At 33.0% G+C, this 123,854-nt stretch overlaps 8 protein-coding genes and 1 non-coding gene across 11 annotated transcripts; 4 read left to right on the top strand and 5 right to left on the bottom strand.

The window, feature by feature from the left end:
- Positions 1 to 8,314: 8,314 nt before the first annotated feature.
- LOC130633467 (threonine--tRNA ligase 1, cytoplasmic-like) lies at positions 8,315 to 26,303 on the bottom strand. Of its 2 annotated transcripts, none has more exons than XM_057444554.1 (21): positions 26,143 to 26,303; positions 18,243 to 18,324; positions 17,317 to 17,416; positions 15,028 to 15,061; positions 14,657 to 14,738; positions 13,987 to 14,234; positions 13,819 to 13,883; positions 13,554 to 13,632; positions 13,347 to 13,430; positions 13,209 to 13,271; positions 12,962 to 13,060; positions 12,723 to 12,818; positions 12,518 to 12,588; positions 11,712 to 11,874; positions 11,087 to 11,224; positions 10,220 to 10,297; positions 10,003 to 10,103; positions 9,538 to 9,642; positions 9,262 to 9,334; positions 8,921 to 9,035; positions 8,315 to 8,532 (listed from the first exon to the last, which is right to left on the bottom strand). In XM_057444554.1, the coding sequence occupies exons 1-21, from the start codon at positions 26,263 to 26,265 to the stop codon at positions 8,384 to 8,386; spliced, it is 2,148 nt and encodes a 715-aa protein (XP_057300537.1). In that variant the 5' UTR covers positions 26,266 to 26,303; the 3' UTR covers positions 8,315 to 8,383. The 2 variants fall into 2 exon arrangements, with proteins under 2 accessions (XP_057300537.1, XP_057300536.1); XM_057444553.1 differs by lacking the exon at positions 26,143 to 26,303 and adding an exon at positions 24,044 to 24,416.
- Positions 24,638 to 24,719, top strand: Trnas-gcu (transfer RNA serine (anticodon GCU)). Its single transcript has one exon. It is a non-coding gene; the product is annotated as a tRNA-Ser (tRNA).
- Positions 26,304 to 27,848: 1,545 nt separating the features above from the next.
- On the top strand, positions 27,849 to 35,510 carry LOC130633510 (26S proteasome regulatory subunit 6A-B). Its single transcript, XM_057444556.1, has 5 exons — positions 27,849 to 28,259; positions 32,863 to 33,153; positions 33,894 to 34,228; positions 34,645 to 34,797; positions 34,979 to 35,510. The coding sequence occupies exons 1-5, from the start codon at positions 27,938 to 27,940 to the stop codon at positions 35,162 to 35,164; spliced, it is 1,287 nt and encodes a 428-aa protein (XP_057300539.1). The 5' UTR covers positions 27,849 to 27,937; the 3' UTR covers positions 35,165 to 35,510.
- Positions 35,511 to 37,271: 1,761 nt separating this feature from the next.
- Positions 37,272 to 81,650, bottom strand: LOC130633435 (chromodomain-helicase-DNA-binding protein 1-like). The gene is made up of 36 exons (XM_057444551.1): positions 81,496 to 81,650; positions 81,053 to 81,141; positions 67,732 to 67,826; positions 64,039 to 64,148; positions 60,922 to 61,046; positions 60,557 to 60,637; positions 59,828 to 59,889; positions 59,448 to 59,681; positions 50,642 to 50,775; positions 50,086 to 50,314; positions 49,900 to 50,000; positions 48,982 to 49,326; positions 48,613 to 48,881; positions 47,884 to 48,074; positions 47,300 to 47,435; positions 47,028 to 47,080; positions 46,639 to 46,795; positions 46,045 to 46,197; positions 45,673 to 45,744; positions 45,435 to 45,598; positions 44,697 to 44,834; positions 43,966 to 44,065; positions 43,711 to 43,806; positions 43,275 to 43,457; positions 42,734 to 42,939; positions 42,606 to 42,647; positions 42,327 to 42,469; positions 41,726 to 41,852; positions 41,168 to 41,318; positions 40,708 to 40,821; positions 40,309 to 40,461; positions 39,741 to 39,851; positions 39,177 to 39,358; positions 38,755 to 38,972; positions 38,280 to 38,433; positions 37,272 to 38,196 (listed from the first exon to the last, which is right to left on the bottom strand). Exons 2-36 carry the CDS (start codon positions 81,059 to 81,061, stop codon positions 37,635 to 37,637), a joined length of 5,400 nt encoding a protein of 1,799 aa, XP_057300534.1. The 5' UTR covers positions 81,062 to 81,141; positions 81,496 to 81,650; the 3' UTR covers positions 37,272 to 37,634.
- Positions 53,118 to 56,294, top strand: LOC130633622 (fibroblast growth factor 7-like). 2 transcript variants are annotated; one of them, XM_057444564.1, is made up of 3 exons: positions 53,118 to 53,353; positions 55,177 to 55,344; positions 55,450 to 56,294. In XM_057444564.1, exons 1-3 carry the CDS (start codon positions 53,335 to 53,337, stop codon positions 55,824 to 55,826), a joined length of 564 nt encoding a protein of 187 aa, XP_057300547.1. In that variant the 5' UTR covers positions 53,118 to 53,334; the 3' UTR covers positions 55,827 to 56,294. The 2 variants fall into 2 exon arrangements, with proteins under 2 accessions (XP_057300547.1, XP_057300548.1); XM_057444565.1 differs by lacking the exon at positions 53,118 to 53,353 and adding an exon at positions 53,968 to 54,194.
- Positions 81,651 to 81,803: 153 nt separating the features above from the next.
- LOC130633493 (cyclic AMP-dependent transcription factor ATF-6 alpha-like) lies at positions 81,804 to 87,193 on the bottom strand. The gene is made up of 9 exons (XM_057444555.1): positions 86,911 to 87,193; positions 84,660 to 84,909; positions 83,994 to 84,442; positions 83,622 to 83,762; positions 83,335 to 83,393; positions 83,186 to 83,254; positions 82,980 to 83,070; positions 82,615 to 82,726; positions 81,804 to 82,406 (listed from the first exon to the last, which is right to left on the bottom strand). Exons 1-9 carry the CDS (start codon positions 87,052 to 87,054, stop codon positions 82,090 to 82,092), a joined length of 1,632 nt encoding a protein of 543 aa, XP_057300538.1. The 5' UTR covers positions 87,055 to 87,193; the 3' UTR covers positions 81,804 to 82,089.
- A 1,533-nt stretch (positions 87,194 to 88,726) lies between these two features.
- Positions 88,727 to 110,008, bottom strand: LOC130633333 (helicase-like transcription factor). The gene is made up of 19 exons (XM_057444544.1): positions 109,587 to 110,008; positions 104,349 to 105,784; positions 103,871 to 104,157; positions 103,715 to 103,789; positions 103,221 to 103,493; positions 102,247 to 102,365; positions 100,447 to 100,637; positions 100,230 to 100,348; positions 99,992 to 100,153; positions 99,101 to 99,233; positions 96,897 to 97,041; positions 95,620 to 95,799; positions 94,700 to 94,860; positions 93,883 to 94,039; positions 93,479 to 93,692; positions 92,985 to 93,144; positions 92,068 to 92,201; positions 90,733 to 90,813; positions 88,727 to 90,259 (listed from the first exon to the last, which is right to left on the bottom strand). Exons 1-19 carry the CDS (start codon positions 109,991 to 109,993, stop codon positions 90,041 to 90,043), a joined length of 4,653 nt encoding a protein of 1,550 aa, XP_057300527.1. The 5' UTR covers positions 109,994 to 110,008; the 3' UTR covers positions 88,727 to 90,040.
- A 4,123-nt stretch (positions 110,009 to 114,131) lies between these two features.
- On the top strand, positions 114,132 to 114,758 carry LOC130643849 (uncharacterized). The gene has a single exon (XM_057449629.1). It carries the CDS (start codon positions 114,132 to 114,134, stop codon positions 114,756 to 114,758), a length of 627 nt encoding a protein of 208 aa, XP_057305612.1.
- A 4,002-nt stretch (positions 114,759 to 118,760) lies between these two features.
- Positions 118,761 to 121,500, bottom strand: LOC130633366 (interferon-inducible GTPase 5-like). Its single transcript, XM_057444546.1, has 2 exons — positions 121,019 to 121,500; positions 118,761 to 120,567 (listed from the first exon to the last, which is right to left on the bottom strand). Exons 1-2 carry the CDS (start codon positions 121,420 to 121,422, stop codon positions 119,736 to 119,738), a joined length of 1,236 nt encoding a protein of 411 aa, XP_057300529.1. The 5' UTR covers positions 121,423 to 121,500; the 3' UTR covers positions 118,761 to 119,735.
- Positions 121,501 to 123,854: the final 2,354 nt, after the last annotated feature.

Raw genomic sequence — 123,854 nt, 5'->3', positions numbered from 1 at the left:
TGAAAACAGGTTGATCCAGTGATCTTAGAGAATACGTATATCCGAGTTGATCTTTAATGTCCACACAATCTCTGGTAGTAACTGGAGCGTCCAACTCGTTTTGGAAGGGAAACAATATTGTGTCCATGTTACGCACTTGACCAATCTCTTGGTTTGGAGTAGGACCTTGTCCTTCCGTGGATGTACCAAGGATGTCATCTGCATCGAAATCAGATTCATTGTCCTTACAAAGGGTAAAGCTTGTTTAAACTGTTGTGTGACCATACATTTTTTGCCACACCCAAAACTTTCTGTCAATGTTTGCATGATGCAAAAATAACATAGGATCAAATGTAGTAACTTCGTTAGCACCCAGCTCCTTCAAACAATCCAAAATCAACAATATTTCCATCTTTAACTACCACATTACCTTCGCCATCCACCTCTGGGCTAGTAAATCCTCCTACTGCTAAATGGATGTCGTTATGAGGCTGTTCTAAGGAATAAGCGGTGATACCCTTCACCTGGGCCGATGATGTATTTGCAAATTTGTTATAATGATCTTCCTCCAGGCATCTCAAAAACTCATCATGAATGGAGTTACTTCCTACTTCTGGTGTAGGAACAGGACCAATATTAAGCCAATACAATAGATTTTTCCTTAGCAATATTTCAGGTGATTTTATTATGTTCTCTAGCTTGATTAGCAACAGATGGTGGATTCGTGATGCCAGAATAAGGATAACGTTTGGTTTCGTAACCAGCATTCTTTTTTAGTACTTGTCATCTGCTGCTTCGATAGGTTTTGGAGGAATAAAACTTCGCAACGGATTGTCTTCCTCCTTTCCATCAATGCAAACTTTCTTATCCGTTACTATTTTTGGTAACCCTTCCTTCAAACTTTCTCTTGAAGTTTCATCCCAATAATGAAGAGCAACTTCACTGTCAGGTAAAACAGTTTGCAAAGCTTGTTCCAACCTCAGACAATAAAAGCGATGTCAAGATAGAAATAAAACATTTGCATGTTGACAGTAGCCACCCCAAGTCTTTTCCCCATCGCCTCCACCAGGGACTTGTCTACCCTTAAAGGGTTCACCGTGGTAGGTAGCTATGGACCAATAAGAGTTCGGGTTGGATGGTGGAAGAGCCTTGATCAGTTTCCACGCCTTTAGAAAGTCGTTCTTTTTTTTAGGATAATTTTCAAGTTCTCTCAGGGACATTCGCGTAACATACCTAAAAGGAAATGATAAAGTAACCAATCAGTTTAACATGAGAAATTTTGGCAAATGTCTTAAATCACAATTTTAACCCTTTAAGCCCAGGTCCCGGAAAGATTGGGGCCACAGTCGGGAAATACAGCCCCACTGTTGGTGCTCCATAACTTCTGAGGGCCAGGTTGTCATCAAAAGTGCTCCCCATGTTGCAGAAAAAGGTGAATTAAACTACTCTAGGGTGCATGGGTCTTGTTCTTAGCAACTTAAATTTCATATAACTTATTAGTTGTTGACTAGAGAAGAAGACTTTTTTTCAAAAACGCGCCGCGCCGCAAAGGTTAATCAAATTTTGAAAAGATTTATTTTGGCGCATCGCTCTAAGTGAAACTTTTTGCGGGATTTATTGCTTGTCATGACGGGTTTTTTTTACTAAATCTTTTGCTTAGTTTTCATATTTATCTATTAGGCACCTGCATGTCACATATTTAGGTCCCATACCTCTTAGAGCTTTAGATATTGGCTATTACTCGAAACTACCCCCAAAAATCTGTATGAAATACTTATAATCGGGAAAATATAATAACTTAAAATAAAATATAAATAACTAACTAAATAATCCTTATAGCTTGAAACTTACAAGACAACTTTATTATTTATGTAAAAAAATGGAAAAATCAGATTTCCACGCAATTTTTAGCCATTATTCATGCGATCTATGTAACAACCAGAAAATATGTTAAATAATTTTAATTTAGCTGTCACACCTTTAAATAAAATTTAAAGATTCGCTCTAGAACGTAAGTAAGAGAGAATGTCTTTTTTTCTTATTTTTCTAGAAACCAACTGGTTTCTCCGGTGCTGGACGAACAGTGGAAGAAACTACAAGTCGAGTATAAAAAACATTGCAATTTTAGGAAAATAAAAAATAATCACTCAAACAACTTGAACGAGAATAACTTAAACACTTGTCATTTCCTGTCAAATATAAAACCGCGTCGTTTCTTTAGAGGATTTACGTATGTTAGTTTAAGCCTCTTTTCTCATAGCAGCTAACATTGTGCCAAGTTTTATGTCTTATCTTAGTTAAACTTTATTGTCATATACTTTCAAGGCCTCCCAAACGCATACCAAATAGTGGTAAAATAGCTAAATGTGAATCTTTCATGAGAAAAACAAAAACATTTTTAAAAAAAGTAGAAACAGTACAGGTAAAAATTTTACTATAAAGTGGTTTCGTAAACAACAATAACAACAACAACAATAACAACAATAAGACTTTAAGGAAATGGTCGCTTATTAGACGATTTCACAGACGACCAATATAAATAAAACAAGAAGCCCTGGGGGCTCTAAGAATTTCCGCGCGCTACCAAAATATTTGATGAAAACCTGCTAATTCGTTGTTATTGTGCCAGACATTCGAAGGGGTTTGGTGCATGAACCTCTGAAGATAAAGCACACCAGTGACATTATATCTTACAACAAACGCAAACAAAACGAAACGTGTCATAATAAACTCACATTTTAAAAGAAATTGCTAACAAAAAATACAGCCTATCATTCATGGTTGAAAGTCTTGCGATTGAAACGTTTATGGTCTTAAACGGCATTAGTTGACAAAAAATCAAAATTTTGATGTGCCCATCATTTTCAGCATACTTTTTTTATTAACTGTGTCAATTTTTGTCGAAAATAAAGCAGTTTTAATTTTTGGATAAATTTTAACCTGAAATGACATTTAGACGTTTCGGCCGTACGACGGCCATTTTCAAGTATAGCTATTTACAATTGACAAATTCAACACTATATACAAAATATCGTACGATATATCATCGTACGATCAAATATTCCGTAGGGGCAAGTCAATTATCTGAAAATAGAAATAATGGCATTGATGCAATATTTCTATTAAGAATTGGCTTATCCCTACGGATTAACAAGCTTTCCTTCAATTCCAAATCAAAATTATTAGATGCGGAGGAGATAATAGAAAAATTATCTAAAGATGGTCTATTTTTACAGAAAACAACATGCTCCAAAACAGCACTAGGGTTAATAGATTTGACGGATTTTCCAGTCAAGGCAGAAACGGCCATGTGTTCGCAGGCTCTAACTTTCAAATGTCGCATAGTTTTCCCATAATAGATGGCATTGCAGCCATCACACTGATATTTATATACGTATTTTGAATGCAGAGCCTTTGAAACACGGTCCTTAAACCGGAAAAAATTGCCAATTCTACAACCCGATTTGAAAATAACCCTAAGCTTACAGCACAGAAGTTCTTATTATTTTGCCATATTTGGGTAATATATCGTTGAAACTGCGAACTCACTTAGTTAAAACATTTGATAAGCATCTTCCGTGCTGTAAGCTTAGGGTTATTTTCAAATCGGGTTGTAGAATTGGCAATTTTTTCCGGTTTAAGGACCGTGTTTCAAAGGCTCTGCGTTCAAAAGTCGTATATAAATATCAGTGTGATGGCTGCAATGCCATCTATTATGGGAAAACTATGCGACATTTGAAAGTTAGAGCCTGCGAACACATGGCCGTTTCTGCCTTGACTGGAAAATCCGTCAAATCTATTAACCCTAGTGCTGTTTTGGAGCATGTTGTTTTCTGTAAAAATAGACCATCTTTAGATAATTTTTCTATTATCTCCTCCGCATCTAATAATTTTGATTTGGAATCGAAGGAAAGCTTGTTAATCCGTAGGGATAAGCCAATTCTTAATAGAAATATTGCATCAATGCCATTATTTATATTTTCAGATAATTGACTTGCCCCTACGGAATATTTGATCGTACGATGATATATCGTACGATATTTTGTATATAGTGTTGAATTTGTCAATTGTAAATAGCTATACTTGAAAATGGCCGTCGTACGGCCGAAACGTCGTTAAAGAGTTGTGTTCGTTTTTAGTTCCAAAAGTCTGAACATACACACCAATTCAATCAAGAAATGACATTTAGGTGACAAAAAATCAAACTTTTGTACCATCATCATTTTCAGCATACCTTATTTGTTAAGTGTGCCAGATTTAGCCGAAAATGAAGTGGTTTTAATTTTTGGACCATTTTTGGCCTAAAATGGCAATTAGGTGACAAAAATAAAAATTTTGATGTCACCATTATGTTCAGCATACTTTTTTTGTTAACTTTGCCAATTTTTGTTGAAAATGAAGTAGTTTTAATTTTTGGACCAATTTTGGCCTAAAATGACATTTAAGGTGGCAAAAAACAAAAATTTTGATGTCACCATCATGTTCAGCATACTTTATTTGTTTACTGTCCCAAATTTTGTTAAAAATAAAGTAGTTTTAATTTTTGGACCAATTTTGGCCTGAAATGACATTTAGGTAAGAAAAAATCAAAATTTTGATGTCACCATCATGTTCAGCATACTTTATTTGTTAACTGTTCCAAATTTTGTTGAAAACAAATACCAATTTTGGCCTGAAGCGTCAATACTAGACTTCCCAGTAGTTAAGGAGCTTGGGTACGAAGTTTACATCTGTGACGGACCAACGTAAAATCCCAGGGTCGATTTTTTCTCAAAAAATGCTCCGAAAGAAAAAAACGACGGTTTTAAAGAATTTCCTACGCCTTCGGGCGCGGAAATTCAATTATTGCATACTTTTGTGATGCCATGATAATTATCTCATTCAACAACCTCGTCCTCCTAGCATGTTGGCTAAAAAATAACTTTTTGTGCCATTGGTAATTTCTTCAACAAAACAGATCGAAAGTTCCCGCTTTTTATATCCGAACGTGTTTGTCTACGTTCGTTATTCTCCATTCGAATATAGATGTCACTCGAGGAAATACAGTTGCCGCTCGCGATATATGGAGCTCTGGATAAGTGGAACTTTCACTGGAACCATTTTCCTTGGTCCCTTGGCGAAATTTTACTCTCGTAACCGGAGCTTCTGTGCTCCATTTTAAAAACAAATTCGGGAATTCCAACGTTCGAACGTGTTTTTTTTACATTAAATCACGGCTTTTTTTTAAATCTTTGTAGAGGTATCAATCCCAAAGCTATTTAGTATGGCATTCTAACAAATACAGTCCTCGTGTTCTCTTACACTTCCACATCAAAACAAACTTCCATTTCACTGTCACATATTATATTGTGCAGATCGCAGCGTGTAAAGCGTATCATCCATGGCTTTATATGAAAAATATGTACCGCGAGAGGAAATTATACAAAAGAATACCCGCTTTGCTAGAACCGAAAAAAGCGAATTTGTGACACTCGAGGAAGTGGGTACCGATTTTTCGACGTGTCGCTATATATAAGCGTTTCGTAGACAAAACAAACAACAAATGTGTGTGTATAAAAATATATTAACAAAATAAAATACCAAGATTTTGAAAGGGAAGAGCGTAGCTGCACGACACAAAACAGACATATAACAAGTTTACAACACATTCACAACCACTGACATTTATCACTTTGAGCATTGAAGATGTTATATCAGCAGAAAGATCATTTAGCTGTATGTCTTGGTCGAATTACTGGGTAGGAATCGAACCTACGACCTTGACACTGTTTGATGTCACGCTCTACCAACTGAGCTACCAGTGAGGACCAAGACAATCAGCTGACAAATCATACCGCTTTTTGTGGTCGTCGAGATAAAAGAGAGTGGTCATCTGGACATGACAAACGAATGTACAACCACGACCGCTTCCCTTCAAATATACAAAAATATACGATGTGTGTGAAATGTTTTTAAAATTTGAAGGAGTCCAAAAGGACAGCATCTTCCATTAATGTCTGCGATGTTGTGAAGATTGTGTCTAGCATAGCAGCAAGCTCTTGTTTTTCTGCTAGAAGTTTCTTCTTTCCAACAATGCGCCAGCGTTGTGCAAGCTTTCTTTCGATGTTTTTGATGTCAACTCTAAAACTCTCTTCAACTGTGTCCAATTTAGTAACTGATTTTTGTATGGATCCACTGACAGTTGTCTAAAGAAGAATAAAAACGTAAAATATAAAATGAAAATAAACTTCTCTTAAAATTTGCTAGTTTCCAATAAAAAAATTGCAGGCTGAATAATTAACCTACGTTCATGTCAGTTACATTGGCTTTGATACAAAGAATTTCATCTTCTCTCTCATTCAGCTCTGCTGTCTTTCCACTGAGAATCAATTTGAGTGATTCAATTTCTGCGGTTTTCTCTCCAGCAGATTCTTTTGCTTCCAACAGCTCAAATTTTACTTCTTTGTGTCTTTTAACCAACTTTTCCATGGACTTCACAAGAACTGCTTTCTTCTTTTCAATGATGATTGTAGCTCTGTGCAGGCTGTGAAACTTTCGCTTCTTCTTGGTTTTAATCAAAACAGCATCTTCACAATACATCACTTCATCCGAGAAACAAACCTTTTTTTCTTTGCTGTCGATTCTATTTTTCTCTACGACATGGTCCAACTGATCTTCCTGCTTTTCTTGTCTCTTTAGGCAAGATTTTAACTTCTCTTGTTCTTCAACTTTCTCCATTGGTTTGCAATTATCTGTATGGTTATTCTCCTCCACAGGTTTTTCTTTATCTCCCTTTCCTGTCTTGCCGTCAACTATTACCTCAACTTTCCCCACTCGTTTACCTAGAATTCAAAGCTTCTGTTACAGCAATGCAAGTTCTTTTTTTGTTATACGTAAGTTGGAAGTTACTATTAACTTTTCGTTGACTATATTTATACAAAAACTATTACCTTCACTCAATTCTTTCGCTGCCTCGATATCGGCACGCATTTTAGACATGTCGTCATATTTCATCGTCATATGACGAGATCGTCGCTTTTTCTTTCTCGTAAGTTGTTCTTCACCAACAGAAACTGTCGGCTGTTGTTTACTTTCAATATCTTCGACATACTCAGGTGAGCAATCCATCTTAATTTTTTATTTATATTTTTTCTAAGACAGGACTACATTCTCTGGATATTGACGTCGAATAAAATTTGTAACCAACTTTTACTTGACGTAAAAATAATTTGACGTCATAGTTTTCGTGATTGGATTAATTTAGTACCCAGTACACCAGCGCTATCTAAGAGACTCCTTATATAGAAATTACAATTTGTCAAGTGTTGCTACGTTACATTGAGTTAAATTTAGTTATAAGATAGAAATAAGTAGTTGCTTAAAATAGTTTTTAAACCGGCAGAAGCTGAAAGTCGGCTTCTTTTTTCGTCGTTCTCCTTAATACGGCTAGTGAGAGTGTTGAGCGATCACAGGCTAGCGTAATGGGGAAAGTGTTGCAAAGACTTGTGATCAAAACAAGGTTAAGTTCTTTGTACAAAACATGTTTTACAGGTTGTTTTTTTTTCGATGATGCTTTACAATAATGACATGCAACCAAAACAGCATGGAAATGACAATAAAGAATACTGTACTACCCTCAATACCACATTTGAACACGCTTAAATCATACCCTCGGCTTCACGAAGGTTTTTTGTACTCAAAATATGTACGTTCCGCCCTGCGATGTCTTTGGTTTTCTACTGCACTTTAGAGGGACTAAATGATTGTTTGAAAACAAGGTAAGGAAGTATCACCTTATGATAAAATTCTCAATTTTGCTTTGAATGGTTGTGTTAAACTAGAGAAGATGCTTCATTTCACATAAATACGCAAAAAGAAAGTGAAGTTAGACACGTGTAGTTTTTACGTTTTGAAATTTCCAAATGCAAAAGCTTTGGCTAAAAAAAGCCAAAAAACGCGAAAAACCCAAAGTTTCTGCCTTTAAAGGAATATAGAGTGGAGTCCCGCTACTTGAAGTCTGAGCGGACTGAACAAAAAGTTTGACATAGCAGGATTTTGGAGATAGCGGGTTTCATCTTGTTATAACAAATTGAGGTATGAAAAATTTCATAAGGAAGCTTCTAAGGTAAGACACCTAAACCAGACTACGTGTAAAAAAACCAAAAAGAAATAATATAAAAAGCAATGAAATTTATTTATTTTTGTTTAAAAAATAAATTAGCTATTTGCACTTGTTTACATTTTTTAACTTTTCTTTAGTAATTAAACTTGAGATCCTGCATTTAATCGCCACCTCTTTCCTCACTAAACAGAAAAAAGTGCGTTAGTTGGAAAACATAACAATGACGAGTGTTGGTCGTATAATTGATTGTTCATGTATTTTTATTCATTTTTCTATTACAACACCACAAAATAAATCTCTAGTTTAAAATTCTTCTTCACTGTCATCTTTCTTCGAGGCTTTCAGTTGATGGAATCTTGCTAGCAAGGCTTCGATTGATTTTTCGCCGTGTACTTTGTTGTCACGAGTTCGGACGTTCACGGTATGTGACGTCTTTTCTTTGTCGCCGACAACTAAGAGAAACAACACAATGTTAGATACAAGTGGGTGACACATGGCGGTTAAGGGTGGTATTTACCGGGTTTTTTATTGTGTTTTTAGCAGGATAAAATTTGACAAAAAGTAACACAAGAGAAATACCTGGATGTGTGAAATAGGTCATGAAGTCGTATAATAAACAAGGTTTTCCTTTATTTTTGTTTTAATAAGCGCCCTTGTTTTCTGTGCATACATTAGCGCCCACCCGCGACGGTAAATAGGTAGAGGCGTTCTGGCGCTTATTGATTGAATAATTTAATATTTACGTTATTAAAAGTACAAAAAATCACAACAAATTGCGCATTAAGTAAGATGAAAAAAAGGTTTGCAAAAAAAGTATTGGGCACGAGGTTGTTTACTTACCTAATATAAAATTATAATGAGCAAGTTGAGCATTTCGGATTTTTTTGTTTAATGTTTCACCAGCATCAAGGTTGACATCAATTTTGAAATCGTCAGGATAAATTTCTTCACGAACCTAGAAAAGGTTACCATAGTGTTATGTCTAGAAAACTGAAAAAAGATATGTATAGTTATGTCTCAACACATTTCCACAACAACGTAATGATATACAAAAAATATATAGAAAAAACAGATCACAAATCTTGAATTTCGATATACACAAAAATCGGTATCAAAACATTAAAGTTTAAAAGAATCTAAAAAAATTATCTCATGCTGCTAGATATAAGCAAAATACTCACTTGTTGGGCATAGTCGTCAAATTTTGGACTGACTGGAATGACAATAGCTTGTCTTGGTGACAACCAAAATGGCCTAAATGAAAGAGAACAGGGAAATAAAAAGATTCCATAGAAAACAAGCTGGTTATTTAAAACATAGTTAATCATTCAGAATCCAGTTCAAACTCTTGTTTGGAAATTACAAAAAACTGGTTTAGCATTAATAAATCAACAAATAATAACAAAACCGTAAAATCAAGGTTAATAATTTGGGCGATGTAAATCTGCACTACTCACCATTTCCCACCAAAATTTTCAGTCAAAATGGCGATCATTCTTTCGAGAGAACCAAGTATAGCACGGTGAATTATAACTGGTCTTTTCTTCTCATCACCTTCGCCACTGAAGATGAAATAGAAAGAGATAATTATTTAAAAGGTTATTTGAATTGTAAAACACAAAACAGGTACAAAAAAATCAAATTCAAGAAGTTATGTATCGGAAGTGAATTAGACAGATGCACGCCTCCGTTGCTAAAGGCAAAATTTACATTAACAATATTTAATTTTATAAGATTTTAGCTTTACACGTGCTATTTTTCGATCTAAATGTTATATTTGTTAAAATGCTTGTTAGATTATACAGGCGTAAGTTTAGAAAACATGCATACTTTCAAAACAACGACTATGCAATATTTTAATTCAAATTCATCGGAAGCTTCGTATTTTACAAACATACAATAAAATGCTTTAACAGCTTTACCTGACGTAAGTTAAATTAAATCTTTCTGGGAGCTGGAAATCAAGTTGTATAGTTGCGCATTGATGCGAGCGCCGCAGTGCGTCACGAATTTGAATGTCAATCTAAACACATGACATATGTGGCAGTCAAATTCTTTGCAATGCACACTGCGTATGCATAACAAGAAACATATAGTCACATTACGACTTTGTGCCATATAAAGAATACGTCACTTTACCTTTGGCCCATAAAATGCTCCGTCAGCAGGATTTAATTCCCATGGTTCACCAAAGGCATTGAGAGAATTTTCCAGTTGCTATGAAGGGAAATTCACAAAAGGTCTTTAAAATGAGAACAATTAACAAATATACCAAAAAAAACAGAAGAAACATTCTGAAATTGATATTAAATGAAGTTCGTAACTGAGAACGTCAGCAGCTGTCGTCTTGAATTTTATTAAAGCGGTCTTCTCCTTCTTGCGAATTTATCAGTCAATTTATCAATCAATTTATCTTGCCCTGCAAGCTGTCGGTTTCAGTCCGTAAATAGATATCGCAGAAATTATTTTAGCTTATGAACACTAACTCTTAATACATGAAAAAAATGATGTAATAAACGTCCGGCGAACTCCAGTTAAATTTTTTTAAAAAAAAGCGTGTTGGAAAACTAAAGTTGTCAATTATTGTCAATCACATACTTTAATTGAAGAAACTTTTGCGAAAAAAACTTTCGCGAATTCGCAATTTTTCGTCATTTTCGCTAAAGTTAATCTCGTAAAAACTCATAACCTTTTGTTATAGTGTCTGTCGTTTTTACCTTTATACATCAACGTATTTTTTTTACCTTTTTCTGTTTTAGCGGGTATTTATTTTCGCCATTTTTGCTGACTTTGGTCAATTTCGCCAAATCATGTACCCGCGAAAAAATTAGTAAACTCGAATTTGTGAAATTTCATCTCAAAGTGAAAAGGAGAGAAATTCCATTCACGCGAAGAAGAAAATGGAACGTTTAGAAAAGTTGTAACAAAGAAATTGATGTTTAAAAAGGCTCGTCTTTCAAGTTATTCGCAAAAAGAGTGTAGGTGATTGATAGAAAAGTAACAAACCTTTTCGGCGTTATTCCATACTTCTAACTCTCCTAAATATTTGTCTGGTCTTGTGGAAAGAAATAATTTAAATGTAAACCCAAAGATCTCGTACACATGACGAAGAAATTCAAGACAGCTTTTGATTTCAGATTCCACCTAGAAAATAAAACACAAATACAGTAATACAAGGTTATGCCTATATTTTTTTAGCAGTTTCAAGGTTTGTTAACTTTTTTTGTGACATTTTTTTGGTGTTTTTAAGTTTTTACTATAATTTTTGAAAAAATATTTCAAGGTTTCGAAACACAAAGTTATAAGAAAAAATAAATAAGTAAACAATAAGATATGTAGAAAAAAAATACTGAACATTCAAACCTATGGAAAGTTAATTATCTTTTAAAAATATTCATATTTCATGATTTTCCTCCAAAGATTGATGGATAGTCAAGGTTTTGAAGGTCCGGGATCATTTCTCACCTTAGAGCTCAAACAAGTGTGAATATAAAGTGTACACAGGTTTATAGGTGAAAGATTTTGAATGCATGGAATTAACTTATTCAGTTCAGAAAAGCTTAAAAACAGTATTGCACTCTAAGTAAAGACTCATCTAGATGGTATGGGAAGAGATGAATAAAGTGAATACCTGATCGAGCGTGCAAAAGATATGTGCGTCGTCTTGTTGGAAACGACGTACCCTTGTCAAACCAGTTAGTGCACCACTTAACTCATTGCGATGGAGAACTCCAAAGTCTGCCATACGTAGTGGTAATTCACGCCATGAGCGTGGACGATGATCAAACATTACACTAAGAAAAATAATGAAAGCATAAAGAGAGCAAAATTCACAAGTAAAAAAGTATGGTGCAAATGCTTCTGATAAGGATTTCCTACATTTCATTGCAAATTTTTGAGTACCTGAAGAGAAAAAACCCACAGCTATGGCAAATTTATATAGAGGGTAACGCGAAGATTATGGTTAAGTAGTATGACCTCTCACTAATCGAAGACTACTTCCGACTTTAAACCAAAGTCATCTCCGAACATTTAAATAACATTCAGTATTTAAGACAAGGCTTTTTCTTTTCAACAGATTTGCATTTTTAAACTTTTATCTCCGAAATTCTAATTAGGCTAAAAGAAGCGCTTTTTATATATGTATCAACATGTGGAAAAATTGTGTGTTTCAACATTTAATTTATAGTTTTATTTGAAATTACGTAGTTCACCTGGCAACAGCTAATCTGTATATTTTCCAAAATAAATTTTGAAAAAACACTATGTCATTACGGAAGCACAGGGGTGATTGACTAAATTTCTTGTTCTTGCAAGAGAATTTGTTAAAACAAATGATTTCAGTTTAATATGAATATGTTATTAACGTTCTAAAATTTAACTGTTGGTGAACCAGTTTGATAAATGAAACAACAAAAAAACCCTGGAAATACTTACCAATGGCCTGGACAGTTCATTGGTTTCAACGCATACCTCTCTTTTTCGACTTCAAATGAAAACATATTGTCCTAAAAAAAACAAATACTAGATGCTCTAATGTATATTTAACAATAAATTCATAATAAATTCAATGTTTTTATAACTTCTGACTTTGCAACAAATCCTGCTACCAGCTAAGATGTTTATAGACATCTATACTTACTGCGTAATGTTGCCAATGTCCTGATGTTTCCCATAACTTAGTACTGTATATATTTGGTGTAACAACTTCTTGAAATCCCCGATTTCTATATTCTTCCTGAAAGAGAAAAAAAAAACTTAAGGTCAATTATACTACCTGGCTATTCATGTTTTACATACAAACAAACAAATCCAATAAAAAAACAAAAAAAACAAATAAAAACAAAACAAACAAAACTAAGCAAACTGTTTTACACTCACCCTAATGAAGGTTAAAAGTGTATTATAAATGTGTGCTCCATTTGGCAGGAAAAAGCAGGAACCAGGACTCAATTCATGAAAGAAGAACAACTCTTGTTCCTAAAGTAAATAAAGAGCAGTGTTCTTAATTGCACAATAACTATCATATATCCAGAATAGACAGATACAATATGTAGATATAATATTAAACAAAACAACACACAAGCTTTTAGGGAATACAAACATCCTTAGTGTTAGTAATATATACCTTTCCAATTCTTCTATGATCTCTTTTAGCAGCTTCTTCTTGAAAGTGTTTCCACTCTTTCAGCTAAAATGTTTAATTTAAAAATACATATAGGCAAAATAGTAGAGCAATGTATATACAAATAAAAGTTGCACATACCATTTTGTCGTTAGGAAAAGATATTCCATAAATACGTTGTAGGGATTCAGCTTCACAATTACCTTCCCAATAAGTTGCTGAGTTCTAAACAATGATACAAAACAAATCAGTGGGCAATAACAAGTTACACAATTCTAAACTACATTGTGTTAATTTATGTTAAGATATAAATAATTCCCACATGCACACAGGACACCTCAAGTTTACCTTTGTAACAGACATAGCCTTGACTTTCCCAGTATGTCTGACATGAGGTCCTCTACATAAGTCAATTAATGGACCACATCTGGAAAAATAAGATGCATCATTTACATAAATGGTCAAAATTTGCAGACCCTAAAAGAGTCTAGTATTAAAACAAACTTTTAGCATGGCAGTGGCTTAGAAATACTTGACTAATGCAGTAAGCCTTTAGTCTCATAGTATATATATACAAAGATAGTAAAAATAACATTACACAACAAAATTGTACCTATAGACAAGTGTGGTAGGAGTAGTCACCCTTTCATTCAAAATTCTTAACTTGAACGGATTATACTAAAATAAAAAACCATAGTGAAAATAAAAGTACACAAAATCAACATGGTAAAAAAAGAGCTATAGCAACAAAACAAAGCACATGAAGAGGTAAACAACCTACCGCAAACATCTTTAGCAAGTCTTCCTTCTTCATCTCAAGTCGAATGAAAGGCTGCTTTTCTTTTTGAACTTTTTTAACAATAGTTTCAAGATTTTTAAAGTCGTTACTTGAAACTTGACGATGTTCCATGTGCATATCATAATAAAAGCCATCTTCAATTGGCGGACCATAACATAAACAACCACCGTAATGTCGTTCCATTGCCTCACCCAATATATGTGCACTGGAATGCCAGAATACCTGTTGACCTTAGAAATAAAACAAATTTTAAACTGAGGAGTTTAATGTCTATTTTTAACTCAACCAAATTTTTCTTTCTTAACATTTTTTTTTTACATCAGCAAAACTTTGTTTATGTGAAATGCCATTTGTTTGCCTGATTTGTCAACAACTTGGCATTAGCATTGGCAAAATCTAAATGCCAGACGGTGATGTTACATTTTTGTTTTTTGAAAGGTCTACAAAAACAGGGCCAGGCTGATATTAAAGAGGATTTTTGTGCAGAAATGTTATGTTTTATTCAATTTTCCTTTTTAACTGTAAGGTGTCTGCTTAATCCCAAACATTCTAGTTTTTACGAAGGCGTGACTAGTTGTAATGCGTCAGCGACCCCTTATGCAGCAAGTTAACAACTTAATTTTTTTTTTTATAAAGAAAATCTAAATTTTACCTTCAGTGTGATCAAACTTCAGTATTTCAACTTTACTGTCATCTTCCAAAACACGATCAAGATCCCACAAAACTCCATTAACCTAATAACGATAATACTGCAATTACCTTTTAAGTTAAAACGTATTTTTGGGCAATTTTTGACCTTCATTTATAAGAACTATGTAAAAACCAGGAAATGCTGCTAATTTGTTTCTTTCATGATGTATATACAATAAATGTGCAAAGTTTGATTCAAAATGGATAAGCATGTCAAAACATGAAGAGGCACGTAACTTTTGACGTAACTCCAAATCCCACCTATCCCAGATTTAATACGCTTAATGGAACTTTAAAAAGTAAATTTTGCATGAAGAAAAGTCAATAACCTACCTTTGCAATGACAGCATTATCCGCCAATCCTTGACTAAAGTTAAATGTAAAAAAATTTTGACAAATAAATGTAATAAAAAAAATAAAGTTTGCACATAAAAAAGAATAAATTATAGAAATAATTTTGCTAAGCTCAGATCATTTTCTAATATCACAACATGCTTCAAGCAATGTAGGTAAGTTTGATCATCAATGCTTATTGTATATTGGGTTTAAATGGTATATGTGGTTCTATAAAAGAACCATAAACAAAAAATACAATCTTTTAAGCTCAGACAAATTGCTAATATCACAACAAGCTTCAAGCAATGTAGGTAAGTTTGATCATCAATGCTTATTGTAAATTGGGTTTAAATGTTAGAGTTGCTTCTTTAAAAGAGAGAGAAAGAAAGAAACAAAAAAGGAGCAATACATTCTTCCAAGCTCAGACCAATTTTTGAATATCACAACATGCTTCAAGCAATGTAGGTAAGCTTGATCATCAATGCTTATTGTATATTGGGTTTAAATGGTATATGTGGTTCTATAAAAGAACCATAAACAAAAAATGCATTCTTTTAAGCTCAGATAGTTTTCTAATATCACGACAAGGTTCAAGCAATGTAGGTAAGTTTGATCATCAATGCTTATTGTAAATTGGGTTTAAATGTTAGAGTTGCTTCTTTAAAAGAGAGAAAGAAAGAAACAAAAAAGGAGCAATACATTCTTCCAAGCTCAGACCAATTTTTGAATATCACAACATGCTTCAAGCAATGTAGGTAAGCTTGATCATCAATGCTTATTGTATATTGGGTTTAAATGGTATATGTGGTTCTATAAAAGAACCATAAACAAAAAATACAATCTTTTAAGCTCAGACAAATTACTAATATCACAACAAGCTTCAAGCAATGTAGGTAAGTTTGATCATCAATGCTTATTGTAAATTGGGTTTAAATGTTAGAGTTGCTTCTTTAAAAGAGAGAAAGAAACAAAAAAGGAGCAATACATTCTTCCAAGCTCAGATAGTTTTCTAATATCACAACCTGCTTCAAGCAATGTAGGTAAGTTTGATCATCAATGATTAGTGTAATTGGGTTTAAATGGTATATTAGGTTCTATAAAAGAACCATAAACAAAAAAATGCATTCTTTTAAGCTCAGATAGTTTTCTAATATCATGACAAGGTTCAAGCAATGTAGGTAAGTTTGATCATCAATGGTTATTTTATATTGGGTTTAAACGGTATATTTGGTTCTATAGGAGAATCATAAACAAAAATTACATTCTTTTAAGCTCAGACCAATTTTGAATATCACAACATGCTTCAAGCAATGTAGGTAAGTTTGATCATCAATGCTTATTGTAAATTGGGTTTAAATGTTAGAGTTGCTTCTTTAAAAGAGAGAAAGAAAAAATCAAAAAAGGAGCAATACATTCTTCCAAGCTCAGACCAATTTTTGAATATCACAACATGCTTCAAGCAATGTAGGTAAGTTTGTCATCAATGCTTAGTGTAAATTGGGTTTAAATGTTAGAGTTTCTTCTTTAAAAGAGAGAAAGAAAGAATCAAAAAAGGAGCAATACATTCTTCCAAGCTCAGACCAATTTTTGAATATCACAACATGCTTCAAGCAATGTAGGTAAGTTTGATCATCAATGCTTATTGTATATTGGGTTTAAATGTTAGAGTTGCTTCTTTAAAAGAAAGAAAGAAAGAATCAAAAAAGGAGCAATACATTCTTCCAAGCTCAGACCAATTTTGAAATATCACAACATGCTTCAAGCAATGTAGGTAAGTTTGATCATCAATGCTTATTGTATATTGGGTTTAAATGTTAGAGTCGCTTCTTTAAAAGAGAGAAAGAAAGAATCAAAAAAGGAGCAATACATTCTTCCAAGCTCAGACCAATTTTGGAATATCACAACATGCTTCAAGCAATGTAGGTAAGTTTGATCATCAATGCTTTTTTTTTGGGTTTAAATGGTATATGTGGTTCTATAAGAGAACCATAAACAAAAAATAAATTCTTTAAGCTCAGACAATTTTCTAATATCACAACATGCTTCAAGCAATGTAAGTAAGTTCATCATCATTGCTTATTGTATATTGGGTTTAAATGTTTTTTTGGTTCTCTAAGAAAAAGAAAAAGGGACCACGTGTATAACACATATTTTGACACTCATATCATATTAAAAATAGGCGAAAAAATTGTGCAATTGAATAGTGCAAGTTAAACTGATTGAAGAATTTAAAGTAAAGAATACAAGCTTGACATAAGGGTTGATTAAGTTTGAAGAATATCTTACCTTATGCCTTGTGCAACTTCATAAGGAGTTGTTTTCCATGCCGATCCTTCAACTTCTTTGCCATCTGGAAGGGTTATCTTTATTGGTTTCTTTTCCTTAGCTGAAAGAAAAAGCAAATGCTTACATCTCCTTAACAAAACCAAGTGGCCTATTTCAACATTGGTACACTAAATTTTGTGCATCAAAAATATGATGGGCACGGTTTTAAATTGTTTAACGATTGTTTATTTACTTATTTTTATGTTGCAGTTATCTAATTGACATGGCAAGAAAAAATCAACACCTGTCGTGTTTTTGTTCCCTAAATTAAGTTAAGGATACTGTAAAGGAAAAAACTCCTTTAATGAGTACTCTCAGAAAAAACCCTTATAACTTATCAATACTTTTATATTTTTTCTTATTTTTTTTTTGTTTCTGAATGCTTGATGAAAGACTTATTTGATGGTGTTATTTTCGTGAGATGTTAATTTTTCAAAAAGAAAATATAATGAAATAAACACACACTATCCTTTTTTTCACCATACGTTTTACAAATTAAAATTTTGAGTCTAAAATTTATTATCCGAAAGAGAATTTTTTTTCTATATGTCATGAATTTTTTGCTAAAAACCTCAAAAAAAATTGTTTCTTTTACAGTAACCTTAAGGAAATAAAAATTGATGGTTTGACATTTACATAGTGGTATTGTGAGGACTGTTAAAAACCCAAGATTTTCATTCAAGAACAATAACTTTGTGATACAAGGTGAATTCAAAAGCATATAATTATAATTAATAAACAAAGGCAATTACCAAACATTTAGTTCATACTGAGTAACTAACAACCCTAAACATATAACTGCTATATAAAATTTAAAAGAAAAGAAAAGCAGTTGAGGATTAAACATTATATATGCCAATTATTATGAGTAATATCAAAAAGCTAACCTTCAATTTCAGCGTCATATTGTGCTTTAAGTTCATCAAAAAATTTAATACGTTCTTCTATGTAGCTTGGCAGAGGATTAAGCTAAAAAGAACAGTATAATATAGTTAGCTTTAGAAACGAATTGAAATGGCAGTTTAAAAGCCTTCCTGTTTGGTACACTAAACAAAATTCCTACCAGGATGATCACAAAATATGAGCGTTCAAAGTATAGAATGGTAAAAATACCTAAGTGGGTTTAATGATGTATAAGCAACACATATAACAACACTGAGCCAGTTTAGTAGTTTAACTATACACAGTATATTATTTTGTTCAACATACTTATGGTGACAAGGTTTTTGGAACAACACAGAATATACACATCTCTTTTATAGAACACAAGTCTCAGATTTTTCCAATAATTCAAGTAAGAAAAGCGCAAGACTCAAAATTTTGCTTTCAAAACTAAAAAAATTGCAGGGTATCAATTGTCACAATTTTGTCTTAAGCTTACAATAACGTTTTTTACCTTTAATAATTCATATTGACATGGTCAAGGCACTGCTCATAAACACATTTCCAAGAATGTTCATAAGCAAGAAAAAAAAGGTGAATTTTAAATTTATATAACCTCTTCCCAGCACCTCATTTCAAAACAGAGTGGGCAGGAAAGGTAAATTTAAATAAATAATTTTTTTGGTTATTTTTAGGAAATGCTATAGCAGAAAGAAACTAATATATAATTATTGAACTTTATCCACACAAGATATATTTTTTGATACAAAAAGTTTTTTTGAGGTGCTAAAAAGTTGAAAGTCACCGTGTAAGTTCAGTTTTGTTTATAAGTCACCGTGCAAGTTCAGTTTTGTTTGTAACACTCCCTAACATCTAAATTGCGTGTATACCACATAAAAAGTTGTTTGTCTTGGTTTTTCAATTAGTACAAACTCACAAATAAATATGCTGAGGTGGGCGAGTCAAATTAACAATGTGTCCCTAAGAACAACCCAGGGTGTGATGGGGTAATTCTTGGATCCAAGTTAACATGCGTGAAATTATCTGATTATATTTTCAACAAAAATGTTGAATTTAATATTCAAGTTATAGCAAGTACAACTGTCTTTATAAGTAGCCAAACTTTTGATGTTTTATGAAGAAATGAACACACAAATCTACTACACTAATCCTGTTTTCATAAACGTATGGTATTTAAATATCCTTTCTATATATATACCACTCATATTTCTTAAGTTTCTTGTTTTCTGTTTTAAAATTTGATAATTTTAACCCCGATCCAAGAATAGGCCATTTACATGACGCAAGATGATCAATGATCCAAGAATAGGCCATTTACATGACGCAAAATGGCAGCACAGAAAGCAGCAGCGTTTATGGCTGCTCTATTATTTGTTGTATTATTGCTGCAAAAACGTTTTTACTTATGCTCAAATGAAAACTATTCGCTTTATTTTAAAAGTGGTATGGATATTGTCGAGAGTAGTGGTATTTGTAACATTGAATCGTGCTTTTTTACAAGTCTTAGCAAAACGCTAGTATATTTCTCTAGACGAAGCAGATGGTTGTTTGTGTTGTTGCTTTTAAGCGGCGATGTTGAAAAGTGCCTGGACCTAATGCCACAGATGAAATCCGTGAATTTACTAATGCAAAGGGTATGAATATGTTTCACCTGAACGTTAGAGGTCTATGGGCAAATTTTGCTGAGATTTCGAACATTCTTATAAAAAACAGAAAAATCGACATTTTTTCTCTTACAGAAATACATACGGGAGATGAACCGGAGGACATGTTTGCAATTAATGGATACACATTTATACACAAATCTCGTAAATTTGGAAAAGGAGGCGGAGTAGCATTTTATGTTGCTGATCATGTTATTTATAAAAGGCGACACGATCTAGAAATAAAAGAAATTGAAGGTATTTGGTTAGAAATATGTCCAAAAAATGTAATCCGTAATTTATAGACCCCCGGATAATTCAAAGTATCTTAATAAAGATTTTTCATCTCTTCTATCTGATGTACTGTCATTAACATTAGACGGTATCAAAGAAGTTATAATCTTAGGGGACCTTAATGTCGATTTTCTGAAAAGAAACGATCATGTTGGGATTAAAACAGCTTTACACGGTTTTAAACAAGTCATTAAATCACCAACCCGAATAGCGGAAACGTCACAAACTCTTATCGACATTATCGCTACAACTAATTGCACAGTTATAGCGGATACCAAAGTCATCCCCATTTCTTTTAGTGACCATGACCTTATATGTTGTATTAGAAAACAACATCACACCCGTTTTGTTAGCAAAACAATAAATTGTCGAAACTATCGAAATTATGACAAAGATAAATTTTGTCAAACACTTTCATCACAGAATTTTCAAGATGTTTATAATTCAACGAACGTCAATAAAGCATGGTCTTTGTTAAAGGGAATTATATATCGCACCTACGATTCCATGGCTCCATTAATTCGTAAAAAAGTTTGCGGTAAGCCATGTGATTGGATGACTGTTGATCTCAAGAAGGAGATGAACTCACGCGACAATTTGTTACGAAAATCGCGTAAAACCAAATCAGAAGCAGATATCACCGCTTATAAAAAAAAAAGAAACAAGGTTAATAATAAAGTTCGTAAAGCAAAGAATACGTATCAGCGACAGTTATTTGAGGAGAACACCGGAAATCCAGAATCCTTCTGGCGGTCGATAAAAAAAGTATTTCCACTTAGATCGAACTCTCAAGTGAATACTACTATACAAATCGACGAGAAATTGGTAACCGATCAACATTCTATTGCTAATGCGTTTTGTAGATTTTTTTCTAATGTTGTATATTCACTTAAAAGATCTGCTTTTGTGTTGACAAACTCCGTCTGGAAATATCATAAAGAAATACCGAGTAAATCTAACCCAAAATTTCGACTTAAACCAATCACTGTTAATGAAACCATGAAACATCTACAATCATTAAAACGTAAAAAGTCTGTTGGGCTAGATGATCTACCATCCTGGTTACTCAAAGACTGCATGGAGGTAATCGCTTCACCACTGACATATATTATTAACATGTCTTTCGAAACTTCAACTTTTCCAAGTGACTGGAAACGCACCAAAGTGTTACCACTTTTCAAATCTGGCGCAAAGTCATCTGTTAATAACTATAGACCAATATCTGTTATTCCAGCTATATCCAAGGTGATTAAAAAAGTTGTGCATGAACAATTGACTGCATATCTGGAAAGTAACAATTTAATAAACAACAACCAGTTCGGTTTCAGGCCTCGTCGCTCAACTTAACTGGCTGCAACAATCTTTATCGACACTGTGAAATTGAAGGTTAACGATGGCAAAATGGTCGGTGCCGTATTTTTAGACCTCACAAAAGCATTCGACATATTAAGTCATGGTAAACTACTGTCAAAATTAAGCAGTTTTGGAATTGTTGGAGACAAACACGAGTGGTTCACAGACTATTTGTTTGGTAGATTTCAGCAAGTTCAATACAAAAATTCTTTGTCTGATGAACATCCAGTCAATAGTGGAGTACCACAAGGGTCAATTTTGGGCCCACTACTATTTATTATATTTTTCAATGATCTTTGTACCGTAGTGAAACACTCTGAAGTAGTCAAATATGCAGACGATACTGTTTTATTTGTTTCTGGTAAGGACTTACAGATCATAGAAACCTGTCTTTCATCCGACATGAATTGTGTACTTGCATGGTGTTTGGAAAATGAATTAATTTTAAATCTCGGAGCAGGAAAAACTAAAGCAATGTTATTTGGTTCGAAAAATAACCTCTCTAAACAAAACAGCTCATTAAACGTAACTTACGGCTACCAAACTGTGAGGGTAACATCCACGTATAAATATCTTGGTGTACTTATCGAACCATCATTGAATTTGAGCAGCAACTTTGATTTAACGTATCAAAAAGCTTCCGGTAGATTACGTTTACTATATCGCATTCGACCGCTGATACAGATAAAGCTGCATTGGCAATTTTTCAAACAATGATTCAACCAGTATTAACATATTGCGGATTTGTTCACCTTAAGAATTCTCAGACACAACTACTCAAACTCCAATCTTTACATAGACGAGCAACTTCAATTATTGGAAATCAATTCTTGACACCACCTGATACTGTCAATATGATAGAAATGCAAGCTTGTAATTTCATTCGCCGTTGCTTGGACAACGATGTGTGTGAAAATTTTAAAAATTACTTCACAAAAACAAACCACACAAGAAACACACGTAACAACAGAAATAGCTTGAAATTACCTAATCTTCGTTTGGAATATGCTCGTGGATCTTTCTGTTACACTGGAGCACATATTTACAATACACTCCCGTTGGACATTAGAAAATGTGAATCATACAATATTTTTAAGTCGCAACTGAGAGAATATTATCTGCGTATTTAGTCCTTTTTATGGCTATTTTTTTTTTTTTTTCGTCTTGATCAACTCATTTTCTAGTGTGGTATTTTGATTTTTAGCCTTTTGTCTGTGTGTTTTTTGCAGTTTATATATTTTATACTCACCGTTTTTATTGTACATTTACATTTTCTTGTTTTATTGTTACTAATATTTTTTTTTATCCTATTTATTCCAAGGACCCATGTTGATAACAGACTTTATAATGTCTGAAATGGCCATCCTTGTAAAACATTCGTGAAATAAATAAATAAAATAAATAAAAAAGGGAAAAAAGAATACCCTAAATTTAATGTCTGGGGTCTGTCCACAATTCTCATACATTAGCCAGCACACATTTTAGTATTAAAAGTTTAAATCCATGTTAGTAAAGAATGATAAAACAATAAAAATATTTTAAACAGGTATAAAACAAAACACTTTTACGATAATTCGGGAAAACTAACACTCAATCGCAGCTTATTTTCAATCGAAGGAGGTAAACACCACACTTTTATAAGAGATTATTACGGAGAAAACACGTTCTTTCGTGATAACTTTTCCTGACACATTTTGTTTTTAATGAAAAGTACACAAGTTGTATCTTATTATTATTAACGTTTCCTAAAAAATTGAAAGAAATTGATACAACGGAAGTTAAAAAACTGGAGAAAACACGCTTTTGTCTCTAACAAACTCTCATAAAAACAGGTTTTTTACCACTTTCTTCCGCTATTGTAAAACGATGGAGAGCCGTGTAGGAACCCACGTACAATTAAATCACAAAGGTGAGACTGAGGATTTAAAATGTGATAGGAGTTGAGTGGCGCCGTAGATTAGTGGTTAAATATCTCGTACTCTGTGTGGGAGACCGGGGTTGGATTCCTCTTGACAGCGATTCAACGTGAGTGAGTGAGTGTTACTATAGCCCTGGATTAACCCAAGCCATGTGAGGGAAATTGGGGAGATGGCACACTGTGTGGGCTGTTGAATGTTGCCGGGAGTTGTCTAGTAGAGCGCAGGGCCTACTAATTTGGTCTGCATAGCTCAAAAGGAGCTCAAAATACTCTAGGACTCTCCATCTAAGCCATGGCCCCTCCTGGAAATAATAGACAGGGTATATCCCTCGATATTTGTGAGGCTAGCCATGTAAAATATGCACATCTAGTGCTATAATGGAATCAATATTAGAAGAAAAGTGGCTATCTAAGTGGCTATGAAAATATTCTACTTTTTATTAGCCATACGAGTGCTAATTATGGAATAATTATATTGTATAGGCTATCTATCTATTCTGACAACTGGCCAATAAATCCAAATTTGGCACTTATTATCCTTAAAAATGTTTAGTTTCGTTAAGTCATTTTTTTATACCTCAACAGGGTGCCCTCCTTTATCAGAGGATTTTGGCTTTTCTTTCTTTTTTTTTTCCTTCTTGGGCTGTTCTTTTCGTTCAGGTTTTTCATCAACTTTCATCTCCTCCATTTTCCCTTCCAACGTGGCCATGTTGTTTCGACAGTGATTGATTTAGTTCAGTCTTCAATTTTTAAAACGACCATTAACGAGAATTTTCGGTACACTAGGTGCGATTTTTTTCTTCCTCGTTTCTTGAAATATAAACTTTATTTTTGAACTACTTTTTCTTTTATCATTCCTCAGAGCATAAAATGTATCATTCAACTACTTTCCTGCTTCTTTTGTAAGCAATTATATAATATTATCTGTTTTGATGTTTAACGCAAGCTCTGTGTGATCTCGCGCAATCGCGACGGAAACTTTCGTCAGACCGAAAACAAAAATGAAATGATTAAAGCTATATAATTATAAAAGTAAATCAATTTTACTTCTTTTTAAACAGAATAGTGTATTTTTTTATTAAAATATATATATATATTGCCATAGTATATCTAATTTATCACTTTTTCAAAAATTGTAGTTATAAAACAACGTATGTCTGTCGCAACAACAGACGAGGTGGCCGAGTGGTTAAGGCGATGGACTGCTAATCCATTGGGCTCTGCCCGCGTGGGTTCGAATCCCATCCTCGTCGAAAACCTTTTTCGTATTTCTTTTTTTCTCAGAGAAACTTGGATTTTTTTTAAGAAATTTGGTAAAATTGAAACTTAATAGCTTAACATAATAGCACAATAATCAAAGAAGTGAACTTTCGTGCCATAACATTTTCTAATACTTATATTCCTCAAAAAATTATTTCTATAAGAACATGGTTAAACACAACCTTGCACATAGTTTGCACACAGATATATATAGCTTCAAACTCTGCTCTTTTCATTATTTTTCAGCTACCTGGTCTACTCCTCAAATATGAGAGTGATGATAACCAAAAGTAGTGGTAAATCTTTGTAGATTATTGCTAAATTTGTGAACTCATAGAAGTCAAATTCAATATTGGCAAAAAAAAGTAAAGAAATATCAATAATTTGTAAAATTTTTAGGTCAGATTTTCAATTTCATTCGCACACAAATAAAGTTCTAATAAAGATAAAAAACGAAACCAAAAAAGGTTTAATTTGTGAAAAAAATTCTCAAATTTCAAGATTTTTGACATAGAAGCTTTAATAATTATGTTAATTATTGCATGACATCATTATCAATCGATCAAATGAATATTTTTAGAAGATCAACCAGGATATAAATACAAGGTTTTGAATACTGGTTTACATATTATATAAGGATGACCTACTCTGGTTCCCACCACTAATAGAAAATAGAAGCCATGGTAGGCCTAATGACAACAGGAACAAAAAACAGCACAAGACAACACAGGTGCAAGACAACACAGGACAGGACAAACATTAAGTTAAAATAAGGATAAAGAAGAGCATGTGAGTGGGGGAGATCAGTTAGATAGATAAATAAAAATTCCAACATGTTATTTTTAAGATACTTTTTAAATTTAGGTCATGGCTTAGAAATACATGTTTGCTTCACTGACTCACTTACAAGCAGTCCGTCTTATTGGCAAAGTGTTTTTCAGGATTGCGTTTACAACCAGGACAAAAAAATTCTCATACTTCTCAATTTCTTCATACAAGCTTACAAAAATGTCCTACACAACAAAAAAATGAAGGATTGTGCACTAGAATGGGTACAACGTTGTCAAACGCCTTTCAATAAAATTCTGTATGCATAATGCATCTTTATTAGCCCATTAAGTGTATCTGTGACATACTATGTACCCAAGGGATTTGTACTTTTTGTTTGTGATGTAATACTATACATAAATGTACAAACTTAATGACTCTGTTTCAGACGTATTATTGTATTAGTATTTTGACTGCTGTAAAGTTGTTCTAGTGAGATTATCTATGATATGCAAAAATTTATTGCCCCATCACGAAATGGTTTGCAGCGGAAATTTTTCTTTAAAAAATGTGCTGCTATATAACAAGTGCAATAAAATATTGTATGTTTATTGTGCTGTTGAAAAAAAGCTACACAATGAAACCCACCTCGATAGGATACACAATTTCTGGAGAATGTAAATGCGATGAACATCTTTTAAGCACAGAATATGTTATGGAACGGTTGGCAGATAGCTTCAGAAGTGATCTCAATCTGTTAAATACGACCATTTCTTTCAGTAACAATGACAGAGAAAATACAGCAGAAAGATTATTAATATAAATTTCTAACTAAACAGAGAATGTTTAAAAATAATTTTTTGAGGAAAAATTATGTTGAAGTGAATAAATGCTTAAAATTTGATGACTATAATGTACATTTACTTGAAATCGCAATACTACTCGCAAAGTCTTAAGTGTAAATGGCTAGACACCCCATTATAAAATACACTTATTAGTTATTGATGCTCAAGGGTATCAGTTATTAATGCTCATTGTGCAGCCTTAAGTGTTGATGTGTTTAGCTAGGTTTACTATGTTAACAAAGTTGCAAGATGCAGAAAAATGTTGTTTCCCATGTTTCATATACATGAAGTTCCGAAAACGCGCTTTCCTTAGCTTTCAAAAATCATGTGTCACATACTATGGGCCACATTGACTGACCGTTTGAAAAAATCTCATTTCCGTTATTTTGTTGACCTCAAAATGTTATTTTTTTGCACCATAAAACTTTTTTGACATAATAAACCTAAACATATCAACACATAAGGCTGCAATGACGATTCCATTACTTTCTAAACAAACTTTATAGGGTCATGCCATAACTTATCTGGAGAACTAGGCTGTAATGTTCTTTGAATTCATTTTACCTCATCACCACATAATTTGATAACTAGCTAGCCTTATACATAATTGCGCCCGTAGCTTAAGTAGTTATTCTTGCGGTCGGAATGTTCTCCTTCGTTGCTTTCTGATGGGGGACAAAGTGGACTTTTCATGGTCAATACTTCACAGTAGCAACTTTAATTAAACAGAATTTACAATTAAAACGGTGCCAAAATGTCGCAAAATGACAAAAATTAAGCAGTATCTAAAACATATTAAAGATTTGACTAAAACAAAAAAGAATTTCTTGAAAAATCCAGTATTGTATTTATGAAGGTTTCGCCACAAAAACATTATGATTACGGCATTTGTACCCCATTTCATAATGGCTGCTTAACCTGAATACTGGCCCCTGATTGGTTCAACCAGTATTATGATGCGAATCCGACCAGAAGAATAGCTCTCTGTACTTTCTGCAGGAGACTGGGGTTCAATTCCTTCCCTTGGACTCCCTTGATGCGATTCAATATGGGCGAATGAATGTTACCATAGCCCCGGGTTAACTCAAGCCATATGAGGGAAATTGGGGAGACGGCACAATTTGTGGGCCGTTGTGGATAAGGAGTTAGTTAGTATAGTGTTAGTATAGTAGAGCACAGACCATAATTGGTCAGTCAGCGTAGCTCAAAATAAGCATTAAATACTCTAGGACTTCTCATCTAAGCCACGGCCCCTCCTGGAAATAATAGACAGGGTATATTTGTGAGGCTAGCCATGTAAAAATGGACATCTATCTATCTATTGTTTGGTATGCTACACGAATCTTGACGTGCAAAAAAGTCCTTATTCCGCAAAACCGCGTGGTTTACATATATGATTCGCAGTTTGTTTTTTCTTTAAATAAGCAAAGTGTATATCATTAGCTCACAGACAAGTAAACCAATGTCTTCTTTGCAACTACTACTACTATTCTTTATTAGCTATAGCTCTGAATACGCATTATGCTTCATCATCGTCATCGCGGCGGAAAAGTTACCTAGAGTATTGAATTGTTAGCTTAGCTCTCCACACTAATATTATGGCAACTCTTGAAGATAAAGAAATTTGGAAAGACGCTGACGAAGGCTTAGATGCAGAGGTTCTTCGCATGTCTAATGAAGAACTTGCTAGCAGAACAAGATTACTGGATAATGAAATAAAAATCATGAAAAGTGAAATTTTGCGAGTTACACATGAACAGCAAGCAATGAAAGATAAAATAAAAGAAAACACTGAAAAAATAAAAGTAAACAAAACGTTACCATACCTTGTATCTAACGTGGTTGAAATTTTAGATGTGGACCCACAGGATGAAGAGGAAATTGATGGGGCTAATGTTGATTTGGATTCTCAAAGGAAAGGTAAAAGTTGCTCTTTACCTAATCTAATGACTAAAGGGGCATAATCTGTTAGAAAGCTGATTGATTGCCAATCAAAATAGCTCTCCCGTGTTTGAAGTTTAATAAGCAATTTATCCTGGAAAATGCTTTAGGCATTTAACCTGTCTAATAATACACCCCTTCACAGTTTAAGTTGTTATGGTGTTTGCTTAATGTTCAATTGCCCATATGGAATCGCCACCAAGGGGAATCGAACCCCGGTTTCCCGCACAAAGTTTGAAAGTGATAACCACTAAACTACAGCACTACAATGAGTCAACCAATGACATGTGAGGGAAATTGGGTAGGTATTACAGGCGTATACTTAATGTATACATTCTGAACAAAGGACTCACATAGATTCGTGGCGCCGTAGATTAGTGGTTATAGCTTTCGTACTCTGTGTGGGAGACCGGGGTTCGATTCCTCTTGACGGCGATTCAACATGGGCGAGTGAATGTTACCATAGCCCCGGGTTAACCCAAGCCATGTGAGGGAAATTGGGGAGATGGCACACTGTGTGGGCCGTTGGATGTTGCCGGGAGTTGTCTAGTAGAGCGTGGGCCCTACTAATTGGGTCTGCGTAGCTCAAAATGAGCATTAAGTACTCTAGGACTCTCCATCTAAGCCATGGCCCCTCCTGGAAATAATAGACAGGGTATATCCCTCGATATTTGTGAGGCTAGCCATGTAAAATATGCACATCTATCTATAACAGTGTTTCCAGCACTAAAGTGGCCATATCATCATCATCATTCTTGGCTTAACGTCTGTTTTCCATGCTAGCATGGGTTGGACGGGGTATATTAATGACCCTCTTCCAATCTGATCTAGACTGTGTCAGATCTAAACTAAACTTCCTCTGTATCAAGTCTGTCCTTATAACCTCCTGTCAAGTCTTTCTCAGTCTGCCTCTGGAACTATCAAGTCTCTACACTTTCTTACCCAATTATCCCCCTCCATTCTTTCCAAGTGCCCCAGCCAATTCAATCTTCTTATCTGGATAACATATCCTGTATAAATATTTGGAATAATAATAATAGTTCTCTCATTTTTGTGTATTGAAAAAGGTGGTAAACAGAGTAAATTTAATAAGGCTTTGAACACGAGCATTATGAATATTTCTCATTTTCTAAAGAAATAATTAGTCTTATAGCATGAAACTTTAAACATATGCGAAGGAATTGTATATTAAGGAATAAATATTTCACAACAAAATTATTTTACTTTTCTTCATGGTCAGAGCCTTCTTAATTCATAAAAGTTCACTTCCTTTTTTAATTCTCAATAGGAGCATTGGAACAAAAGAAAGATTTATTTCAACAATGGTTAGTTTAAACTGTGACTTGTGTATTGCAGCATATATCGTCCTAATCATGTGTTTATCTAAACAAACAGCTTTAGTGACGATTTGGCAATGCCGCTCTCTACATAACTTCATGATTTTGAATATAAGCCATCCCTTGAAACAAATTTGCAAAAATGCTGGTGAAGAAGGTGGGCGTTTGCGCAGGATCGGGTGAGAAAGAAATCGACTAAAATGACTAAAATTTCTGTGATTTACATCTTCATTCCGTGATGTTCTTTTTCTGATGTGAGATTCACTGGAATTATTTCTAAAGTTTTATTTATAATTAAAATGGTTACAATACTTAGCGACTTGTCTCAGTTAGACTAGTAGCTGCTTTAAGCATCACCATGTATCATTTTTTGATACTCAAAAAACAGATAATATTAAAAAAAACTTGGTGAAGTGAATTACCAAAGAAATCTGTAGAGGAGTACACATGGTAATAAACATTTTTCTTAACTTGCCAGATAGTTTACCGGATCCACTGGTATGATCTTTAGTAGGCTAACATCTGTGGTTGTTTTAGAACTGGGGCAGCCAGTCTTCTTTGACTTGTTTAGAACCTCCAAATAGTCTCGAAATTTGGTTTAATAAACTTTTTAAAAATGTTTATTAAAGTGGCAGACACTGCTTTTTCTGATAGAATGTTCCATTCATTAATAAGCCAAGGAACAAATAATTTTTTTTATTTACCCTACTATGACACTTCCATATATATTTTTAAATGTCCTCTTGTCAGTAAATTCTCACTTAGTTTAAAAAAGTCATTAGGGTTCAAATTTTCATACCCATTAATAATTTTTTTAAATACTTCTATGAGGTCAGCTCTTATTCATCTTTTTTCCAGAGACATTAAATTACATTGTTATTATTCATATGGTAGATGACTAATACCTGTGATCATCTTAATAAATCTTTTCTGGACCTTTTCTATGTTGTCAATGTCTTTTTGCAGGAATTGTCTTAACACGAGGCCTCACTAGGGATTTGTATAATATACAAAAGTTCTTCAAAAAATTTTCCAGCCTGTCTAGTTTCGTAATAATATAGGTTTGTTTGGTATTTAATAAATGATTACAAAGATAACAATAGATATCTATAGTGATCTAACCCAGGCTGTTTAGGCTGTTTGTTCTGTAAAGTGCACAAGTTTCGGTGTCAGTGAATTTATATAGTGAATTTATATAGTCCAAATGGTGTTACGTATGGTAATATTTTGACCCAACTTAAACAAGTCCTGTCATACATCAGATAGACCCTCTGTAAGAACGTGGCGGTTCATTTTCAAATGCATTTTTGGTCTGTCATTTATGGATCCGGACCAACTTTTAACATGGTGTTAGCTGGTAGAATGTTTTTGAATATCTTATTCAAGGAAGAAAAGAAACATAAAATAAAATGTATTAACAACCTTAAAAAATTGCACAGAATGAAACAAAGCAGACATTGCGCAACTCGGATAGAGATCATGGAATTTTAATCTATTTATATCTTTGTAATCACACGGAGCACATTGAAATGATTTGCTTCTGGTAATAGATCAGTATAGCAGGTATTATATTTAGGTGTTATTGACATGTGTTTCACAACCCAGTGCCCAGGACTTTATTATTAATTCTTGTTACAAATATTGAAAAATATTAAAATTAAATGTGTAGATGCAAATATGGAAAATAAATTAAAAATGCAATTAATAAGACGCATGCAATCTTCCCTATTGCTGCCATTCATTTTATCATGCACACTGTGATTGCTGAGATATAAATAGATAACAAAATCATATAAACATTAGAAAAGAATGTTCCATACATTGCTGTTACAGAGAATTCGTGATAATTATTATGATGTTTATTATTATTTTGGCAATCGGAAGTTAAGAATAAAAGAGACGCTAGTTCAGACACTTGGTTCTCGTGTTTGGGGTTCACCAGTTGAAACGTCCCCCGTCTGTCTCCAGCATGAAAAAATAACACACAACTAAAAAATAAAAGAAAAAAGCAACCACACACACACATGTTTATAAGAAAAATAAAATAAAATAAAAAAAATAAAAAAAATAGACTCTCGTTACTTCTTTTTATGCGAGTCGGAAAAGACTTAGTGGACCCGCGCAATGTATTTGACGCGAAATGGGGTTGGATTTCAAGCCTTGCTGTGAGCAATATTCGATTTAAGGTATCCTTTCCATGGGATTAACATTACTGTCTGTGATCTGGTAATATGCACAAAGACAACTTTTTTCCTGCATCAATTACATTTTGTATATATGAAATTTTCAAATAAGCCATTATTTGTGATCAGTACGCCAAGATCTTTAACTTCATTTTTCTCTGTGATAATTGATCCTAAACACGTTAGTAAGCCTGTGCGTAGTTTCAAGGTATCATTGTGAGTGTAGCTGAAAACTTCAGATTTCTTGTCATTAACTTCCATGTTAGAGTATTCAGCCCATTTATTTATTGTGTTGAGATCTCCTTGTAGTTTGGAGACATTTAGGACAATTGCAACAGCTCGTTAACAGCAAACATTTTAGATTATTTTGTTTGATATCTTTACCAATATCACCAAAAAAAATCAGAAAAATCAGTGGGCCCAAGACACCTTGTAATAATTTTGTGGTGTCCATTGATACTAACTGAGTGTGACTGACCAAGAAGCTTTTCAACCACTGGAAGATTTTGCCAGAGATACTAAGGCTTTTTATTTTATTTGATACTATATCAAAATACTAATACTGTGTAAGATGTAATTTATAAGACTAATTTGTAAGACTGATTCAAAGTGGTCGCCCAATTGGCTTACGCAAAATCTGCCAGCTGGAAAACCATGTGGGTTTGGATTGAGAAGATCATTACTCTCAAGAAATGTTACAAGATTTTTAAGAAAAACTTTCTCAAATATTTTTATTACAATATATATGGTAATTTAATGCTAATGTTTCTATGACCTTACCCATCCTACATTGGCTTTTTAAAAGTAAAAGAGTCCTTTACCAATAGTTGGGCTTGTCCTATCTTATGACACCGTTTTCTTAAAGTGTTAAAACCGTGTAAATAGTGGGGATTTCAAGGCCAAGAAGTGTTCATTATTAAAAGTTTTTAAAATTTTTTCAGGGAATTATTTTTAGGGCAAACTTCATAATGATTTAGTGTTAACTTCTGAGCTGACAGAATCATACTTATTTAAGCAGTATATTGATTGGAGATTTGGAAAGTTACTTTCCTCTTTATTTAGGAAAATGTGCCGTTGTGAAAACATCAACAAGACAAACATACTTTCTACCTGTAATTGGATTGGTCGACCCTGAAGAATTAAAGCCAGCAGATCTAGTTGGTGTGAACAAAGATTCTTACTTAATATTAGAAACATTACCATCTGAATACGATGCCCGTGTCAAAGCCATGGAGGTTGACGAGCGTCCGACTGAACAGTACAGTGACATCGGTGGTTTGGATACACAGATTCAAGAACTGATTGAAGCTATTGTGCTACCTATGACACATAAAGAACGTTTCGAAAGATTAGGTATGTTATGTTGTGCTAGTTTTGTCTTTCATGTTTGTGTGTTACATATTTGTTGGAGTGTGTTTTTGCTGCTAGAAAATGTTTGTCAGACTGCATCGTTTTTATTTATTTATTTCTATTTTATGTTACTTTATGTTCACTACCTTCTATTGGATAAATAGTTTTCTATTTATTTATTTTTATTTTATGTTGACTTCACTATATACCTTCTATTGGATTAATTGCATTTTGGGTAGTAAATGTATTGTGATTGGGAGTTTGATTGGGATGTGAAAAAAGCAGAAACTTTTTACAGTCATATTTAACTTTTTAGATGTGTCGTTATCTATTGGAAATACTTTTAAAGCCTTTTTTTTAAAAAAGAATTAAGGGTTGATTTGGTTACCTTAAGGAATGAAATTACCGCAACAGAAAGTCCGGTGAAACAAAAAATTCTGAATTAGAGAATCAGAATTTAGTTGAATATGTGCATTATTTAATTTTTAAAAAAGGAGGACATTTATATCCTTGTAATTTGCTTTTTACCTGATTTTCTACTTGTTTATATTTTTCAACTAAATTTAAGTAAAAAAAAATGCATTAGACATACATACAAAAAAATAAGTAGTTGAGATTACTAATTCATATAATTGAAATAAAGATTTATTTCAATTAGTTTTTCCTTTTTCCTCTTATCTCTTCCACAATAACAACAAGTAAATTTCTACCACATTTATAGGTTAACGTTCCTTTAATTTTAGGTGTGTCCCCACCAAAAGGTGTTCTATTATACGGACCACCAGGTACTGGAAAAACACTCCTGGCACGTGCATGTGCTGCTCAAACTAAGGCTACATTTTTAAAACTTGCTGGTCCACAATTGGTGCAAATGTTTATTGGTGATGGTGCTAAGTTGGTGCGAGATGCTTTTGCATTGGCGAAGGAAAAATTGCCAGCGATTATATTTATTGATGAATTGGATGCAATTGGTACCAAACGTTTCGACAGTGAGAAAGCAGGAGATCGTGAAGTACAGAGAACTATGTTAGAGTTACTGAATCAGTTGGATGGTTTTAGTAGCACGTCACAAATCAAGGTAAGTTTGTTTTTTTTTACAATGTTTTAAGAATTTTAGATTTTAACTGCATGAATTTGTGGATAGTGGAAATTTACTTAGAAACATAATGGTACTATGTGGATACAAACCTTTTTTCTGTTATTTAAAAAATTATTAAATTCTGAAAGAGCTTATGGGTTATAGTTAGTAGAACAAAGAAAATGTTGTTAATGTGACAAAAAGAGTTTAAATTCTAATTTTGCAATGGAAATTCTTTCATATTTAGTAAGAGTTAAAAATTGCGGAAGTACGAATTTTGCGAGCTTGAACCTAAAGTCAATTTCTTTTTCAGTTTTTTTGGCCACATTCTGTAATAAAGAGGATCGGGAAAACTGAAAATTGACTGGTGTTTTAGTAAGGGAATTTGCATTTGATATTTGAAATTGTAATTTTAGGTTATAGCTGCTACGAATCGTGTTGATATATTGGATCCAGCTTTGTTAAGATCAGGACGGTTAGATCGTAAAATTGAATTTCCTAATCCAACAGAAGAAGCAAGAGCACGAATTTTACAAATTCATTCAAGAAAAATGAATGTGAGCTCTGAGGTAAGTTTCTAATACTTTAATCTAAAAAAAACATGCTAATTTTTTTTGCTATTTTCGCAAAAATTAATCTTGCGATGTTCAAATCCATCATGTTTTAGCACTATTACCTCAGATACTACGACATATTTCAGGTTTTGACTCATCTCGGAAAATCTCGGCAATTTTTTTTTTAATTTTTTAGGTAAATTACGAAGAGCTCGCTCGTTGTACCGACGATTTTAACGGCGCCATGTTAAAAGCAGTTTGTGTGGAAGCAGGAATGATTGCGTTGCGGCGAGAAGCAGCCGAGTTGATTCACGAGGATTATATGGACGGTATATTAGAAGTGCAATCAAAGAAGAAATCAAACTTGGTGTATTATGCATAATTTATGCATCCCAAAATGGCGTTATACTACTTTTGAGCATGAATAATTTTTACAACGAACACGTTTAAGAAGCTTTGGCGTACTTGTTTTGTCTACGCTCTCTTTTCTCTGGTGCTATAATCGTGCAACAAATCTGCTTTGTTTTTTTCTCTTTTATAAGAATGAAAAAGAGGAGAGATTGTATGACACGGCAATTCTTTGTAGTGTGGCTGCATTAAATTTTAATCATCGCTAACCAAGCATGCCATTTAAGCAAGAATTTCGGTATGTTTGACGTGTACTAGCACAGCTGTACACAAACCAGTTTGTACAAAACTTGATTCGGAAATAAATATCCGAAAATGTTTTTGTATGCTTGATTATCCTCCCAATATATCATTGTATCATGAACCTTAATGAATGGGTTATAGTAGTCTCTCTCATTAGTCCAATTTATTACTGCAAAAAAATCTGTCTGTTAATTGTGTCCGCCCGTTACAGTGGATACTGCATTAGAATTTGGCCCAGCCAATTTTATCGACTAATAATGAACTATCCTGTCAAAAAGTTGGATCAAAAACTGCCATAAAGGTTTGTTATGAAAAAAAACGTCTCTAGTAATAGAAAGACGATAAATCGGGCTACCACCTTTTTATAAAAAGGTCTTTTCAAAAACAATCTGCAAAATTGACCAATTTAACTATCTATACGTGATTGTTGATTTAAATCATTTTTTTACAGCCTACATCGGTAAAATCCACCAAAAATTAGTAAAAGTCAACCTGCATCCATAGGTTCTCAATAAAACTGTCAATCAGCGCAGCAAAGATGAGAGACAAATATCGTGGGAACGAAGTTAAGAAGAACTAATTATTAAGCCTTTTTAATATCAGAGATATAAATATAATTAACATGTAAACATAATTCATCAGTCCTGTTGCTAGATAAACATATGTTTAATTTTTTGACACAAAAACAGAATAACATAATGTTCTTATAAAAAGAAAAGAATGTCACCATAAACAATTTTAGGACATTTTAGGAGTACATATTTTGGGTCTAAAATTAAGATTATTTAGGACATTTTAGGAGGGTCGTTATGTTTAGGTTACTAAGGTGATTTTACGCTGTGTTCAACTACATTTTTTTTCCTGTCTAATCGAGTGGGAGTTTTTCAGAAAATGATGGGTAACAAGCCTTTTAACCCTGTCACCTTGTCTGAAGCTTTTAAAGACCCTCAAACATCCTGTTGTAACTCTTTCTACAACTTTGGAATAATCTTAACATAGTCATTGTCCCATTCAAAATTCACGGGTTCGCACGTCCTTTTTATATCGCATTACAGGCGTCTCGATACTTGCGGTACCATTTTTTGTGACACAAGTATACGGGTATTATAATGTACCTCAAGTGGATAAATTTTGGCGAGGATTAAATTTGGGGAACTACGGCGAAACTCGCTAAATTAAATACCTGCCAAAACTTTGATAACTGACTTTTATAACACACTTGTCACCATTTTATAGTTAAAATACATTATCTTTCATCAAAAATATTCAGCGTCCTCTTTTAATTAAAATTCATGAATAATTAATTAGTTCTGCTAAATATAGCTTTGTGCATGTGCTTGCAAAGTTGTACAGAAGAAAATGACGTAATTATTAACGGGAAACGTTAATAACATCAAAGATTGGCGCATTATAAGGCGATCTTCATTATGCTTCACTGCACGAGCATTAACTTTCGATAGCATAAAGCTTTAAAATAAAGTATTGTTCATTGGATAATAAAACAATTTGTTGCAGTGTTAGGATTCTTATTGGCTTAAAACACGCTACTCGCCAAAATTTATCCAATTTAGATGTTCTGTTTTTCCTACTGAGCTCTATTTCGAGACATTGCACTATAAAATTGTCTTCCTGACTGACGTGAAGTCTTACGTTGCATATGCAATCCTGGATGTAAAGTTCTACTGTCCTGTGCGTGATTGAAGAGTCTGTTGTTTTCAAAAAACAAGCAAAATAAAAAAGAAAAAAAAACGGTGAACTTATTCTGATGTTCGCTTATCTTAACAAAGAGTAACATTGAGGAAAATATCTCGGGAAAAACACATCAAAAAGCCGCTAAACTCAGTAAACGAGGACTGTCGTCAAATATTTTTCATAAAAATCTAACCCAGAAAAAAATATTTACATTCTTTTGGTATACACGAACACTTGGACAATACGGCACTTAGTTGGCACAAAATACAAAAAAGACTATATTGACAGAAATATTGCAGACGTGTATGTAAAAAGCAGAATGTTATTTGTATATGAAATCACTGTTAAGTGAAAGTGTTTCTTCCATTATTATCTTCTATAATAAAATAAACTCAAGATATAACAGATAAAAATTTTTGTACTTAAAAAAGAACATTAAATTGCGTACGTAAATAATGCTAATTAGACAATGAACATGTTTTACACGATCTTGATTGGTTACTTTAATGTCACGTGTTCCCACCTGTTGCCCACGATTGGTTGCTGTTAGACGATTCCGGATCTCTATGCAACTTTTTAGTAGCAACAAATTCACTATTATTACTTGAAGTTCTTTTCCTCGACCAAGAATCAACGTAACTATGCGGAGAAAGAGAAGCTGAAGGAGATTTTATATACGATGGAGATATTGAGTATTCTCCCGAATATTCTTGCGAATCGCGATGATAGCGAGGTTTACTACGTGGATCGTAAGAAGTATATTGTTCATGTTTAAACGGAGCTTTTTCATCTCCATAGTGTTTTTCCGTATTATGAGGTTTTTCATCTCCGTAATAAGGTTTATCTTTATATGTTTTTTGTCTATTCTCCTTAAGCGGTGCTTTCTCTTCCGCAGCTAACCGTGCTTTCTGAGCTTCCTTCCATTCTCGATATGTTTGCGTTTTGACGGTGTTACCACTTTCGTTGTCTAGAATTAACTTTTGTGAAGTATTGTAGTTTGGTGCCTGTTCTCGGTTGTACGGCTTGTTTCGATGACGCCAATTTTCGCTCATCTTCTCTCCGCCGTGTCGACTATGAAAAGGAGTTACAAGATGTTTAAATAAGGGTAGAACAGACACGGGACAAAACAAACGAGATGTTTTAAAAACACTCACCCACGGTACCCATCTCGGCTTTCATGCATCTTATAATTCGGTACCGTATTTTTATTATTGTTATTTGTTCCATCTTTTTCTTTTTTCTTGTGAGGTATTTTAATTTTATTCAACTTTGGTATCTTTGCCGATGCAGGATTGTTAGCATTTAAACCTTAAAAACAAAATCGATAATATAATGCTCTCCGTACATCTGTTTTACTGTCTGTGAGCCAAAATGGTAGCTGCGAGTAGCGACAGGTTAATTCACGTGCATTTCACAAGAGGTAACGACTCGTAAGTTTAAAACTATCAAAATAAAAGATAAAATGCGAAAAAACACTTTTTAATTCTCTTCACGTGGTCGTTACATATAGCGAGTGTGTTTAATAAAAACAGAGCATGCAAAACAAGGGAGGAGAACAAGGGAGGAGAACAAAACATTCAAAACAAAGGGGGAGGAGAACACCACAACAAAACAAAAGAGAAGAAGTACCTAACGCTTTTTTTCTCGCTTTTTCCAGCTCCAAACGATCCGGAGGGAGATGTTTTCCGATCTCGTGAAGTGATTGAGTGTAGTTTATTTTCAGTTTTTGAATCTCTTTCTTCTGTTCGTCACGCTGCACGTCTCTCTTACGAGCAGCTGCTCGATAGAGCTTGTGAAGTTTCGCTGGTCCTAACTCGGTAAATTTTGCAACAAAAGACCAGAGATTACTAAAATAAAGGTTGGTTATGAGATATAAAAACATTGAGCAATTCCATACAAAGCGCAACAAAAAATCCCTAATACAGTGTTCTCCTCCTAAAAATTCGCCGTTATATTTCGGTTACATGTAACAGATATCACGAATATCCACGTACTTCTCGTAGACAGCAAAATACAAACTTAAATACATAAAATACAACGAATAGACAAACCTCCGCCATACATCAAGTTCGTTAGGGTCCTTCATGTACTCGTCCAAGCACCTTTCAATATGGTCCCCGATTTTTAACAAACATTTTTTCGTTGTCTGCACTTGTTCTTTGGGCGTAGATTTTTGGTCAGGAGAATCAAGTTGTTGGAGTGACTTCTTTTCCGGGCGCATTTTTTCTTTGCACTGAAAATAAGTTATTTACAGCAATGAGGTGATGTAATGAAAAGTAAAACCAACAGGCCTGCCAGAGTTTGAATAACATAAAACCCTTTTTAATGCTATGTCATGCCTTATAATTTAACGCAAGTATCTCTCAATAGCTGCCATAACATTGCCCAAGTAATAAGCACGATTGGTGATGGGAGGCCAGAAAGCTGAGGTCAATTTTATGACAAGATAGATAAATTTTACTCTTTTTTTAATTATTTTACAACAAAAGAAAGAAGTTGTTTCAGAATTACTTTAAAAGATTTTTCCATGCGTAGGAACGGATAATTTTATCAACACAAAAGAATAATTAGTAAAAAAACCAATTAAATTTCAGTAATCTATAAACGGGAAGTACCTTCTTAAAAGTTTCTTCGGCCATTTCTTCTCGAAAGTCCATCACCACTACCGGATTTTCTTCTGGCACGGCAGGACTTGAGATTCGTTCATCGCGAGTCTTCTCTTTTTTCTAAATAATAAGAACGTAATTAAATTATACGAGAGAGCGATCAAATTATGCACGGATGGAATTAAATTATGCAGATGCAGAATTAAATTTTACGAGCAAGCGATCAATTTATGCAGATATGGGATTAAATTATGCAGAGACAGAAATAAATTTTGCGAGAAAGCGATTAGATTATGCAGAGATGGGATTAAATTATGCACAGTAGAAACAGAAAAAATAATCAAGAGTTCAAGGACTATTTTCATAAACTTCAGGACATCAAAACTTCAAGATTATTCAGAATGACTTACGCTTGGTTCATCAAAATAATAAAATGTAATGTTCCTTATGATTTAGCAATATTTTGTTATCCTTCCCACCACTTTTTTTTGGACTAATAATCCTAGCAGGAAGAGAGTGTTCGTATTGCGCACAATATGCTTGACAAATGGCGACAATTTTCAAAAAAATATCTTACGAGTGTCTTTGCATTCTTCTTTTCAACAGTCTTTTTAGTCTTCTTCTTCTTGCTTGGTTTTTGTTCATTCAGAGTATTTGAGATGGTATGCTCGCTTTCTGAGTGAGGCGATACATAATCTTCTTGTTTGTGTGGACGAACCTTTATTTTTTTCTAAACGTAAACACGTGGAATACATCAGAATGAAAATCAAACCAACACATGAAGATGGACAATTTATGTATCCACACCGAAACAACCTTTGTGTTAGGTACTTATATTCATTATGAAGCTTGTAGACATTAAAAACAACTTATATATCCAATTGGGCAAAAAGAGAGAGAATATTTCGTCATTTTTGTTCATTCTCTCCCCCCCCCCCATTTCCATTAGTTATATGAAAAAAAGAGGAATGTGTACTTTTTTCTGTTCTGGTTCATGATGAGTTTTCTGTTCTTTTAAAAGTTTCAGAAGATAATCTGCGCGAGATTGGAGATGTTTATTTTGCGGCTTGCCATTTCCCATGGGAAGGATCTAAACGAAGAATCAACAATCCTGCTAAATAATGCTAAATTGTATAAGAATATTAGGTAGATAGAGCTACTTTACACCAGTGAATGACGTGTATTTATTCTCTTATACTCTAACATATTATATTTTATAAGCGACGCAAAAATATCTGGGAGTGTAAGTTAGGACTACCAAACTACTTAAATAATCTTGGGCATTTCCAAAATAAATTTGTGCGAAATACAAGGTTTAATGGGACATTAGAAGAAACTGAGAAATTTTTGAGCAACACTCCCTGGGTTACCATTTATTACGAACTTTCTAGTTTTCATCGAGAAATAAATCAAGTTCTCTCATGTATCAGACTTACCTTTCCAGAAAGTCCCAACGCATGATCATTTTTGATAGCATCCCAATTGCCAACACCATACTTCAGCATACCAATCAACAACATGGAATCTTCCACCACGCCCCATGAGATACCCCAATGTACGCTACGTGTGGGATGGGTCAATCGGTAACTGAACACATAAATATATTTCTTAGTTAGATTGCTCTTATCAAGACTGTCCTTGTATCCAACATCATTGAATTGGTGTGTATATATTTTTAACTTAATCTAACATGTAAAAATGCTGTTTTGGTTACGGTCAAAGTCTTTTTAATTAAGCGAAATCTTAAAAAAATATATAACTCGCACTTGAGACTAGTTGTGGAATATACTTCCAGGTATTGTCAAAAATTAGGTAAAGTATGCCACCATCTAGGTTTTACCAGTGGGAGAGGGGTCCTTATTTTATACAACAATATTGTACAAAGAGCAATGGTATTGCTTTCACTTTCCATATTTCGTAAGAAAAATCTATGTCAAGAGTTTCCAGTGACGGTGATTATTTTCGATTGATGGAATTTATAAAAAATGACTCACCCTTTTTGTTGTCGGGGTTCTTGTGGTAAGCACAAAGCGAGTGGTTCTAAATCTACTTCTGCTTTTAACACCGATGGCGCGTTTATGGTGACACCAGATATCTTCAAAGAGGCACCTTTCTTTTTACCTAAAATCAAAGATAACAAAGTCTTTGTTAGTAAGTTGTTTACGAAAGTGAATCCTCGCACCTTAAATCGAATTTTATATTATTTATTTACTTTTTTTATTTTTCGTTCTTACAGGACTCTTTTGGAAATCAGTTTTTTCAACTGCGATGAAATCCTATGTACAAATAAGTCAAATAAAACAACACGAAAGTGCCACCTCTTCTTTTCAACCGTCTGATCCTAAACTTAGCGATCTTGGAACCAACTCTAATAAATTAAATTCCAGACGGCCGTTTATCATCTGCGAAAAATGTCTGTCTAACAAATAGTTTTTGTTTCGCGCATCAATAATTTGTATAGCATACGGGTAAAACGAAAACACAATATTATATTTGTGGTGTCGAAAATAGAAATCCCATACTTTGTAGCAATATCAAAATAGGGCTAAGAAAACCTTCACAGTAAAATATCAAAACAACATTAAATTCGGCTACCGTCAAATTGTTCGTCCTGCAACAGCTTCTCTTGATAATCTTTTACAGCTTGTTCACAGGAAGACTTCAATAATTCACCGAGTTCTTTTAATTCGTTCACCGATTTATCTGTAAGTTCAGCATCTTCTGCAATCGAATCCAGCCTAAACAATAGTTTAGGGAAACCTAACATTTCTAACTTTCCAACTTCGAAAAAAAAAGAAAACTTTGGTTTGAAATCGAGAAAAAAGTTGTTTCAATTACCGCACTGTCCAATGTAAACTGTACGCTATACTATACCTGGTCATTGGTCTTGCAAACGTTTTGTAGCTTTTTATAAACCTAAAAAAATTAGAAAACAGAATAAAAATTTAGGAACCTTATATTCAGCATACAACTTTATTTCTTACATGTGACTAGGTACTAACCTTCTTATTTCTACGTCGGAGAACCCTTTGACACCCTCCTTCTTTACAGGTTTGGATTTCGTTTGCCGTTTCGTTGCTTTTTTACCTTTAGCTTCATCAACATCATTCTCCTCCACACTGTCGTCATCAGAATCGCTAGATGTATCAGTGTCCACGATGGCTTTAGATTTTACTTTTTTATTATTGGACGTTTGACCAATGTTCATCTAAACAGTGCATTAAACATTATAACGATAAGTCTCTAAATCAGATATTTTCAGGAATGACTTGATGGAAGAGCCGCTTGGCACTCACAGGAGTAGTTCGTAGTTTCGTCAATCGGGTTGACAAAAAGGGTCAAGCCAGTTGGGAGTTAGCATAATAGTAAGGGCTACACTTACTGATTTAATTTTCGTACGAAGGAAAACAGACTACACGTTGGAAAACGAAGATACAGACAAGCAAGCAAGCGAGTAAACAAAACAAGCAAACAAACAAAATAAAACAAAGAAAATTTTGTAAAAGATGCAACTGACCATGTATTAAAAACAAATCATTTTACCTTCTCCACAGTTTTTCTACTTCTTGGCTTTAACGTCAACTCAGCTTTCTTTTCTTTTTCTCTTTCTTCTTCCGCTTTCTTTCGTTCTTCTTCAGGAATGATTTCTTCCCATAATTTTTGCATAGGGTTGGCAGTAGGAGTTGGTTTAATTTCTTCTTCGTTAAAGGCTGCATAGTTAACCACCTTAGTAAAAGTAAACAAAGAAGTTTCATTCTCTTGAGCGGTTACAATGTTATGCATTCCAGAATTTATCTTTTCCGAGCACAACAATTAGTGTCAAATAACCTAGATTTCTTGGAACTCGCTCTAAAATCAGCGTGGCATTCCACAGGACTAATAAACATCCCCAATTTGCACCTTTAGATTCACATTTTAAATTTTAGATTGCAAATGTAGTAGCAACACGTTGTTAAGATCAGAATAGAGAAAATAATACCTTGAATTGAGAAAGCAGTTCTTCGCCAACTGAAGGTAAGTTATCCTGATGCTCCTGAGTTTCTGCACGCTGCAAGATTTCATCGATATCCATAGCCTATGATGCATGACAATCATTATAAAATGTTCGCATGCATTACGCAGATAAATACATGTCTTAACCTGTTTCTTCATAAAAACGAAACAGCATTAGCTGACCAGAAAATAAACAAACAAACAAACAAACAACGGCAACAACAGCAACAAATAAACATACATGAAGCTTTTGATCCTGGTCTTGGTCAGCATCTTTAAACAGGTCTTCAGCACCAAACTTTAGAATAGAAGATAATTCCTCTTTGTTAAATGGTGCGTTACTAAGATATAAAATATTTCACTAACATTATGTTATTTCTAGGAAATGTTGATACAGTCTCGTCTTGTTTATACAGTCTCGTCTTGTTTATACAGTCTTGTCTCGTTAAGACAATCCTTTATAGGGGTGCAGTAACCACTAATTAGTTACAGAATCTCGCTTTGCTAATACTCGACGGTAAAACCACAACTGAATTAATCGCAATATCTGATTTTATCTTTTTTAAATAAAGTGGTATCCTAAACCAGAAATCTTCGGCTTTTTATGTGCCAATAAAGAGATAAAATAGTACCAAACATATCAAAAGTTTGAATTTATCTTATTTGCGGTAATTTTTACAAAAACAATTTGTGTTTGTATAATTTAACAATTTGTGTGTGTATATAAGCAAAAGCCTAGCGGAAACTTTTAAAGCTTCACATTTTCTACCACTTTTTCTCTTTTTTTCAAAACTAATTTCTCTTTTTAGTTGTTTCTAATCACTAAAATAATAATAATTTTATAAGGTTCTATTTCACGTGAAATTTTATACGTGTAAGATTACAATGCAAATTCATTCCGCCAGAATAAAGACCTTGTATTGCATTTATAGGATGAAGGGCCTCAGAAACAAAACAAGAGAACAAACATACGAGGAAGGAGCAGTGCTACTCTTCGACAAGATTCTTCGACCAGTTGTGTCCATGCGTTGTATAATGAGATGATCGAGCACCATCTTCTTCTTTGCTCGCTCAATAATATCCTCCTCAATTGTATTCTTAGTAACAAACCTGAAGTTGTTGACAAAATAATAAAAGTAAACAAGCACATTCTTAGCAATTCTGCTGTAAAACAGAACAAATAATAACAATATAATTTGATCTAGTTATTCAAAGGCTTTGATAAAATTATATATTTTTGACTACAGTAAAAATTATTCTAAGAACGGCTTACAAAATTCTTGGTCATGATACGTTGAGACAAAACTATAAATTTAAAAGCATGTCGCGACACAACTAGGCTATTTCTGTTTTTGATTCATTTAACTCTTGTCAAAGTTCACTTGTCAATATTTACAGCAAACTGAATATGTCAATGTTCACAGTGAAGTTATCTTATAATATTGAATAGGACTGTAGGTTTATGCACTTAAAACTTTTGTCTGAAACAATTTTTAGAAAGCCTAAATTCAACCTAACACAGGTGGGTCAAGATTTTACACATTGAACTACAAGCGGAAGCAATTTCTATTTCCAGAGGGACACTAGGTGGCGATTGTCAGTCATATCAAGTATGTAAAGTGCTAATTTTAACAAGAAAGAACCGATTTAAGCGAATAAATATAACCTGGGAGAGAACAGATAGATCCCATATTATAAAAAAGTTGGTACCTGTATATATTGACTTGATTTTTTTGACCAATTCTGTGCGCTCGAGCCATGGCCTGCAGATCATTTTGCGGATTCCAATCAGAGTCAAAAATAATTACTGTATCTGCTGATGCGAGGTTAATACCCAGACCTCCGGCACGAGTTGAGAGAAGAAAACAGAAATCCTAAAAAGTAATGTCTATTGATACACCATGTAGAGTTGAGTATTAGCTGAGATTTCAAATTTATTTCACCTTACCTGTGAACCTTCAGCATTAAAATGATCCAAAGCTCTCCTCCGTTGCTCACCGCGTATTGATCCATCTAATCTCTACAAATGAAATGTTAAAAAAATTACAATTCTTGGGGTATTAAGGAGAATTTGGTACAAATTTTGAGAGGTTTTAGACTTTAAATTTCACTATTTTTCATTTGAGTGCAGAGTAAGGGATTGAAAACTGAATGGTAAAAGTTTGAAGGATGTGTAGAAAAAAAAAAAAAAAAAAAAGGAAAAAAAATACTGAAAACCGGAAAAAGAAACACATTATGAACAATACGAATAAAATAAAATAAAAACTATTTCCCGTTATTTTTAATTGTGATGAACAAAAACTTTTTGAAAACTACAAACCTGGAACATGAATCTTTTCATATACAGATAGTCAGCGATGATGTCAAGCATTCGAACCATTTGTGAGAAGATCAGAACTCGATGTCCTGTCTCTTTCAACCGACACAACAATTTGTCTAACAGTATCATCTTTCCGCTTCCTTTGATAAGTGTCTAAAATTACGAGTTATCGAAAACTTTAGTTTCAATCAATTTCCAAATTAGCACTACCATCCAAATCCCCCTGTCTGCATAAATTCGCAGACATGTTCAAAATTGGTTGACATTAAGCAAAGAAAATCCAAATGTAAAAAGATCAACACATTTTTGACATGAACTGTGTTTATCAGACCTTTAAGCAAAATGTGTTTGTGGGACTTTTACCTAAGTAAAAATGACCTGCATAAACAACTTATTGGCTTTAAATTTGTACAAAAGCTTAAACTATAAACTATGTGGTATCCACAGTCCAATTTCTAAATCGTCCCATTTGTATATCACTTGCACAAGAAGAAAATATAAAGGCACCATAAAGAAAACATTCAAAATTTTCAAATTGAAGTAAAATATAAAAGCACATATTCTAGGCGATAAGAACATATCGCCTCTTCCTACCTGTAGCATGTTGGGGTCTTCATTCATCAGGTCAAGGGGTTTTATCAAGTTGCTATGGTTACAGCACTTCTTCAGCTCCACTATGATATTTAGCAATCCACTGAAACTACCCTTAAGTTCTCTACATAGCTCTTGTACATTTTTCGTCAGGATCAACCTATGGGGAGATCAATACTATGATTTTCAATTGTACATCAAATCTAGTATGTCAAAAAAATTACATACTAGATTGGCTAACGCAATAGTCGCTTCTCACCAAATATCGAATTTATTTATTTTTTTAGTAAAAACTCGACTTACTTAATCAACTGACTATAACTAATATACAAAATAATGAAACAAAGAAAAGTATTCATAAAAACAAACAAACAAACAAACAAAAAACTAACTTGTAGTACTGTTTTTGGACTTGTGACATTTCCATCCTGAGAATTTGTTCAACCTGAAAAAAGCATGCTGTATAGTGCTTTTCGTAAAAGCTCTCGTATGATTACCATCCAAACAGAATGACCAAAACAATATAAACAAAACGGAAACTTTTGTATGATAAAAATACTTTAATTCTACAAAGTAGTGCTATTGCAATAAACAAACACATTTAGTCTGTGTTCATTAGAACACCGTGCTAGCAGAAGCAGAAATTAATCTGCAAATATATTACCTTAGCTGGAAGAGATTTTTCTACATCCTTCTTCACTCTTCTCAATAAATAGGGTTCAAGATCTCTGTGAAGTTTCTGAAGACCTTCTTTATCAGATACTGAATATTCAGACTCGAAATCGGACCACTCATCAAACCTAAAAAGAAATGATTGTTTAACCCAACTGGTTTTCTAGGTTCTTAAATCACAATTCTGCACTTCAGCAGGATTTTTTGTAACATAGCCATGTTTGGTTTGAAAACAGTTTTCCATAAACAATCAAAATGAATAATTCTATATGTTTTTAAAAGAGAAAGTACAAGAAAAATTAACACACACATTATTTCCGAACAACAAAGAAGTTTTAGTAGTGTTGTACACCTCAAGTTAAAAATGCTCTATTAGTGGAAGCACATTCTAGTAGAAGCACATTCTAGTAGAAGCACATTCTAGTTGAAGCACATTCTAGTCGAAGCACATTCTTGTGAAACGTAGGAAATTTTGCCTTTCGCAAATTTTATATTCTTAACGTGCTCCTTTCGAGACTTTTTTTCTTCTTAAAATATGTCTTTAAGTTAAACAAAAAGATAACCAATTAAACACACCTGTTCGGCATAATAAAATGCATCAACGACCAAAGTTCTTTCAAAGAGTTTTGCAAGGGTGTACCAGTGATCAGTAAGCGAAAATTTGTACGGAAATCAATCAACATTCTGTATAACAAGGAGTCATCGTTTTTTAAGCGATGAGCTTCATCTACCAATAAAGCAGCCCAATAAAGTGAACCGAGTAACTCCTGTAAAATACAATAATCAGGTATGAGATAATCTGAGAATTTTAAGAATAATACAGGTGGAATACAGCCCAAAATATCAGAACTCACAATTAAAACCAAATCTTAATAATCCACAGCCTTTCCAATTTAATTTCTTTTACATAACATTAATATAACTAAATCAAATATCTTACTTTATGGTACTTGTAACTAAGCAAGATGCAATAAAATATTAACTAAGAAGATTTTTTAGAGGGACCTTGGAAAAGGCATGGCGGATAAATGTGATTGAGCACATACTGAAGATACTGTTTTAAATTGATACATTTATTCAAACATATACATAAAAACTGTACTAAACAGGTTTTTTTGGCATATATACATTCCTTACATTTTGTTCTCACAATTTTAGAATTTATTAAAGTAAAACTGGCCTGTGGTTTAATCAATGGTAAATTAACCTGATACTACTACCAACTACCACCTTTGGCTCAGATATAATACAGACTAGTCTTTCACAAAGCAAAATCACATTCTAGGTAAGTGCATGTAAAATTACCTTGTCCCGAAGCAGCATCTCATACGTTGTCAATAAAACATTAAATTTTAGTTTTCTGTTTTTTTTAAAACACCATTCATATTCTTGTATGTTAGTTCTCGAATTGACATCGCCAATATAAACTATTAAGTTCATATCAGGCCCCCATAGTTGGAATTCTCTTTGCCAAGCATCCATGGTGGAAAGGGGTACAACGACAAGAAATGGCCCGTATAATGAGTGAGTATGGAACAGGTAAGATAAAAAAGAAATAGTTTGAATGGTTTTGCCTAAAATATTGAACAAAACAATCACGAAACTGCCACTGCGAAATTTTGAATTGCTTTACAAGCGTGTGAAGGTAACAGTAAAAAGGATGAAAGGAAATACCTAATCCCATCTCATCCGATAAAATAACAGACAGTTCTCGACTCCAAGCATGTGCCAACCAGTTAACACCGTCTAACTGATAATCACGCAGTTGCAGATCAGAATTTCCTAAATAGTCTGGCTGCTTTTTTAACGGTACAAACTTTGGACGATGTCGTAAACATTTCGCATTTTTATTAGGTATGGTGTCAGATCGTTCACGTTCTAAATACTCGTCAATATAACTTTGAAAAAACCTTGCAGTTAAGTTCCCATCTTCCCAAGTGCAGTCAGAGTATGGCAAGCCTTGCCACTTGCAGAGATAGTCAGGATATGAAGAATCTGATTCTGGCATAAACTGATGAGCTGTAATAATTAGAAAGAAGTCAGATTATTACATGCATTGCATATCATTACACTGGCATACATGGATACAGCGCGCAGACAGATCGTTACATCGTATAGACCTTAGAGCTCATAGAAAACATACAAGTAAATTGATATTGTAATTCTTTTTATAACTACATTAATTCAAAAGCTGCATAAAAAATAACTGAGGATAATAAGAGGGGGAGGTAAAAACCTTTGATGTTTAAATATTTTATATTGTCAAACAACGATTTTCTGAGAATAAAACTGACATGTCGTCTACAAGCAATAAAGGAGAACGTGTTAAAGTGCTTGCGATTTCATTGGTTAATGATTAATTAATTCACAATATAGGCAGGGTTCAGGCAAGTAGAGAGGTGTAAAATCAAAACGTTCAACACACACCTTCCAATATGTGAGTCCTTTCCAAATTAAAAAAAAAAAAAAAATAAAAATGATTCATTTTTGAATTACAAATATGAATTGAGAGATTTAAACACAACATTTTCCAGACTAACTAATAATTTATAACAGTATCTCTTAGAAAATTTTCCCTAGGTATATACTTACAGATAATTCTTTCCACTTTTTGATATTGCTTCTGAATATCTTCATTCATTTCACTTTGGCATTCAAAATATTCCACATCTTCAGGAGATGAGATTTTTTTCCTTGTAAAAAAAAAAAAAAAAAAAAAAAAAAAAAAATAGGGGAAAAAATAATAACATTAAAAAACCAAAAAAAAAACCTACTAACCATTTCTCTATTTCATCCATTCGTTTTATATAATTTTCCAATTTTTTGATCCCTCCACACTTTTGCTCAGTTAAAGATTTTTTCGTCTCCCATGTGTTATGTAAATGAGACCAAGTTTTCCATTTAATCAAGAACTGAAGTTCAACAGTTTCGTTTTCTGGGTCAGGTTCACCTTTTTTTGCAAATTCCTCGTTTTCTGGAGAGTATATAGTAGTTTGAGCTCCAATTTCTATGAAATATAAAACGTAAGCTCAAGAAAAGTCTAGAATTAAAATCCAGAACACACAAACCAAAAACTAGCTTTAATTTAAAAAATCTAAAGGTGCCCTATGAATATTTTGTAAACCAGAGTTTTAAAACTTTAAAATTACAGCTTATCTCAATTCAGGACAAATATAAACAAAAAGGTGGCTCCATGAAAAAATTTCCAAAATTTCTGTGTTTTTTAAAAGTTTTTTAGGCAATATCTCAGATCTGAATCTGAACACCCTAAAGCACTAAGAATTGGTTACACTGGACAAATTTTTAGCCATTGTGCAAGACAACTATAGCATACCTTCTGGTCTGCCTTTGCGATGACGCATAACCTTCTCAATAGTTTCAACTGGTTCAGTAGGTATATCAGTTTGTTTTTCATCATATTCAACAAGATCATCTGAGTCTGTTTCATCCTCGCTGTCTTCCTTATAGCTAAAAACAAAACAGCATAGATTAATAAGCAAATCTGTACAAGAAAATCTGTATAAATCACAATACTAAACTTTACCCACATAAACAAATCACCAAAGTACTAAGTTTTTAGAAAATATAATAATAATAATAGAGAATTGACAAAATCAATGAAATATGTTAGAACAACAGACACTTAAACAATGGATTTTGCTCAACATTAGGTGTACTTTATAAATTTATTTACAAATGATAGGCATGCACAATGACCAGTTTCTCTCTGCTAGAATTAATTTCCAATGGAGTGTAGTGATCACAACAATGTTAACAATGTTTGAGTAAGCTAGTTGAAAGTTAAAACATAAGTTAAACTGTTTTTCTAAAATAAATAAATTTAAATGGAGACTTTCAGTTGTATGAAGAGGGAAGATTTGGTCACAATAACTGTGTTCTTCAACTAGAGTTTCCAGTTAAAGCACAGTGCAACTATTTTTTTTCTTCTCATAGAGACATTTGTATATGGCTTTGTATATAAAATTTTTATGCCTGGCCATTCTCTCTTGATCAAGCAAGGACAAATGCAGACTGAACACCACTATATTAAATCAATTACAAAAGTAGAAAACCAATTTAAAGTAGGAAAAGTACCAATATTAAGGGAAATCCAATCTTACTGTTTTATCAAAAAACAAGAATAGATTATATCAGAACATTCACTGATAGGTAGGAGATAATCAATACATAAGCCATGAAAACATAGCAAAAACTAATTTAAGTCTTTTGAAAATAAGCATTTTTAGCGTACAGGCAAATATAGCATCATATGGGTGAATACTCATTGTTCTTTTTAGGTTTGTATTACATGATGCAGATCACGAGTGCTATTTTAGTTTACAAATGCAACAGCATAAAGATGAATACATATTGTCCTTTTGCTGTACAAAGTTTATTAAGACCTAAATAAGGGTAAAATAATCAAGCTTAACAAAGGTGGCTTTTCTGCTAATAAGGAGCTTGTCTATTTGTTTTTTAATTTAATTACTCTTTGATATGTATATAAAATACAAAAATATAATGTCTCCTGTCTGATCACTAAAACAAAGAAAGTTCAGATTATTTTCTAGAATTGTTTGTTTTAACTATCAATTTTAATTTTCAATTTAGATATCTTAAAACATAAAACATCAACTAGTTATAGATAGTAAAAAAAAATATTTTGCAGAAATTTTTCAAATTCCTACAAGTTTATGAAAAAATAATATGATAAAGTCTTGGAGACTTAACATAGAAAGCTAATTAGGACTCCACCTTTGGAGATAACGAATTGTTTATTCTTTCTGCTATTACGTGTGGTCCAACCCATAATAATTACATACTTGTCTCTCAGGTTTTCTTACCAGTTAAATTAAACATATTTTGATGATGCTGTTCTTGAAATTTATTTTATTTAAAAACTGTACCCATGCATGAGTAAAAGACGTTGGCAAGGAAATAAAATTAACACAAATCGTAGCATCCTGAACAAAACCCACCCTGATCTCCTAGTTGCAACAACAAGAGGAATAACACTCAAATAGTTACAATGAAAAAAGTCACTCACTGACTATAAACTTAATAACACAATAATACAAACTAAAACAGAATCCAAGAAAATGTGTTCAATATTAACAAGCTCTCCAAATTTCAGTTTTTAGAGATTATCTGCTTTGATTTATCTTAGGACAATTTGCAGTTAATTAGTGATTTCATGTTATTAGCCTTACTATTTTTTTAGTATATATATTTATATAAAATTAATCTAATTAGAAAAAACTGATAGCCACCACTAAGATGCTAGAGCTTTAATTTCTAACTATTTTTCATTTTGTTAGTCATATTTTTAAAATCTAAGTAAGTTCAGGCCTTATTGTAAACAATGACATTGTAAAAAGATTATATAAGAGGTGTGTCCAGCCTGTTACTGTGCAAAATATTTATGAATGTTTATCCCTACCCTAATCATTAAATGTCAGGGATTCTGATAACACCATGTGTTTTTTATTATATAAATGTATTATTTTAGTCAGACTGCTGTATTGGACCATGTACACATTGATCATGAAGCCTCTATGATGGAGTGTAAACTAATATATTGTTATTTAATTATAATCACTTTATAGTGGATGATTTTTATATAAAGAACAAACCTCTATGGGACTTAATAAACAACAATCATATTAAAAAAACCTCTTTAATCTCTGCATTTAGGAGATTGGCTTCTTTCTCAATTTAATATGTAACAATGGTAAATCTAGTGTTGCAGAAAAAAATGTTTTTTTATATTAACAAAATATAAACCATTTTATTAATTTTTTTTTGTGAAACCTGACTCGACTTGTATTAAAAGATTATTCTAAAACTTTCTATAAACAAACAAAACTAAAAAAAAAGTTCAGAGTGTTGTCATTATGTTTAAAATAGAGCAGGATGGCAGTGGAAACGGAATTGGTTGATAATTTTAATTACATCTGGATGCTTTATAGGAAGTTGTTATATGCATAGAAAATTTTTATATGTTAGTTTAAGTATTGAATTTTATTTATGAGAGACATCAAGACAGGTATGAAATTTTCAAGAATCATTTAAAGTTTGGTGTAAATCAATTTTTTTAAAAAAAAGATGATGTCAAAGTTTGTTTTCTTAATAACGTAATAATAGCAAAGCAAAATCATATTTCTTTTGTTGTTACAAAAAAGTTTCATGCTGACGTTGGTAAATGATTTATTCTATAAAAGATGTAGCGGACACAACTGATAAGAATTCTACATGGGGATTTTCTAATGTGGTTTTTGTCGATTTCACAATATATGACGAGAAATTTGTTTTCCTAATATCCAAAGTAAACAAGTCTGGGAATTCAACATATGGTCACTTGACATGAATGAATCAAAAACAATAAATATTAGCTTAATGTGAATAAACTCAATTCAAATTTGAAATTGGATTGAAAGTTTTAGTAATTGTATATGAAAATAATGAGTTATCAGCAAAATTTAAATAAAAGATCTTTTATTTATTTATTTTTTGCCTACGTGGATTTTTCCACAGGCCATACCAACTAGTTCATAACATATTATTTAATCTTGACAGTTATAGTTTTAGACATTGTAGTTTCATATTTCAATGTTTATATTGATCTACACTTTCTATAGGTAGAATTTTAAATAGATGAAGAATTTTTTTATTTTTGAATTAAACAAATTTAAATTTCATACATACATAACCTAATTACAGAAACAACAACGCTTCTCTCTGGCAACAACTTTAATTACCTATAATCAATCACATCCCGTTATGGTATTGTAGACTAGTTATGGTATTGTAGACTACAGAGTCGCGCAGTGGAAATAAAAAAATTCATGTTGGGTATTGTGACAAGCTTGAATGAAATCAAATTTCCTGTAATAATTTTTATTTTACATTAAATTAATTAAGAATGATATAAAACAGGAAGAAGGTACTATGTAAAAAAATAAATAGGAAATAAGGTTGAGAACTTTGAATTTGTTGGAAGTATAATATATAATTTCTCAATGTGAGAAGAACTTCAATCTAATTAATAAAGTGGTGAAACCAATTGCTCATATTATAAATAGGTGAAATTGAGCATGTTACGAAAATCAAAAAAACATTGGTATCATCATCAGTAACCAGGGGTGAAAACAAGTTTTTCAAGACATGAATCATTGAATGAATGAATTTTTTTGAAGGACTATATGCAAAATAAAATCATGTAGCAATTAGAATTTTCATTAGTTTGTATTGGTAGTTATTTTAAGATTAGATCTCTTGGCAACAGCTAGAGGCGGGTAAATCTTAATTACTGTTATTAAATCAGATAACTATGGTAAAAATCATTGAAAGCAATGTGGGGATTAAGAAACAGAATAGAAAAACAAAAGGATAGTTTAGAAAGAGCTGCCACATATGTAATTAACATAAGACATCAAAAGACAGCAAAGATTACTCAGCTCCACATGTTAAGAAACACAGCAATGACAAAGATGACAATTGTTTGAACTGCAGCTCAAACTCATTTTATCAGATAAACACAACAGCTGCTGGGATGCAATACTAGGAAAGTTATTGTAAATACGATGCAGTATTAAGTACTAGTTAAGCAAATATAGTATTTATTTGATCAGAAATACAAAAATAAAAGTTGATGTGTAGTTGCGTAGGTTAACGAAATAATACATAAACAAATATGGAATTTTTTTAGCTTTCAGTTTCATAACACTTGATAAAATAAACTTGTTTTCAAAAAAGCTCTGTGCTACAATTTTTAAGAATTGTTCTTTTAAACTTACTTTAGACAGAAATTCCTTTACATACAACACAAAGGTTGATAATTCTTACATATTTAGTGTTTTTTATCTTTAGAAAATCATAAAAACAGAAAAATGGCTGTAGCAGTTGGCCAGCAATATCTTTCAGGTGTTACCATGGGGAAAAACCAGCAAACAAATGTAACAGAAGAAAAAGTTGAAAAACTCATTAAATTCCAGTTGTTACGATTTGCTAGAAAACGAAGACTTCTTTGTAAAAATGGTAGGAAAGAATTTCTATATTTTTAAGTTATTCATTATTAGTTAGCCATCAAAATTAATTAAAAATCGAAAAAGACAATAAAATGTGTGTAATTTATTTTTTTAGGCATGTATTTAGCGATTGACAAAAATGGAGTTCATGGTACTAAAGATCCAAACAACCCGTATGCTGAACTTCAAGTGCTATCGATAGGATCGGACATGCTAGCGATATGGGGAACAAAAGCGAGTTTATACTTAGCAGTACATCCTGAAGATGGCACAATATATACGACAGCCGAGGAAGGCAGACATTGTGTTTTCATAGAATCACTTCTTCCAGATTTTTATAGCTTCTATGAAAGTTACAGATCAGTTTATGAGGGTCAACCACAATGCATACAACTAAATTTACAAAATAAACTAGACACAGTTGATATTATGTCACTTCCACCTCGAAGTGGACAATTTATATGGGAGTTATTTGATGACGCTTACAAATAAATAATGGTAATTTATAAAACCAGTAGCACAAATTACAACTAGTGAAATTCGAGATAAATAAGGCTTTACTTTAATATGAAAAAGCACACTCAATTTAAGAATTTCAACATATAATTTTTGCTTGCCCCAGGAGGCATTAAAGAAAAAATATAATAACTGGTTGATTTATCTAACATATTTTTCCCTCTTTTCATGATAATTATTTGTTTCATTTTGTTTGAAATACACATTATTACAAAGTAATAGATGCTAAATGTTTAAATTTTGTATGTTGTATATATTTACATATATATTTATATATATGAGGAGTGAACATATTTAAAATGATTTCTGTAAAAAAATGTTTGTTTTTCATGCTAAAATAATTGCACACAGACAATGCAAATGTTTCGAAGGTAGACAGCCTGTCTGATCATGTTAATCATTTTAATGATTGCTTTAAGATGAAAAATCAGTTATCACAGCAACAGTTATGGATGGCTTCATTTTAAGGGCATAAATATAAACATGAATAGGAATATTTATTTAAGGACTACATGACCACAAGGCATAAGAAGAAGTCAATGTAGTTTAAAATATTACGGCTTTGATTACGTTTCTCATATAATCAAAATTGTAAGAGAATTAATGTGGTGCTGTGAAAATCATTTGCAGTTAGAAAAATATATTGCCTAGTTTAAAATTGAGACATGTGTGTGAAAATACTCACTGTGCCAATTTTGGTCAAACACAGTAAAGGTCACCATTAAAATCATTGTGCATTCAGTATTCTGGTTTAATAAAAAAAAATCACATAATCTGTTGTTTTGATTTGGATATTGTACACCCAAAAACAAACTTCAGACAAAATGAAAAATTATGTGCATCATGTCATGACACAGTTATCCAAAAACAAACAAAACGAATCCTAATAATAAACGTCAGCAATCAACCTTTGCATATAAAAAAACAGCAACAAAGTTTTATTATTTTACTTATATGTTCCTTTGACAAAGAAATCAATAAAGTTGATTTTTTTAATCTTGGAATTTGTCAATTCGGAGGAAAATTGCTCAAATGGCTTTGTTATCAAATACTTGCTGATAGCCCCACTAATTTGTTAAGCATATGCTTATTTGAACCTGAATAATATGCTATATTATACTCAGAAACTTACTCAGATATTTTAACACAAAAATGTTTCATCGTCAACATCAATCTTGGATTAACTTTTGTTTTTCATACTAGCATGAGTTGGAGGGGTATATTATCTGATTAACACCTGTAATACTATGAACACCTTGCCTTTAGCTCATCTGAACTTTTTCTGTCTTGAAAACTAGTGTTACATATCCACCTAACCATTCTCAAATCATTACTTTCCAAATGGTTAAGATCTTCCTGATAAAATGAGCTTGTATTTCTATTTTCTTATATGGGCCTGGTAAAACCTAAAGACTCTGCTAGCCAACCAAGAATATCCCCCTGAACTTTTTTAACCAGAACCTATGCTGCAAGTAACAATACTTTAAACAGCCCCTTCATCCCCCAAAATAGTAACAGAAATTCTGAATTACCTCTAACCAGCCACTGTTGTACATTATTAAAAATGGAAACACTTCGTTGTCTATAATCTAACCTTCGCAACACTTAGAAATATTAGCTCTTACTCTTACTCTAAATTTACTGCTTATGTAACAAGTCTGACAAAAAATTAAATTATTATCAGCCCGTTCCCTCCAAACTCCACACTGCCATTTTTCCACTACAAGCTCATACTTGGCTTTAAGGTTACTAATTATTATTTTGGACTTTGCTGCATTAACTCTCAACTGTTTCTTCTAGTTCTTTCTTTAGCTTCTTAAACTTGTAAACTAATTCTTCCATAAAATGGGAGCCAAATCATCTACATAAAATAACTCCTTTGGACACCCTGTCCTGAACACCATTGACTGGGAATTGTAAGACTAAAAAAAACATCAAAGTACTGAGTACAGAACTCTGATGTCCACCAAGCACTTAGCAAATCATTAATGCTGACACAATTTCTTGCATTGCTGTACATTGACAATACCATTTTAGTTAGTCACTCATCTAAATCCAACTCTTTCACAGTTCACCATATAACTTTACTTAGCACTGTATAAAAGCCTTCCTAAATCTACGAAAGGAAAATACAAATTATTTCTCTTTCCTAAATATTTTTTCCAAAACTTAGTAAAAATAATTCATCTGTAGTGCCATACCCTGGAAAAAACCAAACTGCATCTTATTTATATTCTTTCTCTAAACCTCCCAATTGCAAAAATAAGACCAGCAACATTTAAATTTTTCTTTTATTAATACAATTTGTTCAATCTCATCTGGGATAAAATGTGCTGTACCCTTAACAAGTATAGGACCATACAGTGTCATATATATGTCATTGTAACAAACCTGTGAAAAAGACTTTGTGGTCACATGGGTGACTTTTTAACCCCCCCCCCCTGACGGTTTTTTTTTAATAACTCCTGATTGCTTTGTTATATGGCTATGATACTTACTGAGTTTCAACATTTTTCTATTAGACACTTGCATGGTATTTCTTTAGGTCCCATACCTTTCAGAGGCTTTGATATTGGCCATTACTCAAAACTACCCCTAAAAATCTCTATGAAATCCTTATAATGGGGAAAATATAATAACTCCTGTTAGGATTATCCTTAGAACTTAAAACTTGCAACACAACTTTGTTTCATCAAGAAGAATCATTTTGAATAATTTAAACACATGACTAATCCGATTTCCCGATTTTATCGGATTTCACCCGAAAATCGGAAAAACACGATTTCTGGGCAATTTTTGGCAATTTTTTATCCGATCCATGTAAAAACCGAAAGATATTATAAAATAACTTTTATTAAGCTTTCAGAAACTTCAAACAGACTGTGAAAATTCGCTCTAGAACAAAAGTAATTATATTTTAAGAAGATAGTGGCATTTTTAACAATTTTCAAGCTTCTGATGATGTCACAGAAAATGTGCTGACGCAAGCAAAAGTTTATTGGCGCCATTTTGTTCCTTTTATGACGTAAGTGTGCCAAGTTTGATTCAATTTGAACAATCCTATGAAAAGTTATTGAGGGGGGGAGGGAATCCCCCCTGTCATAGTATGTTCGAAAAACCCCGGACCGAATAGGGTTAACACTCAGTATGCCAGAAACATTTACTCTTTTAATTTTTGTTGTGAAAGTTACACAAGTATACCAAAGAAGTTAATTTTGTATGGGATCTGAGAAGTGGCTAATTTAATTTTTTTTTAAACAAGTCTTAAAAAGTAATCTTTTTTTAGTAAAATTCCAGAGTAAAAAAGAAAACAGAAAAAAGCAAAATAATATGAAGAAATCAATTAATTCATAATAAAAATTACTTATGTTTATTACGCAGTAGATGAACACCATCAAAAATTTGTGCTCAAGTTGAAACGATTGTGTCATTGTATAAAATCATGAAAATGCACAAAGTTATTATCAACAGAGCAAAGCAGCATTATAAAAAAAAACGTCTTTATGGTCAATGCATAACATTTCACAATATCAGGTTTAAATCTATTTCATTAAATTACTTTTTCTCATCTAAGAAATTAGAGATAGTTGTACATACCTAACTTTGTTTAAAGTATTTCTTCTTGCCCCACCAACATAGTGAGATTTTTTTTTCCCACGGCCTTTTTTACCGTATTCATCAGAGCTTGTTGATACCGTACGTCCTCTTTGTTGCTTTCGTCTTTTTCGTGAACCTGATGTTGGTTTTGACCTTTTCTGAGTAACTTTTTGTGGGACGTCAAAACTCGAGTCTGATTCTTCACTTTCACTTCCACTAAGTGTAGGGATCCAACTAGAACAGAACATTTATGAAAATCATGTTATAAATAAATACATTTTTAAACTTAAATTTCGTAGGCAAATTGTACATTGCCAGGTAAAAAAAAATTAGACCAAAAATTATGTACAAATATACACAAATTTACATCATTTATTTACCTTTCACTTTTTCTTCTACCTTTTCTCTTTTTCTTTCCACTGTCATCACTGTCACTACCAGACTATAACAAATTTAACACATTTGTAAAATAACAGAAACAAAAACACATCATTAAGACAGAGAACAATTTTTGTTTGCTGTCAACTGGGCGAGTACTTCAATAAAACTAGGCTGATTAGGAAGGTATTATAGTTTTCATATTTTGAAATTGTATAAAAAATTTATTTTATCACACCAGTTTTTCAAAGTTTTTTCTATCAAATGGATATTTAGGGTCTAAATCTCATCGAGCTTGATTTTAAGTTCTTCAATTTTTTCAAGGATTGTCTCATAGTTGTATAATTATGGGCAAGAAATGAAAGTAATAAAAGAAAATGTCTTTCAAACACTAGATCAATTATTGAAATGACCCTATCGTTCTTTCCAGCTGAAGAACAAAATAATGAAAATTTAATTGTTAATTTTTCAGGTAGTCCAGCTTCTTAACTAGTGTTAAAGAGTTGCAAAAATTTCTTATACCAGCAAAGAATGTCAAAAAACTAAAAATAAAAGGGGTGCCAGTATTTTTTGCCTAATTATTTTTAGTTTTAGTAGTTTCTAAAATTAACGCTATTTGTTAGTAAGCAGTAATTTCCATACAACAGACATTCTAACTCTTTCAACATCTGGGACAACTCTGACGCATTTCAATGAACTTATTTCTGGTATGCTTTTTAAAGCATGCATACCTGTATTACTAATCTTTGGGGCTCTTTCCTGGCACGATTGGATCGCCGTATTCCATAAACATCAGGATTTTCTTCCCAAATCTACGAGACAACGGAAGACTTAACTACTTTTTTTTTATATAGAGTTTTCTTAATTTTTACTGCCATTTTGAACTCTTTATTTTAATTTCTTTCGAGGGAAAAGTTAGAAAAGTTAAGAATATCTAAATATCCAAGGTCAATGGATTTCAGAAAAATAGAAGTTTGTGTTGCAATCTCCATGAAAAAGGTTAAAGCAACATTAATAAACTTAGTGGTATTTACTGAAAAAATTACTAAAAGGATGGGTATCCTGAACATAAGAATTAAAGCATTTGTTTAAATACCTTTTTGTCATCTTTTTTAGGTTTTCTTTTATCGTCTTCTGCTTGTGGATTATCAGAATCACTCTCGCTACCATCACTGCTGCTGCTTCCACTGCTACTTCCACTACTTGAATTCTCAGATTTCTCTATAAAAAGTAGAAAGAATTTTTTTCAAAAAGTTTTTTTAGCAGTTAAACTCTCTCAATAAACAATAAATGCTCAGATGCAGTGCTTATTTAAAATTAACACAGGCTAAACTAAAAGCTATAGCTATTAGACACTAAAGTTTCGAATGGAATGTTGAAGTTAGAATTAAAATTATTTAAGCAATAAATTTATTACACCATTTAGTATGCCCTTCTTTAGAAGAATACCAGGCTGAGATTTTATGTTAAAAACAATTGACATAAGTTAGACGAAATATCTGTAAATGAAAAAGTCCATCCAACTTCTCGTTATAATTTACTGCATCAAGTTATCAACACAAGCATATTTCAATAGACCTGTTGTTTAGAACCATAGAAAGATAAGAATGACAACTATATTTAGAATTTTCACATTTTATTAAAAAGTATGTAAGTAACTCCCTCAAAGAAGCTGGTCTCAAGCAAGGCTTTCACCCAGAAAATACAGTGTACAAAAAATAATTTAGTCAAGCTATTCACCATTTATGTCTTCAAAGGAATTCTGATTGTGAAAAATGATACTTGGCCAAATGATAGCAAACAACAGGGGGTTACAAATTATGCAATACATTGAATACAGAATTGCTGGAAAAAACACCGTTACTGTTTTTGATCGTAATTTTAACATGTCCGCCACTGCTTTGCTTGCTTCCTCCTTGCTTTTAACTTTCCACACCTATCCAGAGCCCAAAAATCATGTGACATAATAAGTAACATCTCCAATACCAAGAATTAAAGAATATGGCTAATAGTAGTTATACGCTTGCATAACCCAATAGGTTTTAGTAAAAATAACATGTAGCACTTTTTAACACTTTCCATTAAGCCATATTTGTTTTTCTGAGACATTTAAATTCCCAAATAGAAGCATGCAAAAGAATGATGCAATGAAAACACTGCAGAGAAAAGATTTCATTTGAACATTTTCAGCAAGCATACTAAATTTTTGCAAAATAGGTGATATTTATATATCCTTTTATTTTATGTGTTATGATCTTTAAAATCTTGTTTCATTCATCAAATTTGAAGACACTACATTGCGGTTATGAGGTAATTGTGCTATGATGGCGCTATTATTATGGTAAAAAAAGGACAATGGTAATGCTCTGACCTATGAGACCCAACAAATTTACCTTTATTTTCTGATTTGTATCAGAATGTTTCAAAGGTTTACCAAATATGCTTGCACAAATCAATGCAACATAACAAACCGGACTTTCATTCTCAATTATATACCCTACATCTTTCGAAAAAACAAGAAAAAAAAAAGAGAAACAAAATGAGGGTGTTTAAATCAAGAGGTAGTTCAGGGAAAACTTGGGTACTTTTTTGTCATTTTTTTGTAAATTTTAAAAATTTGAGTTTTATGACAAATAAGTTTTCCCCTAAACGAACCTTCTCTCTTGTCTCTCTTCCCCAATCTGGTCCTTAAGGTTGCTTCTTTTTTTTGCTAACATGTGCGATTTGCGAGCAGAAAATAAAAAAGAAGCCCTTGGAACATTTATATTGATTTAAATTTTGCTAATATGAACAAACTTGGCAGTTATATTTAGTCTCTAATGGTCTCATGCAATGATACAGCAACTGGTGTAATGTTCCAACTTGGTTCATTGTACTCTATTGTTACTATCGTTATAAGTTAGATAAACGAGTGTGGAATCGTCGTTATTGCTGATAAAGTTTGGTTGAGTGATTGTTGATATCACAGTCAAGATACTTAATGTTATTATTATGCTGTTGGAGACAGCCCTTGTTTAATTGACTTGTGTGACTATTGCTGTGGAAGATAGCTTCCGTTGATATTGATTATTGTTATATTGTTTGTTCATATCGGTTGTATACTAAGACTTTTATGGTGAAACAGTTACAACAGAGACTGATAGTGGTATTCTATTCAACATCTATTACATCAAGGAAAAAGAGATTTGGACAAAAATTTTAATTTAAAAAATTTATGTTTAGTAAATTACGAATTTGTGTGACTAAGTGACAAAATATATGAAGAGACGGAATGCCAAACAGATAAACTGTGTCCCCTGTGATTGTTTGAGAAATGAATATCTTTCACAGAATAAAATATTGTTTCACTGTTTTAAATATAGTTTTAGGCATGAGTGATTACATCATTGTTTCACTGTTAATGTTGGTTTGAATATGTGATGCAACTGTTCTAACGCAAAAAGACTAATACCGTTAGAAAGTCAATGTAATGTAGTTTTGGAAACTGTCTTCACTTCTTTTTCGTGCGCTAATGGCTAGGACTGGTACTACAGTAAAAAAAGGCTTATTCATTTTAATTTTTAAATAAAACACTAGCAGAGCACCCAATCTTGCTACAGTGTTCAAGCAGTCATCTCAAATTCTGAAAAGTTACTTCTCGCAATGCAAATGTCTCCTTTATCACATTTATTACGCCGAAGTCCAAAATCATTTCACTCGGGTCCCACGGTCAACTGTTTCACGGTTAAAATCGATGGAACGTAGCAACATCAGAAATATATCAGTAAATACATGTTGGTACGAATATGTGACGCAACTGTTGTAACGCAATGGGACTGGTACCGTTAGAAAGTCAATGAAATGTTGTTTGGAAACTGTCTTCACTTCCTCAGCGCGTGCTAAAAAAAACTTTATAGCGTAGCACAGTGCTCAATCTCGCCGCAGCATTCAAGCAGTTATTCTAAATTGGAAAGAATGTTAATTCTCGCAGTGTAAATGTGTCTTTTATCATAATTATTACGCCAAAGTCCACAATCAGTTTATGATAAAAATAAGTACTACCTGTATTCAAATTTATTACGAAATTTTTCTGTCTCATTTTAGTATCAGAACATTCAAATTGATTCTTATCATTTTTAGAATGTCACAGTTTAACCATTGGTAGACTGGTGCTGAGCATGTTTGTTATTCAATGTAAGTAACGTAAATATATACTCAAGGACGCAAGAGTAACCTTGTTCTGGACTTCCAACTTTTTGTAATATTTTTTGTTGCTCTAAAGTTTGTTGGTTGTCTGAGTCTGCTATCTCCACTTCTTCACCATCATTTGCGTCACTGGAGTCACTAAACAAGGAAGAAAGATTATTCTAAGACTGATGTTTAAATCCACCCTAAATTCCAACATACAATTCTTAATTTAGCAAGTAATTTCCGGCTTTTCCTAAAAGTAGGAACCGGCAGTAACCAACAGTATTTTGAAGTAACCACCAAAGAACCACCAGTATTTTGAAGTAGCCAACGGAGAACTAGCAGTTTTTTTATGTGATCACAAGAGAACGACCAGTTAAATAAATAAAACAGAATAAACACAACTACCGCTTCGAATGTGAATCATTTTATAATGCATACAACAGTTCATGACCCATTTTTTTGAAATGTTTATGTCTGGTGTGACTCAGCCTTTATGCAACAGTTGAGACAGAAGGCTTTTAAAACCACACGCGAGAATTAACAAAAACAAAATTAATATTTTAAATAACGAACTAACATCTGAATTGTAAACCAAAGATAATGAAAAACACTATACGGAGGAGAGTCCAAAACGAGACATTTTTTTCTTTTGGTAGACAAAGTAAAGTTCGAATGAATTAATAAATGTTGTGTAGAAACATCAAGGCATCCGGCAGAAAATATACGTTTGTTTTTCTCACATGGTTTCTGTTGAAGTAAAAAAATTATGCTTTCGATATGAACATTTTTTCCTTGAAACTTGTTACATTTTATTTCAAAGAATGAACTTTAATCCTGAAAACACTATTTTCGTTCTGTTTTTCTTGTTTCCTTTATCGCCTTTATGCGAAATAAATACATAAATAACTTAAGTTGGTTAATTATCGTGAATTCCGCGAATTTTATTTATACTTTCGAAAATTAATCTTCGTGGAATTCATTTATTGGACCTCGCGAAAGCAACTCAAAAGTAGCTAGTTATCAAGAGCATAAAGTATCAAAAAAAGCCCTGGGAACTAGGTGCCCTTTTATTTATTATATTTGGTAATTTTAAGGTCATGAAGTGTTGTGCATAAAAATCACAACACCATTGCGACGCCGTTGCTGCCTTATCTGGAGTAAATTAATAATAACTGCTGGTTCTCTTGTGATTACTTAAAACAACAGCTGGTTCTCTGGTGGTTACTTCATAATACTGGTGGTTCTCTGGTGGTTACTTCGAAATACTACTGGTTACTGTTGGTTACTGCTAGTTCCTACTTTTAGTATCTACCGTAATTTCCTATATTTCTTAGGTAGCAATTACAGAGTTTAATACAGTAGTGTGAAAAGGTTTGTTAACATCGTGTTCGTGGAGCGAGCGTGGTGCACACGAACCATAACAAACATTCAAACATTCTATTGTGGCCACCACGCTAATATTATTATCTCCATGAAGGATGGTGTGTCCCACGATTATTTTCGCGAGCTCCACAACTTTTATAGCCAGTATAATTTAACTTTTTTTCTTTTTAAAAAGTCTTTTATTAAAGTTAATTTGTTTGTTTCAGGTTTTATCAAGTTAAAAAAGCATATTCGTAGTTTTTGCTCAATGTATACTTTTGCGTCATGGGCGCGATTGTATTTTTACGAAATGTCATTTGTCTAGAAAAGTTAAATTTGTCTGTGCCGATAGAAATGTTTTTTTAGATCGCATTATAAAAGTTAAAAAACGAATAGCGGCGATAGAAATGTTTTTTAAGATCGCATTTTGATTCTCGAACGATAAAAATCTATTATGTAGCTAGCTTTATGACAACGAATTAAAACAAGTGGTAATTTATGTTTTTTTCTTCGGTTTTTGATTAAATTGATAAACTAATACCGTCTTTGTTGTTTTACAAAAGAAGTTATCTGTCATGGACACCACGGTGTAATGTTTAATTTTTGTTCGTGTAGTCCACGAAACATGATCGTGAGGTCCACGATTGTTAAAACAATACGCATCGTGGGCTACCGTGGTTTGTGCGTAACATGAAATAAACACGAACCATGATGTTAACAAACCTTTTCACAGTACTGTAGCTTGGTTGTTTGACTGCCTAAAAAAACAACTCCTTAATGTTTAGAGAGAAAATATTAAAGAAGAAAAGTCACACCTCAAAATTGTGCCAATTATTTGTAATGAGTGGTGAATTCTATCTACAATTTGCACGGCCATCAAAAACAACATGAAAATCCCATTTTTGACACTACTATCAATTCTATATCTTATCTTCAAAAAATATGCAGAAAAGAGGTATTACTTTTAGATTTTGGGTAATCTATGCCAAAAATATACTGAATCTCTAACAGAGGCAGAATGCATGGAGTAGTGCGCATTTTTCCTCCTAAAAGACTCCCCCTCCCAAAAACAAAACAAAAACATCTGAACAACTCTGTTTCTTATAAAATATTAACTGAAAGCTGTTTGTGCAAAATTGACAACTTTCAATTTATAACATTGTATTTTTAATGCGCCCTAAATGAGCAAAAAGTAAATTCAAGGGGTTTTAGTGTACAGAAATTTAAAAATCAAAATTGTTGAAATCCGATAACCCATCACTTGACCAGGTATGGAGAATTTTAAATGTAGCTTAATATGGTTGTGAATATCCTCATTTTTTTAAAAAAACATTTAAAATCAGGATTTTAAAGTTATTACTTTCTGGTTTAATCTTTATAAAATAATTTAGTCCAAAGTAAATAAATACAAAGGTCCTAATATTAGTTTTTGTTAATGTACAATTAAAATATTATAACTATTAACATAAACAGATAATAGATTCTAAATCCATAAAAAACTGATTACCCCTAGACAAAGTTTAAGTACTTTTTACATCTTTCATAAACGCCAAAAAGTTTTTAAAGGATGATATTTTTGGCATTAATAATCTAAATTTGGAGAATTATACCTCATTTAAACCATGTGATCTAATATTAAAAAATTAAAAAAATTTCAATTTTAAGAAAAATCAAAATAATATGACACACAGTAATACAAAAAAAAGAGAGTATATTTTCATACCAAGTGGGAGATTTTTTACTCCCGTGCTTTGGGTATATACAGTTTCTATGAGATTGATATGCTGACTAAGAGTGATAACTTTATTTATTAACTGATAGCTATTTTGCAAAAGTTTGCCTGATAAAAGTAAATTCCAGTGCTATTTTTTAAGAACTTGTGCAAAAACTAAGCTTTTTGCTAAAAAAGACAACTTTGTGTAATCGCTACATTTTTAAAGATAAAAAAACCTTTCAAAAAGCTGTTTTAACGTTTTTAAACAAATTCTTACTTAGTCAGTTTGCTGCTTGTTTGCTGTGATAAATGTATATATTTATATGTGGACATTCGAAAATGGATTATGGACTGTTATTCAAAGTAATTACTGTTACTCCAATTAATTACATCTTACATGTATTCTTGATGTTTATATGAAATTGTGTAATGTGACTTTAAACTTTTAATATTTTCGAGGCAACCTAATTTAGAAATCTAAATCAGTGTTAGAAGAGTTGAAATGGATGTTGTTGTTTGAAGCTTTTAGAAAAACTGTTTTGAGAAATATAGTTATTTTATATAATCTGAATAAAATTTTGAGTTATATAAGCATTTTTTTTTGCTCTAGAAATGTTATTTGTTTATAATCATATTTTAATTTTTTAATTTTTGCATTACCTGCTTGAATCTTCCTCCCATGAGTTTTGCCCATCTTTAATGTGATGAGAGTCTTCCACTTCTTCCTCACTTAAACTGGAAGCTGAATCATCTTCCTTAAATTTGAGAGAAAATATAAATTTATATAAATCTTAAGCAAACATGTGATTATACTGTTTTAGCCAGTATTTACATTCAAATAAAAACAAATAAGGAAAAAGGACCGAAACCTATCCTAACTAGCCTAATCCACTAACTTCTATTTTAAGTTCTATTTATAAAGAATGATGTTTTAAAGTATGACTCATAAAAATGTAAAAAAACTCCTTTGTTTGAACACATTCAGGAGTCAAGTACATTTGTTTCCCACATTTGTTTTCTGCAGAAAACTGTAACACAGCAAATTTTAAAGGTAAATATATTAACAATTTTATTGCGTACATATTTGGGCACACATTTAATGGACCGCGGGTATATAGTGTTTGTGGTGTGTATGGGAGAAATTTTTTTTCTAATCACTACTTCCCCGGGAACTTCTGCTCGATCATCCAACCCCGCTCTGATATAACACAACCTGTGTGTTTGGTAGCACCAAGACAAAAAAACACTCATCGAGCAAAACTTATTGTGTTTCATTTTTCTTGTTGGGTCTAAAGATTTGACTGCGATAAAAAATGTTAATCGAGATCCTTTATATTAATATGGAGCTTTGTTTGCCTCATTTAATGTTCTTAAATATTGTTGCAGCCTATGTGAATTTATGTTCAAGAAAAGATTTGTTCTTGCCTGGACCACGTTGTTGCTGAACTGTTAACAGTAAGTAAGAGAATTACTTATGTCTTGTATGAAATTAAACTCAGAATAGATCCTGGTGTTGATCCAAAGGCTGCATTTTATGAATGCATCGAAATGGCCTGAATTTAATAAACTGTTTATTAAGGGTAGTGTACAGAATCCCCACATTATGGACTGTTTTTTTACTCAGCTAGTATAATGTTTGTGTCTCATTGGCTTTATAACATAATGGGGGAAAATGTCAATGGTTTTGCTATGAATTTACAGCATTGACAATAATGCAATGCTCATGGTTTGGCCAAATTAAAGTTTGACGCTGGCTTATGTGATTTAACAAAATTGCAATTGATGGATACATGGCACAAAAAACTTAGTAGTAGAACTGTTGTAGATATTTAGAACAGTGTAACTTAGACATTAGTGATGGGCAGGAAGCAGAGAAAGAAATACGTAACTATGCTGATTTTCTGTTAACAACTTGGAACTCAGTAGTTTCTGATTCTTACAGTAAGCTTAGTGTTCATCCCTGAAAATTTGTGTTTGCGCATATAAAAAACTTTGATTTAGACTATGGAAACTTAGTTAACAGTGTTGAACGACATTCTAAATGTTATTCCAGTTACTGTCTTTGAGAAGATAATCAAGGTAATCAGTTTTGCAGATTTAATTTTCCAATGGATTATTGTAATAACACATATGTAAAATATGATTAAATAAAAACCTGCAATGAAAACAAAATCACAAGAGCAGAAATTGTTACGAAAAAAAAATGACTCTCATGTAAATAAGCATCAACATGTTCAGCTCCTAGGTTGGCATGCCAATTGCTACAACAAGTTGATTTTAGATCATCATGCATGTGTTGAATATCTAGCGAAATATGCTTCAAAAGCAGAAAAAATGTCAATAATATTGTTAAGGACACCCTCAAATCAATTATTTCAAAAGTAGTTGATGAAGATGAGCCTAAATCTGTAATAAAAAAATGTTAATTTAAAGTGTAGGCAAACGTGACATGAGTATTCAGGAAGTTATGCATAGTATTCTTTAAAGTTGGTCTTCAACTTTTTAGACAGTATATGCTTCACTGGATGGTTCACATAGGTGCAAAATAAAAAATAGATATTTTTGGAAGTCAAAGTTTTCCAGCTTTTAGTTCAAGTCCCAAAAATGAACATACCCAAAATATCAGGTGATTCAATATAAGCCCAGGAAAGGAAATGTGGATAGTTTATGGAAATCTCAAGATGACAAGGAATATATTATTCAGGCATGGCAAAATTTTATGATACTGACGCAGGAAAAGTATTACCCTATTGGTATAAAATTTGGCGCGTACTAATTTTGGCCATACCATTTGCGCGTAATAATGGTATAAATTTTGGTGCATGGCAAGAAAGTTAGAATTTTTGTTATGTGAGTTATCATGTGAGCATGAAGAGAACAATCCGCATGATCTGTTTGCAATAAAAACGTGCAAGAGAATGGTTGGATCGTTGGTCATCTGCCTATGGAAATATCCCGAATAAATTTTGTTTGATGCAGGCGCAAGAATTGAGGCAAAATTAACTGAAACCCATTACAGAAGATTTCCCTTGGTCCAAGGAGATCTTGAAATTCCTTGTTTTTTAATAATTTGGATGCCAATTCACAACAACAATGCAGCTTCGCAAATTATCAAGTGAAGTATTTTGTGGTTTGCAATCATCATTACTTTTATGTGAAAATGCAAGAGTGGTGTTCACCAGATATCTTTGTATAAAGTATGACCTTTGCAATGGGTCATGTCAAGTATGTCATTTATCAACAGGACCATTTACCACCGTCATTGTTTATAGCTGTTATAGTGAAGTTCGAGTAGTTGGTAGTAAGTTGGTATCTCTCCCACTGTAAATTTTTGTCGTCCAACAGCATATAGCTTCCATGTTACACTGTTTCCCCACAAAAAATTAGTTCAAGGTGGAACAAATACATTGATATTAATGTTAACACAGGACAGCAATGTTGGGCCAAGGTTAACCGAAAATGACGAGATCCAATTTCAATACATTTCTTGTACCGTGTCATCTATAGCTGACATTAAAATAGATCCCCCAACTGGCTCCTTTGGCATCCTTAGAAAAGTGAAAAAGTGAAAGGAATTGGTGCAGAGGGATCTGTAAAAGTAAGCAAGGACAAGACAAGAGAGAAAAAAGTTAGGGATGGAGTTTTGGGTGTAAAAATATCAAAATGGGGTGAACTTATTGATGAATTTTTGGCAAAAGAAGTGTATCTAATTAAAATGTTGTTATACAACATTATAATGGCGTAAAAATCTCAACAACTATAACACCACAGTGGAAATTAATGAAAAAAAGTTATATGTCAATTGGGAGAATTTTGTTCCATATAAACATAAAGTAACTGTGAATAGTGCATTGTCCTGTCAATTGTTGTTGTGTTGCATAAATGTAAATTGTGGCCAAAAAAGTTGTACCGTTTTGTGTATGTCCTGTTAACTTAAAATGCTGGTCAAGCGTTGTGGTAAAAAATTTAATGCTGAAATAAAAATTTTGAAAGATAATGGTAACCAATATTTTTGAAAAACAACTACAGAAACTTATTCCATGCATTGAGTTAGAAACTTTAGATTAGATTTAGATTCTTTTACACTAACATATAACAAAAAAATTGTTACTAATATATCTCATTTGGTTAAAATTTACGTTGCACTTTTTGTATATAATTTAAAAAGAAGTCTTGTTTGTAATTTTTGTTTGCTTATAAAAACATCCCAGTCAATGTATTGACTTAGAAATCTTTAAAAGAAACCAGACTTTCATTTCTCTACACTAACATGTGGCAAAATTGTCACTACTTTAAAGGAAGAAATTTTCGCGATTTCGCGAATTTTGGCCAAAATCGCGAAAATAAAGTCCCGCGAAAAAAATCAAAAGGGGTCGTTCTCGAAAATAAATTTCCGAGAATTTCTTCATCTTTTGGTTCGATATAATAATCATTCAGCAATTCTTTATAACGATCCAAAATCATGTGGTTTTTTATTGTAGCTGGCATTCTCACAGTGACTTCACATGCGATTTCCAATCCTCCTTGAACCAATGGAGATCGACGATAATTTGTTGACGTTAGAGTAGCCGTAATCCTTGCACCCCTGTCTAGAATAAACTTTGTTATCCTAGAAATTTCTCTGGGTAAGTGTCCCACTGTTGTTCCAGAATCGCACTGTTCGGTTTTTATAGCAAACAGATCAAATGCGTTGTCTTGTTCATAATAGCAATTAAGTGTTTCTTCTTCTCTTGGGAACCATAATCTCTGATAATAATGGAAACCTCTTACAGCTGAAGAAAATTTTAAAATCTTTTCTGTCGAAGACATGATGCAAGAAAGTTGTACACATAAGTGATGACAAAGATGATTTGTCGTTCGATTTTGTCTAAAAGAGGTGTCTGCTAAATTCGAAACCGTCTAGACTGATTCGATCCAAACATAAAAGAAGAGGCGTATTCGAATACACACAAGGATAAGTCAATTTATGCCGGGGGTTATGTTGTTCTAAATCTTAATTCTTTAGAATATAAACATCAAAGACGTTTTTTTTACCAAAATACATGTTTTTTTTTTAAATTTAGTTTTGAAATGTTTTTGTGAGCTTTTCTTCTTTTTTATTAAGATAAGAGATGCAAACTATATTTTCAAAAGAGATTTTCACTCTATCAATACCCCCGGTTTGCAATCGAAAAAGTATTTCACATAATTTTTTTTGTTGTGTTTTGTTTCTGTGTGATTTGAAAAAGGAAACAAACAGTTTTTTGGATGAGAAGGATCAACCATGTCTTTCCTTCGAAAAAGTCAAAAGCTTAAAAAAGCTTTAGAAGATAAGCTTAAAGAAAACAGTCCTGCAGAAAAGAACATTGCTCCTCCTGAACCTTCTGCAGGTTAGTGTTATATTTTTCGTTGCCAGCAAAAAGCTCTTGTACCAAATGAATTATCATGAAATTATTGCAGGGTATATTTTAAAAAATTATTCTACAAAATCCTTTATTTTTATTTTTAGGTACTACCTCTAAATCCTTGCCTGAAGTCGATGGCCTCGGTGTAGTTGATGTGCAAGCAATCTCGGAAAAAGCTAAGGAGGCGAAGGAAAGAAAGACTTACGTAAAATGGCAACCTAAAGACTGATTTACCATTGGCGACTACGCACGTAAAAATGGCAACAGTGCTGCGCTACGGAAGTTCAAGTCGCAGTTTCCTGGGCTCACAGAGAGCACAATTCGATCGTTCAAAGAGAAAGTCGTGAAGGAGATAAAAATCGCTTCGAAAGAAAAACGTGAAGTTGTGAAATCTGTATCCAAATACTCGATGCCAGTAGGTCGTCCACTGCTACTTGGAGAAATTGATGGAATGGTTCAATCTTACATCAAGGCTGTTAGCTCCCATGGAGCCCTCGTAACTTCAAGCTTGGCCAAGGCTACAGCCAAAGCTCTTATGTCAAGGTATCCGGGCGCCGTTGGACACATTGATGTCGATTCATCAAGTTGGGCAAAAAGCTTATTCAAGCGTATGGGGTTCGTTCGGCGGATGAAGACTTCTTCGAAGGTTAATATTCCTGACGGTGCCAGGAAAGAAATGGAATTTTTGTTTCACCATGAGATCGTCACCCTTATTGAAAAGCATAACATACCACACTCCATGATCATCAACATTGACCAAACACCCCTAAAATATGTCCTAACTGGTAATTTCACCCTAGCCAAACGTGGTTCAGCGTCCGTAGTCATGGAAGCTGCTAGCGACAAACGATCGATTACTGGAACATTTGGAATAACGTTTACAAATAAGTTTTTGCCTATCCAGCTGATCTACGGGGGAAAGACGGAACAGAGTCTACCTCGCTTCAAGTTTCCAGACGACTTCAGTTTGAGTGCAAACCCCACTCACTACTCTAACACGACAGAGTCAATCAAAATAATTGAAGAAATCATTTCGCCCTACCTAAAAGAAGAACGAGCTACACTCAAGCTACCTCCTGATCAAAAAGGATTGCTTATCATGGATGTATTTACTGGCCAAATGACGAGCGAAGTCCTCAATAAGATCAAGGAAAACCACATAATTGTCGTCAATGTACCAGCAAATATGACCAAGTTTTATCAACCATTAGATTTAACTGTCAATGGACATGCAAAGCGCTTCTTGAGAAATAAATTCAGCACCTAGTACGCTGATCAAATTTCAAAGCAGCTTAATGATGTGGTCAAAATTGATGAAGTAGACCCCTACATGCTCAATGGGTTGTCGACTTTTATGATAAGATGACTACCAGCAAAGGAAAAAGTATCATTGAAAGTGGATGGAGAGCAGCGGGAATTACTGATGCGATTCAGCTGGGTAGCAAGAATCTCCCTCCAATCGACCCATTTCAAGAGATCGACCCATTATGTGAAAGCAGTCCAGTGGAGAACCAGCAGCTTCAATCGGTTTGTGGTTTGACCTTGGAAGAAAAGCAGATTGGATACTCTGAAAGAGCCGCCGACGACGAAAATGACGATAGCGGTGAAGACGACGAAGATGAGGATTGTGATTTTGTGTGGGAAAGATCTGCTTTTGACGCTTTTGAAAGCATGGAAGATGGACACTGTTAGAACAAATATTTTTGTTACTCGTTAATACGAAAAGCTTTACCCTGTAAAACTTGTTTATATATAGTTTATTTTGTGTTTTGAAAAAGTGCAAACGAAAGAAAAACTTACATTCTCAAATCAGCTGTCATTTATATAACTGCTTTTTGTATAAAAAACACGTTTTTTATAAATTAGGTACGTATAAAAAAATCAAAAATGTCTTCGTTCGCGAAAGTTTATTCTCGCAAAATATTTTAAAAATAGGCCATTCGCGAAAATTTTTTCTCGCGAAAAATTTCGAAAGTGTTCATTCGCGAAAATATATTCCCGCGAAAAATCTTAGGAGAGGCTATTCGCGAAAATAAATTCCAAAAATTTCGCGATTTTTTGGCCTCGCGAAAATTTCTTCCGCGAAAATTTCTTCCTTTAAAGTATATCTCACTTGGTCTAAATTTACAAAAACTTGTTCATAATTAGGTTTATTTAAAAAAACTTATTTTTTGTACTGAAACTTTAAAAGGGGCAGTAATATTTATCAATTTGTGTAAGTAAGGAACCCTGTTTCTATCTATATTATGTAAATCGTTTGTTTATATTTTTATAAAAATTCAGTTCTTATCAGTAACTTGTTTTAAATGACGTCTTGCTAACTTATAGCTTGGAAAATGTCTTTTCTAAATTGAACGGCAAAATAAGGCATTGGATGATGTAATTTTTTTATATTTTATTCCCTGAGCAATAAGCTCACCCACAAGCTTTCATTTGATCCTGTCGATCCTGTTCTACATTTCTGTTCCTATCATAAAATTACAAACAGCCACCATTTTGCACTTTAAATTTTCATCCAGTTCTAAATTCGTATTTTTTAATTCATCGTTATTTACAATTCTGGGTGCATTAGTGGTAACTTTGGCTAGTCTTCAATTAAAAATAGAAATGTAATGTCAGCATTTTATTAAAAGCCGTCTATCTTAAGGCCCTTTTAGACGGTAAACTATTCGATTAATTATACATCAAGTTTACTAAAATTAAAATAATTTGTACTGTAAATTATTACCAGACGCAAAAATTGTTTAGTTTAGCTACCAATAAAATCAAACCGTTTTGATTTTATTCAGGAATAGTTTAGCAAAGAACTAAGAATTCTAACATCCGATTGTACATGTGGCTCCAAATTTAGTAACTTGCACAGAATTATGATGCTGTAAAGTTTCACTTTTGAATAGAATGAATGAGAATGAATGATGCTTTAATGTAACAAATTATTCAATAACTAAAGGTGTATTTGAACGTAAATAAAATTATTGCAATATTTTTCTGTTTAGTAACTTTACGCAAAAATTTTTACAGGATATATATTCTTTTGGGAATTTCACTTTCTTTTCCTTTACGCGAAAATTACACAATATATTACATGGCACTTAACTTGCAAAAAAAAGGGTTGCCAGCCAAAATGAAAATAACTTTCTGGGAAACTAAAGTCCAGAACTTTTCCAGGGTGGCTCTGTTATGAATTAAAAAAAATGATTTACCACTGCAAAAGACTTTAAATATTCTCAACTAAACCACCATATTCCGATAAAGAAATTGAACTTAAATTAAGATTTTCCTATAAAACTGTGCAAAAAACATTAAAAGAACACTAAAATTGTTTGTTTTATTATTATAAGTAGGAGAAGAATAACTTGCTGTATAAGTTTCAAAGGAGCGCAACTTTCAAAACAGCACAAGAATAATTCTTTCTTTATAACTTTCAAAACAAGATTTTGAGCATGTATTTTTATTTTTTCACCTTGAGAACTATTTTATTTTTCCTTTGCAACTATAAAATATAATCTACGTGCAAGATACGATAATACATAGAAAAACCGGTTGTCGTAACATCCTTCTCCGTTGTTATATATATTTTTGTTTCGACCAATTATTTTTTATTTCGCCGACCTACCGACCGTAAGCTACTATTGACTTCGCCCGTAGAACAACTAATTAAATTGAAGTCACCTAAATAACAAAATCTATTAAATTAATTCCTGCTTCGTAAAATATTTCTGGACAGGGGGAATAAACTTCATCAAAAATTAGTTGTCAAATTCATGTGTATGTCAAATACACTTCGATTCCTTAAGGGGTCTATTTGATCCAATGAATGTTTATGAGTGCACGTTTATCAGAGCTGACAACATGAACCCTATTCTTGCTGGGGGATTTTGTGACTTTTCCTAACTTTTATTTAGCTTTATTTTACCAAAAAATTTCTTGGGGAATTATGCCGAACTATGACAACACTTTTTTTATGTTAAGTAAAATTTTTGAAAGCTTAATGTAAATTTTTAGTTTATGTTGTTATATTATTTTGCATTTCTATTATTATTGTTACTAAATTCATCGCAATTATACAACAATTAACAAAATTCAAAGTTAGAGCTTTTTTTCTATATGTCACCGAATTTGATGACGTCATCATCGAAAATGCTGACGTCATTAATTTTTTTTCATCAAATTGTTTATCAATACCTGGACAACACTTGTGGTAAGTTTCAGGTCCAACGGACAACAATTTTAGAAGTTACACAAGGGGGTCAAATCAACCCCCCCCCCCCCCCCAGCATGTGAAATATATTATAGGTATTTTGAAATCAGAATTAAAAGCAGCATATAGGGAAACTAGAAAAATCGCTATTGATTTTCAAAAATACAGTCACAAACTTGATTTGTAGTGGTCAAACAATATCTGCAATAATAGTAAAAAGCTCAATTTAAATGTACACCAAGGAAGCCTTAACGTTTGTCACAGCAACAGTTTCACAGAATTGAAACCATAGAGGAAACTCAATAGAACCTCTCCTCGCAAAACCAAAGGCATGTCTTACTTGTTGCCTGTTGTGTCTTACAGGAGAAAATTGAGGAGCACATCAACCTGGACCTCTTTTGATATGATATACAATAGTAGGATTTGTAGTGTGTTTTGTCTTTTTCTTTATTTTCCCTTAGTGATTGTGTCCGAACATACTTAATATCATTCAAGTGACAAACGCAACAAGTGTATTAACTCAAACCTTTTTGCAACATTTTTTGCAACTACATCAATTTTGAACTCTATACATTCAAAATTCCATAAAAAGCACTTTTTTTTACGATGTTCATACAAACAAAGAACATTCAAGGGTATAGATTAAAGGAAACACACAAATTCATTTGAAGGAAACCTTTACAAATGCTCGTTAAGCTTACAAAAACTAATACCATCACTTAGTTGCACTGTCGTTTACGGAGAAAAATAGTTTGCCACTTGCTGATTGATTTAATAATTGTTATATACGGATGAGAGAATTTTTACATAAAAAATTTCATTATTTGGGTAATTGATGCATTTTTAAGACAGTAAGTACTATAAGTATATTACTTGGTCCACCTTTTTTTGTAAGAAAAAATAGACTTGAACAAGAAGCCAGCAGAAAATTATGTTATTCATCTAGACAGTTGTGAATTGAAGCAAAGAATCTCAGTGTACACAGTTAAAATCAATATCCTTTTACCCTTGAAAAGTTGTTTCTCTGATTGGTTTAAAATTTAATGAGTTGTCACAACTATGCTTCTGTGGAGAGATTCAAAGAAGGAAGTAACTTTATAGTTAAAAAGCCAAAATGAGTGTATAGTGATTCAGCATTGCTCATGTGGTATGAGCACTACCACTTAATAGGTTTATTAGTGTTTAAAAACAAGTTGAGCTCTAAAGTTGAGAATATATAAAATCTACGAAAACAACTTTCATTTTTCCTGAAAAGTGCTTTCTGGTTGATATTATAAAATAAACATAACAAGTTACAAGGCAACCACGAGCTTTGACAACCAACATTACAGACCACTCTCAAACAGCAAGCAAAAAGTGATATTATGCGACGTCATCATGAGATTCCAAGACCAGAAATTGTGATTATCTTTAGAGAGGCTGAACTTTTTCGACATTGCTATAATTTTCTGGGAAAAGCAATTTATATGTGTATTTATCAAAGAAAGACGCACATTACACAAAAGTTTTGCTATATGTTTATTTATTCCCTGTTACAACGATTAAGTATATCAGGTAGTTCTAATATACTGCAGTAGAGACACAAGTTGTATTATGATCATATATTACTAAAATGTACATGGCAGTTTAAACCTAGATAAGGGTTCTCTCTACGATACTAATGTCTGGTCACAAGGTAATAGTAAGACAATTTTATTTTATATGTTGGAGGTTTATAGCATATTATTTTCCAAAAATTAAAAGAAAGCAGGTTGCAGTCAAGGACAACCTTTTTTGTTAACTGTAATAGTTTACTCCTGTAAAAATTTTGACAAAAGTTAATTTCTGAAATTTCGCAATGATTCTGATGCCGCAAAAGGTTTTCCTGCAAGAAGCTTGTCCCTACGGCTTGTTTGTTAGGTTTTTTGTTCATGTTTGCAATTCAGCATACAAAAAACCTAGCAAGTTCTGGGCAAGAGGCTTATCTCGTAATGACATAAAAAGTGCTGATGAAGCAATTTTGCATAACGTTCAAAGCCGGTGAGGAAGGAGCTTGGAAAAGAAGCTCAATGATGTAAGTGGAAAATTGTTTTGACCAGTGCTCCAATAATTAGCAAGTGTGGCAAAATAAACATTATTTTGTTCGATAAAACAATATTCTGCATCATTTTAGCTATTATTTTTTTGCTTGAGGGTAACCTTTAAAATCAGTTCTAGAACAAGTTCTTATTTTAGATATTTGGGTCTAAATATAAGTTAGAACAAAATGTTAATTCTCCACAAGATCAGTATATTCATAGTTTGAATACTGTAACACTTGATAATAAGAAAAGGTCTGTTAAAGTTTTTAATGCTATTGAAAAATCGAAATTGAAGCCAATAACTGGTCTTAAAAGCTGAAAGAGAAAGCCTGATAATTTCTGCAATTCTGACATAGAAAATGCCAATATTTTGTTTCACAGATGCAACTCATAAAATGGTAAAATGTGGATGCTCTCAGGGAGGTCCCATCACATTCCTAAGTGATAGGAAGTTATTCCTATATGATGTGGGAGTCTAAGAAACTATCTGAGTGGCTTTAAAAAAAATGGCATGATTAGGAGATGGATCCGATATGGCATAGTTGTTGGCACCAATCATGCAGAAAATGTCCCCGCTTTTAGAAAGACCAAAAATAACCAGCTTTACATAGGGAAGTTCCTTAATAAAAGAAAAAGGAGTGTGAAGCAGGGAAATGCCATTTGTTGAATTTAAAGCTGAAAAGAAAAGATTGATTTCGTAGTGTTAAAATAATTGTGCTACGGTTGTAATATTTATTCAAGTACAATGATGTCTAAGGGAAACAGTATGAAATTTTAAAGGTGGTAAACAAGGAGGGAAAAATATGGCTGCAGAGGTTCCCAAAGAAGTGAGGTAGAAGAACATTCTAAATTAAAGTGCTTATACTGCTCCCAAAATTATAAAAATCAGCAAAATTAAGTCCGACATGATTTGTAAACATACTTTTTATACTTTTTTAACAAATAATCTTACTTTCTGTTAAAATTTATATTGCCTGGACAGACATGTACATGTGAACAAAATTCTAAATAACAATGTGAACAAAACTTCTTACAAGAAAAATAAATTAGGAATGCGGTTTTAAGGTTTATAATCGGAAGCAACAATTGTCAGAAATATTTGTTGATTATACATGCAGCTAAGCTACAGCTAGCTTAGGTGCCTACTTTCTCTATGACATAAGTGCCACTGACTGCTTCACTTTTAAATTGGTACAAATAGCTATTTTTTGCTACACAAACACCAGTAATACCCTCTTCAAAACTGTGTTAATTATAATTTTGAGAAACTGCCAATTAAAAGTTATAGAAGACAACATTTTGTTGATGCATTCTTTAAACTTGCACGAGACAACATACTAAAATTTGGTTGTAAGTAGAAACCCTTCTTAGTTTGTGTATTTTCAAATGTGTATTTCATGGGACGATAATAGGGCATACAATTGTGTATTTTACATACATGGTGCAATAGAAGTTCCTTGTAAACCTTTACTACATATCATTATCGTATAAAATTAAAAGTAATACATAATGCATGCATTACCGCATAGCACAAATTTATAAACAATCTTTTGCAATGACAACTTAACAAAAACTTAAAAAATTTGCAAAAATAAACTATATATTGATTCTGTTCACTCAGTCAGTACGGGATCGATCATGTGACTCTACCCTGATTGGAGTATATCATCTGATTTAGGAAGTGGGCTTAATGTAGCTATATTCACATCTTTAGCTGTAGCCAAGCTTTTTCCAGCTGGCTAGGCCAGAACAAGCGCCTTAAGATTTGGTTTGTTTGTGAATAAAAAATAAAGTTTTGTCTGTTGTTTTAACATGGTAGAACCTTGAAGACTTACTCAATCAGGTGGTTTGTCTTCAGTTCAGTTCCTTAAAACACCAGAAGTCCACATTTCCTTTACTTTGCAGGCTTGTTTTTATTCAAGGTAGCTATAGATAGGCAGGTATAGCTAACTTAATTTATTTACAAATGTAACCAAATAAAAAGCAAGATGGCCGACTCAATACTAAGCCTTTCATGAAATTTTAATTTCCTAGCTAGCTAGCCAGCTAAATATAAATACTTTCCATACAAAGGTAGTTACTTTTAGTTCACTAAACTTTTGTACCTAGCCAGCAAGCTACCCATCTATATAACTAACATTTGGAAAACACAAGTGGTCACAAGGAAAAAATTCGTTTACTATGGTTTATTGCATAGCAATTGTAAAAAAGCCCAATATATTTCTTGGATTACGTTTTAGACCCTTGTATTAACCTGGTAAATTAACTTTTAATATACCAAAGAATAAACAAACTTTATAACACGTAAAACTGCTTTAAAATTCAACAAAAATTACCTGTCCCATTTCAAGTCGATTTCTTTCTTCTACATTTGGGCCCAAACAAGCCCTTTCCAGGATTCACCCACTGTGTTTTCCCAACAAGTCTAATTTTGGAAAAAATAATTTCAACAGGATACATTTTGGAAAATGAACTTCCAAGCTAACTTAGTCAAGGGAAGACGACAGGAAAGACGAAAACTAATAAGACTAAACGGCACACGTCCTCCCTCGACCGTGTCTTGAAGAAAAAGGTCGAACAGATAAAATATAGTAATACATATTAGATATTGCGGCCCCCGGGGGTGAAGTATTCGTAACTCGTTTTGACCGTATATTGTGAGAATTTGTTCGATTGATTTACCGTAGGACTTAATTTAAGTTAAAAATTGTAGTAATTTCAGATAAAATAAGTACGGATTTACACAAACGTACATAAAATGCATGAAAACAACAGATACCTTATACATAAAACCGGGGGTTAAGATATCATCAAGTAAAATTTATTCAACGTGTACTTGAATCGTGCAGCCGCCTGTTTTTTCTTTGCGTGGACTTCTGGTTCAAAAAACCGAAGTGCATGATGGTAAAAAAATACTCCATATATGGTAATGAGAACAAAAGAAAAAGCCATGTGACGTGCTACAATTTCATCTGCTGTTGCAGATGGTAAACTCGCCCCCCGTCAAAGGAAATTTCTTTATGAGAGACGTTATAAAAATAAAGAAGAAATTGGGGGTAAAACTACGTATGAACATCAAGTACGCAATTCGGAAACATTGAGAATTATTTACAAATTAATACTGTACAAAGGGATCAGTCGTAACGCGAAGTTTTCTTTGGTAATATAAGAAAACAACTCAATATTCAGAGTAATTTTATAATTCACGAAAAGAAAAAAATTCACGACACGAAATCTGCGGTTATTGAAATACTTGATTGAAATTTGAAAGGCGCAACATTAAATATTTTTCACTTCGCTATCATTTCATGTCAGCAAGGCACAAAACTAAATACTCGGTTCATCAAATAAATATATAGCGACAAACGACAAACTAACGACTTAAAATTTCTCTTTTTTCGTCGTTTGGTATTTCGACGATGTTCACTTTATTCAGTTTCACATTGTCTTCTTCGACGAAGTCTTTCCTGTCGTTCGCATTAATATATGCGTTCAGCTTAGATTCTAATAGATGACTATCTTCATGAGCTAGTAAATGTTCGATGTGTGCTCGCATTTCTTCTGTGTATAACTTCGAATTATTCCCGGTATCGGCATCATTTTGAGTCGGTAAATTCGTTATACTGGATTCGTTGTCATGGTACTCGTATTCGGTGTGATCTTCGATGTCGAGTAAGGTACGGGAACGGACTAAAAAAAGGTTATCTTTAAAACCAAAAACCAAAGGTAGGTCATGAAAAAAAGCTTTGTCGAGTGTGTCAAATAGATAACGTAGGTTTTTCTTAAAAAATTTGCTCTACATACCGGAAAAATAGCAAAAATCAAGCACTATTTTTCGATGAAAAAATACCAAGAAAACTTGGTCACATATACTAAAATAAAAAAATAATATACTTACAGAACGCGGGACCTGGAGAATCGGTTGGCATGACGTTACCAACGGACTTGTCAACACCAAAATTAACAGGGTTGAAAGGTAAGAAGAACAGAGCAAAGGATAATAGCAAGACCTACAATGTAAACAATATAAAGATTTAAATATAAGAATAAAAAAATTAAATAGGAAAAATGTTTATTTAACGAAGAAGTGTTCTCACATCAATAAAATTTATATAGAATGTAGAGGCCTCAGAAACAGATTGTAAACTATAAGGGATAATTTTTGGTACTAAGCATACCAAATGTAGGAAGGAAACAAGACTGCTACATCTACCTTGTGTAGGTCCTAGCATGACTAAAAGAATAAATAAACAGTACACTTACAGCAAGACATGTTCCAGTTTGCGCAGATTTACTTTGTTGGACGGATGCAGCAACAAATGTCTGCAATTGCTTCAATTGCGATAAAAGTGATCTAAAAGAAGTTAAAAGGTTGAAATATTATTAAGAAATTTAAACAACAACAAACAAAAGAACAAAAACATGCCTGTTAAAATGATATTTATTTCAAAGGCCTTAAGACAACTTACTTATTTTCATCTGACAATTTTTCAACCTTCTTTTTCAGTCCATGATTGAGATCTGTACAATGTTTTACCCTGAAATAAAAGAGATATAGAATATTTAAAAAAAACAAAGATATACATGCACTGCAAGATGTGTTAGGTCTTTTGCTCACCTACGTTCAAGATTTTCAATATATTCTTTTCTACGACGTCTGCTCTCCATCGCAGATTGCTGTAATACACAAAATAAATGTTTAATCAATTCATCATATCAAAATGCAATCTTTCATATTGTCTGGTGCAAATCCTAGTAAACAGGACAGAGATGGGCAATTCCCTGTACACTCTTTATGCTTTTTTTGTTTTTACTAAAGAAGCTTTAGAAGTTAAGAAGATACCCAATCACAAAACTGAGGGTCCTTCGTAAAGATAATTGATTCAGTATCAGTTAGAAAATTACCTTATTCTTAATTTTTCTTCGAACTTTTTTTAAGACTTTCTCTTCGTCCTTTGTTAATGCAACATCTTCAGGTATAGATACTTCTTCCAGCTCCAGCAATTTCTTTTCCTCATCCGTCAGAACTAAACCTGGTCCCATACCCTACAATGATAAAGATTGGATTTAAGATGTAACACTCGAAATATTGTAAGCCTTAAAATGAAAAATGATAAAGTAATTTTTTAACAGGTTAGTTAGTACAGTTTAATTTGGGACATGTCAGGTAATGTCTGACCTTACACAATCTTGCAACAATGTAACACCACAGAATGATGAGAGATATTAACTACATTGGTGTATATACATACATTAAAACAATAAATTTTAAAATACCTTGCTAACTCCTCTTGTACCAACTATATCAATCTCTTCATCGTCAACTTCAGCATCAGCATAGTCATGATCTTCAATTTTTACATGACGAACTGGGGGTTTTAAAACTTGTGGTGTAGATTTCTTTATGTCTGGTAGCTGTGTAAGGTTAATTTTAATAGGATTAGCTTGATGCGTTGTTAGAATGTTTCCTTTCTGTATAATCGCAAACACATTGTTTCCAATTTTTATGTGCGATTTAATGTCACTTGTCTTGATTAAACCATTTGAATCTTTTGACAAAGTCATTGGCTTAAGAATGACTGGTGAAGGCTGGGTGTGTGGTGTTTTTGCTTGACTTGCAACTGAGGCTGGTGTTGGTAAACTTTGTGAGATGTTTGTCATTGCATTCGATATCATATTCATAGGAACTGCCTCATTCTTTAATGGTGACAAGTCCATGTCCCAATCTAATAATTATCAATAAGTCAATGTAATTTAGGAATATCAGCAACTCAACTAAAATATAAACTAATAATTTAAATTTTATTAAATGACAAGCAGAGTTAATAACTTGATCAACTTTGAACAAGGGGATACAATTTTCCACATTTAAAGTATAATAATGGAAAAATCCATCTCTGTTTTACCAATGCAACCACATTAGCATCAAGTACTAAAACTTACTGTAATCAACTGTAATGTTATTTATATTGTTTGTTGAAAAATCTGTTTCCATAAGGTTATGCTCCAATGCCATTCCTTCATCAAGAAAAGATTCAGTAGTCCAATTTAAAGGTTCATCATGCAGACTAGACTCATTGACTGGAGATGGCACAATAGACGAGTCTGAATCTTCACCAATGTCTGCTGGAAGATCATCAAGAAGTGATCCCCAAAACTCATCATTTTTATTAGACTCCCATGGAAAAGAAGCCTAAAAATAAGAGCATATTATTATCTTATATAATAATACGGAGAGTGTGTCTGTGTGTCTGTACCAGGCAAAAGTGGATGTTTTTATTTTCCTTTGATGAAGCCGAAAAAGTTATGCCTCAAATGTTAATTTTTCTGACATTACGGTGCGACGTCAATATTACTATTTTAACGTCAATATCCTATATTAAATTAATGAAGCCATTATGGGGGCCCTTAAACTTTGAGGCCAAATAACTTGGAAGCGAGGTGGTGACATCAATGATTTTTTATTGCATGGGTAACTAGGGACCAACTGGGACCTATTTGGGTAAGTTTTCTAAACCTGAGTGCCTAAATCTGTTTCGGAATGGACGGGTTCGGAATGGACGGGTTGATGTCGTTGTCAAAAAACCTTCAAAACCTAACATCTCTGCAACCGTTTGTCAAAGATACATGATCCTATACACTTTCTTAATCAGTGTTTCAAGATCTATGCGATGAAGGTAACAGGTGTACAAATTTAAATTTTTTTTTAGCATTTTAGCAGGTCCTTGCTGGACAATAGAGGCAACGGGAAAACAAGGCTTTAGATTTTTTTGTGGATGGGTTGCTGACGCCATCAATATTCAAATAACGCTTCTTTCTCATATTTATCCTGTTGTCTCAGTGGATTTTTCCATGGGCTTTATCGACTAGTATTATAATAATCAAAGTTTCATAAAGGAATACTTGCAGAAACTTTTTACAGCTATATCATTGTTCATTGTTTATACATTGGGGAGCACTGTCAGAAAACCAAAAAATATATACCAATGTCAAACACATGCTGATGCAAAACAGAAAAATTGTGATTTCACATCAGCAAAATTAGGCTGCCAAGAAATAAACTGAATTATTATTTTTTGACCTGTTGGAAATTATTTGTCTTTAATTCGTTTATGTTAGCTTTTTTTGCCCATGACAAGTTTAAACTAAATTGGGTTGGGTTGGGTTCTGTAATTACCACTGTGAGATATTTTCTTAAACTGTACCTATGTATCAGGGTGCTCCTCTAATAAATTGGGAAATTTGGGATAAATTTCAATTGGGAAGTAGATGTTTAAAAGCTTCTGAGAAGGCAGCATTAGGAAGAAGTTCTGTATGTCTTTAACAATAATCTTTCAGGGTAAATAAAATCTGTGTGAGTTGACATGCCTGTGTATGCAGGTATGCCGTTATGTGTACATTTTGTTAAAACTCTATATTATTTTGGCGTGCATGACAAAATTTAAGGATCTAACCAATAGTAATCACAAGATTAGGCACATTGTCTTAAGATTGCAAGTAACAAGGACTCAATTCAAGCTTTAAAATAAGGAGCAGTATTTGCAGGATAAGGCGACCATCAAAAAATATGTTATGTTCGCGTCCTAAAGACCCTGCAAAAAAGGGGTCGGTCAGTCAGGAGTATTTTTCCCCAGGATTTTCAGATCGGAGAATATAAATTCTTTCCCAGGGCAAAAAAACAGGATAACATATTTTGCAGACCCTTTTTTGTTTGGCGTCCTGTAAACTGTCAGTTGCCACAGGAAGGAATTTATTTTTACGGGAATTAATTCTTGCAATTTTTTGTTGTTGTTGAAAAATATCTCGCGAAATACAAATTTCATTTGGATTAGAAAAATTTTTTTCGTTTTTTTCCGAATTAACGACTCAAGATTTTTATTACCAAAAGTGAGTCGGCAGAGGACGGGAACATAACATATTTTTGATGGCAGCCTAAGCACAAAAAGTCTAAACAGTTGGGTTTCTCCTCACAGAAAGATTGGCAACAAAGAACAGTGTGGAAATTAAAGTAAAAAGATCTCTACTGCATACTGTATGTACCGTATAATTATCCTAAATTTCACACACTAATTATCAGTTCTTCCTGACTGGCTAGCTAGTTGTTTTTTTGTAAATGTTACTCTCCAGGCATGAAATAGTTTTGTAAAGAACAATTTAAACCTAAATAGTTTTACAAGAAGCATACATAACTTACCGCTGGAGAGTTTTCAGTTGTACTAAACGGACTTCCATGTCCTGAATCTGAGCTGTGATCGGATATGCTTCCTGTGGAACCACTTCTGTTCGTTTCTTCACCAAACAAATCATCAAGAAAATCGAAAGAGTTTGAAAGTGCCATATTTGTTTTCACGTTTATAAAAGTCACTCTAACAACTTCTCGTGTTATATGTTTATGTTTATATTTTAAAATAGCTATGTAAAACTAAACCAATAAATCTTTCATGATTCCATTGCTTTTCCCCATTTTTCCTTCGATCGGCAAAAATTTTTTGATTGTTTATGTGTTGTGTACATACTTACCATAAATTAGAAAGTGTTAAAAGATTATTTTAACCTATGGTGAGGTTGACCGTGTTTAAAGCTAAACCGTCCGGTTTCATTGGTTAACACGACGAACGATGATGTAATGGTAAGCCGATTGAACAAAAATGACGTGGCGCAGAACGTGTTTCATTGCCCTCTTGTATCGTTGCCCTGGAGGCGCATGTTTATTCTATTTTTATCTCTTAAAATAAAGCGTGGTTTCCATCTGACGTTAAGTCGCGTTAATTTTTTCGCGATAATTTCGGACCTCGTCGTTAATCATACTTACTATTTAGCGCGAGGATGTTTCCATAGCAAATAACGCTCACAATACGCTAATTATTCATCGACGTTTCCATTAGACCTTTAAAAATTAACTTCAAATCGCCTACCTGCTTAAATTAACGCCAGATATGGAAACCAAGCTTAATGAACCAAGATCATTTCCTTCCTTTTGTTATTAAAACACAATAGCGAAATAAAATAACAATTAATAAATACAAAGAAATTCCGCGGCTTTGTAACCAATCTTTTTTTGAGTAACGGTACATTACATCTAATAGCCTATGATGGGGATTTTAAGGCGACGAAGTATAAGAAGCATTGCGATTACAGTCCATGACTGTTGGTACATGTAATTAACGAACGGTTTTTAAAATTTTAACGCCGAAAATGAAAAAGGATAAGTTAAAAATAATATGATTTAGGTAGAGAAAAAAAACGTTAATGTAAATAAAGTTTTACGATTTGAAATGACATTTTCCCGCCACAACCACGGTGACTGGTCTTAACACAACGGTAAATTTTAGCACCTCAGCTCCTGGTTTCGTTTAAAGTACGCTATAATAATAACTGATTGCTAATATTGACTATTTTTCTACTTTTCAGTGTAATCGTATTGCATGTGCATGAAAAAGGTGCACTGTGGCCACACTGCTTCAACGCGAGAAAAGAATTGCTAACATGTATTATATGTTTCGTAAGGTCATAAGAGAAAAAGGTTAAGAGCATTTTAAAGCTTTCCTTGCTGTTTGGTTTGGTAAGTGTTTTGGTGTATTAAAGAATTCTGAACTAAAAAAAGACAAACTTGTGCGTATAAAAGAATCTTTCAAAAAACAAACAAAAAAACATATATAGCACATATTTTGTGACAATTTATATTATAGCCAAACAGATAGGAAATGACTGAAACAAAACTAACTGTGAATAATAGTCAATTACCGTACAAAAGATAAACAGAGATAGCATCCAGTGAAATGTGACTTTTGAAAGATCAATTTACACATCGGTTAACGGATGTTTACAGTACAAAGCACACAGAAAGTACAACCAAGGGAGAAACTAAGTCACTATGAGAAACTTGCATCTTATAGACACATAAGACTGTAACCACCCTCGTTCCCAGGAACGATATCTTCTGTAACATCAAAAAGGCAAAAAGTCCTGGTAACGAGGGTGTAATTTTAACAAAAATACACAAAACAGCATGAAAATACAAAACATCGTTCCGGAAACAATCTCGCTCAAGCTTGTCAAATTATTTACAGATGCGCGTGCGTGAAACTTGCTACAATAACGCCGTATCAGAAAAGTCAAAAAATCTAACTTCTATCATATCACAACAAGCTATGAGAAAAAATTGAAAAGGTTGACAAAGTGTTACATCTAATATTACAAATACGTCGACTTTTAATATACAATGTTTTAAAAACTTTTTACTTATTTATAACTGTACAAAAATTAAATATATATATATATATACTCAAGACAGGTTTTCTTCATTTTGTCCTGAACAAATTAACTACCCCGTTTGTCTAAATCACCACCAAGAGGGAAACCTTTTTGTACTTGCGCTTACTAATCTCCTCGTGTTGCACAAAAAACCTGAAAACCTAACATTGAGTATGGTTACGTATTAAACGAAATCTAATCTAGCCTTGCGGTGAAAATTAGAACTGAAAGAATCAAGGAAGTTTTAGTTGGTGTATTTATGAATCTTTTCATTTCATTAATTTACAAATCTATGATAAGACCATGATAAGACGAAATGAAATTGTGAGCAAGTCTAGAGTTAAAAAATTATTAAGCAACTTTAGTTCTGTACAAATATAAGCACAAGCAATACGAAGGTTTATTTGTTGCGGAAAAAAATGAGACATTCTTTCTTAACAAAATGGGATAAAAAACTTCAAGGAAAGAAAAAGTACAAAAAATTCTTTGTTGCAGTTTATTTTCAAGGAACTTTCTTTTACTAAAAATGGGCTTTTCCCCCGAAAAATAGTTAAATAAAAATCAGCAACTATCAACAACTTCAGATATAAATGATATCGACAAAAAAATCAGCAACTTGAGACCTGAGCAAAATCCTAAGTTGCTTATAGAAAAATCGCGTAACTGTGTGAGTGTCGTGGCAGAAAGTCGACAATAAAAATATAGATGAAGTTTGTCACAACTGGTACTCACTTCTTCCTCGATAAGGTTAAATGACCTTTGTTTTGGTTGTTGTTCCGAGGAAATTAATACACGCAAATTTAGAATTTGTTTCGCGAAAAATAACATCCGCGAAAACTAACATAAAACGGTAGTAAGATCCACACGCCCCCACCCCCCCCTAACCAATTGTCGAGGGGACAAGTTGAAATGGTAAAGAAATAGAATGTATAAAAACTATTGATTAAAGGACTACTAATTAGTTAGGGGTCCAAAAGCCGGCGATTGACTCCCCTATAATTAGATACATGAGTACGAAATTACTGAATCAGCACGCCTGATTGATCGGGGAGGGGGGTGTCCTACTATACTTAAGTAGGGAGCGTCTTTCGATTGCTGGCTGATACTGCGTTCGCTCTAACAGCTGTGGAAGAAAGGTCCAATCCAAGTAAAGTAGCTATATCGCGTAAAGCTGCGGCTCTTCTTTCTTCGGGATTCTTCTGCGCCATCCCAAACGCTTTTGCCATCAGCTCTCGTTTTTGTTTTTGTAATATTAACATACGATCTTCCACAGTGTCTTCAACGATAACCTAGAAAAGACAAAATGATATGCCATGTTAGTCCCTGCGTAAACACCCTGTAGTTACTTACTATCAATAAACTAATTGATAATGATCTAACGCCATTAAAGGCGGGCGTAATGAGAACCAATAAGGTATTCTTGCGATGTATTTTTCTTAAGCTCTATAGGAACAGTTTTACAAATTTCCGTGACAATTTTTACACCCTGCCTCTCATAACTGAAGCATCAGTTTAAAGACTAATAATCCTTCTGGAGTTTCAAGGTTCCTAAAACCCAGCTCAGCCTGTCAATGTAAACATACAAAAAACTTTTACATATAACTTTTTGTTTCATCTATTCGCCATCTAATGCATCACTAACCGCCCAGACGCTCATTTATTCTTTTGCGACAACGTGCGCTTTTTAAAACCTCAAGTAAGTTACAGCGAGACAAAATATTTTTGTTGGGTGACACCACCTGCAAGTAAACAAAGACATTACCTTGATGATTCGTACATCTTTTGTCTGACCAAGACGATGACAGCGATCGAAACACTGCTCTTCAACTGCTGGATTCCACGCCTAATATACATATAGTACACATAAAATGAATACATAGAATTAGCTTCAACATTCGTTGAACATAATAATTCACCATAATGCAGGTGGTTTTAACACCAACAAGAAGCCCTGCGGCTTAAAGATTTCCGCCATTAGCAATAGTCTGAACTTTGAAGAGGACTGACTAATATGGGGGAACAAAATCATTGAATATTTTAAAATTTTAAAATTTAACTGTACATTTTAGCTAACTAAACATACATAAACTTCGTTTCTATATATAAAAACAATTTTAAAAGAAAAATAATATACCTGAAAATTGATGAACAATAAAAACAAAATAAGAACAACGGCAAGGCTGAAAATTTATCGATATTCTCTTTTTCTCTGAAAAACAACTTGGAAAATATCTTTAAAGGTGACAGCAAATTATTTTTTACATAATCAGTTACGAAAGGTAACATTTCTTTTATAACACACTTGTTACGGTTTTATAGCTATAATACATTATTTTTCACCAAAAATATTCAGCCTCAAAAATTCCTCTTTAAATTAAAAATCATGAATAATTAATTAGTTCTGCTGAATATAGCTTTAGTCTACGTGCTTGCAAAATTGTACAGAAGGAAATGACGTAATTATTAAAGGTAAAAGTTAATAACATCAAAGATGGCGCATTATTAGACGATCTTCATTATGCTACACTGCACGAGCATTAACTTTCGATAGCATATAAACTTTAAAATAAAGTATTGTTCATTGGATAATAAAACAAATTTTTGCACTATTAGGATTCTTATTGGCTTAAAACTCATTTTAGCCTCGTTCCCAGAAAAAATCTGTCGAAACGAGGATTTAGGATTTAGCCTGGATAAGTTTCGGGCGAACTACTAAAACTTTTTTATTAAATTTATCTGAAGTGATCAAAAGAGACTTTTCGTTTCCTTTATAAAACTGATTTGTGGGCTACTTCTAGATAGTTTAAATTTAAGCCTGATCAGTTGCGTAAAGTGTGATTAAGACCATTGCCCTTACTAACTCGGGTTGTTTATAAAAAAATGGGTGTACCAGCAACGTCTTTATAAAAATATAATTCAGCTGTGACATGACAATATTTTATGCCTATAAATTCTTAATTTACTTGGTACTCTTTTTCTGCCCTGAAGTTGAAGTTGCCGTTTTCCTACCTTAGCTAACCACCATGTGCTAATATCTGGCACGACTTGTAATTTAAAAGATAAATCAAAAGAGCAAATTCATAGCTGCATGACTTACCGGATCTAACAAAAACACTCTGGTAGCAGCTGTTAAATTCAACCCTACTCCACCAGCTGTTAAAGACAACAACATCAATGTCGGCGACGAGTCGTCTTTGTTGTTAAATTCGTCGATCACACGTGCTCGGGCTTCTACAAACATAGTTGTCATATAAATAATAAGAATTGGAACGTACGGAATTTTTGCGACAATAAACTTGGCGATTTGACATCTTATTCAGCATATTGTAACAGAATAGACAGAAGTCCTATAAAGCAGACATACCATCACAAATCAAGGAATAAATTGTTGTACCGGCAAAATATTTATTATCACTAAGTATACTTCTTTTTTAAAATATAACCATACGACTACAAGTATAAATACACAATATTTTTTTACAGAAAACCAACAGATACCAAACCAACGAAAACAAACAGATACCAAACCAACGAAAACCAACAAATACCAAACCAACGAAAACCAACGTTAACCAACAGATACCAAACCAACAAAAACCAACAGATATCACAGCAACGAAAACCAACAGATACCACACCAACGAAAACCAAAAGATACCAAACCAACGAAAACCAACAAATACCAAACCAACGAAAACCAACAGATACCAAACCAACGAAAACCAACGTAAGCCAACAGATACCAAACCAACGAAAACCAACAGATACCACACCAACGAAAACCAACAGATACCACACCAACGAAAACCAACAGATACCAAACCAACGAAAACCAACGTAAACCAACAGATACCAAACCAACGAAAACCAACAGATAGCACACCAACGAAAACCAACAGATACCACACCAACGAAAACCAATAGATACCAAACCAACGAAAAACAACAGATACCAAACCAACGAAAACCAACAAAAACCAACGACACCCAACGAAAAACAACGAAAACACTTACGTTGACTCATCGTTCCATCAAGACGAACAAAAGAAAAGCCTGCTGCTTTGATTGGTTTCTGTAACACGTCCAAAAACGAAGTAAACTGAGAAACAACCAGGCTTTTCATAAAGGGATCCTTTTTCCGTTGAGTTTCTAATGCTTCCATTACGAAGTCAACCTTCAAAAAAAAAAGCAAGCAAGTTTTATTAAATTTACTTGAAACAACATTCTATAAAATCGTGGTCGTTGTTAGGCAGAAATAGGGTGTACGAGTCTCTAAACATGGAGATGAATTTCGAGTTCTTTTATTCCTTGTTTCTTCGCATAGAAAACATTTATTGGTAAGAAATTTTATAGATTTCTTTTTTGTACACCGCATTTTTGATTAGCTAATTTTGACTAGGCGATGAGGGATTGAAATTAAAAGGGCTAAACAAGTTATTCCGCAAAGAGGGTAGCAGTAGTGAGGTCAATTCTGCACACTATGGTGCAATAAACATATAGAAAAGTACCTTAGCACTAGAATGCCATGGTTCATCATCATCTTCGTCATCGGTGAGTTTGTGTTGACTAGAACTTCCTCCATCCTCCTCAATTTTAGTAACAGCTGGTACCTTCACCATAGTATCGGTATCAATATTAGCTCTACACAATGGACAGGTTGTTTTTAACTCATTACTCTCAATTACTTCGTATATACAGTTCGTACAAAACACATGGGCGCATCTAAAGAGAAAAAAAATGGATTTCTTGTTAATAGACAAATTTTAACACAAAAAATCTATTAAAGTTAATCTTTTTTGTATCTCTAATAATACCAGTAATTGGTTTTGCTTAAAAAACTTCAGTCATATTGCTAGTCTCCATTCTAGAAAACATTGAACTTTTAAAAAATCGTCAAAATCTGTTGTAATACCTCGTTATAATAGGGTCTGTTAAATTTCCAAGACATATTGAGCACTCCTCACTATCGCCAGCCATCAACAATTGCATTAACTGCTGTATCAATTTTTCTCTTTCTTCTTCACTAATTTGACTTTCTCCTGTTGTGTCATCAGTTACATCATTGTTAACTACAGTGCATACAACATATCATAAATACTCACTGCAAATAAATCTGGTTGTTCATGTCACACTCTTGAAGTAAAAATGACGCATTTGGCATTATATGATTAAAAACAACAACAAAAATGGTGAATGTAATTAGTGCATTGTTCAGGAGTCAAACCATAAAAGGTAGCACAAATCTTCAAAGCAAAAATTTCCTCAAAAAAGTACAATCTATAACAGTCCTTTCAGAAACTTTCTTCTACAGCGATTCAAAATTAGAATAATAATTTATAAAAAATGTCACTTTTTTATTGACAAGATGGCAAATATCTGCAGGTTGTTTAACAATGAAATTTTCTTCGTTCGAAAGTTTCTGATAATGGTGTAAATTTGTAATCCTATAGTAGACTAGCTGGCCAGATTAATTCTTTTGCGAGTTTTGAGTTTCTGCCATTTTTTTAACATTTCAAGTTTTCACTATTTCTGGGTCACTTTCAAGATTTGCTACTGAATTTTTTTTATTTTTAAGGTTTTTGAGCACAAAGAAACAACAACAAAAATAACTAATGTATCATAAATACACAAATATAAATGTGAAAATATTCATATTCAAATTTCCAAGGTAACTGTGTAATTGCAATGTTTCAAGGTCCCGCAGACACCCTGATGTTTCCACAACAAACCTTGCATCTGTTCATGGAATTGATCCATCACATCCATAGCTTTCTGCAGCTTCTCCAACGCTTTTGCACAAAGTTGGGGATGGCAACATAATTGACGCAACCTCATGATGATCACCAAAACATTCGCGTAGTTCTTCAAAACTGCATTCATGCGGAAGTACCTAAAAATGAATTCATTAATGCTGCATTTTATCATGATAGATTTAATTGGCTTTACACAATCAAGCTCCAAAAAACTGGTACAGGGAAGGAAAAATTAATTGACACTATGAAATCTTCAAGATGTTGAACACACTATTATACTGTGTTTATCTACATTAATACATGCTATAATTAGTGCCTTCCTTATACAAGGTTGACAATTAGGGAAATTTCAAGTGCTTTATTAAGGTGGCTACAGCATATTCATTAGAGAAAATTAAAAGAGATTTTTGGTTGCGATTCTATTTGCTTAAGTGCAAAAAATAACAGTGTTTATATATAAGAAATACATCAAAATGTTGGTAAGTTACATTTAAAAAAGGGACTTATTTCCAAAAAGATCAGGACATTAGCGGCTTTTTTGAAAATCTCCTTTTTTAAGGAAAGTTGGGGGAAATTACCAAATTTTTTTAAAATTGAGATTTAAGTTTGACAAATCTGCCTGTAAAGCTAACCTCCGCCTAGTGATAAAAATATAATAAAGTACCAAGATTGCTATTATCGGTACGCTTTTGTGGAAACATAATATAGTAAAAATAACATAGCAAAGAAGGGTAAAGTGAAAGAGAAACTGATTGTTGTATGTAGGAAAGCACTCCACCCAGCATACAATGCTCAGTTTCTTGATTGGTTCTTAACTAAGCCTAAATTGAATGAATTATTTAATGATTTGAATGCAGGGAAGAACATAAAAGTAAAGTAAGACAAGCAGCTCTTACTTGCAAACAATTAACTTTCCATCTTTATGCATAGCATCGTAGACTTTACGTTCTTCTTCTGAAAATTTAATTTTTTGCACGATAACAGTACGGCTTGGTAGGTTTACAATAGGTTTTCCATTCAGTTTATCGGTCTTTAGTCGACGGATTGCAATATGTTTCATAATCTTGAACACTCGGCTAAAACAACCAGTAGCTTTGTTTAATCTATTTCTATGTTTAGGGAGGTAACTAGCACTAACTAAATGTTAAAATTCTTTTTTTTCTAGGGGGAAGGCTTTTTTTAGTGCTATTTGAGCTAGTAAGTGCAATTGCCAGACAATTTAGTACGTAGTTAGCACATGCGTCAAAACACGTCCACAGAATAATTTTTTAGTATAATGACACAATATTCGACCCAGAAATAAAAGGAGGGACCATAATATATATATATATATATATATATATATATATATATATATATATATATATATATATATATATATATATATATATATATATATATATATATATATATATATATATATATATATATATATATATATATATATATATATATATATATATATATATATATATATATATATATATATATATATATATATATATATATATATATATATATATATATATATATAGACTGGATGTCCTTGAGCTGAATGATTGATATTCCCTTTAAGGGTTGATTCTGATAATCTGTATGGTTTGTAGAGTACTTTTGTAGTAAAAATAAGATGGCTAAGAAAATAAAAAAGGCTACTCGTATACTGGCTATGTAAGTATAAAAAACAAGTACATCGCTCAAATGCTTGTGGGAAAATAGTTTAACAACTGGGCAGCCACTTTTTCAAATAGTGCGAGTTTAATGTGCATGTAGTGTAAATTCTTAAAACTATTTCTGATAACCTAGTGCAAGGTACAGCTACCTTTTAGTGCTAGTGCTAGGGTTTTAAAGCCTAGTTACTGTGTAAAATGTTTTCAATATAATGTAAATGAATTGTATAAAGAATAAAAAAAAGTAAAAAGGCTCAGATTACCAAAAATCTTTTGCAGTGAATTTTCTTTAAATATTGCATACTAAAAATTAGCCAATTTTGAAATTTTGCAGAGACATAAAGAAAAACAATCGACATAATCATTTTTTTAAGGCTTTTTTTCAGCCCAGCAGAACATAATAACAAGCTTCTTATGTTGCTGTTTTTACTATTGGGAGTAGAACAACCCTTTTACAATTGTCCAGTGGAAAATAGCTATATATCACTTAAAGTTTTACTCACTTGAAAATTAATTCCCCACGTTTAGGTTGTCTTTTCATGGAATCAACTACAAATTCAAACCACCATCCGCGATCCGTAAAAGGTTCCAGTCGCAGAAACTTTATGATTGACAACAAATCAGTCATACGGTTTTGTATTGGAGTGCCTATATTTTCAAATACAATGAAATAGGTGAATTAATAACAACATGAATAAATATTGTAAATTGAATAATGCATACTGTCATTGAATAAGTAGTAGTTATCACACAGAGCCGAGAAAAATATCACAAATTTTTTTTGATTTTTTTATGTTCTCGTAATGTCTCACAACCCTTTAGGTCAGTGAAATATACCAGAATTATATAATGAAAAAAAAACATGACATTATTTTTTTAGAAAAAGTGTTTATCATATAAACCATTGTATTTGATATTATTGTTTATTAATTTCGGTCATGATACATGAAGTTATTTGAATGGCAAATAAAATTATAATATATGTGATCATGTAATTTTAATTAAAGACAAATTTTATTATTTTTACCAATCGAATTTAAAGCAAGTCTTCTTAAATGTGTTTTCTCTGAATTTACAGGTGAACTAAACATTCCCGGTAGTTGAAAGCACTGGCTCCTTCATGGCTCATTTATGATTGCGTGCGCATAAATAAAAAATGAGAAAAGCTCAACCATGGGATAACTCCTTTAAGTTTTAAAACCTAAGAAAAATAGAACAATGGCAAAAAAATTTTTGAAATTTTGATGACATCAACAGTTGATAGAAGATTTTTTTTTTTAAATTTGTTTGGTTATTGTGAGTGGTGGTTGAGTAATTAAAATAATTGCGAATTGTTGTTGTTTTCTGAAAAACATTTAAGGAGATATAGATGATACTCAAAGTTATTGCATGGTGTTATCAACCCAAATGGATAGGTTGACTCAACTTCAGAAAATTTGTTCATTTCTGTCACTCGTGCTATCTTCATTAAAAAATGAACAAGTAAAATATCACCAACTTCAAAGAAAATGCATCTATTTTGAGTATGTTTTTGAAGAACTGGCAACCAATTTGCAAATCCAAAAATCATGTTTCTTGCAGATAAAATCTTAACAAATAGATATCTTAAAATAAAACTTTCTCAGCAGGCATATTTTATTAGTGATAAAAAGTTAACATCGATTTTTTTGTGATCCACCACTCAAAGAAGTGATAAAAAACTAACTTTGTTTTATCATTTGTGTGTAATGCGAGGAAATTAGAATTTCGGGAACACCTAATAATGTTTCTTTAACCATAATAGAATCTGGCTATTGTTAGAGGAGAGAACAAGGCTTCTTGGAAAGATATGGGTAAATTTATAATACTAGTCGTTAGCCCGTGGAAAAATCCACGGGTTCGCCCGTCGCAGCTAAGCTATCATTTTGCGTGACAGACGGACGGACGGACGGACAGACGTATACGGGTATTATAATATAGATTGGTGGTTTTTATGCAATTTACTGTTATATTTTAATTTAAAGAAGGTTATTTTGTAAAATAAACCATTTTGATAGTAGGTAACCTTGCACTAAATTAAAGTCTGACATAGTATAGTTATTGTTGGAAATTTAATGATAAAATATTAACATATTTGATTTGTGATTTAAAGAATCGTTGCAAAATATTTTTTTATATGTGGTGTTTTAGCCTATAAATAAAACACTAAAGTTTATAAACATTTGAATTTTTTCATGCTTCTTTCCTTCAACAACCAAATGAGTGTGTATTTGTTTTCATTTTAACCATAAAATACTAAGACTAAAGTTTATTTTAACACAAGCAAGGTTTTTAATATTCTTTTAATTTTAACTAACAGTATAAAAACAGCTCTTTCAGCATGTTTCAGTTTTATCATCTACTTAACCATAAAGCAAATTTGGTGCACTCAGTTATTGTTCCAATTAAAATGTGGATAAAACTATACCAAAAGTTGGTTTTGCAACATTTCTCTAAAAATGAACCAGTTTGGAATTGGCATATCATTATAAGTGACTTTTAACTACATTAGCAAAGAACAGACAATTTTTAACTTAATATTATTTAATCCTGGTTTCCTTATAACATGAGTGAAAATAAGTTTTTTTAGAAAATCTAGAGACAACTATCAAGAAATTTTTTTCTTAAAACATCTAGAGAATTTTCCTCCTTGAACATTTAAATGTAATTGAAATAAGATCAGTTGTACCTGTAAGTATCCATCTTCGATCACAAATCAGTCCTATACAAGCTTTTGTCTGTTTTGAGCATGAATTCCGAATGATATGGCCTTCGTCAAGCACAACACGCAACCAATTAATTTGGTGCAACGGTGATGGTTTCTAAAAACAACCACCAAGGTAAAGAATGACCTTTTAATTATCAAACTAACTTTCAAATAAGCATTTACATAGGAGGAGGTTGTTTAATAAGTATTTGCATAAAGTATGCTTATTTGGAAAGGTCACAAAATGATATAAAGTGTATAAAAAATGTGCTTAAAGTATGCCTTTTATAAAAAAAATTATAAAAATAAAACAGATTTTATTTATATTGAAGAAGAACTACTTTGTTCATCACTAACATACTGCCAAGCAGCGAGCGGGATTCGATCCGCGGTCCCCAGAACTGGGAGCCGCAGACGAAACCACTACACTACGTGCGGCAATATGTTAGTGACATATATAGTGATATATACTCGCCCGTCATGATCAGAGGTCTGATCGGGGTGAAGCATTCTCTGTTAAGAATGAAATACGGATGTGCTATGATAAATATTCACCTATATGTATACACACCATCCGGATATACTATCTGAGTTCATCACTAACATATTGCCGCACGTAGTGTAGTGGGTTCGTCTGCGGCTCCCAGTTCTGGGGACCGCGGATCGAATCCCGCTCGCTGATTGGCAGCTAGTGATGAACAAAGTAGTTCTTCTTCAATATGACTTACACGCATTATACTCGCCTGTCATGATCAGAGGTCTGATCGGGGTGAAGCATTCTCTGTTGAGAATGAAATACGGATGTGCTATGATAAATATTCACCTATATAGATTTTATTTAATTTTATAAAAATAAAACAGATTATAACTTACTTCTTTGGTCTGTATTCCCCTGAAGTCGCATGATAAAGTGCCATACGTAGTCATAATAATATCGTATTGCTTTAAATAATTCACATCCCGCACACGTTCTGCGCCATAATAGACGTAAATTTGTAGGCTAATAGACGGATCAACATGTTCTTGCAACTGATTCTAAAATAAAGAAAAGAGAGGAAATAGAGGTCACAAAATTGGTACTGTTTGAAATCATGTTTTAGTAAACACTCACAATCCAGTTGCTTAACACTGACATTGGACAAACTATTAGTGTTGCTTTTCGGTCGTTTGACTTTTCTCCGAACATACCATTATGTCCAGATGTGTGATTCGACAGAGCCAGGGTAGTACCTAAAAGTTAAAACATATGAAAAAATGCATATATAAATAACCATAATGTCAGTGCTTCGCAATAGGAATTTGTTTTTTAACATCAATTCCAAACGTACCACGTATCACTGAGTCAACATGTTTTGTTATGTTTCTCAGATTTTTTTCATCGTCATCACTGTCTGAAATAAACATTTGATCTTCTGGTTCTTTTTCCTTTTTTTTCTTCTTCTTTTTTTTCTTATCCTTATTTAATTGTTGCAGGTACATTTGACGAAATTTAAAACCTGGTTTCTCTAAATCTGCTTTTCTAAAAAAGAAACAGCTAAACGATATAATAACAGATTAGTTCTTAGCTTTGTGACGTGTTTACTGCATTAATATTCCGTGCATTTTTAGCCATTTTAACAATCAATACTTCATGCATCCTTAACATGAAGTAGTGATTTAACAGTCAAGATACAAGGCATCACATTTATAACACCACAATTTTTAGCCTATTTTTAGCATCAATATGGTAAAAATGATAAACTAAATTTAACTTGTCAAAATACACAAGCCTGGCAAATCTTTGCTATGCAAGCTTGTCAATTTTCAATAAAAACTGCATGATTAGAAACAAAAAACAAAACAATAAAACTTTTGTGATGCAATTTAATGGTTTCGCTTGATTTGTAAATGGCTTAAATTTTTAATTTACGTCGTAAAATAGAAACAGAAAAAAGGGAAAACATTTAACAACAATCATGTTTTTAATTTGAAACTTACATTTTCAGGAGAAACTAGACAAAAACAACAGGTTGCGGAGCTTTATGTTGTTTTACCAGGAAAATTTTTTTGACATTTAGATGACAGTCACAAATGAGTAGTGTGTCAGTAATTTTTTTTACCGAAAGTAAAAAATCAAGTTCACATTTGGGACAAAAGTACAAGCAACGTGCCCATGGGCAATATCTTTTTCAAAAAATCTGACGCAGGCCAAGACAATAGTGAAAACCATGAAAATGCAAGAAACATGCGTATAATACAGAAGACATTGAGTTATAAGATATATTTTATTACTTTAAAGAAAAAAGGAAATGTGTTAGAGACATATTTGTAAAACATTTAACCAGTCAATCGCAGGCAAACGCCTTCCCACACACCTAAACTACCATAGACGACTGGAAGATCACACACTTCGTTCACTCATTTAATTTTTTTCTCACTAAAAAAAATTAACTACAGTAGACTAAATTCGAACAGTAGACTACAGTAGACTTAATTCGAACTTTCCGTTACTTCGAACAAATTACCAAGTCCCTTGAGTTTGGTTAAATAAAGTCTTATATTTTGAGCTGCTTAATTCGAACTCCACTAATTCAAACATTGCGCTAATTCGAACAATTTTTTAGTCCCAAAGATGCATTATGGTCGTTAATTCGAAATTTTTGTGTATCGATAAATAAAACCTTAAGGGAAAATAAAAAAAACATTTTCATTATTATTCATTTTTATTGCACCAATGGTGGCAAAATTTCTTTTAATTTATCAATTAAATGAAGTTTACAAGGAATTTGGAGGCCTTGCCCATCACCAAGCAAACAACGTTAAAAGATTTTTATAAAAAGTTGTAGTAAAGTTATAATAAATTTGCAACACATTGATTTTACCTTAAATATGACTGCAAATGAATATACTTGTATTTATATCATCTTACAGTTTGCTGGCAGTATATCTATCTTGCTTGCTTTAGTACAGTAGACGTCCGTTAATTCGAACACGCAAGGGACTAAATTATTTGTTCGAATTAACGAATGTTTGGATTTTCGGAAGTTCAGAAAAAACAAGAATTTTAATAAACGTTTAAAGGAATTATGCTAATATAACTTTATTCAGAAAATACATAATGTGAAAAATAAAAGTAAGTTTTAACTAACGTTGTAGCACTCGGTTTGATGTAGCCATCTTTTCTCTTCTTTATGTTAATTGATGCTCCTTTATGTTTTGTTGGTAAATAATTGTTACCTGCTATTTCACTTGCATCAAAAGGAAGTGCCTAAAACATAAAATGTAAATCAAAAATTATTTTACTTCTTGTTTGTAAGCAGTTTGGATATATTAATGGACAGCCTTTAATCTTTTTGCTATAAACAATTTTCCTGCTATCTTTTCCAAGTATGGTGACTTTGACATCTATTCTTATTCTTTAGGGTTCAAGAATTTATATTCATCATACATTCAGCGAATCCTTGGAAACATATCATTTGTTTAATTTTTTTAAGTAAAGGGAACCTGAGGCATAAAATGATGTTTAGCTTATATTATAGAGCTTTACAATCTTACTATGATTTTGAGTAGGAAAAAAGCAATTATTAAATAAAACTTCAAGCTGAATTCTCATCTTTGTTTTACGTTTTTTTGTTAATTTCGTCGTTTCTCTGGGAGATATAAATATCATTTTATTGTCTACAATTTTTTACAACGATGGCTATTAAAAATCTCTATGAAAAACCCCAAATTTTATAAAACGAGATTTTCAAAAGCAACCTACACAAACTTACATAATATTCACAATAACAGAACTTTTCTTGTCTGTTTTGTTTCTTTTACTCATTTGTGGGTTATACCGCTTAAGTTTATTGCTACATGTTTTATACTACAATTTTATTTCATTACAAAAATAATTTTGTGTATTTCATTTTTGAATCATGTTTTGAAATGTTTTGGAAAAATAATAAACTAGTAGCACTAATAGCACTAAATCCTTGTACAATTTTTTTTCGTCCAGATATTTTTGTCTGGTTATTTCCCAAACCGTTAGGATACATGCTATACTCTTTACCATGCGATAGCTAGTACTTATACTGACACCAAAATATAATATTAACTGTAAATGCAAAGTAACATAAACCTTTTTTTGATGAAACATTGGTTTGCCATTAACATGATTTGTCAAGATTAAGGAGATTACAGTTAAGGTCTTTCCAAGCCCCATGTCATCAGCGAGAATGCCACCATTAACACATGGCGGTTTCTTGTATATTCTTTTTCCTGTTGCGATATTTATGTAATCACGTCCAATAGACACACACTCCCAAAAAGGTGGAAGTTCTTTGGTGTTCTCGCGTTCTATCATCCAGTTTAGGGCCATTTTTTGGTGAGGTAATAAAGTTTGACGGACTGCCTGCAATAAAAAAATGTTTGAATGAAGTAAGCATCTTTCCACACATTTTCTGTAAAATGGTACTGACAGAATGAGAACCTCTGATTTCTAAATTTAGACTGGTAGATAAACTTCTATTTTGTCTGCAGAGAAGTTGGCACCCTTGCTACAGTTATCAAAACATATTCAAATTTAATGCTACTGAACACTTCAAATAAGAGAAAAAATGAAGTACAAATCACCTGACAAGGTTCAATTGGAGTTTCTTTGTCAAATTCTGACATTAAGTCAAAAAGTTCGTCCAGTTTGTCTTTTTTCTATATAACAAGGAGTTTATCAAGAATTATCCTGTTGATCTCAAAACCAGACACGATTAGAGTAAAAGGAAATAGATGTACCACAACTGGTGCTGGAGTTTGCGAAAACATTTGATCAGCAGGATCGCTACCTGTTGGTAACAATCCCCAATTTCTGTAGGCTACATCCGCTGGATCTTCATATAATTCATTGACATCAGCACCTATGTGTTCTACAGGGTCTTTTATTTGTCTTCTTTGATGACGTGCAATCATGTTGGCAGAGAAATTTATGTCATCGTCTGAATCACTTCCAGACTCGTTATTTAGGTATGGTAGGACGCTAATTGATGCTGTCGATTCAGTCTTTATATCTTCTGTAGTATTGCCTGTGTTATAAAAATGGATGGAAGTATAGGAAATATTATCTTAATGTGTGTAATCACAGGAAGGTCAAAATGACTAGCTAACAGTTACCACTACTGAAATGACAATACGTAGAAAGAAATTACATTACAAAAAACAATCTAAATTCCACTACTGTAAGGTAATATAAGAGCAAAGAACTAAAACATGCTACCTTCACTTGGTAAATCAACTCGTGCCAGCAGAAATTCACATACAGACATCTTTCCCCTTTCATCCAACAAATTTAAACCTTCGCTGAATTGTTCAATATGAGGCCTTTGGTTGAAAGTCTGTAATTTTTTCATTATTTCTGCTGGAATGTTAGTTAAATTTGTCGACTCTCCATCATACGTGAGTTCTCCAGTTTCAGTGATATTTCCATTTTCTTGAGGTTGTAAATTATCTGAAGTTAACATGTTTTTCATAAACTCTGCAAAAGAGCTATTGGTGCTAGAAGAGCTGCATGCTTGTTGATCACTACTACTAGATGTGGCGATTTTGTTGTTTTGGTTGTAAACAAGAGTTTCCAAATTTGCATTAACAGTGCTTGCAGTAATTGCATTTGACTGTACCGTACCAATATTTCGAGACATACTTGTATTCATTATATTTAAAACCGGAATTGTACTAGACATAGGAGTTCCCAATTCATTGATACTTTGTGCAACACCATTTTGTTTAATTGTATTATTTGTTGCATCCAAGACTTTCGAACCTAAGCTGATGTCTTTTTCCTTTGACACACTAATATTTGACCAATCCAAAGCACCTTGTTTTCTTGTAGTCTCTTGCATTGAATAGCATGTGCTTATAACCCCTGCTGCAGGGTTTAAAGTTAATGAAGATATGTTTTCCTTTGTAACTTTTGTTGTTTGACGATTTATTGAGTATAGACCAGCTCTAATTTGGTCAAGTACGGAGTCAATTTGTGGCCTTACACCAGTTTCTGTGCTACTATAGTTTTCTGGACTTGTTTTAATTGGCACTGCTGGCACAACTTGGAGAGTACTTCCTGGGTTTGTAGAACTGCTTGAAGTAAAATGCATAGGTAAAGTTGTGGATAAATTTGCTGCACAAACAGCAGAAGTAACCACTACAATGTTTGAAACGGTTGGTTTAGAAATTCTTGAGACATTCCGATTAACAGAAGAAAATGTTGCAAAGGATGAGATTATGGAATTGGAATAAGCAGGTAAGGTTAAACTTGAACTTGCCAGACTGTTGCTTTGGGGAAATGAGGTTGACTGTTTCTGCAAAGGACCTATGTTCAGTAGATCCTTTTCTATTTTAACTTGGCTTGATAAATTGGGCATTGTTGAGGCTGACTGGAACTTCTTTTTAAGTTTATTACCACCTTTCACATTATCATTCAACAACAGTAAATTACTGTCAGACGATGACTGGGAGGGACGCTTTAAATTATTTTTTAGTATGGCTCGAATACCTGGCTTAACTGCAAGTACTGGAGGAACTGAAACACATGACCTGAATTGCACACCATAGTAGTTTTGAACAATGGATAAAATAGATAAGGCATTATCAATGATACCAGTTATTGTGATAATAATTAAACTATGGTTTATTTTTCCACTTTCAATGCCAACAATGCTGAAAAATAAAAAATTGATACATATAAAAATATATACACAATTTTCTACAACATAACAAGTCAATAATAACAAACATTGCATCAATTTCTTCTGTTAATCAAAAAAGATATCTTATAATAAGTAAAAATTGTATATATGTAGTGTTAGATGATTTATGTATTATTATTTTTGATTTGTTTTTTCGGTATACTCAGTCACATCTTTACGACTAACAAAATTCAAAAGGATTACCTTCTGAATATTCATCGTCTCAAAAATGTGAAGTATCACACTTTACATTTTAATTCTCTTTTACAAACTACAAAATTCTGCAAGGGATAGTCCTACTGAAGCTAACATGTACAAAATAATGAACAAGATGTATAATATCAGGGTTCGAACTAGAGAAGTAAAGTTGGTTCACAAAACTTTGGGCACTCTGTACCAAGAAAACCACCATCTAGATGTGGCCTGGGAACACTCTAAATCAATTACCATTCGCTTGTTCATTAGTAGCTACTTGTTTTTTGACAACAATTTATATTTTTTTGTGGCCTGCGAGCTTTACTTTTTCCTGCGTTGTTGTTCTACGGCCTTAGCCAGTATTTAAATGGGCTTCTTTTTTGTCGCCGTTTTTACTATCATGACTAATGAAGCACAGAGGGGAGTAGTCTAGTGTAGCGGTACGTAAATTATTAGTTTTTGAGTGTTGATTACAGAGTTACCCTGTTGAACGGTACAAAAGGTACAAAAATTATTTTTACAAATAAATCATTTTGAATTATTATTTAATGTTCAGTTGGCTTCTTTTTGTGATCTAAATTTTATGAAGCTAGATTTGCATTTGATTACAAAGAGTTTCAACAGGTTAAAATTCTTTTTCAAATTCGAAATGAATCAAAAATGGTTGTTTTTATTGATTTTTACGTTTCATCTAGTTTTCAAAAAAGCAGTGTTTACAAACTTGAACTTATTTTTCTACTTTTATATTTTTCTTTCGTCTTTTGCTGTGCCAGTCGAAAATATTTAATTATTAATAACATGCTCACTTTTTCTGCACAATTGAAGAACTAAAGCAAATACTCCCCTGAAGAGGACTGTAATAAATCAGTAGTAGAGCTGTAGAACTTCCTGCCGAAACGACGGGTTTATTATTTATAATATTTGAAACAAGTGGGGGTGTTTAAACTCGTAAACCCCAAACACGAGAACTGAGTGTCTGAACTAGCGACTCTCTCAGTTTTAACTTTCTTGTCTCCGATAGCCAAAATAATGTTGCAAAAATGAAATAAGTTTAAAGAAAATATTCAAAATGTAATTATTCTTGCAGAGGTTCTTAATCAATTTTTGTGAACATTATTCTAATTTTATTTTTTTTCTTTGCACACACAACTTTGCTCAATAATATTAATTAAACTATTTGCCGATATTGAAATTGAAAACTTTAAAAAAAACATTTTGAATTTATAATTTTGTTTACACAATGGCCTTCTGATAAATTATCTTGTAAATATTTTATGCAATCATTTATAATGAGCTGAGCTTGATAAATAAGGTTTTAATAACAATTTCTTATAATAAAAACAGCTCTTCAGAAGCAAATGTTACGAAACTTGCTCACTAATTTAAGTCGAAACTTCATTAAATATGCACAAGTGAAATACGCTATCAGAAAGGGTTATTATTTCTTCTCCCAGCATAAAATAATCAAGCAAAACATGAAAATTAAATGGAAACACAACAAACAAAAGGAAGGAATGATTAATTTTTAATATCGCAAAAAAAACAATGAAGTGGATTATGCATAAACTAGCTCACAAAGCAAGTCTAAATAAGTTTTGCTTTACAGATAATAGCATAAAACTTTTTTTTTTTTACAACAAGCGCATAAAAAAATAATTAAAACCCTGTCCAGACATGCCCCAGGCTCATAGTGATACTGATTGTCAGACTACATACGAACAAATGTTACTTTTTTGGAAAGAAAAATTGCAAAAAATTTAAGTGCATATATTCATTCATATTTCTTCAAAAACAAAGCATAATCAGCATTGAGCACCAATCATGTGTGTGTGTAGAATTCTTTTAAGTGGAGTAAAACGCACTGGGAAGGAAATTGTTGACACTTTGTGTGTTCCTGTAAGGAAAACAACAAGAGACATAGTGATGAACTTAGTTGTATCAACCCATGTGTGTGCATAGTCAGGTGAGAAATCTTGCTTGAAACTTATTTTAGTTTTTTACTGCAACTATGATGTGTTGATAAAAAAACAAAAAAGCAATTAATGGCTTAGCTGGTTTCTCATATCTTACAAGCAAAAATATTATTTAATATGATACATTAGAGATAGTGACGTCAAGAATCTCCAAAAGGGACCTACCTCTCTTTACCAACACCAGTCCTGGGAGCTAAATTATTTTCTTGATATAGCATCGAAGAGGGGAGAGCAATTGTTCTAGTTGATGCAAAGACTTGTCCAATTCGGAGAAATAAGAAACTAGCTAAGTCATTATTTGCTCCACAATTCTAAAAAAGTTTTTCTGGTTAAGCAACCAATTCATCTCATAGGAAATCAATGTTGTCTCTTTTTATTATTTGCGGTAACAAATAATTAAAATATATAAAAAAATAAAAAATAGATAAAAAAGATAAGGCGACTCCAATTTAATTAGTTGTTCTATGGGCCCATTACCATTTAGGAAAAATAATTAAAACAAGATAGAATACGCTTGTCGTAACACCCTCCTCCGTTGTAAAAATTTTAAAAAAATGATTTCACCGCTGTGAAAATTTAAATATTCTCAACTAAACAACCATGGTGTGAAAAAGAATTTGCAATTAAATTTAGATTTTCCTATAAAACTGTGCAAAAAACATTAAAAGAACACTAAAATTGTTTGTTTTATCATTATAAATAGGAGAAGAATAACTTGCTGTATAAGTTTTGCAAGTATAAGTTGCTGTAAAACTTTCAAAACAATACAAGTATATTCTGTACAACTTTCAAAACAGCACAAGAATAATTATTGCTGTATAACTTTGAAAACAACACAAGAAAAATTCTTGCTGCATAACTTTTAAAAACAAGTTTTTTAGCATGCAAGTATTTTTATCTTTTCACCTTAAGAACTAGTTACATATTTTTTAGTGAGACAAATTATTATTTTTTCTTCGCAACTAAAAAATATAAACTGCATGGGTTATGCAAAAACACATAGAAAAAAAAGGTGTCGTAACACCCTCCTTCGTTGTTATTTTTATTATTTTTTGTTGTTTTTCCGACCATACATTCTCGATAAAATTATTTTTATTTTACCGACCGACCGACCGACCGTAAGCTACTATTAACTTCGCCCGCAGAATAACTAATTAAATTGGAGTCGCCTAAAAAAGATTTTGTAATAAAAAATACATTTTATAAACTTATTTTATTTATTGAGGTTGCTCGCACAGTCTAAATTATTGTAACCTTTGGAGAGTGATTTATTGCTCAGGTGTTGTTTTCTTATTGATTAGGCTTGCATTTTTTAAAAAAATAAAATAAATCAAAAACAGGGACTTGTTTTTACATATATCACAATTCTAAAGAACATGGAATGAGAGTTGGGACTGAGGTAGTTTTGAGAAAAAACTCGTTTTTTAAAGGCATAGGTTGTGTTTCAAAATATATGAGATTTTTTTAACTATTTTTACCCCATTTGTGATTTTATATTGAACAGTGCGAAATAAATTCTGGGAAAAGTCTGAAAATTCCAGGGCCACATTATAAACCTATAAAACATTAGGCATAAAATTAATAATTTTTAAAAGTATAACTTACGCATTTATTTTCGCCAGTTTTTGTTTCGTAAACAACTGCAACAGTCTAGATGCATACTCAGGTATACTACCACAACATTTATTATATAACGTCACATGGAAGTCACCAGACCCCACTTTTAAAGACAATTTTGGATTCCCAGCAGCAAAAAGTTCTCTTGTCAATGTAGTAGTTAAACCACATAAAGAGACATCAATGGCAACGCTATGCCTTAAATAACAGATTATTGTCTCTTCGTTACTCTTGAAAGCCATTGCTGAGGGTATAACTAATGGTCTTTCCACATGTTGTATATAGTATAGATCAAATACTAAATAAAAACAGTATTTTATAAAAGTATCAAGAGGACTGTAAAAAACTAGGTCTCGACACATGCACATACAAATACATACATGAAGTAAATCCATTTACTCTCCAGATAAACAGAAAGAATTTATTTAGTGTATAAATATAATGTGATTTCCTTGAAATATATATATGTAAACTATAACCACAATATGACAATTTCTACAAGAATATCAGGACACAAACATAACATAATGCCAGTGTTATTAGTTTCAATTTTGTCTGTTAAATAAGGGTTCAGACCTATCAATAAGGGGAAAGCAATTGCTGTTGATTATGCAAAGATTTACCCAATTCTGAGAAATGAGAAACTAGCTGAGTCTTCAGCTGGCTGCATAAAGACTGGATCTAGTAACAAAAATGATGTTGCAAACTCTAGCAAAATAATAGTTTATAGCTTACCCCATGGGAAAAGTTAGATTCTTATTCGCGCAAAAATATGAAAATGAAAATTTTTTGGTAAGGTGCCTTTTTTTCTGAATGCTTGCAACCATTTTTTACGAAGATCGCTGTTTGATTTTTCCAAAGGTCTCTTATGAAAACTGACCACTTTGTCACACACAACTTGTACAACTGAAAACTGAACAACTTTGCATATTTAGCATAAAATATAATTAAATTGCTGGTAAGGTATATATATTTCATCAAAATTATCAACAATTACGAAAATTTGTAGCTGAGATAAACCAGACCCTACATATAACTGCACTTTTTTACAACGTCACACAGCAATTTTTTGCAAAACTAGGGGTTAGGGTTTTCTAGCCATATTTTAAACTGATAAAGTCTGTATTTATGCCACTTCGGAGTCATATGAAACATATAATTTTTTTGTTAAGTCCCCTTTAATAGTGAAAACTGTGTCTGTGTGCCCCCCAACGTAGAATGACTACATGGTAAGGAACATTGCTTTCTGTAATCTGCCTTACCTTTTATCATGGTTTTCAACTAATTGATGTGATATGATTCTCCAGTTTTTAAAAAATACTATAATACACTTGTAAAGATGCAGACAGAGCTGTTCGTAGCAGGCATGCAAATAACATAGCACACCTACTATGAACAACTATGATTTGTTACACATTTTGAAGAATGTAGTTACGGTATACAGACTCAATAGAAGTCCTCCTATTTTGTATCTCCAGTTAAAAACATGGGGAAAAGATTTCAACACAGTTTGGGTGCAATAACTATTACGCCATGGCCATACTTCCTTGTTTCTATTACACAAATTTAAAAATGACCAAAAATATATAATTTGTCATGTTTTGCAGATTTTTTTCTTGAAGGCAAGACTCAACACCATCACTATCTAGCTAATTTGTAAAAACGAAAGTTATATATTTGTTAAAAAATAAAAAGATAACTCTGGTTAAAGTTTTGTAATATGTTTCTTATAGAACTCCTAATAACGCATAGACCAAAGTAAACAAACCTTTAACTAGCAAGTTAAATCAAATCGCTTTGGTTGTACTATGGTTGTGGATAGTCACAGAAATTAAGAAGTAGGAAATGGGAAATGTAGCTAGCTATGAAAAGGATCATGATTAAATAGATTTAAGAAGGAGCTAATTAGCGCATTCTTTTTAACGAAATCAAACAAACAGGGTATGAGTGTTATTGAAGATATTATTTCGGTTTGTCTGTTCAGTATTCAGTCTGTTCAGTAATAGGGTATGAGTTATAACTTAGAGGTAAATCTTCTTTTTTAACCTCGCGTCCGTTAGTTTCGTTTCCAAACAATTTTCAAAATAGACAAACCGCGCAAAATGGTAAAGTACAGACTGGAGATATTGCAATGTCAGCATAAGTAAAAATAATACCACCACGTGATCTAACCATACAAAAAAAACAAGGGGAAATTTCCACAGAGTGAATTGTGTGGAATGGCGAATTGGCGGCAAATTAGCTGCGAATATCTTATTGATTTTGACAGGAATCAAAAATCGTGGCGAATTTAAAATACTGAATGTAAGCACTTTTTTGGGTATTACACACAAGGCAGTTTTTCCATTCATTAAACAGTTTTTCTCAGAATAAACGTTAAAGATTGCGTTCTGATTGGTTAAACGTGTACAGCGAAATATTTTGTTGCTGAAAAGTGGAAACTGTTTCTACTTTACGGCAAAGCCAATTTGTCGAAGCAATATATACAAATACAGTGAAATTTCCGAATAGCGGACACCCTCTAGGGTCTGCGCAAGGGCGCAAACTGTCCGCTTTTCGTAGCTTTCCGCTGTTTCGGTTTTGTCAAGAAACTTAATTTTAAGCGTTGTCGGCTTTATCAAGCTATGTAGGCCTTTTTGGATAAAAAGGTTAAGAAATATAGGCTATATTTAGAAGAAGAAGACTTTTAGTTCTTGAGATGTAATAAGATAAGGGTTTACAAGAAAATTAGGAAAAAAAGTCTCTGATCGATGCTTGTTTCCTAGCACGAATACTTATCCCTTCGATGGTTACTATGATGCCATGGTTTTACGTTACAAGTCTTCATTTTCGCTACAAGTGGCAAACAGGCTAACTTTATCAAGAATTGACAAGGCGCCTTTGGGAGTTATTACACTTGATGAAATGCATATGCTTTCTTGTGACTCATCTTCATCTTCTATATCAGAATTGACTGTTTCCGCGTTCAGCACTTCTTCCATACACTCATTTCGCAAATTTTCCCGCCAGTCAATTTCACTTACGTCGACTTCTTCCGATGCTGCCAAGGTACTATCTACCTCAACATATTCTTTAATAGAATATGTTGTCAACAATTCTCTGATAGTTCATTAAATAACTTTTCAAACTCTTCATCGATATTTTGTGGCGTGACTACGTAGTCATCAGTAGGAAAACCACATTTTTCAAATCAATGCTTTATGGTGTCAGATGAAACTTCTTTTCAAGCATATTTTAAAATGTCAATTTCGTTAGCAATATCAGATGCTCGCTTATTATTATCCACTCTCGAAATTACGTATCTGATGAGCAACCAACCTCGTCCCCAGGGCTTGTTAGGCTTTTTATAATTTGGACGGCCTGAAATATAAAAAGCCTAACAAGCCCTGGGGACGAGGTTGATGAGCAACTTACGATATTTTAACTTGAAGGTTTTATTCCGGCATCTAAAGGTTGTAACCTGGACGTTGTGCTTTTAGGAAAAACACTAATTTACATTTGACAAGTTTTTCTCAATTGATTCTTGGTGGCTAGTAGCTAAAATTGTTTAGCAATAAAACAACATTTAAATGTTGCATTTTCATTTTACAGTCGATATTTTTCAACATCTGACATCATTTTACCATTCTATCATACAATAATAGTGTTGGTTGCAGGAAATGGCTTAGAACTACCTTTTGAATATGTATTCAATGGAAACGAGAAAGCCCTTTAATGGGCAAAAAAGCTTATATAACATTGATTCAAATGAAAACAAAAAAGCTGAAAAATGTTTAAAATAGAAATTTGAATGCGTTATCTCAAACTTGTGGTTTTCCTGTTTTGTTTTTCTACCCTTTCCGCTACTGTAAGGTAATTTTCGCTAGGAATATCCAATCGAGACTATGTATCTGTGTCCGCTAATATTAGGTGTCCGCTATTAATGTCCACTATTGGAAGATTTTTTCATGAGAACTTTAAAGTAGTTAAATCCGGATTGTAACTTTTTTGTCCGTTATTTGGGGTGTCCACTATTCGGGTGGTCAGCAAAATAGGTTTTACTGCATATAAAAAAATAGAACGAAGTATTTTTAATTAGCATAAAGCTAAATTTAAACCGACAAAAAATTCTGCGTCGTGGCGCGTATATATAATATGGTAGCTGTAAGATGACGCATGCTAACCTACAGTTTGCCGCAGGACGCTGCGGCGTGCTGATATAAGCATTTTTTATTATTATTCTAGAAGCACCTTTTTCTTTCTATTGTATATAATAATAAAACAAAATATTTTAAAATTTAATGTGGACAAAAAAGCAAAAGCCATGCGGCGACGGGCCGCGCCTGCTCACTTGAAGTTACACATGTCGCTGAAGAGGAAACGAATGTTTGTTTTTACTAATGAGAAATATTCTTGATTTATAGGATTTATTGATAAAAATAGAGAAGAAAAAGCGATTATGGGTAAGAAAATTATGGGAAAGTAGAGAGGAAGCAAGACATAACACGAAATTTTAATCAAAGAAATGAAATTATATTTTTTAATTTTTTCCGTATGCTGCCAAGTACGTTTGAGGAATTACTTCCGATAGGTCGAAGTATTAAAAAAAAGACATCATTTTACGAAAAGCCCCCAGCCGTCATTAAAGTTGACATTAACCTTGCGTTACTTGGCAACAGGAAAGTCCCTTCTCTATCCTTTAATTTTCGCATTGGGCGGTCGACAGTGACATCGATATTTAGTGAAGTACCACAAAAAATATGGAAAACACTATCCCCCGTGTCTGTAAAGATGCCTGCGACAGAAGCATCTTGGAAATCGCTTGCAAAAGATTTCTGGACACTATGGGGCTATCTGTTGTGCATTGGTGCGATAGATGGCAAGCACTGCGTGATAATTTGTCCACAAAAACCTGGAAGTTCTTACTACAACTACAAAGGCTCATTTAGTATAGTCCTCATGGCGATTGCTGATACAAGTTATATGTTCACCTATGTCAACGTTGAAAATTATGGTAGACAAAGCGATGTAGGAGTTTACGGTTGTTCCAATTTCGGAAAAGCGCTGCTGTCAAAGAAATTGGTGACACCGGACGGAGATAATTTACCGAAAACTAACTTGCATGCTAAATATTGTTTCATTGGTGACGAAGCTTTCCCGTTAAAAGAAAATATGCAGTGACCTTACCCTGGAAAAATATTGCCGGAAAGAAAGCGGATTTATAACTACCGCTTATCGCGAGCTCGTAGAGTTGTGGAAAATGCTTTTGGTATCTTTTCGGCCAGATGGAGATTTTTAAGAGCCCCTATACACGCGGTACCTGAAAAATCAACTTCCTACATTTTAGCTGTTATTGCACCTCATAATTGGGTCACAAAAACACAATGATCGACGAGCGACTTATGGAAACCAATACTGTCCAGTCGGGTATGTTGACTACGAAGATTTGTATGTCATTCTTCATAAAGGTATTTGGCGTTCAGAAAGTTTAGAAGAGGGTGCTTTACAAGATGTCAACATCACCTCTGGGCATATTTATTTAGGCATAATTATAAGAAGTCATTAGTGATAATTTTTTCTCATGCTGATCCAATTCTGTAATTCTGGTAAATCGTAATGGACACTAAAATTCAGCACTTCCATGATCTTGAAATACCAGGATACTATCTAGACAATCCTGACAATATGTCCACAATTTAATAACTTTGGATTGTGGTAGATACCTAAACATATCTTACATTCTAACATTACAGCAAGTTTCACTGTTGTTGGTCTTGTGAAAACATTTCGTTCTATAAAATACTTAAAAAAAAGCAGTTAGTCAAAAAACATACTTGAATTAAATCATTTGCGTATTACTGCTTCTAATCCTTTTTAAATTTTCTGGATATACCTACAAAAATCACTCAACTTCTCGTACTAGACTTTTAATAAATCATTATTTTAACGAAAACTAAGAATGATCATGAAATGAGAACCTTTTTTGAAGGGAAAGACTTATACAAACGTTTTAGTACTATTCTTTAGTACTGCATTCAATGAACAAAAATCCTCATTCATTTGGCGAAGATAATCTTCACATGTGGAACCCTTGTGCCTTGTCCACAAAGAATAAGGATCAGTGAATAAGTATTACTGCAAACAGTTGTCTCAATTGTCGAGGCATATGAAAGTTGACTCCATCTTGTAGGAGACCAAGCAATAAACAGGTTTCAGAAAATCTTTCAGCCACATTACCATCCACAGTTCTTAAATCTTCATAAGATGTTACACCACGTGTATGCAATAATAGCATACGTAAATAAAAAAGCTCACCTGCGCGAGGACTCACACTATACATTCTGGAGACAATTTTAAAGTTAAAGTTTTGGCTGGGTGTCCAAGCTTTCCCGGAATTATTGGAAACTAAATGAAGAGGAATGTCTGGATACAAATATTAGCGAGCATTGCGATTCTCTCCATTTAGCACAAACCAAGCTGTTAATTTAGTAGCTTGATTTGCAGCTCTGTTCACAGCTTCTTCAGCCTGGCCTTGCTGAAAATAAAAATTATGGTTATTAGGCAAGTGCACTGGCAGTCTATGCACAACATGAGAATGCTGATGCATTTTAAATTCAAAAAGACGCCATACTGCTTGGCGCACTGACATACCTAACGTCTAAGAACGTCTGTACCTCATCGTGATCAATACATTCATTGATCTCAATGTTGGCACAATCATGACCTTTTTAAATATATTTATAAAGGTATTTAACAGATTTAACAGAAATGCAAGCCTCTAAGTTTATATGTGCATTGTATTTCTTGGAGAGCCATGGATTGTAGGAACAACCCATCGATTATTATTATTATTATTGACATTGATATGTATTCTATTATTACGACGTCTATACAATGGATATCCATCAACGTCAGCAAAGATAGACACTAAAAATTTTTTTGGAAAGTTTTTTGTGCAAACACCATCCTTCATACGCCTAGAAATGGGATTCAGATAGCCACATGGTCCATGAATCATACACGACTGAATAATTTTAATCAGCTCAGGTTGTTCCTTTTGATTAGGAATTTCGGCTGAAATAACACTGCCTATTATGTCATCTGCATTCCAAAGTTTGTCATTGGGATCTAAATGAAGTAACAAATGACAATGAGGTAAACCTCTCTTTTGAAATTCTATAACATAAACATGTGAAACAGTTTTACCTAAAACACCCCTTTCAGTAACATCTTTTAGGAGTTCATTTAGTTTCAATTTAAAAACTCGAGAAACTAAATCAGATCGATCATGTGCATGTTGGCCTGCAAACAAATTTTCTGTAACCTCGCATCATTTTGGATTGCAGGTAAACGTCAGAAAAAAATCTGGTTTTCCAAATTTACCAATGACAGCCATAGCATCTTGATAGTTTTGAGCCATAGCACGTGGACTTCCTTGAAAACTTGAAGGAAGAACAACAATACGTCCTGGTTGGAGGTCTCGCTCTTCAGCTCGTGCATTCAAGTGGTCAGCTAAACCTTCATAATTGTCAACACGCAGGTTTGTTTGATTCATACAAATGTAGTTTAAGTTGTTACCCTCAACTTTATCATAAGAATCGACACAATACTGTTAAAATAGTTTCTTACCAGAATGAATCGGGCTAAAATTTTCCCAAACAACTACACGGTAAGTATAATACTACAACATTGTAGTAGTATTTTGCGTACTGATTGCACGCTCGGTAATATGGGGTATCCCATAATACCAACCTGGTTCACCCCTTGGAAAAAATAGAGGATAGACCATTGGCTCTAAATTTGCAGATAACGTAGAAATACTTTGCAAATTGCCTACACGTGGGTAGGTAACAATATCTATGTTCCTAGGAGGAGCTCCATTTTGGCCAACAAAAACTGGAGATACTTCTTCATGATTTGGCAAGTTGTATCGTCTTTGATCACTGCCAACTCTCATGTACATTCGTACTTCTGATGGGATACGGTTTTCAGCTGCTGCTTGACCTATTTCATCAGCTTCCACTTCAGCCATGTATCTGTATGAAACTGCAAAAGGGCTAACACTCTTCATGACATCTTGAACAGTTTGCATCACGTCTTCTCTACAGCCATTATTTTCAGGGCGTGCAATTCTTTTATTGAGTGCTCTACCTGCTTCATAAATACAAAGTTAGTTAAAAACAGGAGTTTGGCTCTCAGGAGGGTGGAGATCCCCAACACGATGCCATATTTGACCGCAGATACGAAAACATGGTGGTCCACGGCCAGGGGGAGGACAAAGATTTGCTCCAAAAGAAGCAAACTTGCACTATTATACTTACGTATATTGACTTAAAAATTCCGTGCCTGAGCAGTATCACTATAAGCTATTTTGTTCACACGGAAGCTTTTTATTATTATATAGAATACTTATCCCCCCAGCTTCTACCCCGTATAAAAACATATTGAATGATACAGACATTTGTAATCACTTTAAATTGTGGCTTAATGTAATTAAAATAAACCGCAATTAAAGTAAAAAAGTTTCAATACAATAGAATAACTTTCTCTACTTTAGAGCTTTCTTGCTTTATCTAAGCTTAAAAACATTTCAAAACAGGAGTAAAAACGCAGCCTCTAGTTTTCACATATACCTCCTCATCTTGCTTTTGTTTAGTTGCTGTTCCTTCCCAATAAGTGTTAAGTCTAATAGTACTTGTGACTCATTGTCTTAATGCGATATTAAATTATTTAAAAAAAATGCAGAAAAATAAGCGTCGTTCGTTGTTAAATTCTCTCTATTGTTAAAACCTTCAATGCAATCTTTCGGTCTTTAATCTGCTTATTAAATGAATTTTGAGTCTTTCATCGTATGATTCGCATGATTCCAATTAGCATTCCTTAGAATTAAGGATAATACCACGTATTCTCTTGCAAGAAGATGTGATCGTTTATTAAGATAAGGCTTTTGATTTCCGCCACACAAATTTATAAATAACGTGAAGAAGATATAGAGAAGCAGTCTCGACCTTTCACGCGTAGCACTGGTTGTCCAGACTATTACAATTACCCCTGACCTTGACAATTATCATTATATGGGAAACCAATAGGAAAGAATTAATTTTAAATAATTTTAATCGTCTGCTACAAATAGAATATGTTTAGTAACTAGAATATAACTTAGTGAAACTTTTAAAGCACTCGTGTAATATCATTATATTCAGTCACAAAATATATCCAATCCAAAAAATCAAATTGTACAACGCAACATTTTTTAGGCCAGGGGGAGGAGTGTAATTAAGCTACTTAATTATGCATGATTTAAAGCGGTACAAATTTGAGATACATTTGATTGGAGGTCAATTTCTTATTATTTTTCGTTCTTTAGTGATAAAAAATATTTTACATTTGATTGTCAGCAAACACGTTTTCCCTGGCCTGGATTACATTTCCACAGATAAAGTTTTGTCAAGTTCAAACTCTTTGCAACATTGTAACGAAAAAAAGTATTTTTAAAAACACGTGTCACCTAGCAATGTTGTTTTTTGATTTTGAAAAAAAAAAAAAAACACCAAGAAAATGAAATTTTGTTTTTTTGTCACAAATGTGTGAGAAGACACAGTGTTATTCACCCCTTATTTTCTTCTTTTTTGAAAAAAATTATCTGTGTAACATATTATAACATATTACTATTTTATTCTTTATCTATTACAATTTTTCTGGTTGCTTAACACAAAACATGGAAAATGCCATAAATATAAACCCTAGTCCTCCTAAATACTAATAATAATAAAAGAGTCCTGGAAATAGATTAAAAAAAGGCTTTGTCCAAACATACGCGGATGTCAAAAAAAGTAATACGCCATGTGTAATATCTAAAGTGTAATTTACAAATAATTATAATGTATAATTCTAAGAAATGAACAGAAATGTTAGCTAGTTATTTTCGGACACATTAATGGTATGCAATGTAATGTAATTAACCTTACAAATAATTTAAAATCCTAAACTTAAAATTGCGATATGTTTCGTTTAATTAAAAAATGGTATTTTCTTTCTTTCTGCCAATTCTTCTAATTACAAATCAAACCTGGAATACCCTACAAACACACATTTAAACATAACAAAAAAAAAAAATCAAACGAACAAACAGTACTTAAAAATGTCATTTGTTTACGTCTAGTCCAGTTCATCTGCTTCTACCATTGTTTCAAGAGTCAAGGCCATTATTTCGTCAGATGCTTTTTCCATACGATTCAATTGACTTTGTAACATTCGGTAAGTTGTTGCAAAGGATATTCCACTTGAGATCAATGTTCCTATACCATAAATATATCTAGCAACCTCTTCCGCTGCCATGCTTTTCGAAAATGTCCAAAATAAACTTAATACGTTTTCGGACGTTGCAATAGATATTAACTTTCGGGCTTCCTTAAGGATGTGTTCTTTTTCCGAGTGGACTTGTTGGGAAAGACTGGATAAGGTTTCTATACTAATACCCAACTGTTCCTGGTAAAATTTAAGTTCTCTTACGATTAGTGCCGTATCAATAGCTATCGACACACCACTAAATGGTATAAGGGCGCCAGCAGCTGAAACAGTGGATACGTACCATATTCTTTTGTGCAGGGCATTTCTCTTCGCAACAACCATCCTGCTAGAAAATGCATGTAGTGAAAGCGTCATCGCTTCTTTTTTTAATTGTGGAAGAGCATCAATTAAATTTAGACATAAAGACGGAAAATCAAACTTTTGTGGATCGAAATTTGATATTAAAAAGACATCAGGCTTGGTAAACTCGGGTTGTAACTTGTCAACACAATCTTTTCGTATTGCTTTTAATACAGCTGCTTCACTGTAGTTGTCACGACATCGTTTTTCATTGAATAAATCTTGATCAATTTTACTTCGCACAAAAAAAAAAGATTTACCGGACCTTCGAATTTGTGATGCAAGCCAAATGTCATTTTCCGAAAAACGAGTGGCCGTAACAATCAGAAAGAAGTCATATCTACAAAAAAAGAAAGGTATATAAACAGCAACAACAACAACAACAACAACAACAACAACAACAACAACAACAACAACAACAACAACAACAACGACAACAACAATAACAACAACAACAATAACGACAATGAAAAAAACAACAACAATAAAAGCAATGACAACAACAAAAACAACAACACCAATAACAACAACAATAACAGCAATAACAGCAATAATAATAACAACAAAAACAACAACAACAACGACAACGAAAACAACAGATACAGATACAGATCTTTTCTGGGAATGAAATTTACAAAAGTTAAACTGAATAAATACAAGGAAGTATTAATAAACTATCACAACAGCAACAGGAACAAAAACAACAACAACAACAACAACTACAATAACAATAACAGCAATGACAACAACAACAACTACAACGGTGATAGCAACGACAAGAAAATGTTCACCTTTCAAAGTTTATCCTTCGTAAATAGGTTTCATCTTTTGGAAATCTCGGGGTTCCCACACCTGGTAAATCCCAATACTGCAACATTGGATTTTTGGGGTCCGGATAAGATGTTGGTTCAGTTGTACATTCAACAACACCCACACTCGCTGCATTCTTATCACGAGGAGTCAGACCTCTAATTGTATTTATAAAGCTGGATTTCCCAGTACCAGAAGAACCAGTAATACCACAATTCAGAGGTTGAGCCTTCCAAACATCTAGCTTTGACTCGATGTAAGATTTTACATAGTCCAAGCCTTCTGTTTCCATTTGGCGTTGTATTTCTTCCACCTCCTCCCTTGGTGTTATTTCCCATTCCCTTTCATCGTCTTCAAGATGTAAATCCTGTCCGATTTCATCCATGTTGCTCTAACGCTATAAATTTTTTTCTCTAAGTTTGTCCTAACTCTTCTCAGTTTGAGTTACAATAGCCAAAACAATGAGTCATTGGTTATTTATAATTTTTAATCTTCTTGTTTTGATTGTAAAAACTACAATTAATGATTGGTAATCTCAATTTCCGAGAAACCCTTTTAAAATTCAAATGCACAACAGAGTACAGACAATGGGGTAAATTAGCATTATTTTTTTTTTTTTTGCATGTAACTTATTTTTGTGTTAATCGAGGCAACATTGTGATAAATTTTTCTGTACCCCTGCTTTTTCTGTACCCCCTGCAGTTTTGGGCGCACAAATATCTGGCAGCGCCATAAGGGGTACAGAAAAAAACAAGGTATGGATGACTGAATTATTCTGTACCCCCTCCCGTTCTGGGCGCATAAAGTACTGGCAACGCCATACGGGGTACCCCTACTGTGAGTAGTCATGTGTTCGAATCTCATCTTGGTAACTATTTTTACTTTTTTTTTGCTGTTATAAATCAAAATTTGATTATTCGCGAGGTTGTTTACGTACATCATGCGTCTTGTTATACATTAAAAATAATATTAATACCAAAGTTTAAACTGAAGCAGTGGGCTACACAGCGTTAAAGCAGCATCGAAATGAAAGCAAGCACTCTTTCGGTTACCGTACAAAATGTGTTACGGAAATATACTCGGTACTAAAAGATATACCTTGAAACATAGGAGGGTACAGAAAAATCAGGGTTACAATAAAGTTTATTACAAAATACGCATGCGCCTGATAGCGCATGTTTTAATACAACTTTTTTACTTCCACCTATTTTTACTCACAAGTCAATTCTATTGGTACAGAGAAGAAATCATGTCTGGTAGCGAAAGTGTGCCAAGAGGTCAGAAAAGACGGAGAGAAGACAGATCTGCTCAGGAAAGTCTTTCTCTTTCTAGTATTAAAAATTACTAGTCGTTAGCCCGTGGAACGGGTTCGCCCGTCCTTTTTATACCTCATTGCGTGCTTCTCGCTATTGCCCAGCTAAGCTACCATTTTGCGTGAAAGACAGACAGACAGACAGACAGACAGACAGACAGACAGACAGACAGACAGACAGACAGACAGACAGACAGACAGACAGACAGACAGACAGACAGACAGACAGACAGACAGACAGACAGACAGACAGACAGACAGACAGACAGACAGACAGACAGACAGACAGACAGACAGACAGACAGACAGACAGACAGACAGACAGACAGACAGACAGACAGACAGACAGACAGACAGACAGACAGACAGACAGACAGACAGACAGACAGACAGACAGACAGACAGACAGACAGACAGACAGACAGACAGACAGACAGACAGACAGACAGACAGACAGACAGACAGACAGACAGACAGACAGACAGACAGACAGACAGACAGACAGACAGACAGACAGACAGACAGACAGACAGACAGACAGACAGACAGACAGACAGACAGACAGACAGACAGACAGACAGACAGACAGACAGACAGACAGACAGACAGACAGACAGACAGACAGACAGACAGACAGACAGACAGACAGACAGACAGACAGACAGACAGACAGACAGACAGACAGACAGACAGACAGACAGACAGACAGACAGACAGACAGACAGACAGACAGACAGACAGACAGACAGACAGACAGACAGACAGACAGACAGACAGACAGACAGACAGACAGACAGACAGACAGACAGACAGACAGACAGACAGACAGACAGACAGACAGACAGACAGACAGACAGACAGACAGACAGACAGACAGACAGACAGACAGACAGACAGACAGACAGACAGACAGACAGACAGACAGACAGACAGACGTATACGGGTATTATAATATTGATATTAAAAATTATTTTAACAAAAAGTTTAAAGATACCCAAACAAAATTTGACAAGGATAATTTCAAACTAGCAAAGAAGTTCGAAAAGGTCCCCGAACTTTCTTTTAAGTTTAAGGGGAACGAAAAACAATACGAGTTAATAAATCTATTTGAAGTGATCTTAAGACGTTAATAGGTCTGATGAAGCATGGCTCAAGTGGAATGTTCCAAAAATGCCAGTTCGAGTAACCGGAAGCTTACTGTAATCACCATTCAAAACATTTTTTTAAAAAAAAGCAATAATTAAATCCAATTATTATTATTATTATTCTAAATCTTCCATTTCAAACAATATGTGATGAATTTTCTTTCCGGCTACGCTATTCTTTTTCTGACGAAGAATACCACTTTTTCAAAGAAACCAAATCAGAATCTTTGTTAGAATCTAAAGTAAATAGATCGTTTTCTCGCATTTTTTTAATATTTAATGGTTATTACGTTTATATTAAAATCGAAAGCAGCTTTTTCTGGTTGTTCCCTGTCAACTTCCTTTTTCTTTTTCAACTTT

The sequence above is a fragment of the Hydractinia symbiolongicarpus genome, chromosome 1, assembly GCF_029227915.1.
Source record: "Hydractinia symbiolongicarpus strain clone_291-10 chromosome 1, HSymV2.1, whole genome shotgun sequence".
Classification (NCBI taxonomy): Eukaryota; Metazoa; Cnidaria; class Hydrozoa; order Anthoathecata; family Hydractiniidae; genus Hydractinia; species Hydractinia symbiolongicarpus.
The sequence above is the reverse complement of the archived record's forward strand: the minus strand, read 5'-3'. Positions and strand labels throughout refer to the sequence as shown.

Bases quoted from the DNA above. Each gene is read 5' to 3' on its own strand.
- LOC130643849 (XM_057449629.1), top strand. From the start codon at position 114,132: ATGCTGCCAAGTACGTTTGAGGAATTACTTCCGATAGGTCGAAGTATT.
- LOC130633366 (XM_057444546.1), bottom strand. From the start codon at position 121,422: ATGGATGAAATCGGACAGGATTTACATCTTGAAGACGATGAAAGGGAA. The intron at 120,568-121,018 runs GTGAACATTTTC...CTTTTTTTGTAG, and splicing joins CGAAGGATAAACTTTGAAAG to ATATGACTTCTTTCTGATTG.
- LOC130633510 (XM_057444556.1), top strand. From the start codon at position 27,938: ATGGCAACTCTTGAAGATAAAGAAATTTGGAAAGACGCTGACGAAGGC. The intron at 34,229-34,644 runs GTAAGTTTGTTT...TTGTAATTTTAG, and splicing joins GTAGCACGTCACAAATCAAG to GTTATAGCTGCTACGAATCG. The intron at 34,798-34,978 runs GTAAGTTTCTAA...TTAATTTTTTAG, and splicing joins AAATGAATGTGAGCTCTGAG to GTAAATTACGAAGAGCTCGC.
- LOC130633467 (XM_057444553.1), bottom strand. From the start codon at position 24,175: ATGGCCACGTTGGAAGGGAAAATGGAGGAGATGAAAGTTGATGAAAAA. The intron at 15,062-17,316 runs GTAAGATATTCT...ATTTAACTTTAG, and splicing joins GAAGTTGCACAAGGCATAAG to TCAAGGATTGGCGGATAATG. The intron at 9,643-10,002 runs GTAAAGCTGTTA...TTTCATCTTCAG, and splicing joins TTTAATTTAACTTACGTCAG to TGGCGAAGGTGATGAGAAGA.
- LOC130633493 (XM_057444555.1), bottom strand. From the start codon at position 87,054: ATGGCACTTTCAAACTCTTTCGATTTTCTTGATGATTTGTTTGGTGAA. The intron at 83,763-83,993 runs GTATTTTAAAAT...TTATCATTGTAG, and splicing joins GTACAAGAGGAGTTAGCAAG to GGTATGGGACCAGGTTTAGT. The intron at 82,407-82,614 runs GTAAGTATATTA...ACCTTTTTTTAG, and splicing joins TTCTCCAGGTCCCGCGTTCT to TCCGTTCCCGTACCTTACTC.
- LOC130633622 (XM_057444564.1), top strand. The intron at 55,345-55,449 runs GTAGGAAAGAAT...TTATTTTTTTAG, and splicing joins AAGACTTCTTTGTAAAAATG to GCATGTATTTAGCGATTGAC.
- LOC130633435 (XM_057444551.1), bottom strand. The intron at 61,047-64,038 runs GTTACTCTTGCG...TACTTTTTATAG, and splicing joins AGTTGGAAGTCCAGAACAAG to AGAAATCTGAGAATTCAAGT. The intron at 40,822-41,167 runs GTAAGTCTGATA...TTCTTCGTTTAG, and splicing joins CGTTGGGACTTTCTGGAAAG to ATCCTTCCCATGGGAAATGG.
- LOC130633333 (XM_057444544.1), bottom strand. From the start codon at position 109,993: ATGGATTTACTTCATGTATGTATTTGTATGTGCATGTGTCGAGACCTA. The intron at 103,790-103,870 runs GTACATCTATTT...CTTGTTATATAG, and splicing joins AAACTCCAGCACCAGTTGTG to AAAAAAGACAAACTGGACGA. The intron at 100,154-100,229 runs GTGAGTGTTTAC...TCTTTATTTTAG, and splicing joins CAGTGTTAAGCAACTGGATT to AATCAGTTGCAAGAACATGT.